Here is a 144,179-nt window from a genome sequence, read left to right on the forward strand (position 1 = left end):
CGGGTACTCAGGAAGAGCTGACGATAAACCAGCAATGTGATGCTGTCAGGTGAACGTTTAAATAGGCCCGGCGCTTGGATTACGTCGTGAGCGCGCCACCGCGTTCGTACGCCTACGACGTGTGACGTAATGCGTTCGTACTACCCGGCGCACGCGTACTCGATCGGAGGCTCCATCAGGCGTTCGTCTGGGAATCATATTGCGTCTTCGTGGGCGCTGACGCGCGTTAACACGATCGCGTCCCACAAGGTAACTCCTATTTCCCTGACAGTAAAATTTAAACTTGGTAGATCACCGGCCTATACTGCTTCTAGATTGAGGCCTATATTGGGTCAAGATTAGGAGAGTTTATCCTGACATTAGGGTTTGTCTTGTGTTGTGTCTTGCAGAGAAAATGGATGGGTTCAACGACCACAGCTTTCTCCCAATATTCACTGATAAGTACAGTGACCTGCCATGTCTATGGAAGGTGAAACATCCACATTATAATAACAAATTAAAGAGGCAGGCAGTGCTGGAGAAACTGCTGGAGTTGGTGAAGCCGGTGGTCCCCAGGACAGACATCCCCTATTTAAAAGCGAAACATTGGTGGCCCAAGGACTACAGGAGGGAGCGCAAGAAGGTCTGGGAGTCCATGTGATTAGGAGCTGCAACAGATGACATTTATGTCCCCAGGCTGTGGTACTATGAGAGACTTAATTTTCTGTCAGACCAGACTGAGGTCAGGCAATCACTCTCCACTCTTCCTTCCACGCTTTGTTCCACCCCTGCTGAGGCCTCCGACGCCCAACCTGGGACTTCCAGCCAGGAAGAAGTGGAGGAGTGCAGCTTGAGCCAGGTATAGTATTGTTCAACATATTTTTGGAGTAAAAATTTATGAGGTTAACTAATGTGCTTATTGATCACTAATTGCTGATTTAATAAAGTGTTTTACATATCAATAGACAGTAGAAACCAAAAATATTTGGGACAAGAATGAAAAATGCTGGGCTCAGAATGATAGTCTTTTCTATTTGTTAACATTCAATTTGCAACAGTAATGAGAGTGTGATTGATGAACCAAAAACTAAAAGCATGTCCCTTTTTCACACACAGGAAGACCTCAGCCAGGAGGAGGCCATGAAACGTGGCAGCCAGGAGGTGGTTGTGGAAAGTGGCAGCCAGGAGGAGGTAGGGGTTAATGGCTGCCAGGAGGAGGCAAGGGTTAGTGGCAGCCAGGAGGGGAGCAGGCCTAGGAGCCTGACAGAATCCCAGGTCCCTCCCCTCCGCCTTCCAACCCAAAGGCCAAGAAAGGGGGGGGAACGTGGAGTAGTCAGCGCTCAGGCTGATTGGGGAGGCTTCTGCAGCCCTCAAAACCACCCCCACTCTTCAAGAGGCCTTTGCCGCCTTGGCTGGCTGCAAAATGGAGAAAATGGAAGAGAGGCAACGCCTCATGTGTGAGGAACTAATTTACCTCACACTAAACAAGGGGTTGAAGGGCAAACTAACCCCAAAAACCCACCTGTGTGATTTGGACCGTGCTCCTCCTCCTCCTTCTGCCATACCTCCAACACCACAGCCATAGCCTGGAAGGAAGCGTGGAAGGAAGACCAGAGTGTGATGTCCTGGGTTCAGTCTGGTCTGACAAAAGATGCATGCTCTTGTATGACCACAGCCTGGGGACATAGATGTCATCTGCTGCTGTTCCCAATCTCTTGTGCAAAGGATTCGCCAATTTCACCAGTTTCTCCAGCGTTGCCTACCTCTTTATTGGATTATGACACCTAATAAAGGTTTTTTTTGGTTAAAGAAATACATGCCTATGTGTTTTACTTCAAAAAGGACAGTTTATTTGTGAGTAAGCAGGTACATTTCAAAAATACAAAGTCAAATTAACAAGGGACACCAACACCAAACAACCTCGAGATTAAAAAATAAAACAATAAAATAAAAAGATAATAATGGTGTTGTGGTAAGTTGACACACAAAAAACACACACAAAAAATTACGAAGATGACCAAAATTTTTTAAAAAGGAGGTCTTGAATAAAAAAGCAACCACAAAATTTTTAAAAAAGATTAAAACATAAAAATCCAAAATCATTCGGGAGATCTGACGCATAAAAATATTCTATTCATGAAATCAGGAGAAAGAATAAAGAAAGAAGTTTGTTAAAAGTCTGTGTGAATTTGAGCAGCAAAACAACTTCATTCTTCTAGCATTATAAAGAAAAAGATAATGCGCTGCATTAAACAATTTTTAACATTGCAGTGTGATGAATGTGCTATATCCATTACGAACACTAGTTTTACCAGACCGAGCACTTCTGACTCGTAATTTATTTTGAGCATGCATGGCACTTTGTGCGTCGGACTAGGCTACACACGATCGGAATTGACGCAGTTGGATTTTGTTATCGGAAAATTTTAGATCCTGCTCTCAAACTTTGTGCATTGGAAAATCTGACGGAAAAAGTCTGATGGAGCCCGCACGCGGTCGGATTTTCCGACAACATGATCCAAACGCACATTTTCCGTTGGAAAATCCGACCGTGTGTATGGAACATTACTGTCTGGTATCACATGAGAAAAAATTTGTGTCTGTCCCATCTGATAATTTTGCATGAATTGTCATGATCGGCTCTCGAAAGCTGCATAATAATGTTAAGATTATCATATGAGCACTTCATACGATTTTCTGATCACTTGTATGGGCCATTACGGTCTGGATATGCATTTGAAGGAGAATAGCATACCGTTTTTTTTTTTTCCTGAAATTTTTTTGTAAATGTCACTTGTAAAGGGTTAAATCACATTGTTCCATGACTTCATGTCAGGGCATCTCCAAGCATGTTGTGTATTTTAATGTTGCCCTTTAAACTAGTGGAATGGTGACAAACTCCTAAACTCGTACCTAAAATCTACATAGGTGATGCTTTAAAAAAATGATGGTTACCTGTTTAGCGCTACAGAGGAGGTCTTGTGCTAGAATTATTGCTCTCTCACTAAGGATTGCAGTGATACCTCTGCTGTGTGGTTTGAACATTTTGCAGGTGTGACTCATCTATGAGCTCCCTTTGGCGCGCCAGCACAGAGGGATGGGGTGCTTTAAAAAAATTATTTTTTTCAAATGTATTTAATTTTTACACTGTCTTAGTCTTTATTTATTTTTTATCACTTTTATTGCTGTTGCAAGGAATGTAAACATCCCTTGTGACAGTAATAGGCAGTGACAGGTACTCTTTATGGAGGGATTTGGGGTCTGTAAGACCCCAAACCTCTCCTCTTCACTTGAAAGTATTCAAAGATCTGCATTTTTTAATACTTTGGATTCTTTTTAACCACTTCCTGCCCGCCGGCCATCAAATGACAGCTGGATGGCGCAGCTCTCGCTCTGTGTGGAAGTCATATGATGGCCCTCCAGTCTCGTGCCCATGGGGGCATGCATTGCGGCGATCGGTGGTGCGGTGTGTCAGTCTGACACACCACTACACCAATCTCATTAAAGAGCCTCTGACGGAGGCCCTTTACCACATGATCAGCCATGTTCAATCACGGCTGATCGCAATATAAACAGGAAGCGCCATTGACAGACGCAAGTAGAGGAGAGCCGATCGGCTGCTCTCCTGACAGGGGGGTCTTTGCTGATTGATTAACAGTACAGCCTCCCCTCGGATGTGTATATAGGGGCTCCTGCGCTGTATATAGAAAAAAAGGAAAAAATTCTATCCGACTGGGTGCAGCAAACACTTTATGAGTTGCCTCTATCTGACTGGGTGCAGCAAACACTTTATGAGTTGCCTCCCCTCGGATGCCCACCCAGGACCACCAGGATGCCGCCAGGACCACCAGAGATGCCACCACACTGGACCACCAGGTATGCTACCCTAGAACACTGCCAATCAGTGCCCAGGCAGCTGCCAATCTTTGCCCATCCCCAATGCCTGCCAGTGCCAGTGATGGCTATTAATGCCATCTATCAGTGCCACATATCAGTGCCCATCTGTGCCGCCTATCAGTGCCACCCATAAGTACCCATCAGTGCAGCCTTTCAGTACCCAGTGTCACCTAACAGTGTCGACTATCAAAGCCCATGAGTGCTGCATTTCAGTGTCGCCTACCAGTGCCCATCAGTGCCACCTCATCAGTGCCGCCTTATCGGTGCCCTTCAGTGCTGCCTTATCAGTGCCCATCAGTGAAGGAGAAAACGTAATTATTTACAGAATTTTATAACAGAAACAAAAGAAAAAAACGCTTTTTTACAAAATTTTAGATCTTTTTTTATTTGTTTAGCAAAAAATAAAAAACGCAGAGGTGATCAAATACCACCAAAAGAAAGCTCTATTTGTGGGAACAAAATGATAAAAATTCTGTTTGAGTAAAGTGTAGCATGACTGCACAACTGTCATTTAAACAGCAACAGTGCTGAAAGCTGAAATTGGCTTGGGCAAGAAGGGGGTGTAAGTTCCCTGTATTGAAGTTGTTAAATGGCGCTGCTGGCTGCTGAGTAAACTGGAAATGATGTGACATCACTTCTGGGTTACTACATCCAAGACCTGAGCAAAGCGGATTCCATGCCGTCATGTCAGCTGGGTCTCCCAATGGGACAGAAGATCCTGTGCGAGTGGTGGGGCCCCCGCTGCTTGTAATAGCGGCTGCTTAGCCGCATCGTTTGCTATTACAGGAAAGCCATCCATCTGCTCTAAAACATGGTACTGGAGAGATGCCTGCAGTTGCAGGCATCACTTTGGTAAAACCACTTGAAGCCAATGAAGTACAGGTATGTGATTTGACGACAAGTGGTTAATAGGGGCAGAGTTTATATGCATTTAAAAATTACTGACATGGTCACTTTAATAATACTACTACTACTACTACTACTACTACTGCTTACTAAAATGATTGTAGCTCTGCCCTCTTGAGGGTAGCAAGATAAATCAATACCCCCCTGGTTGCCTAGACCCTGTGAAGGAAATACACAGAATTGATTAAATCAGCAAAATTTGCTTAATGAGATGAAAGGGCAAAAGAATCAAAGAGTCAAACTCAGCTTTACACTTGTAACAAAGCAACAATTTTGTCTCACACAGAAACGTCACCTATAACTAAATAACAATCACTTATGAGATTCAAACATTCAGCAGTGAACACTAATCCCCGTGCTCAACTGAGCGCATATAATATCTATGTGAACAGGCTACAGTAGAGCAAAGGAATGGCTCTTATGATTGCCAGACCCCTCTCGACTGCTCTTTCACATATAAATGCAGAACCAAAAATAACAAATGCAACTTTTAGCAAAAGAACTGTGTTGCAATTAAACCTGCTCTTTCAGGGAGTTCTTGGTGAATTATAACTCTATGAGCTTTAGCCTAGGTTCACATTGGAGCAATTTGTCATGTGATTTGAGAGATCAAATCGTATGACAAGTCGCAGCCTATTGGAGGCAAAGTTACTGTTCCAATTGTTGTGACACTGATTTTGCGGTTCTGCACCGATTTGAAAAAGTAGTTTCTGCATTACTTTTGCCGATTTCAGGTGCGACTTCAATAGACATGTGTGCATGAAGCCACACATATGTCTATTAAATACCTGAAATCACGCTGACCTTGCTACTTTAAAATTGCGCTACTTCAAGTGAAGTAGTGCGATTTAAAAAGTAGCATCAATGTAAACCAGGGCTAAATGAAATAAATCCCTGAAGTGGGAAGGGAGTCAAAAATAGTCCTGTGTTACTGTGTGGCAATCCTGTTGATCTTCAGCTAGCTATTTAAAGTTTGATGGCATGCAAAGAAACTTTGGATGGTAAAGCAGAGTAACCGACCCATTAAGTTGAGATTAAACAGCCAACAATCTCCTTGGGTAAATTGTACTTGGATTAACAGTGATCACTGACTTAAAGATGCTATATTTTGTGGAACTATAAGCAACAGAGAAACCATAAAAAAACAAAGATGTCTGTATATAGTGTCTATGATGTTTAATCTAGATCCTTAATGCTAAAGCTGATGAGTAATGCAGGAGACAATGATGTCTAGATATAGTGTCTATAAGACTGGGCTGTTGCCCACTCACCACACTGGAGCAGGGGATGATGATGGTTATAAGGATGATGATGATGATGATCTCTCAGGAATGTGGCTCAAGGGATGACTTCCAGCCTCCACCGCACCTCACAATGATTCTCCCGAATCTGATACTACTGCAGGATGGGTGGAATCGGAGCGGCCACCAGGCTGCCACTGAACAGCTAAAGGAAGCTGTCTGCATTTATCCCTCCAGATATCCGCTGGCTAATTCTGTAAAGCAGGCTACAACTCAGCTGAAGCTCACACCACAACATATTCCTTGCATACAGGTCCACACCAGGTCCCAAGGGAGCACACCAGGCCTCAATCCCTCACTCTTATAGTCTCTCCCATCAGTCTTCTCTTCCCCATCAGCCAGCTGGAAGTTGTAGTTCTACATTGCTCAGCCATCCATACAGACTACATGTCCCAAGATGCTTTGCTCTAGCTTGTCTCTAATTAAGAAGGTAACAGGTCAGCATCAACTCAACACTAGAGGTAAACAACTCCCCCCTACAACACATTAGCCAGTTCTAGTGTAAGGATATGCATATTCAAAATTGACTTTAAAAAAAAAAAGATACATTTCCTTCTGAAATTAAAACAATACCTTGGAAACAATGTGTTAATTTTATAATAATAAAGACTGGTCTTTTGGCATACAAAACATCTGATGGTACTAAGAGTCAGTATTTAATTTTTTTCACAGCTCAAAATGAAATAGGACCATAGCCAAGTCTCGAGGAAGTCTCATGCATTTCCTTTGCTAAGTCTGGTATGCATGTAATTCATCCTCTGGTAAAATGAAATAAAACAAAATGAATTATCTGCTGTGATATACACAACTAAATGATTATGTCTGCTCTAAAAAGTAACTTACAAAAAGTAATATATTATGCCTTCAGTTGTTTAGAAAGTGTTCCAGTGACTTTACATGATTTTTTTTTCTTATTTAAAAATAGAGAGGAGAGATTCCAAGTTGTGCGTGTGTGTTTTGCTTTTTTGACACTGAAGTTATATAAGCTGGGCTTCTCCATGCTCCTATTCATCTCTCCAAGCATTCCTTATACTTGTTTTATCTGCAATCCAGTCAATAAAAGGTCTTAATGGACATACTTCCCTTCTCTTTACCCCTAGTCACCTTGATGAATTTAAAACATATTTCAGTCAAAATCAGTTTACAACACTTTTTCTGTCCTATTTGAGAAAATCACGTTTGTTATGTATTCCCATTCATCCTGCATGCCTATTTAAAAAAAAAAATTCTTCTGGTTCGAGAAGCTTTGAGAAGTTTCTAGAAGCTAAAAGTTGGAGACCAGGAGGTCCTGATCTACAAATTTATTGGAATCTGGTCAAGCCCCAGGCAACAGGCCTGGCAGGCCTAAATATTGTGGAGCCTGGACAGAGAGATCACCACTACCCTACAATCTCTTCAATAAGACCCCTGGCTTACATGGAAGAACCTGGACAGCAGGAGACCTGAGCAGTAATCTCTTCTGAAGCAGCAGGGTTTCCAGGGACAGTGCGAGTGCCCCTACAACTTCAGGGTCTAGAAGGGGTAGAGCTCCCTGATTCAATATCCAGCAAGCTTTCTGGGACAGTGCCAACAAGCTTTTTCCTCAATCCTTTGTCCTGGGACATTTCACCAAGCAGCCAGGTTGGCTGATATTTTCCAAAAAAAGGAGACATAGAGCTCCTGCTTTGCTAAATTCCACCCAGGGGAACTCCTAGAATGGGAATTTCCTTTGCCAAGCCCAGAAAGTCTGTTGCTCTTCCAGAGGAAATCTGGTCTATCCCCAGGCAAGAGGGCTGGCAGGGTGGCTGGATCAGCCCATAAATATTGTGGAGCCTGGACAGAGGGATCTCCACTACCCTACAGTCTATTTTAGAAGACCCCTGGCTTGAATAGAAGGACCTGGAAAGCAGGAGACCCGAACAGTAGTCTATCTGAAACAGCAAGATTTGCAGGGACAGTGCGGCTACCTCTACACCCCCAGGGCTTAAAAGGGAGAGAGCTGCCCTATGCAATATCCAGCAAGCTTTCTGGGACAGTGCCAACAAGTTTATTCCCAAACCCTTGTCCTGGGACATTTCACCATGCAGCCAGGTTGGCTGGTATTTTCCAGAGAGGAGACATAGAGCTCTTGTAAGTTGGGACTTTGCCAGGATTTGTTCTTTTTTGTGGTGTGCATAGAGAAGGAAGTTGTCCTCATCGTCGTATTTTAAGTCAAGATGGACATCCAATAAACCCTATCATCTATCTAAGTTATTTTCCCCAGTAAAGTAACAAAGCAAAGCCCATGGACTGATTATTTGACTCCAAATGCAGTTGGAAAATGCATAATGCCTGGCTGTACAGGAATAGGGCGACCCAAAATCCAGTGGCCCTCTAGGGGGCAAGGTAAGCTTCAACATTTCCTTTCTTTCTTAACCACTTTACACCCAGGTCAATTCGGATATTACTCACATACCATGTATTTTGCTAGAAAATTACTTAGAATCCACAAACATTATATAATTTTTGAAAGCAAAGCCCATCAAGAATAAAATGGTGGTCATTGCAATTTTTTATGCCACACAATCATTTTTAAAATGCACATTTTTAGGAACAAATACACTTTAATTTTAGTGCACAGACACACATATACACGCAGGTATACCCAATTTTTGGTCAAATATAAAACATGTCAAGCTTTAAAATTGCGTATATGCCTGTAGATTGGAGACAAACCACTGTACCTAAAAATCTTGAGAAACCAAGATTGGTTTTATCAAATACTTTTTAAGCTGGTAACAGCTTGTAAACATTAAACCAAACAGAATCGACAAAATCGTAATCACTTTCAGTTTCTTATGTCACAGACAAACACACAAAGCGGTGGTGTGTTTGTAAAAGCCTCCTTAATCACATTGGAAAGCTTGGTAAAGGCTGCGGGAGTTGCCTGGAGGGGAGACTCCTTCCACGCCCTGTAGAAGTGATTGAGTGGCTGTAGAGCTGCTCAGATCCAATCTACATGAAAGTCTATAGCGAGCTGAAAATTGTGAAACCAGGTTGATGCCTGCAGGTGCACTGGTGTATGTGTATGTCCCACGGGATTGAAGTGGTTAATGTGCTATGTGAATGGGAACTAGGGATGAGCCGAACACCCCCCGGTTCGGTTCGCAACAGAACTTTCGAACGGACCCCAAATTCGTACGAACGTTAGAATCCCATTGAAATCTATGGGACTCGAACGTTCGAAATTAAAAGTGCTAATTTTAATGGCTAATATGCAAGATACTGCCCTAAAAAGGGTTTGGGGACCTGGCTCCTGCCCCAGGGGACATGGGTCAATGCAAAAAAAAAGTTTTAAAAATGTCCGTTTTGGCGGGAGCACTGATTTTAATGACGATTAAAGTGAAATATCGTGCCTGGGGGGTGTCTGTGGTATGCCTGTGAAGTGCCACGTGTTTCCCGTGTTTAGAACAGTCCCTGCACAAAATGACATTTAACGGAAATAACGTAATTTAAAACTGCTTGCGGTTTTAATGTTATATCTGGTTCCTGCAATATGGTTGAAAATCATTGAAAAAAATGGCATGGGTAGCCCTCCCTGCCTATTACCAGCCCCTTTGGGTCTTGTACGCATATTAAGGGGAACCCCGTACCCATATTAAAAAAAGGAAATGCGTGTGGCCCCCAGGCCCTATATACTTAGGACAGCAGTATACAGGCGGTGCAAACAAGACAGGGACTGTTTAGATTTGTTGTGTTAAGTTGAATCTGTTTGTAATTTTCAACTGGTGCATTTTTAACCACTTGAGATCCGCGCTATAGCCAAATGACGGCTACAGCGTGGATCTCCTTTTCCGGGACTACGTCTATTGACGTAGTCCCGTTCACGAGCGGCCTGCGCGCCCCCTGAGGGGCGCGCGCGGCACGCTCTGTGATCGGCGAGTCCATGAGACTCGCCTAATCACCGATCCGTGCAAGGGGTTGATCCCGACCCCTTATCACGTGATCAGCTGTCAGCCAATGACAGCTGATCATGTGATATAACGGAGCCGGTAATCGGCTATTATTCCTCCTCGCGCTGTCAGCGCGAGGAGAAAAAAAAAGCCGATCACCGGCGGCTGTGATCGGGACATCAGTCCCGATCACGGCCAGCCCTGCTAGTGCTCACCTGCCCCCTGCCAGTGCCCACCTGCCCCATGCAGTGCCAAATGTATTAAAAGTAAGTGCCCCCCGTCAGTGCCACCCAGCAGTGCCCACAGTGCCACTCAGCAGTGCCCATAGTGCCACCCAGCAGTGCCCACAGTGCCACCCAGCAGTGCCACCCACAGTGCCACCCAGCAGTGCCACCCAGTAGTGCCCACAATCTGCCTCAAAGGTGCTGCACCCCAGTGCCACATCCGTGCCCATCAGTGTCATCTACCAGTGCCCAGCAGTGCCGCCCATCAGTGCCCAGCAGTGCCACCTATCAGAGCCACCTATCAGTGCCACCTATCAGTGCCCATCACTCCCATCTATCAGTGGTACCTATCAGTGCCCATCCGTGCCACCCATCTGTGCCACCCATCCGTGCCACCCATCCGTGCCACCCATCTGTGCCCATCTTTGCCCATCAGTGCCGCCTTATCTGTGCCCATCGGTGCCGCCTTATCTGTGCCTATTAGTGCCGCCTTAACTATGCCTATCAGTGCTCACCAGTGCAGCCTATCAGTGCCCACCAATGCAGCCCATCAGTGCCCACCAATGCAGCCCATCAGTGCCCACCAGTGCAGCCTATCAGTGCCGCCTAATCAGCGCACTTCAATGAAGGAGAAAAATGACCCGTTTGCAAAATTTTATAACAAACTATTTTTTTTTTTGCATCTTTTTTTGTTTGTTTAGCAAAAAATAAAACTCCGAGCTGTAACTAAATACCACCAAAAGAAAGCTCTATTTGTGGGAAAAAAATGATAAAAATTTCATTTGGGTACAGTGTTGTATGCCCGCGGAATTGTCATTCAAAATGCATCAGCGCTAAAAGCTGAAAATTGGTCTGGGACTGAGGGGGGTTTAAGTGCCCAGTAAGCACGTGGTTAAAGTGTAGCTCAATCTCCTACAACTGACTGCAAGCTCTATTTAAAACAAGCAAGACAGTTAGCTATATAGGTGGATATAGCGGTGTATACTGCGTTCAGAGCACGCAGGCAGCACGCATAATCTCCTAACACTGACTGAAAGCTCTATTTAAAACGAGCAATATAGTTAGCTATATAGGTGGATATAGCGGTGTATACTGCGTTCAGAGCACGCAGACAGCACGCATAATCTCCTAACACTGACTGAAAGCTCTATTATAAAAGAGAGATATATCGCTAGCTATATAGGTGAATATAGCGGTGTATACTGCGGTCAAGGCACGCAGACAACAACCACTACAGAAGAGCAAGAACGAAAAATCGTCCGATAACGATCGGTGTATACTGTGTTGAAGGTATACAGAACACCCACTAACTGCTACAGACGCCAACACACTACACAAGGCCACCGCGCTGGCGGCCTTATATAGTGTGGGGTTTGTACTACACAGCCTGAGCTATGATTGGCCACAGGCATCCTGCCTGTGGCCAATCATGGCTCTCCTCGCTGCCGGCGCTGTGATTGGCCAAGCATGTGGGGTCACAGTGCATGCTTGGCCAATCATGAGCCAGCAATGCACTGCGCCATCGCAGTGCATTGTGGGCCGTGAGCGCCACACAAATTTGGCGCAAACGGCCCATAACGTTCGGAATTCGCAGAACGGGCGAACAGCCGATGTTCGAGTCGAACGTATGTTCGACTCGAACACGAAGCTCATCCCTAATGGGAACATGTAACAAGTATAAAGTAGGAGATATCCCAATTTGGTTGAAAATCTGCTAATACCCTTTAATTTGGTGCCCCACAATGCTTTGCCTTCCTCTCCTAGTCTGAATCCTGGTGTGCTGAGGATTAAGAAGGCTAATATAAAGGCAGAGTGAGGTATTGCTTATGATTTTTTTAAACACCTAACTGGCATAAATTGGTTAATGTCTTGCAGACAACCCCAAACACTCTGCTCCAGGCCCTCTACCCCTTGCTTTGCTGACCAATGGGTGCTAAATTCAGATGGGTTTTGTGTTAAATTCTATAATAAACATTATTGGATCTTTACAAACATCATTATAAAATTAGTGCTATTTCCAATGGTAATCATTTCCCATAGTAACTAATAACTAAAGTATTGATTTTTTTGTGTGTATCTAAAACAATGAAAGTATGATAATGGTTAGTAAGAGCATATCTTCTCTTTTGGTTCCTTAAGGTGTCCCTTTTTTCCATCACAAAAACCCTCATATGACACCTGCATTAAGAATTTTTGTCCTAAAAGATACTGATAGACTAAAGCCCTCATACACAGGATCGGATTTTCAGATGGAAAAAGTGTGATTAAAAGAAATTAAATTCCTGCAAGCCTCAATCAACCCAATGCTTGATTGACACCACTACTCAGCTGCAGGCGTTAAACACGTCTCATAAACTCACGCAAATAGCAGAAAATAGTAAGTTATACACTGCGCTTAAATGTGCTGCACAATAGAGGTATATACCAACGTGCGTATTTAAAAAATAAATAGACACATATAGTATTATTGTGACATATGTGTCATAAAAATATATGTAATGTGATAATGACAATATATACATGTAAATCAAAACAATGTTAACAATAAAGTGCTCCTGTGCAAACAAGTGGTCTGTAATTCTGATAATGTCCAGTGGGCTATGAAAGACATTGATAATCCCACTTTAAATAAATTCCGGAAAGTGCTTCTGGGCTAAACAGATCTTATTCAAAAAATGTTTGTTTAAAAGCCAATAATGTGACAGTCCTGATGCAAAACATGCTAAAGTGCATATGTGTGATATCCAGTTATAATACTGCTGACATGCTTATACATCCTTGTGTGCTGTGGATCGTGCATTGGTGCTCATATTCCGGTAATCCCCTAGATATTGAATGCTCACCTTGTGTGACTTAGCAATTACGCTCAGTCAGTACATGCTTTTGAACCACCCTTGGGTTCTATACTGGTAACGGGATCCTGGGCTTCCCATGCAGTGTCACGGAAATACAGTGGTGTGAAAAAGTGTTTGCCCCCTTCCTCATTTCCTGTTCCTTTGCATGTTTGTCACACTTAAGTGTTTCGGAACATCAAACCAATTTAAACAATAGTCAAGGACAACACAAGTAAACACAAAATGCAATTTGTAAATGAAGGTGTTTATTATTAAAGGTGAAAAAAAATCCAAACCATCATGGCCCTGTGTGAAAAAGTGATTGCCCCCCTTGTTAAAACATACTATAACTGTGGTTGTCCACACCTGAGTTTAATTTCTCTAGCCACACCTAGGCCTGATTATTGCCACACCTGTTCACAATCAAGGCATCACTTAAATAGGAGCTGCTTGACACAGTAAGGTCCACCAGAAGATCCTTAAAAGCTACACATCATGCCGAGACCCAAAGAAATTCAGGAACAATTGAAAGAAAGTAATTGAGATCTATCAGTCTGGAAAGGGTTATAAAGCCATTTCCAAAGCTTTGGGAATCCAGCGAACCACAGTGAGAGCCATTATCCACAAATGGCGAAGACATGGAACAGTGGTGAACCTTCCCAGGAGTGGCCGGCCGCCCAAAATTACCCCAAGAGCGCAGCGACGACTCATCCAAGAGGTCACAAAAGACCCCACAACAACGTCCAAGGAACTGCAGGCCTCACTTGCCTCAGTTAAGGTCAGCATTCATGCCTCCACCATCAGGAAAAGACTGGGCAAAAATGGCCTGCATGGCAGAGTTCCAAGGAGAAAACCACTGCTGAGCAAAAAGAACATCAAAGCTCGTCTCAATTTTTCCACAACACATCTTGATGATCCCCAAGACTTTTGGGACAACATTCTGTGGACCGATGAGACAAAAGTGGAACTCTTTGGAAGGTGTGTGTCCAAGTATATCTGGCGTAGAAGGAAAACTGCATTTCATAAAAAGAACATTATACCAACAGTAAAATATGGTGGTGGTAGTGTGATGGTCTGGGGCTGTTTTGCTGCTTCAGGACCTGGAAGACTTGCCGTGATAAAAGGAACTATGAATTCTGCTGTCTACCAAGAGATCCTGAAGGAGAATGTCCGACCATCTGTTCGTGTACTCAAGCTGAAACGAACTTGGGTTCTGCAGCAGGACAATGATCCTAAACACACCAGCAAGTCCACCACCGAATGGCTGAAGACTTTGGAGTGGCCTAGCCAAAGTCCTGACCTGAATCCTATTGAGATGTTGTGGTATGACCTTAAAAAGGCCGTTCATGCTCGAAAACCCTGTAATGTAACTGAATTAGGACAATTCTGCAAAGATGAGTGGGCCAAAATTCCTCCAGGACGCTGTAAAAGCCTCATTGCACGTTATCGCAAACGCTTGGTTGCAGTTGTTGCTGCTAAGGGTGGCCCAACCAGTTATTAGGTTTAGGGGGCAATCACTTTTTCAAACAGGGCCATGATGGTTTGGATTTTTTTCACCTTTAATAATAAACACCTTCATTTACAAATTGCATTTTGTGTTTACTTGTGTTGTCCTTGACTATTGTTTAAATTGGTTTGATGTTCCGAAACACTTAAGTGTGACAAACATGCAAAGGAACAGGAAATGAGGAAGGGGGCAAACACTTTTTCACACCACTGTATATGGGGAAGAAAAAACCTTGACGGTGTGATTTCATTTGAAAAGTTTTAATAAACAATTAAATACACTCCCCCAATGGGGTACTCACATATGCCAGGTGCATCAGTGCACCACTGGCTGGTATTGGAATGGTATGCGCTTCCTCCTAGACAGGTAGACTGCTTGTCATACCGTCCTGGCCCCTCTCCAATGCGTGTCCATACCGGGATGACGTATCTTCCTCAGGGGCAACAGTGTGATGACAAGATATTGGCGGAAAATCCGACCGTGTGTATGCTCCATCGTACAATTGTCAGATTTTCTGAACGTGTGTGCACAAGTCCATTGGACAAAATTTCAAAGTACAAACACGCATGCTTGGAAGCAAGGATGAGCCAGAAGTGGTCGGTCTTGTAAACTAGCATTCGTAATGGAGAATTAACATCTGTGACATGGCAAATTATGAAATCTCGAAATGCAGAGCACATTCTCTTCTTCTTTAATGGGATAATAATGAAGCTGTTTTGCTGGTGATACTGATGGAGTTGTTGCAACCAAATTTTCAAAGGTTTTTTTTTTCTAGTGGTATCAAGAATGATATTTTTTTTAATTTTTTTTGGGCAAGTTACTGTACCTAAACACCATTATCCTGTAGTTTTTAAGATCAAAGATACAACTATGTTGGTGCCCCTTGTCAATTTTACATTTTTTTAAATGTAACTATCTACTCCCAAACTGTCATTTGAAGTAAAACACATAGCCAAGTATTATTCTCCACATTGTTTTTATTGTGCATTAAAAAAAGAAAACAAATAAAATTAGACATGCTATCTGCCAATAGAACTTAACCAAAAAGTGCATTTTATGCATCCAAAAATATAGAAAATATACCAAATCAAATCATTATTCAACCAAAAAAATAATGTCAAAGCAATAACGCCAAGGCCAATAATACATAACGTGTTATCTCCTCCAATTCTGCAACATGTCTGGTTGATGAACGGCTGTTCAGAAACAAACTGAAAAGCACAAACTGAAAAGCGCAAAATGAAAAGCGCAAAATGAGGAGCATGAATCAACACTCACCGAACTTCTACTAACACAAAATTAGCATAAGGTGCCCAAAGGGTGGCACTAAAGAGCTGAAAAAAACATGTACTATGTCACTACGTTCATGATTGTTAGCCAACAGTTGTGTGCTGTGTGTATGCAAGACAAGTTTGGGCCAACCCCCTTCAGACAAAAGTCCATGGTTTTGTTGGCCAACAATCCGATCGTGTGTATGAGGCTTTAGTATGTCGCTGGATGAACGGGACTATCTTTTAAATTCAGGATAATTTCCAAGAATGCGTGTAATAATTAGGGATGAGTCGAACACCCCCCAGTTCGGTTCACATCAGAACAGGCAATAAATTTGTTCGAACATTCGAACACCGTTAAAGTCTATGGGACTCGAACATGAAAAAAAAAATCGAATTTTAAAGGCTTATATGCAAGTTATTGTCATACAAAAAGTGTTTGGGGATCTGGGTCCTGCCCCAGGGTACATGTATCAATGCAAAAAAAGTTTTAAAAAACTGAAGTTTTTTCGGGAGCAGTGATTTTAATAATGCTTAAAGTGAAACAATAAAAGTGTAATATTCCTTTAAATTTCATACCTAAGGGATGTGTATAATATTCCTGTAAAGGGGCACATGTTTCCCATGCTTAGAACTGTCCCTGCACAAAGTGTAATTTCTGAAGGAAAAAAAGTCATTTAAAAGCACTCGTGGCTATAATGAATTGTCGGCTCCCGGTAATGCAGAGAACAGTCATTGAAAGTCATCGATAAAAAAAAATAATGCGTGGGGGTCCCCCCAAATTCAATTACCAGAAACTTCAGGTCTGGTATGGATATTAAGGGGAACTCCAGGCCAAATTAAAAAAAAAAATGAGGCAAGGTTCCCCCCAAAAATCTATACCAGACCCTTTATCCGAGCACGCAACCTGGCAAGCCACAGAAAAAGAGGGAGGACGAGAGAGCGCCCCCCTCCTGAACTGTACCAGGCCACATGCCCTCGACACTGGGAGGGTGCTTTGGGGTAGCCCCCCAAAGCACCTTGTCCCCATGTTGATGGGGACAAGGGCCTCATCCCCACAACCCTTTCCCAGTGGTTGTGGGGGTCTGCGGGTGGGGGGATTATCGGAATCTGGAAGCCCCCTTTAACAAGGGGACCCCCAGATCCCACCCCCCCTGTTTGAAATGGTAATGGGTACATTGTACTCCTACCATTTCACAAAGAATGTGTAAAAAATAAAAAATAAAACACACAAACACCATTGGGATAAGTCCTTTATTAAAAATAAAAAAAAATTAAAAAAGATTCCAGCGGTGGTAATCCACTCTCGGTATCCTGCGATGGGTGATCATCTCTCTGGGGTCCAGCGATGGATGATCTCTCCTCTCCAGGTCCAGGGTCCAATGATGATGTCCATCGCAGCGCATCCTGTCTCCACCGGAGACACCGCGGGAATCCTGGCAGGCTGACAGGTCTCTTAGCTGAGGAGTACAGGGCCACACATCACGTGACCCCGCCCCCCTCTGACGCAAGAGGAAATCCGGGCTTCCCCAGTGATGTGCGGGTGACTCCGCCCCCTCTGATGTAACTGAAACCTAGCGGACATTGCTGGAGAGACATGGGGCTCAGGTAAGTAATTAGGGGGTTGCCGGGGAGGCTGCTACACACAGAAGGTTTTTTTTTATCTCAATGCATAGAATGCATTTTGATAAAAAAACTTCTGCCTTTACAACTCCTTTAACCTCTGACTGAGACAGTGTCAAAAAAGCCACCCCCGACCCACTGATTCACACCTCCAGTGCCCCATCTACTTCAGCCATTGAAAAATAGCCACTAATGACAGAACATGTAAACTTCTCCCATGTGACAGTAGTCAGGTCTAACAGCCTATTGCTATGACTGAGTACTGTCATGTGATGGAGGGGATGATGTCATTGCCTCCTCCCAATTCAATAAAAGCCAGCGCTGGTTCTTTTTTACCAGCTGTGTTAGAGGAAGGAGCAGTGGGAAATCACTTCTGATGAGGTGAGTATCAGTGTGTCAGGAGTTCTTGTATAGGCAATGTATTGTATGAAGACTTTCCTTCTCTCCTTGTCCCCTATGGTGTCTTTACAGGGAATGGGGTGGTCTAGACATAACCAGAACAGGAAGGCACAAACAGCAATAAAACAGTGCCAGAAGTAATAACCCTTCCTCGTTCTAGTCATCTTGTGTTTTTATATTTATACCCCCACTGGAGATATAGTATGCCCTGTACACACGATAGGATTTTCCGACAACAAAATCCATGTTTTTTTTTTTCCGACGGATGTTGGCTCAAACTTGTCTTGCATACACACGGTCACACAAAGTTGGTCAAAAAATTGTGAACGTCAAGAACGCGGTGACGTACAACATGTACGACAAGCCAAGAAAAATTAAGTTCAATAGCCAGTGCTGTTCTTCTACTTGATTCCGAGCATGCGTGGGACTTTGTGTGTCAGAATTGTGTACACACGATCGGATTTTCTGACAATGGATTTTGTTGTCGGAAAATTTGAAAACTAGCTCTTAAATGTTGTGTGACGGAAATTCCGATGGAAAATGTCCGAGGGAGCCTGCACACAGTCGGAAATTCTGACAACAAGCTCCTATCAATCATTTTCCATCAGAAAATCCTATTGTATGTATAGGGCATTAGTGTGGCAAAGCTTAATCGAACAAGCTGAAGTTAGAAGCTGATTGGCACCATGTATAGCTGCACCAGGTTCTGAGTGTTCCAGTTTAGTAAATAAATACCATACTGTCACTACAAGTGCACTTAGAAGTACAGTTGCTCTAGATCTGAGGAGAAGATCTAAAATGAGGGGAAGCTCTGCAGATTTCTGTCATCCAATCATGTGCAAGCAAAATGCTGTTTTTTTTATTTTCCTTGCATCGGCTTTCCTTGATCTCCAGCGACTGCACTTCCAAGTGCAATTGCAGTTCACTTGTAGTGCACAATGGATTTTCCTTTAGTAAATCGACCCCATAGAATAACAGAGAGATGCAAACAGCAAAATATAAAGTCACCTCGGACAGAAAAACTTATAAGCAAGATACAGCAAAATAAACTCACACTTCTCTAGACAGCATCAATGCTAAAGATTCAAAAAGCACTCCAATCCTAAAGAGAATGCTGCACGTTATGTATTTATAGACAGAAGTAGGTTGTGAAAGGAAGGGGGCAGATTGGTACAATCAACTGCTAACACTTTAGTTGCAGCCGCTCAACAGTTGCCTGATGTGCTGCTATAGTGCTAATGACTGTAAATCCTCAGGATTTAAAAGACGTAAAGGTTAAAACACTGTCCTGTGCCAATAGACTGGATATAGAAATATGACATTGTGAAAAAAACATATGTTGGAAATCCCCTTTGCACTATATTTTCAGCTGATTCCATTGCTTTTCTATAGGCAGGATAAAATTAGGCTGAGGGGTTGATTTACTAAAGGCAAATCCACTCTGCACTACAAGTGCACTTGGAAGTGCAGTCTCTGTGAATCTGAAGGGAAGATCTGGAAGGAGGGGAAGCTCTGCTGATTTTATCATCCAATCATGTACTAGAAAAAAATTTGTTTTTTACTTTCCTTGCATGTCCCCCTTGGATCTACAGCAACTGCACTTCCAAGTGCACTTGTAGTGCAAAGTGGAGTTGCTTTTAGTAAATAACCCCCTATGTTCCCTTTGTTTCTAGTACAATTGTTCTATTCAGTAAAATTCAATTTCTGAATGAACTACACTAAACATTTCACTACACAGCTTCTTCGTTTTATTTTAAATCCGATCCACTCTCTAGGTCATATTATAAGGTTCATATGAAGCTATGAGACATGACTCATTAGGAGGATCTGTCCTTTCTGCACACACTCCTACTCAGAAATCTTGACTGTACTATGTTTAAAGCATGGCATCAAAATCTGACAATGATTTAGTCCAAAGATTTGATGCTTTGCATTCTCCTTAGCCCCTCTCATTTGATACTGGGAATACAGCCAAGTCATAGAGCTCTTACTTTAATCTATTCAGCTTTGGTAATGTTGTACAAAAGGATCATTGAATCCCCACATTGAACTAAATTGGGCATTCTTCCAAAACACTGAGCAAATTGCTTTTATTTACCTTGTGCACAAGAGCACTATATCAGGTTCAATAATCATGCTTTTTTGTTCCATATCAAAGCAACATTACCCTTATATACCAAAACACAACTTTGAAATTTACAGCTGGGCCACAAGGCTCATGCACAGCAAGAGGTGCTTTTAATATATGTGTATTGCATTTATATGTCTCCATTACATGATAAAACCTAACCCGTATCCATGTGACTCAATTTATACTGTATGTATTTGATCAAGAAACAAAATTTAAATACATAGGTAAGAAAAAAAAGCTTAGTCGCAGCAATATACAGTAAATTCGATTTTCTATTTCCCAATCACAGTCAGTTATTTCACAGTTTTTTGTTTTTTCTTTGCTTTAAAGCTCTTGTATAGTAGATGTCCAGGATATGTTTAACTGCTTTTGCATTGTATTGTATTGTTATAAGGATGTATTTTTTTTATTTCAATAGATTTTTATTGGAATTATCATATATAAACAAAACAAAACAAAATACAAGGGAATAAAGAAAGGTGGATTGGGTTGGGTTATTGGACACAGTCAAGCAAGAAAAGACCCGGGTATGGAAGATCATACAGTACCTGCAACATAAACAGTGCAATAAGATAATACCATTAACAAGGTTTAAACCTAGTGGTCCACAATTTCCAATCACTATCAAAGGTTTTACATGAAAAGGAGTTAAGTGCCAGCAGTCTTTCAAAGGAGTGATTTCTGTTCACGGTAGCAATCACCTCAGAGAAGTTAAGGGCTAGAGCACTCTTCCAGTTACGGAGAATCAGGTTACATGTTGCCAGGAGAATATGTGTTACCATGGCCCTATCGCCACATGAAAACATATCAATACCAATGTGTAAGATGGCTAAATTGGGGTTCGGGGGAGTTAGGATACCTGTAAGGTTGGAGATCGTTTGGAACGTCTTGTTCCATAGGCTTCTTAGGCACCTGCAGTCCCACAGAACGTGTATCAGGTTCCCAATTTGGCCACAGTTCCGCCAGCATAGAGGCGAGGAGGCCGGGAACATGACAGACAACCTGTAAGGAGTATAATGCCATCTGTGTAGGATTTTTAGGGTCATTTCCCAGTGACTCACGCAGTGAGAGGATTTTTGGATGGTTTTGAAGGCAGAAAGCCATTGGTCTTCAGTGAAGGTAGTTGCTAATAGACATGTGCAGAGTAAAATATTTCGTTTCGGAATTTCGTTTTCGTCTGAAAACTTAATTTATTTAGTTACTCCCGAAATTCGTTTTTATTTATTTCGTTTTTCGTTCAAAAATTGCATTCGTCCAAAAATCCACATGAATTACGGTCGAATCTGTCTTGGAAGGCTTATGGTGTCTGTCGAATGTATAAAGAAGATTCGACGGAGCTAACTATATAGCATACTTTAGAACCCTATTAAAGTCTATGGGACTCCAACGTTCAAAATCTAAAGTGCTAATTTTAAAGGCTAATTTGCAAGTTACTGTCCTAAAAAGTGTTTGGGGACCCGGGTCCTGCCCCAGGGGACATGTATCAATGCAAAAAAAAGTTTTAAAAACGGCCGTTTTTTCGGGAGCAGTGATTTTAATAATGATTAAAGTGAAACAATAAAAGTGTAATATTCCTTTAAATTTCGTAGGGGGGGGGTTGTCTATAGTATGCCTGTGAAGGGGCGCATGTTTCCCGTGCTTAGAATTGTCCCTGCACAAAGTGTCATTTATGCAGGAAAAAAAGTCCTTTAAAATCACTCGCAGCTATAATGAATTGTCGGCTCCCGTAATACAGAGAACACTCATTGAAAGTCATTGATAAAAAAATAAATAAATAAATAAATAAAAAAAAAAGCGTGGGGGTCCCCCAAATTCAATTACCAGGCCCTTCAGGTCTGGTATGGATATTAAGGAGAACCCTGCCTCAAATTTAAGAAAAAATTTGACGTGGGGTTCCCCCTAAATATCCATAACCAGACCCTTCAGGTCTGGTATGGATATTAAGGGGAACCCCGCGTCAAATTAAAAAAAAAATTGACGTGGGGTTCCCCCTAAAAATCCATACCAGACCCTTTATCCGAGCACGCAACCTGGCAGGCCGCAGGAAAAGAGGGGGGGACGAGAGAGCGGCCCCCCTCCCTCCTGAACCGTACCAGGCCACATGCCCTCAACATTGGGAGGATGCTTTGGGGGTCCGGGACCCCTCAAAGCACCTTGTCCCCATGTTGATGAGGACAAGGGCCTCATCCCCACAACCCTGGCCGGTGGTTGTGGAGGTCTGCGGGCGGGGGGCTTATCAGAATCTGGAAGCCCCCTTTAACAAGGGGACCCCCAGATCCCGGCCCCCCCCCCTGTTTGAAATGGTAAGGGGGTACAAAAGTACCCCTACCATTTCACAAAGAAAGTGTAAAAAATGGTTAAATAAAACAAACACACTTTTGAAAAATTCCTTTATTAAAAATAAAAAAAAGATTCCAGCGGCGGTAATCCACTCTTGCTATCCAGCTGACGGACGGTCAGCTCTCCATCGATGTCTAATGTCATCCAGCGCAGCGCAGCATCCTTCTTCTGTCTCCTCCACGGAGACACTGGAGGCATTCCGGCGCTGACGTTTCTTATATACGGAGGGCGGGGCCACCCGTCACCTGACCCCGCCCCCCTCTGACGCAAGGGGAAACCCGGGGTTCCCCGTGACGTATGGGTGACCCCGCCCCCCTCTGATGTAACGGAAACCTGCCTGTGTTACATCAGAGGGGTGCGGGTCACCCCTACGTCACAGGGAACCCCGGGTTTCCCCTTGCGTCAGAGGGGGGCGGGGTCAGATGACGGGTGGCCCCGCCCACCCTATATAAGAAACGTCAAGCCGCCGGAATGTCTGTAGTGTCTCCTCCACGGAGACAGAAGAAGGATGCTGCGCTGCGCTGGATGACATTAGACATCGATGGAGAGCTGACCGTCCGTCGCTGGATAGCAAGAGTGGATTACCGCCGCTGGAATCTTTTTTTTATTTTTAATAAAGGAATTTTTCAAAAGTGTGTTTGTTTTATTTAACCATTTTTTACACTTTCTTTGTGAAATGGTAGGGGTACTTTTGTACCCCCTTACCATTTCAAACAGGGGGGGGGGCGGGATCTGGGGGTCCCCTTGTTAAAGGGGGCTTCCAGATTCTGATAAGCCCCCCGCCCGCAGACCTCCACAACCACCGGCCAGGGTTGTGGGGATGAGGCCCTTGTCCTCATCAACATGGGGACAAGGTGCTTTGAGGGGTCACGGACCCCCAAAGCATCCTCCCAATGTTGAGGGCATGTGGCCTGGTACGGTTCAGGAGGGAGGGGGGGCCGCTCTCTCGTCCCCCCCTCTTTTCCTGCGGCCTGCCAGGTTGCGTGCTCGGATAAAGGGTCTGGTATGGATTTTTAGGGGGAACCCCATGTCAAATTTTTTTTAAATTTGATGCGGGGTTCCCCTTAATATCCATACCAGACCTGAAGGGTCTGGTTATGGATATTTAGGGGGAACCCCACGTCAAATTTTTTCTTAAATTTGAGGCAGGGTTCCCCTTAATATCCATACCAGACCTGAAGGGCCTGGAAATTGAATTTGGGGGACCCCCACGCTTTTTTTATTTATTTATTTATTTATTTTTTTATCAATGACTTTCAATGAGTGTTCTCTGTATTACGGGAGCCGACAATTCATAATAGCTGCGAGTGATTTTAAAGGACTTTTTTTCCTGCATAAATTACACTTTGTGCAGGGACAATTCTAAGCACGGGAAACATGCGCCCCTTCACAGGCATACTATAGACAACCCCCCCCCTACGAAATTTAAAGGAATATTACACTTTTATTGTTTCACTTTAATCATTATTAAAATCACTGCTCCCGAAAAAACGGCCGTTTTTAAAACTTTTTTTTGCATTGATACATGTCCCCTGGGGCAGGACCCGGGTCCCCAAACACTTTTTAGGACAGTAACTTGCAGAATCTTTTCTCTCTGTCAAATCTTTTTTCTCTGTCAAATATTTTCTCTATATAATCTTGGACTAATAGAGGTAAGGTTAGGCACATTCGACCACAGGTTCTATAGACACAGATTGTTGTCAGAGTCATGTCGAATCTCCTATTCTATATCGAACTGTTGTAACAATGAAAACGAAAATAAAGCATTTATTTATGTCGGATCTTTCGTTTTTCGGATTTTGTGCTTTCGTTATCGTTTGTCAAAACGAAAACGAAAATAGCTGAAATTCGGACGAAAATGCATTCGGACGAAAACGAATGCACATGTCTAGTTGCTAAGTCCCTTTCCCATTTACTAAGGGCAGATTGTTTGTGAAACCGTTGTTTGTCCTGGAAGATATTATAAAACAGTGAGATACCTTTGGCATTGGGTTTCGATTTTGAGTAGAAATCCCAGGCTTTGGTGGGCAGTGAAATGGAGGGTATTGGGCGTGATTGCAAAAAGTGATGGGCGCGAGTGCAGGAGAACCACATGGAGTGCGATAGGTCAAATTCTGACATAATGTGGTTTACTGATTTAGGCACTGTGCCCTGGAATAGGTCCTGGACGTAGCATATGTTTTCCCCTTTAAGGCGCGACGTCTGTATTGAGGGGAGTTTGGCGTTTAAGATTTCTATAGGTAAGTCATATTGTAACTCAGTCGCTTCCGCGCTCTTATATTTAAGGAGATAACACCACGCTTGCAGTGACACCTTTATAGTCGGGGACATATGACTAGTAACCCAGGGATCCCATGCGTCGCTGAGTAGGAAGTCTGAGGGGTTGTCTGCGGGGAGTATAGAAGTTTCTATAGCTACCCACTGTGGGCTTTCTGCAGAGCAGAACCAGTGTTTGAGTTGATCAAGTCTGGTGGCCCACATATAATCTTTGAGATCTACATATCTAGCTCCCCCAAATGATTTATGGGGTAGGAGAACCCGACGAGGACACCTGGCTTTTTTACCCCCCCACGTGAATTTCCACATACTTTTGGACAACGCATTAATGTATTGAGGGGGTATTGGAATTGGTAAGGAGCGAAAAATGTATAGTATCTGTGGCAGTATGGACATTTTATAGGCTGCAATTCTGCCCAACCAAGATAGCTCTTTCTTTCCAATGTCCGTGAGTTTTTGATCTATGTTTGTCACTAATGGTATAAAAATTTTCTCAGCTAGGGTGGATAGTGTACTCGTCAATGTCAGGCCTAAGTAAGTGATACCTTTGTCAGACCAGGAGTATGGAAGTGTAGTTTGCAGGAGCAGTTTAGCGGTTGGGGGGACTCCCAGGTCCAAGATCAACGATTTGGTGTGGCTGACTTTATAATAGGATATGTCCCCAAAGTCCGATAAGATTTTGTGGGCTTGAGGGAGGGAATGTATAGGGTCTGTCAGTAATAGTATTATGTCGTCAGCAAACAAGTTTATGACATGTTTGGATTTATTAAATGTAAAGCCCTTGATGAGATCATTCGCCCGTATAGATTCTGCTAACGGTTCTATGATTAGGTTGAATATGGTAGGGGAAAGAGGGCACCCCTGGCGAGTGCCGTTGGTAATGGCAAAGGATTTGGATAACAGGCCCGCCGTGTACATAAGGATGTATTTTAATGTACTTTGACAGTGCCCTTATATTATCAGCAGCCAAGGCCTGATTCACACCTATGCAGTTTGCATATTGCAAGTGCATTTTGCATTTTTCAATACACGCTTTTGATCCATTGAAGTCTATGAAAGCAAAAACCACAAAAAATGTGAACTACATCCATAGGAAACCATGTTAGGCTGGATTCACACCTATGCATTTTTAGTGCTTTTTGCATTTTGAAAATGTGCACTACAGTCCATTTACCATGGTTTCCTATGGAACACGTTCTGTGGTGCAATTCTGCAAAATGCAAAAAGCACTAAAAATGCATAGGTGTTAATCCAGCCTTATCTGGACTGTAGTGTGTTTCTGCAAAACTGAAAACACACTAAAAAAGTCATAGGTATGAACCAGGCCTTAAAGATCTACATATGTATCTTTTTTCTAAAGTGGCCTCCAGCTTATGTATTTAACCACTTCAATGGTGGGCACTTAACCACTTCAGCTCCGGACCAATAAACACCTTAAGGACCAGAGGTCTTTTTGCAATTTCGCACTGCGCTGCTTTAACTGGTAATTGCGCGTCATGCAATATTGCACCCAAACGAAATTTGCGTCCTTTTCTTCCCACAAATAGAGCTTTCTTTTGATGGTATTTGATTGCCTCTGCGATTTTTTTTTTTTGCGATATAAATGGAAAAAGAGCGAAAATTTTGAAAAAAAAAGATATTTTCTTCTTTTTGTTATAAGAAAAATCAAATAAACTAAATTTTAGTCATACATTGAGGGCAAAATTTATTCAGCCACATGTCTTTAGTAAAAAAAATGTCAATAAGCGTATATTTTTTGGTTTGCGCAAAAGTTATAGCGTCTACAAACTAGAGTACATTTTCTGGAATTTACACAGCTTTTAATTTATGACTGCCGATCTCATTTCTTGAGGTGCTAAAATGGCAGGGCAGTACAAATCCCCCCCAAATGACCCCATTTTGGAAAGTAGACACCCCAAGGAAATTGCTGATGGGTATGTTGAGCCCATTGAATATTTATTTTTTTTGTCCTAAGGGATTGAATAATGACAAAAAAAAAAAATGATATATTGCTTACACATGCCATGGTTATATGTGGAATTGCACCGCAAAATATATTCCGCTACTTCTCCCGAGTATGGGGATACCACATGTGTGGGACTTTTTGGGAGTCTAGTCGCGCACGGCACCCCGAAAACCAATCAACACCTTCAGGATTTCTAAGGGTGCAAATTTTTGATTTAACTCCTCACTACCTATCACAGTTTCGAAGGCCATAAAATGCCAAAATAGCACAAAACCCCCCAAAATGACCCCATTTTGGAAAGTAGACACCCCAAGCTATTTACTGAGAGGCATGTTGAGTCCATGGAATATTTTATATTTTGCCACAAGTTGCGGGAATATTACAAACTTTTTTTTTTTTGCACCAAGTTGTCACTAAATGATATATTGCTCACACATGCTATGGGCATATGTGAAATGACACCCCAAAATACATTCTGCTGCTTCTCCTGAGTACGGGGATACCACATGTGTGGGACTTTTTGGGAGTCTAGTCACGCACGGCACCCCGAAAACCAATCACCACCTTCAGGATTTCTAAGGGTGCAAATTTTTGATTTAACTCCTCACTACCTATCACAGTTTCGAAGGCCATAAAATGCCAAAATAGCACAAAACCCCCCCAAATGACCCCATTTTGGAAAGTAGACACCCCAAGCTATTTACTGAGAGGCATGTTGAGTCCATGGAATATTTTATATTTTGCCAAAAGTTGCGGGAATATTACAAACTTTTTTTTTTTTTGCACAAAGTTGTCACTAAATGATATATTGCTCACACATGCTATGGGCAGAAGTCAAATTACACCCCAAAATAAATTCTGCTGCTTCTCCCAAGTACGGGGATACCACATGTGGGGGACTTTTTGGGAGCCTAGCCACGTACGGGACCCCGAAAACCAAGCACTGCCTTCCGGATTTGAATATAAAATGCTACCAAAAAACCTGTTAGCGATGGCAGGGATCAGGCCTGACTCTGCGATCGCTGAAGTTATGTGTTTAGTGTTTTGTAAGTGACAGTGATCGATCGATACTGCACTTGGGTGGGCTGGGCAGAGGGGCAAAACGCAGGTGCCAGCAGGTATCTGGGCTGATCCCGCTAACAATGCGTTTTTTTGGAACCCTAAACTGCTGGGGACGCTAGTATAGATCTGATCAGATCAGATATTGATCTTTTCAGATTCTATACCACTACGGGAGGTGTATGCTTTGCCTGTGGGTGTTAGCGGTACTGGCACTAACCTAGCGCTGCCTGGGGCGACGCAGACCCTGACCCTAAAACCTAATTGATATCACCCGCCGGGTGATCAGGGGGTTAAACCTTTATTGGGTAATAAACGGTGGGTGCCCTGATGCTATAAAAAACAAACTAACCAGAGTCACCCGTAACACTTATACGGTGATCAGTGGTGAAAGGGTTAACTAGGGGCAATCAGGGGGTTCAAATTTTTATTAGGTAGTATATGGGGGTCCCTGGCGCTATATAAAAACCTGACGGGGAACCTAAATAACTAACTGGCTAACCAGCGTCACCAGTGACACTTATACTGTGATCGCTGGTGAAAGGGGGTGAAAGGGTTAACTAGCAGCAATCAGGGGGTTAAAACCATTATTGGGTAGTATATCGGGGTACCTAGCGCTATAAAAACCTGGCGGTGAACCTAAAAAAATAACTAGCTACCTAGCGACACTAGCGACACTGATGCAGCGTTCAGAAAAATTACCGCTTAGTGACACTGACAAAAGAGGGTGAAAGGGTTAACTAGCGGAAATCAGGGGGTTAAAACCATTATTGGGTAGTATATCGGGGTACCTAGCGCTATAAAAACCTGGCGGTGAACCTAAAAAAATAACTAGCTACCTAGCGACTGTAGCGACACTAATGCAGCGATCAGAAAAACGATCGCTTAGTGACACTGGCAAAAGGGGGTGAAAGGGTTAACTAGCGGCAATCAGGGGGTTAAAACCATTATTGGGTAGTATATCGGGGTACCTAGCGATATAAAAACCTGGCGGTGAACCTAAAAAAATAACTAGCTACCTAGCAACACATGCAGCGATCAGAAAAATGATCGCTTAGTGACACTGGCAAAAGGGGGTGAAAGGGTTAACTCTAGGGGCAATCAGGGGGTTAAATCTTTATTGGGGGGTGATAGGGGGCTACCCTGGACCTAACACTAACTGTCCTGACAGTTTTTACTGTCACAACTGACACTGAATGCATTGATCAGTAAAGAAATGATCAATGCAATCAGTGACACTGTGACTGGGGGGGGAGGGGGATCGGGGGGGGGGATCGGGGGGGGGTTTGTGTGCCTGTGTGTACCTACATGTCAGTGTAGTGTTGGTGCACACTTACTATTAGTCTTCTCCTCGTAGTCCGGTCAAAAAGACCGCCCCGAGGAGAATGACATCACTTCCTCCATCCTGTGTAAACAATACACAGGGGAGGAAGCTTCTCATTGACCAGGAGCGATCCAGAGGGGGTGGCCGAAATCCAACGGCCATCCCCTCATCACGGAGCGCTCCTGGACCGAATCGGACCGCCGTAAACAGCGGGAGGGGGTCCGATCGGACCCCCCACCCGCTGGAAGGCAATCACGTAAATCTACGTGATTGTGCCTGCCTGTGCCATTGTGTTGACGTACAATGGCAATACGGCGGTCCTGAAGTGGTTAAACACCTTCCTGCCCAGACCAATTTTGAGCTTTCAACGCTGTCGCACTTGTCGCACTGTCGCACAATTGCACGGTCATGCTACAATGTACCCAAATGAAATTTTTATCATTTTTTTCCCCACAAATAAAGCTTTCTTTTGGTGGTATTTCATCACCTCACCTTTTATTTTTTGCTAAACAAATAAAAAAATACCGAAAATTTTGAAAAAAAATATGTTTTTTTTGTTTCAGTTCCAAAACTTTGTAAATAAGTAAGTTTTCTCCTTCACTGACGGGCACTGATGGGGCTACACTGATGGGCACTGATAAGGTGGCAATGATGGGCACCGATGAGGTGGAACCAATGAAGTGGCACTGATGAGGTGGCATTGATGGACACTGATATGTGGCACTGATAGGCGGGACTGATGGGCACTGATAGGCGGCATTGATGGGCATGGATAGGTGGCACTGATGGGCAACACGGATTTTTTTTTTTAGTTTAGTGAAGGTGCAAATCACTATTAGATTGTAAGCTCTTCTGAGCAGGGCCCTCTTAATCCTCCTTTATTTTACTGTATTGTAACTGTATTGTCTCCTTTTATATTGTAAAGTGCTGAGTAAATTGTTGGTGCTATATAAATCCTCAATAATAATAATAATGTGCAAGAAAAATATAATTTTATAATTTAACGAAAAAAATATTTTTGCTTTCACAAAATTGTATGATAGAAGCCAACAGAGTGTCACCTCATTTGCTAAGCTAAGGAAATATCCCCTTGAAAAGTGAACAGCCTATTTACCTATAGTAGATCAATCCCTATGTTACAATTTTCTCACCTCTGCACACTGTAAGCATTGCTGTATGTTACATATTCCTGATTAATGCATGCTCTACACTCCATGTTGTATATTTCTAATTAGAGATAAGCTTCAAGTGTGAGTTATTGGAGAAGTGCAGATTAGCAAAGAATAAGCATACTGTACATACTCACCTATGCAGATGCATCAGTCCAATGTTGCAGCTGTCCCCTGCCAGTAATAGGACAAAACCACTGATCACTCAGTTCTCAGTCTTCATTGAGCATAGAACGATGACTGACAGTCACCAGCTTTGTTCTCTGCCCCTCCAGTGCTCAATGGAGTGCATGATTGTTAAGGGTGCAGGAGTGGCTGCACACCGTCTGTAGAGAATTCCGATGCACAAAGTACCACGCATGCTCAGAAGAAAATTGGGACAAAAGCTATTGGCCACTGGCCTCTACGTAGTCCCATCGTATTTGTTTTACGTGACCTCGTTCCGAACGATCAGATTTTCCGACAACTTTGTGCGACCGTGTGTATGCAAGACAAGTTTTGGCCAAAATCCGTCAGGAAAAAATCAGATGGATTTTGTGGTCGGAATGTCCGACCGTGTGTGTGGGGCCTAAAGCCCACTGTTGGTTGAATCTGGGTCACAGTGCAGAAGTGAGTAAGTAAGTGTATCTCAGTGACCCAAAAGGGAAATGTGGCCAAAAAAAAAAAAAACTTTGGTCATACCTCTCTCCTAAACATAAGTTCAACTCAAACTCTAGATTAGCACAAATCAACAAACTAATGAACGACAGCATTGATTCAGTGCCATGGCAGCTGTTATTAATAAGGCACTCTCACCTCTGATCTGTAGTTAGGTAGCTTGGAATAGTCAATCATGGAGTTTTGCTGATGTGCCATCCCCTTCTTATCAAAGTCAGTGTTACAGAGCTTTTGTTCACTGTGTGTTGCAACAGATAAGGAGTAATTAGTAAAAGCTCACAGAAGGCAGGGAAAGTTAGATGTTCATGCTTTAGCTCAATGCTTTTTGCTCAAAAGCGTTTTCTATATGTTTACCTAGAAAAACACATGATCAGTGTTTTCTTTAGCTGTATAGCACGTCTGGGAGAGATTTAAATGTTTTAAGAGGGGCAGTTAGAAAAAAATATAGCTCTATATCTAAATGCAGTCACAGACACATTCAGAGTTTATTTGGAAGTGTTAGAGAAGATTAGGGATAGATTTTCAGAGTGTTATCACAGAGAGTTAAATGCTAACATCATAGCAGAAAATGGACATATTTATACTGAGACACAAGGTGTGTTTTGCCCTCTTTTATCAGATTTTGGAAAGCACCAAGAGTATTTCTCTTGACAGATAAGCATTTCAAGTTCAGTTGCTGTTTTTTTTTTTTTTCTGGGAAAAAAAAATAAAAAATTCTGTAATGTTGATTTCAGCTTTTTTCAAATGGCTGGTGAATGTCAAATTTAAATTATGGTGATTGTCAATAAAATAATACTCGGAAGATACTCACTACAATATTTCGGGTGTTTTTTCTATGCTATAATGTCGATTTTAAAAGATAACAAATGGTTGCTCTGGGTCTTATTCAAAACATAACATCAGTCAGAGGATGTCCTTACTACAATACAGTATTTGTGGTGTTTCTTTCTGAAGATAAATAATACTGCAATGTTGATTTCTAGAGTGAAAAATTGCCATCAGTGGCCCTTGCCTAACTGGCCTTAAAAAGCTAATACTCGGAACTTACTCAAAAGATATAATAAAATATTTACAAAAATGTGAGGGGTATAAATATATATATATATATATATATATATATATATATATATATATATATATATATATATTACACCCCTCACATTTTTGTAAACATTTTATTATATCTTTTCATGTGACAGCACTGAAGAAATTACACTTTGCTGCAATGTAAAGTAGTGAGTGTACAGCTTGTATAACAGTGTAAACTTGCTGTCCCCTCAAAATAACTCGATACACAGCCATTAATGTGTAAACGGCTGGTAACAAAAGTGAGTACACCCCTAAGTGAAAATGTCCAAATTGGGCCCAATTAGCCATTTTCTCTCTCCTCCCTCATTAGTGTTACAAGATCTCAGGTGTGACTGGGGAGCAGGTGTGTTCAATTTGATGTTATCACTCTCACTCTCTCATACTGGTCACTGGGAATTCAACATGACACCTCATGGCAAAGAACTCTGAGGATATGAAAAAAAATAATTGTTGCTCTAAATAAAGATGGCCTAGGCTATAAGAAGATTGCCAAGACCGAGAACAGGCCTTGCCATGGTTGACCAAAGAAGTTAAGTGCATGTGCTCAGCGTTATAGCCAGAGGTTGCCTTTGGAAAATAGACATATGAGTGCTGCCAGCATTGCTGCAGAAGTTGAAGGGGTAGGTGGGGGCAGCCTGTCAGTGCTCAGACCATACACCGCACACTGCATCAAATTGGTCTGCATGGCTGTCAACCAGGAAGGAAGCCTCTTCTAAAGATGATGCACAAGAAAGTCTGCAGTTTGCTGAAGACATAAAGACTAAGGACATGGATTACTGAAACCATGTCCTGTGCTCTGATGAGACCAAGATAAACTTATTTGGTTCAGATGGTCTCAAGAGTGTGTAGCGGCAACCAGGTGAGGAATACAAAGACAAGTGTGTCTTGCCTACAGTTAAGCATGGTGGTGGGAGTGTCATGGGCTGGGGATCCATGAGTGCTGTCAGCACTGGGGAGCTACAGTTCATTGAGGGAACCATGAATGCCAACATGTACTGTGACATACTGAAGCAGAGCATGATCCCCTTCCTTCAGAGACTGGGCCACAGGGCAGTATTCCAACATAATGACACCAAACACACCTCCAAGACGACCACTGCCTTGCTAAAGAAGCTGAGGGTAAAGGTGATGGACTGGCCAAGCATGTCTTTAGACCTAAACCCTATTGTGCATCTATAGTGCATCCTCAAACGGAAGGTGGAGGAGCGCAAGGTCTCTAACATCCACCAGATCTGTGATGTCATCATGAAGGAGTGGAAGAGGACTCCAGTGGCAACCTGTGAAACTCTGGTGAACTCCATGCCTAAGAGGGTTAAGGCAGTGCAGGAAAATAATGGTGGCCACACAAAATATTGAGACTTTGGGCCTAATTTTGACATTTTCACTTAGAGGTGTATTCACTTTTGTTGTCATTGGTTTAGACATTAATAGCTGTGTGTTGAGTTATTTTGAAAGACAGCAAATTTTCAGTTATACAAGCTTTACATTCACTACTTTACATTGTAGCAAAATGCAATTTCTTCAGTGTTGTCACATGAAAAGATATAAGAAAATATTTACAAAAATGTAAGACTGTGCCATGGGCAGGAGAAAGAGCTTCGGAAGCTGACTGCGTCAGGCTGTGTGGAATCGTGACACGTCTGCATTGGAAAAAGCAGTCTTGATGAAGGGGCACGGTGGACTTGCCATCTCAGCCCGAAACACTCACGAAACTGGTCGCAGCATGCCAGTGACGTCATCATCATCCGCCTGTGTTCCACCATCTGCTCTGTCTCCATGACCAGCGCTCTATCTACAGCAGCTTTCTGGATATGACAGCCTCCAGTGTCCCAGCCGGCAGGATGTGCAGACTGATCTGATGATTCCCACTTCCTGGATTGTTGTATCCCTTTGCGCTTTTTAACCTTCGAAAATGGGAGTTGTTTAACTTTGTGTGATTAAAAATTGTTTTTTAAATCTACACCCAGAGATGCCTCTCCTTTTGTATTATATTAATTAAACCCTCTTTAGTGCTGGCGATCCTCAGTTTAGGCATCACCTCCTTCCCATCCCAGGTTAGGACCATAGTTCTACACATCCTTCTCGCTGCCAGGCTTATTATTATGTGAAAATTGAGACAATCTATAACCCCTAACATAACCGATGTAAACACATTTTAAAGTGGAAGTCCCGCAAACATTTTGTTTTAAAGTCAGCAGCTACAAATACTGCAGCTGCTGACTTTTAAAATAAGGACACTTACCTGTCCAGGGCACCCGCGATGTTGGCACCTGAGGCCATCTTCGGTAAGAGAATCAGGAATTAAGCTTCTTGGCTTCACTTCCCGGTTCCTTGCATGGGTCGCGCTGTGCAATTCGAATGGTCCCTGCTGTCTCTGGGACCCGTGTGTGTCCCAGCAGACAGCACAGTGGGACGGGAAGAGGCATAGACTCCCTCGGGAGTCAATGCCTGGAAGTGGGTGCAAATACCTGTCTTAGAATGGTATCGGAGCATCCATAGTTCAGGTTTAACCACTTGCTGATTGACCATTTCCTTTTTACTGCATCAGGGTGGCCCTGCTGCACTGGATCACGTACATGTACACGATCCAGCATTTCCTGGTAGGAGACATGCACGCCCGCTGTCCCATCTGTGATGTAATTTGCTACAGCATGAGTCGGTTAGCAGGTCCCGGCCAATGAATTATGGCAAGAACCTGCTGATTGGCTTAGCAAATCACAGCACAGAGCCCTGTGTTTACTAACAATACAGGACTCTGTACATGGAGCAGCGATCTGACTGTTTTTTCCCTGCAAAGCAGGGAGAAAACACAGCCACATCTATTAGTAAGGGCAGCACATATTACACGCATTAGGCACACAGGTATCCATTTGACCCTACATGTTAATACCTTCCCTGCGAGTGTCACTAGTACAGTGACAGTGTATAGTATTGACATGGAAATTTATAGATAGGCAACTCCTGTCCTCATACTGATTTGTGGTTCCAAAGTAATAACTACTGCAGTAGGGAACAGACACACAAGATATGCTCAGCATCTTTCCAAATAACTGTTCTGCCTTATTATGATGCAATTGAAAGTTTTTATACACATGATTACGTAGGTATCACATTGATATTACAATTGTACTTTTATGGTAACAAGGAGTGTAACATAGGCAGGCTAATTCTAATCAGGACTCGAAAGAATGCAAACATGTACTGAAAACATTATTAGTGCCATGTGCACAGTGAGGGCAGTGTGCAATACATATAAAATAGAAGACAATTATATACAGAACTTACAGATTTACTTTACAGTATTATCACCAGTCACTGTATTAGTGTCACTAGTGCCACTAACTGTCAGTTACCAAGTTCTCACCCAGTGTCAGTTAACCTCCCTGGCACTATTCCCAAGTCTGGCTCGGGGTGGAATTTCAGTACCACTAGCGGTAACCCCGAGCCAGACTCGGGATCGCAATGCAGGATACAGGGAGAGTTACTTACGTTGTCCCCTGGATCCTGCAATGTCCTCCCCGCTGTGTGTGCAAGCTCCTCTGCTCGATTCACACAGTGCCCGAGTGCCGCTGAGCTCCATTCTCTCTGACATTATGACGCACAGGAGCGGAGATCGGACTCAAATTCAAAAAAGTAAAAACACACAATACACATACAGTACTGTAATCTTACAGATTACAGTACTGTTTAAAAAAATGACACATCCCCTTTGTCCCTAGTGGTCTGTGCAGTGCCCTGTATGCACTTTTATATTATAAATACAGTTTCTTCTGCCTGGAATTTGGAGATTGTCCATAGCAACCAAAAAGTGTCCCTTCATGTCAAAAGTGATTTTAGACCAGCTAGAAAACAGCGATAATAAATTAGAATCACTTGAGCGATAGTGATTTGTGGGGAAATTCGCCATCAAACACTAAATCTAATGACAGCGACAATTCTGCAACTGAGCACATTTCAGTGTTTTTGGATTTGATTACATTATTGAATAATTGTTATTATTATTTGTTATAATTATTTATAGTTATTTATTACGGTATATTATAAACTTTATCATCCCTGGGATGTGTACTAGACTCTGGTTTGAACAGATTTAAGTGAGTTATTCCTAAGAATTGCAGGCCTACAATCTAAAACGCCAAATTTCCATGCAAAATAATTGTACCGCTTTCAGCACCTAAAATCAGAAATAATCATACCCCCAGGGAGGTTAATGTCAGATTTCCAGCTGCAGTCCCACTATAAAAGAAAAAAAATATCAAAATATACATCACAGAATACATGTTGAGCAAAATTTAAGAACTTGATCTTTTATTATTTTAATTTTTAATTTTTTATTGAATAAAAAGTAAAAAAACATTATTTTTTCAAAATGTTTGGTCTTTTTTTCATTTATATAATAAAAAAAACAAAACAACGGGGATTAAATACCACTTAAAAGAAATCTCTATTTGTGTGAAAAAAAATATTACATTTAATTTGTGTACAGTGTTGCATGATCACTCTCAATTGTCAGTTAAAGTAGTGCAGTGGTGAATAGCAAACAATGCCCTGGTAATGAAGAAAAGAAAAAAGTGGTTAAAGTTATATTTTAGGGCTCAGTTTATTAAAGTTTCTGATTTTTTTTTTTTTTTTTAAATGGTATGCCACATAACATTGTTTGATTATCATTTTCACCTCACTCTTTTTTTTTTCTTGGTTTGTGAAATCCATAGGATTTGAAAAACCCTAGACTACCCTAAATAAGTTATGTGCCAGACCCAGTAGGCAGCAATTCCCAGCAGAAGATCAATATCTTTACATAATTATACTACCAACTCTTTTAGGGAATGCTATGGGCAAGCCCATTCAAGGAGTTTTTGGAAATGTCCTACTTCATGCAACAATAGCACGACTTCCACCCCATGCAGCACTTTCAATAGCTACAATTAAAAAAAGGGAAAAGGGGGGCAGAGCCGGCGGCCAGAAGGGATGGTGGTGTGAGAGAGGAGCTCTGCCACAATGGGTGACAAACTGTGGCTCACAGCTTGCTGACACAGGTGAAATCCAAATCTACAGCAAGGGGAGACCAAGGTGTACACACTGACCACCATGAACAAAAAGGAAGGAGAGAGAAAATCCAAGGAAATTGACCGATTTGTTCCCCCATGGAGGGCCGAGAAATCCAAGATGGCGCCGGTGCCAGGAGCCGATCTTCCTCATCCCCAGCCAGCATGCTCAGCCATCCATTGCTATACCCGGGTGAGTCACGCTATACAGACCATCCACTTCCATCCTCTCCTTTCAACAGCCCTGTTAAGCAGAAAAGAAGGATTGAGGAGGAAGGAGAGGCACAGGATGATGAAGGGACAGCAGGGGAAGACATGGAGGTATCCTCCTCATATGGACAGCACCTAGATGCATTCCCCACCACAGGGCAGCCCATAATAGACACCACTTTGAAACAGATGCTGCAAACACTGTGGGTGACCTCCAGCAAGATATGGCAGCTTTTATGCAATCCACAAAAAAGAAATGAAAGAGGTCAGCAACAGAGTAGAATATGTTGAACAGAAGATGGAGGAATTTACTATGGCACATATGGCACACAATGAACTAGTAGATACCCATTTTGATTTTGAGGATGAGCTCAAAGCCATGCGTCTTAACATGGTGGATATTGACAGGGCTCGCAGGAATAATATCAAATTTAGACGGATCCCTGAATAAATGAAACCAGCAGATTTTTCTATATACCTTCAAAAGCTCATGACAATAGCCCCCCTATCCCTGGGGCCTGAAGACATAATAATAGACAGAGCCTACAGACTGCCAAAACCATCATTCCTTCCTGTCCAGATCCCCAGAGATGTCACAGCAAGGATCCACTTTTATCATGTAAAAGACCAGCTGATACGATATGCCAGACAGCATCCTGCTCTCCCTTCACTGGAATCGCACTCTATGCTGATTTATTGCAAGCTACATTGACAGTACGGCACAGTTTGGTTCCTATTACCAAAATTCAGCTAAAACACAAAATCCTCTACAAATGGGGCTTCCTAGCCAAACTGTTGGTTGAAATACACAATGAATCACACTCAATCACTTCATCTCCAAAAGGTATGGCGCTCCTCCAAAAGTGGCGCCTCCTCCCTGTGAATGGCGACTCTACAGACCCTGATCCCCTCCAGGACAGACGCAACAATAATCGCCAAAACAGAAGGGGAAGATAGCCTACTCATGTTTGTGCTTTTGTAATTCACCTACCTGCTTAAACTCCCCTCAAAGTCACTGAACCCTTAGTGCCTTCCAGATTAACCCATGTTCCTGTGTTAGCTCAACCTTCACCGGTTGTTCAGTTGATTCAAGTAACATTATTTCCCCCAACTTAATTTACTTGATGTTTCCCGTAACCTGTTTTTCGCAGCAAGTACTGCTTAACTGTTTTTTTAAGTTACTGAACAACTCAGTTTGGTTTATTATTATTGTTTTTGTTCTTTGATGGTTATAACAAAACAATTACCTCAGGCCATACACATATCAAACAAGAAGTTTGTATCACTTCTCATACCAAGTATTACCACTATATGATGGCAAAGAGCTTTCTACCATTTGAATTAACCTTAAGCTGATGTCATACAATGTGAGAGGCCTGAACAGCCCCTATAAATGCAGAGCACTATTGAAAACAGCCATGGAGTTAAAATGCGATGTTATGTGTGCACAAGAGACGCATTTCTCTAGCATCAAACCCCCAAAATGCACACATATTACATTCCCACAAGTATTTACAGTCAATGACACTTCCAAGAAAAATGGTGTATTGATTGTTATCAGGACACTGTAACCTTTTCTTTATTGCAGGACCATATTGAACTCCAAGAACGTTTCATAATTTTGGCCACAGAAATGGATCATGTCATTTACACACTGGTGAATTTATATGCTCCTAACGTTAAATCGATGAATTTTATCCATAAGGTCATCTAGCTTGCTAAAGCAATGCAAAAGGGTAACTTGATATTGTGTGGAGATTTCCATATGATTTTGAATGAAGAGCATGACTCCTCATTGGTGACCCTCAGGCGGAGGCCATCTTTAGGATCATTGTGCCACGAAGAAAGACTCTTTGATCCATGGCGCTGTCTTAGAGCCATGGAAAGGGACTACACATACTACTCTATGGTGCACAATAGCTATTCAAGAATAGCTTTTTTTCTAACTGATATGTATACTTTGCAGAATGTATGTAATGCGGATATTCCCAACATCATGTGGCCGGACCATACACCTGTGACTACCGATGTTGTGGATATGAGCCCAACTTCCCACAAACCACTGCATAGATGGTACTTCCCACCTCTATGCCTAAATAAAATGAACCCAAATATCTCATCACTTTGCTGGCGAGATTGTCAGTCTACTGGCAACCTACTACACATACTTTGGAGCTGTAATATAATATGTTCTTTCTGGAAAGTCTTGTCCCTTAGCCAAGACACTACAGGAGTCAAATATACATTAACTCCAGCATTCACTCTCCCAAGCCTTGGTATTAAACACTTCCCCCCGCTGACAAGGAAAATAGTTATCCACATCCTATTTGCAGCACGCATTACTATAGCGAAGGAATGGCACTCCACAGCACCTCCAAAAATAGAAGAGGTAATATCTATAATGAATGCTCAATATACCATGGAAAAAATGCTTGCTTATAAAGAAAGAAGAGACTTTCCATAAACACTGGTAAATATGGAGGACATCTCAGAACGCCTCCTGCATTTATGATTCATGATGGATAACTAGTTTCTCCTTTAAATACTGACTCATGATACTTACAAAAGAACTGCCAACCATCTAGTGGTAATATTAGCCGTGGGCATTTCCTGTAACCCATAATTAACATTATAAGAAAATGACCACAGCATAATCAGCATATGCGTACTATTTTGTATCAGAAGAGAAGTTTACTGTTTATTGGTTGATAATATTGCACTTAAAAGCTTACTATACGTCATATTTCCAGAGACCCTCAATAAAGTTCAAGATGGGCTACTTCCTAAAAATCTAATAGAGAGCATTCTTACAGTGTGTACCCATTTGAGGTGAAAGGCTATACCTTCTGTTGAGTTTGTATTCTGCATCATTACAAGAAGCTCAAGCAAATGTAGTAATATTTCTACAGTAAGTTTGCTTTTTGGCACCCACTATGTATGTTTCTTATGATGTAAGTCCTTCTTCTATTTTACATGTACATTGTGAAATTCAATAAAAATCTATGGTTAAAAAAAAGGGGAAAAGACCAGTATTATCAGCATCATCACTGGCAGGTCTATGGAGAAACCCCATAGGGACACTTATAAGGGGGGTAAGCAGCTTCTGTGTCCACAGGCCAAAGTGTTGTCATGGTGTATAATCTACAGGCAGGGCCCCTTTATTTTGGGCACTGGGCATTTATCGTTCTACTTTTTCCTTCTGCCAGCCTCCTACCCAGGCATGTCACTGTAGGGTTGTTGAGGGATATAATGTTCTTAGAGGTACTACATGACTTTATGTATGTGGTTATCCTTTCTGGGAGAAGATGCAAGTCTTCAGTCTTGGCATTATGGGCAGCCCTATATAAGAAAGAATAACATTCTTTAAGGATTTTAGGAGCTATTCTAGGAAGTGTAAGGCTGAGATTGAGGAGCATTCCTTTAAGACACTTTCTAGTAAGGTGTCAGCCTTCAAGGTGAGTAGAAAACTCTGGACAGCTGCACTCCAAATTACATTTTTCGTGCCTTTATTAGAACATCAGGATCACACTGTACATGTCACATGTCACAACAAAGTAATACAGAACCAAAAACAGCTGACACATTTCACACTAAACGTAGTGCTTACTCATAGCTCAGGGAATCAGCCTTGTTTTCTTTTGGCTCTGAGGGAGAAGGTGAGACTGGAGCTGGTTTGTGTAATAGAGAAGCTGGTGAAGGTAATCTGGCAGCAGATGGTGAGTGATCTACAAGTGGATAGAGGAATGGAGAATGTTTATGGCTCCTTGGGTTTGCATTTTGTACTGTAGCGTAGGTAATTTGGCAGGCCTTGCTTGGAGTTGCACTAAAATCTGTATGCAGCTAAGTCCATGAAAGCCATGGGCCTTTTAAGGTTTATCTAAAAACATTGGGGACACTGCACTAGTTTTATTTTTCAGGCTAAGTACATTCTGCAAGTACAGAAAATACCTGTTGGTTCTGCCAGAAGTCCAGTATTCTTGTACCGGACCATGCTGCACTAAACTGAAATCGCAAACAATGTTATCTCTCACAGTTGTCTTCTGTGAACTATACCCTTTCCTATGTTATGGTGATGCAGAGAGGTGGATGTATTCCTAAAACACTTCGTGCCCTAGGGAAACAATGCTGCTACTCCTAGGTATAGAACAGAGAGTGAGCATTGTCACCTAGCACAGGAAAAGTGGTACTGGCAGGATTATAATGTGAAAACAAAAGATTAAAAGCATGAAAAGGAAAGCTAATACAACCACCACATCTAAGGACTGCTAGGTTCAAATGCTCCTTTTTCCTTTGGTTTAGATGCACTTTTACTGTTTGTTATCCTTTAAATCTCTTATACATTTTTTGACAAAACAAGACCCAGCTGTCTTTGTTGAAATGCATCTTTTTTTCCATCCAAAATTTAGATAGTATTTCTAAAAGAAAATTTGGTGACTCTGCAATGCAATTAAGCAAGCTTTTCTCTAGTGTCTCTTTAATTTCATATCTTGTTAGCGAAACAAGTTTTCCTATGACAGGTAAATCCTTCCTGGCGCCACTTGTCTCCTCTCTCACATCTCTGTCCAGTGATGATGAGTACTTTGAAAGTCATCCTAAAATCCTCTCGTCTGGTTCAGCTGTCATTCTGAAATAGAACTGATGGATCATATAAAATGATTCTGATTCTAAACCTATAAGTGCATTGTAAATGTAGACAAGCATTAATTTTGCAAATCTTGCAGCTAATCTCTATCATCTTTGCAAAGCTAATGCACACATGATGTAAGCAATACCACACTCACTTGCATGCAGCACAGTCAGTTTGTTAGCCTTCTCACAGAATCATTATAGTAATGATTTGTTTTACATGTTGCTAATAGGATTAAGTGCTATATTATTTAGTTAGTTCTGTGCAAATCAATCCTTGCAAGAAAATAAATAGTTTAACAATACTTAAATCTTTAATTTCCCTTGCTAATACAACTTTGTTGCTTCTTTCTTAAATTGAAAAGAAATTAATATTTCTAACATTTTTGTCTCACAGTCCAATGTTCTATTTTTTTTATATAAAGAAGTACAGTCAATGACAATGTTTTTTGATTCTGCAGGGTAACAGTCCTGGAGATAATACAGAGGTCTAAAAATGTTGCATTGCACCTGCGCAGTTATGGGAACAGAGATATTAAGTTTTGTTTTTATAAAACTTTACCACCCTTCAGTAAGAACCATCAGGGTTGATTTACTAAAACTGGAGAATGAAAAATCTGGTGCAGCTCTACAGCTTCTAGTTTTTCTTCTAGTTTTTCTTTTTTTATCAAAGCTTAATTGAACAAGCTGAAATTAGAAGCTGATTGACTACCATGTAGAGCTGCACCAGAGTTTGCACTCTCCAGTTTCAGTAAATCAAAACCACTATATCAACAAACAAAAAAGAAATAAAGCACACTGGATAGTTTTGTTTAGACATTGTTTAGACATTTACTGAACAAATTAACACAAAATATTTCACTCCTCACATAAGAGGTGGAGATCAATCTTAACACCCCTGGCGGTATTCCCAAGTCTGGCTGAGGGTGAAAATTCAGTACCATTAGCGGTAACCCCGAGACAGACTCGGGATTGCATTGCTGGATCCAGGATGAGCTTACTTACCTTGTCCCCGGATCCAGCGATGTCTCCTCACACTGCGAGTGGCTCGTCCTCCATTCGATGTATCACATCTCCGGGCTCCGTTCCCTGCGAGCGTTGTGACACACGGGGACGGAGAACGGCACCAAATTCAAAAAGTAAAACACACACTATACATACAGTATAATGCAATCTTACAGATTACATTGCTGTTTGTAGTTATTTCACACCCCCTTTGTCCCTAGTGTTCTGCCCAGTGCCCTGCATGCAGTTTTATATTATAAAAACTGTTCTTTCTGCCTGGAAACTGGAGATTGTCCATAGTAACCAAAACTGTCCCTTTACATCAAAAGAGGTTTTGGACCAGCTAGAAAACAGTGATAATAAATTAGAATCACTCGCAGAATAGAGCGATAGCGATTTGTGGGGAGATCCATCATTAAATACTGAAAAGTAATGACAGTGACAATTCTGCAACTGAGCAAATTTCAGTGTTTTTGATTTGATTACATTATTGAATAATTTTTATTATTATTATATTATTATTTGGTGTAATTATTTATAGTTATTTATTATATTATAATTTATGATTACATTTTTCAAACTTTATCATACTCGGGATGTCTGCTAGACTCTGGTTTGGACAGATTTAAGTGAGTTATTCCTAAGAATTACAGGACTAAAATATAAAACACCAAATTTTCATGCAGAATAACGGTACAGCTTTCAGCACCTAAAATCTGAAATAATCACACCGCCAGGGAGGTTAAAGAACCACCAAAAACCAAGTACATGTCCATAGATGATTCACTCTCTCAGTGGTAGCCAGCACACAGTGGCAAAAGAAAATGACTTGAACCTGGATAACAACATATTCTGGCCACAGAATTCTGAAGATGGAGTGACCTATATAACCCACAGTACAGCTCAATATGAGAGTGTTTTATCAAAAATGCTGTCACTAATATGTTTTGAAGGTCCACCTCTTCTTCACAGTGGTGGTATTGGTCTGATTTAACCCTGTTTATCATCCTATTCTCAAGCAAACCCTGCCCCTGTGTACTCCTACAGTAGCCAGGACACAGCTTGAATTTCTACATGCACTGCAAAACTCCACTCAGATAGAAAAGGAAAAAGACGATGGATAATCAATGATAATTATCAATAACACAAAAGTATTAATGTAGGTTTCAAACAGCCTGCTCAAGCTGGGTTTCTTATACTGTAGGTGTGAGAAACTGGGATGTGGTGCTTGTATTTTTGTGTAACATCAGAAAAAAACTATTTCAAAGTGGAAAGTGTACTTTATTAATGCACCAGTTTATCACATTATCTATCCTATTTGTAGTGTCTTATATGTACATGTGGACTTATGCATGTTGGATGCACACACCATAAGGGCACTACATATTAAGTTCCAGTAGCACAAGCTCAGTATAATGAATGATTTAGTTAAACATAGTGTCAATTTTTTTCCCCAAAAAACATAATTCTGATCCCACACAGTTATCACAGATATTAATATTCGGTATATAGCTTTACCTTTTACCCATTAGAGAGTCATCAAAGAGGCTTTGTGAGAGGGAGATCCTGCTTTATCATGATACTTTTTATCAAAATAGATTTGTTGTTGCAGATATGCCCGTATGGGTCAAATTATGATCCGTTGTGAGGTCTTTTATTTTACATGCTGTATATACTGTATATTTGTCTATACATTTTTTACATACCTTCTAAATGTTTATTATATTTGTATTCATATGTTTCAATTGCATTCAAAAAGGGAAACTCATATATTATATAGATTAATTACACACAGAGTGATATATTTCAAGCATTCCTTTCTTTCAATTTTGATGATTATGGCTTACAGCTAGTGAAAATCAAAAATATTGTAGACTCATGGGGGGTTATTTACGAAAGGCAAATACAATTGAATGACACCTCAAATTTATTTGGGATTTTTAAGGCAATATGGAAAAAATATTATACTAAAATATATATGTAAAAATATAAATTTTATTACAAATATCAAAAAACATTACAATAACAAAGAAATCCATAAAATGACAGTGTTGTGCTAACATATGTATATAGCATAAAGTAATACTACATGCGTGGACTTTATGCAACAAAACAGGCGGCTCTTTTCCTACGCGTTTGAAAAATATGTATTAATAATTTCTTCTTCAGGGAAGCCACTGTCTGTGAACACACAACAAGCAATAAATATTTCAAAAAATACATTTATACACATAACATAATACATTAAATCCCAATACTTGAATACTCACATGCTGATTTTTTATGTCAAAGTAGGCATTTTCTCTTATTTTGGCGACCATCCCAAAGACGGAAAGACAAGCCAAAAGGGAGAAGATTGAACCAAAAAAGTGAAGATGGTAAAGATGGTAGGGATCTGTTACAATGTCACCGCATTAAAAGCCCTGGAGTCAAACAGACTCAACAAAGGATGGGAATAGAAGATTCCTTTGCGTATATGTCCAATGGCCTGTCAGATAGAAAAATGTTATATTGTATGAACCTCAGTCTTGTCTAGGGAACCTAAAACAAAGAGAACCAAGGAATATTTTAGTCTACTCCCTGTCGTTGCATTTATCATAGAGAGGGGGTTCCTAAATCATAGCTTACCGCCGTATCAAGGTTCCAAGTTCCTAGATCAGTGTTTCCCAGTTTTCCTACCGATATCATCAGATCTGGAGAATCCAAAGGACATGAGGAAAATTCCCACCTGCATAGGGCTTCTGGCGTCTGCCTTAAATAGCCCATATTGAGTGGATTGGCGCCAAAAAGTCCCCCAATGGAAATAGTGACTCCTCCCATCTATCCAGCAAATCTTTCTAATAGGAGGTTCTTTAAAGAACTCCTCCTCGTTAATAGCAATATCTTTTTTGATTGGAGGTCTCACTTGGAGATTACTCCAAGTATAAGACCCATTATTGGTCTAACAGCGGCGTTATTGCGTTATTTGTCGCACTTCCGGTGCGTCATCTTCCGCCAGAACCGGAAGGGACGTCATTTTCACCCGGAACCGGAAATGGCGTCATTTTCCCCGGAACCGGAAGTGACGCTTTTTTTTTGAACTTCCGGAAGTAACAGCCTATAGAGATGGTGCCATTACCGTGGAGATGTGGGATTTTATACGTACCAAACATCCAAGAATACCTACAATGTACGCATTACCTAAAGTACATAAAAACATTCAGAATCCCACGGGAAGACCTATCATCTCGGGTAATGGATGCATCTCGGAGGCTGTCAGCCAGGTCATAGACGATCATCTGAGACCACATGTCTTAGAATTAGCATCATACACTAAAAACACCATTCACTTATTGCAAATTCTGGAGGATTTGATAATCCCAGACACAGCAATATTGGTAACTATAGACGTCGAATCACTCTACAATAGCATTCCCCACGACTTAGGAATAAAGGCAATACAATGTGTCTTGCAACAAAGGTCGACTGTTGAACGGAAATTCAACAATTTTATTTTATTAATGCTTGACTTCATACTGAGGCATAATGTTTTTTTGTTTAAAGGATCCCACTACCTCCAGGTACAGGGGGTGGCTATGGGCACATGTTGTGCGCCCTCATACGCCAACCTGTACCTGGGGGAGTGGGAAAAAACCTTTTTGTCTAATGATGCATGGGCCACATATACCGAAAACATCGTACTGTGGCAACGTTATATAGACAATGTATTTTTGGTTTGGAATGGCCCGGAAGAAATGTTGAAAACATGTCTGGAGATGATGAATCAAAATAATTTAAACCTTTTCTTTACAATGTCCTACAATCAGACTCAAATTGATTTCCTGGACATTACCATCATGAAAAATGCAGCAGGGCGACTCACTACAAAATTATTCAGGAAGGAAACTGCCGGCAACACGCTTTTGCATGCCGGCAGTTTCCATCCTGAGTTTTTAAAAAAATCTATTCCATATAGTCAAATGTTGCGAATAAAACGCAACTGTACAACCAATGAGGCTTTTCAAAAAGAGGCGGATGAACTCAGTAGGAGATTATTACTACGAGGGTATACAAAAACCTGCCTGAAAAAGGCTTTCAACCGTGTTAAAAATCAAGATAGACAAATTTTGCTATTTGGAAAAAATAAACCCAATAAGGTTGAGAATACAACTAGATTAATACTACGGTTCTCGAATGAACATGAAAAAATAAAAAGAGTTCTTACAAAATATTGGTCAGTATTGACAGAGGATCCAGTACTATCGACTGTTGTCACCCCAAAACCTCAAATCACTTTTCGTAAAGCCGGCTTCCTTGGAGACTCATTGGTACAAAGTGAGTACAAGGGTAACCAACGCCTAGATCCATGTAAAATCTGGGGAACATACCCATGTGGGTCTTGCTCCTTTTGTGAATACATAAAGCAATGGACAACCTTCAAGATACCTTCAAGTTAATTGCAAAACCAAAGGCGTTGTTTACCTGTTCCAATGTGAGTGCTGGGCTTTCTATATTGGAAAGACCAAACAAGAATTTGTTCAATGTATAAGCAAACATCTGTCCGCTATGAGGATTTGCAACCTCTACCTCCCCTTGGGGAGACATATTGCAGAGGTTCATGCACATAGGATGCCTGTTGTAAATTTTACTGTGGTAGATCGGGTACATATACCAATCAGAGGGGGGGATTGGAACAAAATACTCTTGCAACGTGAAATACGTTGGATTAAACTCTTGGAAGCTGCAATCTATCCAGGGCTTAATGAAACAGAGAGTTTTAGGCCATTTCTAGAGGGCTATGTTTCAGGAAAAACTGAATAATAAGTTGGTTGGTGGACACCTAGGTGTGATTTCCTGGGATTTAGAAAGGGTTTTTTTTTTTCTCGTTAAATCTAAAAATAATAATAAATATATATTTGTATTTTTGTATATAATCTCTTCTATGTGAACAATACTTGATGTCTTCAACACATGTCCATAAGTGTGATTTATGATGGATTTGATAGGATCTGTGGTCACCGCATTCCCGACACAGGTAAGCCCACCTGTGTGGCCTCATTAGGAGGGGGGTTGTTTTGGGGTTATATTTTACCCTTTTTTCCCCTTCCTGTTTTTTGGCCACTTACGTGGGCACTGGCTTTACCCCCGACGGCCACCTGGTGTGGCGGTCGGGTGTTTATCCAATTTATTTCTGTGTCGGTGGTTTTAGTTCTTGCCTTAGTGACATATCACAGGGGACAAATTCAATTGGTGTTCATCTGTGAATTTATGGTCATTTTTGTGGATTAATTTCCACATGCCCATCAATAAGAGCCGATTGGGACAAGCCCCTTGAAGTAGATTGCAATAGATTTAGTGATCCATCATTCATTTGATTCCTCCCCTGTTGGATATAATTTGGAAGAATGGATGGTGTCATCTTTGTCGGGAACGACACCGACACATGTCCATTTGTTCCTTTCAGAATGTATGTTGAAATCATCTGTGGTTGTTGCATACAGTCATTGCCTAATGTGGAGAGGCTGTTACTTCCGGAAGTTCAAAAAAAGTGCCACTTCCGGTTCCGGGGAAAATGACGCCATTTCCGGTTCCGGGTGAAAATTATGTCACTTCCGGCGAAAGATGACGCACCAGAAGTGCGACAAATAGCGGCAATAACGCCGCTGTTAAACCAATAATGGGTCTTATACTTGGAGTTATCTCCAAGTGAGACCTCCAATCAAAAAAGATATTGCTAATAACGAGGAGGAGTTCTTTAAAGAACCTCCTATTAGAAAGATTTACTGGATAGATGGGAGGAGTCACTATTCCCATTGGGGGACTTTTTGGCGCCAATCCACTCAATATGGGCTATTTAAGGCAGACGCCAGAAGCCCTATGCAGGTGGAAATTTTCCTCATGTCCTTTGGATTCTCCAGATCTGATGATATCGGTAGGAAAACTGGGAAACACTGATCTAGGAACTTGGAACCTTGATACGGCGGTAAGCTATGATTTAGGAACCCCCTCTCTATGATAAATGCAATGACAGGGAGTAGACTAAAATATTCCTTGGTTCTCTTTGTTTTAGGTTTCCTAGACAAGACTGAGGTTCATACAATATAACATTTTTCTATCTGACGGGCCATTGGACATATACGCAAAGGAATCTTCTATTCCCATCCTTTGTTGAGTCTGTTTGACTCCAGGGCTTTGAATGCGGTGACATTGTAACAGATCCCTACCATCTTTACCATCTTCACTTTTTTGGTTCAATCTTCTCCCTTTTGGCTTGTCTTTCCGTCTTTGGGACGGTCGCCAAAATAAGAGAAAATGCCTACTTTGGCATAAAAAATCAGCATGTGAGTATTCAAGTATTGGGATTTAATGTATTATGTTATGTGTATAAATGTATTTTTTGAAATATTTATTGCTTGTTGTGTGTTCACAGACAGTGGCTTCCCTGAAGAAGAAATGATTAATACATATTTTTCGAAACGCGTAGGAAAAGAGCCGCCTGTTTTGTTGCATAAAGTCCACGCATGTAGTATTACTTTATGCTATATACATATGTTAGCACAACACTGTCATTTTATGGATTTCTTTGTTATTGTAATGTTTTTTGATATTTGTAATAAAATTTATATTTTTTCTATATATTTTAGTATAATATTTTTCCATATTGCCTTAAAAATCCCAAATAAATTTGAGGTGTCATTCAATTGTATTTACCATTTCCGGGATGATGGCAATAACATGCCACAGCTCATGAGTCCAACAATTATTTACGAAAGGCAAATCCAGTTTGCACTACAAGTGCAAACTACAAATTCAAAGTGCTCTTGAAATTGCACTGAAACTGCACTTGGAAGTGCAATCTTTGTAGCTCCGAGGGGAAGCTCTGAAATGAGTGGAAGCTCTGCTGATTTTATCATCCAATCATGTGCAATCTAAAATGCAGTTTTTTATTTTCCTTGCATGCCCCCCTTGGATATACAGTGACTGCACTTTCAAGTACACTTTCAGTGCAATTTTGCACTTGTAGTTTGCACTTGTAGTGCAAAGGGGATTTGCCTTGCTAAATAACCCCCAAGGTGTGACACTGTAATCAGCTAATTAACTCAAACACCTGTAAAAGGTTTCCTGAGCATTTAAATGGTATCTAAGTCCGACTTGACAGTTGTCCAGAAGACAGTCACTGACACCCTCCACAAGGAGGGTAAGCCACAAAAGGTCATTGCTAAAGAAGATGGCTGTTCACAGAGTGCTGTATTCAAGCATATAAATGGAAAGTTGCGTGGAAGGAAAAAGTATGGTAGAAAAAGTTGCACAAGCAACAGGGATAACTGCAGCCTTGATAGGATTGTGAAGCAAAAGTCCATTCAAGAATTTGAGGAGATTCACAAGGAGTGGACTACGGTTGGTGTTAGTGCTTCAAGAACCACCACACACATACATATTCAGTTCTACAACTGTCACATTCCTTGTGTGAAACCACTCCTGAACCAGAAACAATGTCAGAGGAGTCTTATCTGGGCTAAGGCGAAAAAGAACTGGACTGTTGCTCAGAGGTCCAAAGTCCTCTTTTCAGATGAAAGTAAATTTTGCATTTCATTTGGAATGCAAGGTCCCAGAGTCTGGAGGAAGAGTGGAAAGGCACAGGATCCAAGTTGCAAGAGGTCCAGCGTGAGGTTTCCACAATCACTGATGATTTGGGGAGCCATGTCATCTGCTGGTGTTGGTCCACTGTGTTTTATCAAGTCCAAGGTCAATGCCGCCCTCTACTGGGAAATTCTAGAGCACATTATGCTTCTCTCTGCTGACCAGCTTTATTGAGATGCTGCTTTCATTTTCCAGCAGGACTTGGTGCCTGCCCACACTGCCAAAAGTACCAATACCTGGTTAAATGATCAAGGCATCACTGTGCTTGATTAATATGTATTATACACAGGCTTTATATATTCACATATTTTATCTATAATATTTCTGTTTGTCGAAACATATTTATTATTTCATTTGTTATCAGCTTGCAGCATCTTCTCTAGCAGGTCTGCTTACTTTGCCCATCCCCGTGCCAGTGTATGGGGCCTGTGTAGGCTATTATTGTTCTGAAACCCTGTATCACACTGTCTTTCCTCCTGTTCCTGAGAGTGTGGGCAATGTGAGTGGTGGATGGGCATTAAAGTGACTCTAATCTCTGTTAAAAAAATACATGTATCAATATTCAAGTATGTATTAATAATTCAAAAATTTACCTTCTATTACTCTTAGCATCATCCAAATTCCATTTTCTGCAGCTTCAGGACCAAGAAGTAAGTGGATATTACTGAAGTACTGGCTACTGTCTACTAGAGTGCTTTCCAGTTTCCAGGGCACTGGCTTGGTATTGTATAATGCATATACATAGGAACATGTGCCATAAGGACATTGAGATAAAGATACAATGTTTCTGCAGCCGAATCTTAGCTGTCAAATGTTTCCAATGCTTGTAACAGAGAAAATCTTGCCTTCTGTCTGTTGCAGCCTATTTGAGTACTCCGGCTTTATAAAAAGAGCCATACAATATTTCCACAGCTGGATCTCTGCTGCCAAATTTGTAATGTTTGCTGCAAGGAAAATCCTGTGTTGAGCTCAAAGTTTTGGCTTATTCCTGTGTTCTGGCACTCAAATACTGTACTGCACAGGCTTTATATATTCACATATTTTATCTATAATATTTCTGTTTACATTGTTCTACATATGAGTTTGTCGAGACATGTTTATTATTTCATTTGTTATCAACTTACAGCATCTTCTCTAGCAGGTCTGCTTACTTTGCCCATCCCTGTGTCAGTGCATGCTGGGGCCTGTGTAGGCTGTTATTGTTCTGAAACCCTGTATCACACTCTCACTCCTCCTGTTCCTGAGAGTGTGGGCAATGTGAGTGGTGGTTGGGAGTTAAATTGACCCTAATCTCTGTTAAAAATAAATAAATATATATCAATATTCAAGTATGTATTCCTAATTCAAAAATATACCTTCTATTACTCTTAGCATCATCCAAATTCTATTTTCTGCAGCTTCAGGACCAAAAAGTAAGTGGATATTACTGAAGTACTGACTACTGTCTACTAGAGTGCTTTCCAGTTTCCAGGGCATGGGCTTGGTATTGTATAATGCATATACATAGTTTCATTAGTCCACACTGCTCCCATGTAGCTATGTAAAAATACACCATGCCTGGAATTCATTTTAAATTATTTTTTACATTGTTTGTTTAATTTTTCTTGACATCAACCTCTTGTACTTCTGTACAAACAATTTAGACTTGAAGAGGGAGCAGCAGCACAATGAGCCAATCATGCTTCATGCATGTGTTATGACTAGGAACATGTGCCATAAAGACAGTGAGATAAAGATACAATGTTTCTGCAGCTGAATCTTATGCCGCATACACACAATCGGGATTTCGGCCAGCAAAAGACCGATGAGAGCTTTCATTGGAAAATGCGACCGTGTGTATGCTTCATCGGAATTTAGCTGGCCGAATTCCCACCAGCAAAAATTTGAGAGCATGTTCTCAATTTTCCAGATGGAAAAACTTTCTATCGGAAATTCCCATCGTGTGTATGCAATTCCGATGCGCAAAAACACACGCATGCTTAGATTCAACTACGAGATGAAAGCTATTGGCTACTGGGTATTGGACTTCCTTTTTCTAGTCCCGTTGTATGTGTTGTATGTCACCGTGTTCTTTACGGCTGGAATTTGTTGTGACCATGTGTATGCAAGACAGCTTGAGCAAAATCCCATTGGAATTCCGTCGGGAAAACCATCAGAGCTTTTTCCGACCATAATTCCGATCATGTGTATGTGGCATTAGCTGTCAAATGTTTCCAATGCTTGTAACAGAGAAAATCTTGCCTTATGTTCCCAAAATTGCAGCCTATTTTAGTACTCCGGCTTTATAAAGGAGCCATACAATATTTCCACAGCTGGATCTCTGCTGCCAAATTTGTAGTGTGTTGGCTTATTCCTTTGTTCTGGCACTCAAATACTATACATTTTTGACTATTGTCATTCAGATAATACACTCAGATTTGTATTTCAGTTTGCATCCTGCCTCATTTCTCTCTTAAATGGCCAAACTAGCCAGCCACTGTACAATATGGGTGGATATAGTTTAAAAAAAAAAATGAACTCCAATGTTTATTTTAAAATAAATTCTTCCTCTTATCTACCTACTATATTGCAGTCTAACCAACCTGCTTGCACAGTGTCCATTCAATAAACAATAATTGTGGCCTCTCAGATACTAATTGTGTCCTTTAAGATAAAACCTGTCTCCCGTTACCCTATTACATTGCTGCCTTACCAAGCTGCTTACATACTATACTGCCACTGTACAATATTTTATTTACTATTGTCTCTCAAATTATATCACTAAGATAAATGTGAAAGTTAAAAAAAATCAATTGCACATCCACTTGTTGTTCTGTAATATCACATGCAGCTTAAAAAGCATCTCCCAAGCATGTCATTTCAAGAACTAGTGCTTTCCCCTGTCACCCTCAAAGTCACATTAAAAGGAGCACCCTCTATCCACAGTACGGCTCATTTAGAAAAAAAAAATTCTTCCTTTGTAAAATGTCCCCTAGGTCATCACCAAGCTACCTGTGCACAATTTCTTATAATCTCTTGGCTTTTTAAAATGTGGTACCACGTTTTTCCCTCCTAGGAATTAAATAGGGGTTTTGTAGACTTTGTAGCCTTTGCAGAGTTTGATGAACCCCCTGTGAATTGAACCCAGTCAGATTTTCTGTTCCTTAGTAGAATTCATATGTTAGATGGTAGAGCAAAATCGGGATAACAGCAATTTTTAATAATTTATGTGGACTTTAAAAAGCTTTAAAAGAAGGGTAGTAAAATCAGTGATTTGATTTTGACGTATGTTTCTAATTTTATCTATTATTAGTATTTTCTTTAATAAGTGTAACATCACTAAGGTTAACCTTTTGTCTTTTATTACCGTATATACTCGAGTATAGGCCGACCCGAATATAAGCCGAGGCCCCCAATTTACCCCCAAAAAAACTGGCAAACTTATTGACTCGTGTATAAGCCGAGGGTGAGACATGCCTGTCCATCCCTGTGTGTGTGTCCGTCCATCCCTGTGTGTCCGTCCATCCCTGTGTGTCCGTCCATCCCTGTGTGTCCGTCCATCCATCCCTGTGTGTGTGTGTGTCCATCCATCCATCCATCCCTGTGTGTGTGTGTCTCCATCCATCCATCCATCCATCCCTGTGTGTGTGTGTCTCCATCCATCCATCCATCCATCCCTGTGTGTGTGTGTCTCCATCCATCCATCCATCCATCCCTGTGTGTGTCTCCATCCATGTGTGTGTGTGTGTGTGTGTGTGTGTGTGTGTGTGTGTGTGTGTGTGTGTGTGTGTGTGTGTGTGTGTCCAGCCTACCTTTGTCCCGAGCCTCCGTCCCGTGCCTTGCCTCCTTGCCTCCGTCCCGTCCCGTGCCTTGCCTCCTTGCATCCGTCCCGTGTCGTGCCTTGCCTTGCCCCCGTCCCGTCCCGTGCCGTGCCGTGCCGTCCCGTGCCCTCTTCGTCGGCGGCCATTGTAAAGTTCAAAAGCTGCGCCGCCGCCTTCGCCTGTGATAGGCGGAACACTGAATTTCCCAGCAGCCTGTGTTCCGCCTATCACAGACGTCGTATCATCCTCGTCCGTAGTACGAGGATGATACGACGTCCGTGATAGGCGGAACACAGGCTGCTGGGAAATTCAGTGTTCCGCCTATCACAGGCGAAGGCGGAGCCGGAGGCGCGGCTTTTGAATCAGAATGGCCGCTGTCTGTCTACTCGACACGCTGATCGAGCGGGCAGACAGCGATGACTCGAGTATAAGCCGAGGGGGGCACTTTCAGCCTCAAAAAAGAGGCTGAAAATCTCGGCTTATACTCGAGTATATACGGTACATGATTTTCATAAAATATAACAAATCAGTGCAATTTAAGCACAAATATATATATATATATATATATATATATATATATATATATATATATATATATATATATATATATATATATATATATATATATATATATATATATATATATATATATATGTGTGTGTGTGTGTGTGTATGTTTTTTTTTTAACCAATAGCAACGCCAGAATAAAAATGTAAAAACATATGTTCTTGATTTCTTTTCTGGCTTTTAATTCAATAAACTTATTTAACATTTTTTAAATTCTGTGCTTTTTCTGGGTACATTATATTTCAGTGCCTTGTCTCCTAGTGTGGTAATAATGTCACTTGCTATGTCCTTAGCCTTGCTACCTACACAAATGTCAATTACCACACCTGCACTCACAATAAAGACACATGCCAGGTGCTCAGCAAGTAGTGAGCAAAATTCTAACTTGTTCCAGAATCCAGCATAGCAAACCCTACTGCAAGCTGTATTTAATGCAGAACAAAATGTATTTATTTAGCCATCAAAATGTCAACATTCCGCGTGATAAAAAAACATGGTTGGTTTTACATGACTGCTAACTAAAGAATGTTGTAGATTTTTTTTTTCTTATTCACCATAATTATATAAAATAACACAGTGTCTACAATATCACATACAGCAAGTATTCACACAGCAATGTCCTATCAATGGCACATCAAATAAAGTATGCTGCTATAAAAAAATACCCTTCGCCAAATAAATAACTATAACCCCTGCAGACCATGAGACTGCTGTAAGGCTCAGCAGCACATAGGGCCAATAACATCCATCAAGATGTGTAATGACTTACCCAGGCATCAACAACATTTGGGAAATAGTTTTTGATAAAAATGAACATACTTCAAGCAGCTTTTTCAAATTGCTAGATTGCTATGAAAGCAATTAGTATTCTGTAGGTTTAGTTATTTCTAAGAATTGTACAGGTTTTAGTGGTGGGATTTATTTTGTTCAGATATACTGTTCTTATCCTGAATTACATGAACTTGTTATTAACATTTAATAACACTACAATTGCCAAAACCTGTAAAACAAGTAAAAGAAAACCAATAAATAAAGGTTATTGCCGTGATATTGAAGCACTCTCACTCCCTACAGTCTACAAGTGGTTCTCAAAAAATAAATTAATAGGACTATCATATGGACCAAATACCATTAAACAAGAATTCAAGTGGTGGCAAAGTTGTAGTAAAAAAATGGTATGGTTGCTGAGTTATAGTTTACACAGAACAGCCAAAGACATTCAATTACTTACACACTGTATCTTAATTTTGGGCAAGTTTAAGAACACTTTGGGGCTTAGTGATCCAGGCAAGAATCTCTAGCAAGAATCTCCTGCACTTCATGATGAAAGTTTTGTGTATGTCTATTAAGCTGGGCATAGAAAGACTGAAATTTAGCTGGTTCAGCAGGGATCGGCCAAATTGTGATCTGTGTTTGGCCCTCCCTATTTGACAGACGTCGATCATCGGGAGCGGAAGCTGCTGTCAAATTGCAAGGTCCTAGCAGGGGGGATTCTTCCATCCACTTTACTTTAATGAATGAAGGAATCTGTTCATTTTTTTTTTTTTTGCTGACTGAAAAAAATAAAATCTGAACCATCTATGCTCAGCTATAGACTAATCTAGTGTGCAAGATATCCTATAATGAAATTAAATCAAATTATATGCCTGAAATTCTTTTTCCCAAATACGATCTAAAAATATATAAATAAGCATTTTTTTTTAGGGAATTATTTTACAGTATTCTCTTTATTTTACAAAGTGTGCCCCCTCAGACCACCGTTCTGGATGTTTTTTCCATGGCAAGTTAGGGATGGGTAAATCTGTCTGGGTTCATATCACAAGGGGTCTGTCAAATCCTTTTTTTAAATTTGCAAGCCCAAACTTAGCAGTAAATATTATTGAAGTTTAGGGGGTGAATAAAAAAATAAATAAAAAATCAACAGGCAACTGGGCATTGCTATGAAAAGCCTGTGCCAATGCCAAAAATGAAAACCACCCTTTTATGCGGCTGTATTTTGCATTAAAGATCCAGCATGGTTTAAGAGACATTTTCGGTCACAGTGTACTTTGGCATGCATTTTTGGCTGAGGAATTAAAGACAGAAGTAGCTCCCCAATCAACTATCACTTGGTTGATATAGGTTTAAAATATATATATTTTCAAGTAGCTTGACGAGCACAAGTAGTAGCCACAAAATTAAATTTTTTTGTAAGAAAAATGCTGCCATTGTTGATGCATACTATATTTCTCCTTCAGTGTACCTGTCAAAACTCAGAAAACTGGCTATAACTGGATCCAGTGAAATTGAATGAGCGCTAAACTGGGTTTGCTGTAGGAGCAGTCACAAGTAGACGTTTAAGGGAGTTTTATAGCCACAGGTTTCCATTAATTATCTATCTGTCCTTGTTATCTATCTATCCTTAATTATCTGTTTATCTTAATTATCCATCTATTCTTTCTTTCATTTTTGGTTTCCATGTGGTGACTGGGCTGTATGTAGCAGAGGCCAGGCACGACTGCAATTTTGCTGTTTTATCACCATTATCATTCTTCTCCCAGGCATTCAGAAGCCAGTTGTATCTTTTCTTTTCAATAATTGCTATTGTTTTCCAGCAAGTATAGGAGAATAAGGAGGGTCTATCTTTGGACGGTAACCAATCAGATGGGTTTTGCAAAAGAAGATAAGGATTCCAGTGACATCCAAGGTAGGAAAGATTTTTGGGTATGGAAATAAACTAGCTGTGCCAGTTGTGCAGCTTGAAAATATTTGAGAAAGTTGGGACTCCCAGTCTCCCCCTCTGGTTGAGATTGAACAGTGTGCATTTGATCACCCTGTGAACTTCAAAACTTCCTTTTGAAATAGCATAAGATCTGAGGAATTCTGGAAGCATTCTGAATAAATACAATATTACAATATCCTAGGCAAGATATTCATTTTTACCAAACCTACCAAACCATGAGGGGGATCATGAAATTACGTCAGTTATTCTCCACATCCGATGCCTATCTGTGTAAGGAACGAACCCCACCTGACAGGGTAGATGTAGTGTAGGAGGAGTCTGTTTAATTAACTAAATTTCCATGGTCTTTAGGCTGCTTTCACACTTTTAATGCTTTTGTGTTAAAAAACAAACAAATTGAGAAGCTCAAGAGAAATGCTTGCATTTAAAATCAATGATTGTGTTGACACCAGAGAAGTGCACTTCCATTGTGAAAAAAAATCCTGCTTGTAGCATTTTTGGAGAGCTAACAAAACTGCACCAAAAACGCACATTCCCATTGAAAGCAATGGAAAGCATGTCGAAAATGTGGCTAAAATTTTGTAAAAATGCACCCACAATGCATTTTTGTTGCGGTTTTTCAGTCACGTGTCCTTTAAAATTTTGCAAATGCAGTAAAATTGCATATGCATTTTTGCAGCGGATCAGTGTAAATGCAGCCTTACTGGGTTTGGGAATCCTTATTTTCTCTCCAAAGCTGGAGGAAGGAAATGCACTGGAAATGTTTGTTTTCACCATATTAGGCAAAAAGCCAACCAATATTTAATCTTCTTGTTTGTAAGCTGTGTAAGAAGTGACTTTAAGGTTTGTCTCTTTTGTATTGTGGATGGGGACAGATCAGCAAATAACAAAAAATGGCCCATTAACCACTTGAGACCCGCTCTATAGCCGAATGACGGCTACAGCGCAGATCTCCTTTGCCGGGACTACGTCTATTGACGTCATCCCGTGCATGAGCGGCCTGCGCGCCCCCTGAGGGGCGCGCGCGGCGCGCTCTGTGATCGGCGAGTCTATGAGATCCCGACCCCTTATCACGTGATCAGCTGTCAGCCAATGACAGATCAACATGTGATACAACGGAGCCGGTAATCGGCTATTATTCCTCCTCGCGCTGACAGCGCGAGGAGAAAAAAAAGAGCCGTTCACCGGCGGCCGTGATCGGGACATCAGTCCCGATCATGGCCAGCCCTGCCAGTGCCCACCTGCCCCCTGCCAGTGCCACATCAATAAAAAATGTGCCCCCCCTGTCAGTGCCACCCAGCAGTGCCCATAGTGCCACCCAGCAGTGCCCACAGTGCCACCCAGCAGTGCCCACAGTGCCACCCAGCAGTGCCCACAATCTGCCTCAACAAAGGTGCTGCACCCCAGTGCCACATATCTGTGCCCATCAGTGTCATCTACCAGTGCCCATCAGTGCCCAGCAGTGCCACCCATCAGTGCCCAGCAGTGCCACCTATCAGAGCCACCTATCAGTGCCACCTATCAGTGCCCATCAGTCCCATCTATCAGTGGTACCTATCAGTGCCCCTTAGTGCCACCCATCCGTGCCACCCATCTGTGCCACCCATCCGTGCCATCTTATCTGTGCCCATCTTTGCCCATCAGTGCCGCCTTATCTGTGCCCATCGGTGCAGCCTTACCTGTGCCTATTAGTGACGCCTTAACTATGCCTATCGGTGCCCACCAGTGCAGCCTATCAGTGCCCACCAATGCAGCCTATCAGTGCCCACCAATGCAGCCTATTAGTGCCCACCAGTGCAGCCTATCAGTGCCGCCTCATCAGCGCACTTCAATGAAGGAGAAAAATGACCTGTTTGCAAAATTTTATAACAAACTATTAAACATGATTTTTTTTTTTTGCATTTTTTTTGTTTGTTTAGCAAAAAATAAAACTCCCAGCTGTAATTAAATACCACCAAAAGAAAGCTCTATTTGTGGGAAAAAAATTATAAAAATTTCATTTGGGTACAGTGTTGTATGCCCGCGCAATTGTCATTCAAAGTGCATCAGCGCTGAAAGCTGAAAATTGGTCTGGGCATGAGGGGGGTTTAAGTGCCCAGTAAGCAAGTGGTTAAGGTTTTTTTGAATTTTGTAGTAGTTTGGCTTCACTATTATGTCTTGTGTTAGGCACTCCACCATGGGAGCAGTGAGGGCCCAATGAGCTCTATTCACCTCCAAATCATGAGCAAAGGCATCTGGAATAAGACCTTTCATTAACGTTTGCACTGCTTCCTCGAGATATGTGAAGGATTTTTGTAATCCTCTGATGCAGACATTGGGGGGTTGAATTACTAAAGGCAAATAAACTGTGCACTTTGCAAAGTGCATTTGTACTCTGCAAGAGCAGTTGCTCCACAGCTTAGTAAATGAGAGGGACTTCTGCTGACTTCCATAATCCAATCATGTGCAAGCAAAAATGCTGTTTTTTTTTTCTTGAATGTGATTGGGTATTCTTTGTAAAGTGTAACTTTACTTTATTTACTATGTTCTGGAGCAAGTGCACTTGCAGAGTGCAACTGCACTTTGCAAAGTGCACAGTCTATTTGCCTTTAGTAAATTAACCCCTATATCTCCTCAATATGTTTTTTAGATGTTAAATTTTTGTGTTAATCCTCGTACATGATGGGATTGTTGGCCAACAAAACCGTGGACTATTTTCCAAAGAGCGTTGGCCCAAACTTGTCTTGCATACACACGGCCACACAATTGTTGACCAACAAATACAAATGTAGTGAGGTACTACATTGTTTTTCAGCTCTTTAGCACCACCCTTTGTGCTCTTTCTGCTAATTTCCTGTTAGTAGAAGTTTGGTGAATGTTGATTTGGACTTTTCCTTTTGAATTTTTCATTGATATCACTAGAAAAATAAAAAACCTTTGAAAATTTGTTTGCAATAACTTCATCAATATAACCAGCAAAGCAGCTTCATTATTATCTCATTAAAGAAGAAGAGAATGTGCTATGAATTTTGAGATTTCATAATTTGCCATGCCACAAATGTTAATTCTCCATTACGAACGCTAGTTTACAAGACTAACCGCTTCCGGTCCGTCCTTGCTTCTGAGCATGCGTGTTTGTACTTTGGACTTTTGTCTGATGGACTTGTGTACACCCACTCAGAAAATAGCCTGGTCAAGTTAAGATTGTAAATATGTAATCATGACTGAGTTCTGAATAACTCTTGAGAAGGTGCAGTCTAGTTTGTTCTCAATAGTGTCCAGTCTCTCCCCTATATTGGTTAGATCATATTTCAGTTTAGTTCCTGTTGCAAGAGGGCTGAAAAATGTGCAATCAAGACTGCATCACCCGAGTAAGACATTTGATTCCATTACATCTTCTTGTGCAGAGCATGACTGACTAAAAGCAATTTCAGCCATTTCAGCCATGGTTCTATCCATAGAGGAGGCTGGAGAGGAATCAAACTCAAGGATTCCCTTGGGGGAAGCTGATAATGGGGATTTCTGAGATAACTCACATGGTGTTATGGCTAACTGATCGCTATGTGTAAGTGAGGTAGGGCAATTGGGGTCTTGCAGACCTCTCCCTAACATACCAGTGTTGCTGTGCTTTGATGATGAAGCTCGCAGGGTGATGTGTCTGTCCTCCTGCTGCTGCCGCTCCATCTTGGGAGTTTGTGTCGATTGTGGTTGAGAAAGGTGGGAAAAGCGGGTTTGTGGTGCAGTGATGGCAGCCTTTTTCTTTGATGACAGCCTTTTTTTCATCCACTGCATAATGTAGTTCAATATGTCCTCCCACACTCTGCTCACCATTCTGGTCCCCCAACCTGCTGAATTTAGCTGAGAAGGGCCAGGATCATGTGGACCCTGCCAGAACATTTTCGCCACCGGATCAGCGCACATGCGCATACTGTTGCATTTTCTTATATTTATTTATATTTTTACTGAAATTTTTTTGGGGTTATAGCACAAGTACAAAGGACAGATACAATAAGGAAACATCACATACAAGTGAAAAAAACACACAAAAAAACGAACTATACTGTTGAGATATGTCATAGTGCATTGGTCATAATAGATTGAGGTATAATGCTGCAACTATAAGCAAGACATTTAATAATCAGGAAAATGCCTCATGACGGTGATAGAAATTCATCTTGGAAGTGTGATTGTGTGATTGCACACCCACAAAGTTGGTCAGTGAGTATCCAATACTATAAGAACAAAAGTGATTTTGATATTGGTCAGAGGTTTTGAAGTGTATCTAGTAGGACCACAGCAAGGCAAACTTGGTAAAGCAAGTTCCTCCATTACCTCAATTTTGTTCAGCCTCGTAAACCATTCCCTTAGCATTGGAACTTGAGTGGAGGGCCAGTGCATTGGAATACACAGTCTAGCCACATTCAGCTTGTAAATAGGTAATGACTTGTAGTATGATTTTTTTCTGCAGGGAAGGGCCGTGTCGAGGATACTTAGCAGGTGAGAAATCAAGGAATAAGTAGAAAACCTGTGAGATAAGCTTATGGACCATATGGAGAGATATACAGTATTTATTTATATATACTCAGGGCACTGCAGGATAGCTGCAAGGGGGTAACCTTTGGCATAACCACAGTGCAGGGGGAAAGACAGTCAGCAGCAAATAAGGGGGAGCATGTTTATGGTAAAGGGAAAGAGTAGGCAACAGCAAAAATGAAAAGTAGAATCCTATGGTCATAGACAAAACATAAATGGAGGTGGTAAGTGGCGAGCATTACCAATGTGACCTCCTGACCTCTACTCCTGCCTCTCTTCCACCTTCAATTTTCCTCAACTTTTTTCTCTGTCTTCTACTCCAACTCCTCCACCTGCTTCTATGTGTTTATGGCACAATTACAGGTTCTGGTTCTGCACCATTTTTGCCCTTTTAAAGAGGTAACTAAAATAGTAAGATGCAATAAAACAGTGAAAAAAAAATCTCTTATGAGGTCCTCTTAGAGCACACGGTGTTGTCTAACAGGTGTCCACATTTGTTTTTTTACTATTTTGTCATTTACAATTTTACAAAACTGATAGTTGTAATCTGTTTACAGCAGATTGTAGACACATGTAGATCCTCTAGTCAGTTCTATGGTATAACCTGCCAAGTAAACAAAAATCTATGCACCTCTAAATCGTACTTGGCAAATAGTATAAATTAAAAAAAACTACCCCTGTGCTACCTCACCAGCTGTTATACCAAAATCAATAATAAAGAAATCAAAATCGAAATTTGCAATGTGCTATAAACCAAAGTGCAAATTCAACATCTGTGCCAGAACACACAATTAAACAAATACATGTTTCCACATATAGTCAATAAAGAATGTGTTGTGTTTCACACTTCTTAAATGTGCTCTCATGCAAAATCTTTCCCTAATAAGGGATCGATCAAAGGAGGTACAGTAAGCTTCCATGAAAAAGGGGCACAGTGGACATGGGTTTATTCACTGGTAAGAGAACATGAACAACTTTAAGCCCTTGTACACACGGTCGGACATTCTGACAACCAAATCCATTGGATTTTGTCCGACGGATTTTGACCGACGGATTTTGTCCGAAACTGTTGCATACACACGGTCTGACAAAGTTGTCGGAAAATCTGATTGTACATAACGTGATGATGTTATTTTGTTAGGACGGGACTACGTTCAGGTAAGTAGCCAATAGCTTTGGTCAAGGAATTTGATCTGAGTATGCGTGGCAATTTGTCCGTCGGAGTAGGCTACACATGATCGGAGTATGTCCGATCGGAGCATGTTGTCGGAAAATTTTATCGGCAAGTTGGAACAAGGGCTTAGAAGTGTGAAGGAAAAATATTTTTTTATGGACCATATATGGACACATGTATCTGCTTAATTGTGTGTTCTAGCACAGCTGTTGAATTTGCACCACTAGCACTTTGTTCTTTCAAGCATAATATATTGGAGAGCTGCATGAAGTGTTCTAAAAGGGACACTGTATTCATTTTATGGTTTATAGCATATTGCACTTTTAGAGTTGATTGCGCTTTTTATGTATTTGAAATGTGAAGGTAGATGAGATCTTTTAGAAGCCCTACACTATTTTTATACTAATATACTTGTCTAATAACTGGTTCAGAGAAGAAGATTAAAGTACTCAAGAAAACATTTGCAGCAATTACCCTCATATTTAGTGGAATTTTTTTTTTATACAAAACGGGCACCACAGTCGCATATGGTATTTCCTGCCACCATAATTATTTATATGCGTTTTTTTTACATATTTACAACTTGATAATACTTTTTTATTTCCAAACAAAATTTATCAAGAAAAAAATATATGTTTTTTTTTTGTTTACGTACAACAGACTACGGAGCGAAGAACCGCTAATGCAGAGGAAGTATTAAGACATGAAAACAGTGAATATTGATCAGTTGGGTCGAATCAGTCAAAAACAAAACAAGAAAACAAAAAGGGGGTTGAGAGAAAGGAAATTGAGGGGAAAAAAAGAGGATATGAAAAAAGGGCCATCACAAGGTCTTTCCAGGATGGATCTGCCTATATCCCCTCTTGATAATACTTATTTATTTTATTTTTTTCAGTTCAAGTCAAGAAAACATGGGCATGGATGCTGCAAGGGACACCTAATTGTAATTTGTTATGCTGCCACATTTGTTGGGAGACATATTTCAATTAACCTTTGGTTCTCATTGGCCTTTTCCTGGGAGAAGAGGGGAAAGGCCGGTAGCAGCAAAAGTTAAAGCGGTTGTAAACCACAGATGTTTAAAAAAAAAAAATCTGCAAGGCAATGGCATAATGTGCTAGTATGAACTCACCTTTTAAAGTAACAGCTGAGGGGGTTGACATGTTCCTCCTGTCTTTCTTCCAGATTTGCGAGCTACAGCTATGTGATTGGCCAGAGTCCTAATGACGTCACTCCCACAAGAGCCCTCGGTTCTGGCATGAAACGCTAATGTTCCAGAAAGGTATGCAGGGTGAATATCTCATAAAATCCTAAACGGTGTACGTTTAGGAGATATTAATTTTACCTACAGGTAAACCTTATTATTGGCTTACCTCTAGGTAAAAATGACAAAGCAGGGTTTACAACAGCTTTAAGCTTGCAATCCTATGGTCATAGGCTGCTGTCTCGAGTTCATGGACTAGGTGGTATACACTAACATATTTCCATTTGCCAACACTTTTTTTTTTATTGTTTTTTATATTTGTTAAAATTAATGATCAATTTTAAATTTTTCTTAAGGTTCTTCTTCTCTGGTCCCTGGGCAGGGATGGCAAGGCTGCAAATAAGAAAGGGACTAATATGTGCTCAATGTAATGCCCTGCCTTGCTGAAGATGCCATGTCAGATTGTCTTCAGTGCAGTGGTACATTTTTTGACTGACTTTTATTAAAATAAATCAGGCCTCAGTCACAGGTGACTACCAAACGCCCTCTGTGGATGTTACTGATAAAGTAAATACATTTAGCGTCATGAGATTAACTAAGAAAATACAATTCTACTACTCATTCTTACTGTTTCTGCTGAAGATGAGATCAGTTACGCCTTCTGGAACCTCTTTTCCTTCTTCTCATTCCTGCCAAGGACTAAGGCGCAGAATTTTATAAACTGCCTAGTATTTAAAAGCACATCACGTAAGGAGTGATGGACTTCGCTGTTGAATTCTTCCAAGTTGCAAGCTATCAGGTACACTGTCTGTTGGGTACACTGTCTGCCGGGTACACTGTCTGTCGGGTACACTGTCTGTCGGGCCTGTTTATAAATTAGTGAATGAGTAATATGAACAAGAGCATACTTATATCATTTGGCACCCGGGGAGGATCCTATCTCTGGCACCCCCCATTTGGCACCCCCCTCACTGATCATGCCTGTATGCACTCAGCCCCTTCACACCTGTACGCACTCAGCCTCTTCACACCTGTATGCACTCAGCCCACCTCACACCTGTACGCACTCAGCCCACCTCACACCTGTACGCACTCAGCCCACCTCACACCTGTACGCACTCAGCCCACCTCACACCTGTATGCACTCAGTCCCCTCACACCTGTATGCACTCAGTCCCCTCACACCTGTACTCACTCAGCCCATCTCACACCTGTACGCACTCAGCCCCCTCACACCTGTATGCACTAAGTCCCCTCACACCTGTATGCACTCAGCCCCTTCACACCTGTATGCACTCAGCCCACATCACACCTGTACGCACTCAGCCCACCTCACACCTGTACGCACTCAGCCCACCTCACACCTGTATGCACTAAGTCCCCTCACACCTGTATGCACTCAGTCCCCTCACACCTGTATGCAATCAGTCCCCTCACACCTGTACTCACTCAGCCCATCTCACACCTGTACGCACTCAGCCCCCTCACACCTGTATGCACTCAGTCCCCTCACACCTGTATGCACTCAGCCTACCTCACACCTGTATGCACTCAGCCCCCTCATACCTGTACACACAGCCTACCTCACACCTGTACGCACTCAGCCCACCTCACACCTGTACGCACTCAGCCCACCTCACACCTGTATGCACTCAGCCCATCTCACACCTGTACGCACTCAGCCCCCTCACACCTGTATGCACTAAGTCCCCTCACACCTGTATGCACTCAGTCCCCTCACACCTGTATGCAATCAGTCCCCTCACACCTGTACTCACTCAGCCCATCTCACACCTGTACGCACTCAGCCCCCTCACACCTGTATGCACTCAGTCCCCTCACACCTGTATGCACTCAGCCTACCTCACACCTGTATGCACTCAGCCCCCTCATACCTGTACACACAGCCTACCTCACACCTGTACGCACTCAGCCCACCTCACACCTGTATGCACTCAGTCCCCTCACACCTGTACTCACTCAGCCCACCTCACACCTGTACTCACTCAGCCCACCTCACACCTGTATGCACTCAGCCCCCTCACACCTGTACTCACTCAGCCCATCTCACACCTGTACTCACTCAGCCCACCTCACACCTGTATGCACTCAGTCCCCTCACACCTGTATGCACTCAGTCCCCTCACACCTGTACTCACTCAGCCCACCTCACACCTGTATGCACTCAGCCCCCTCACACCTGTATGCACTCAGCCCCCTCACACCTGTATGCACTCAGCCTACCTCACACCTGTATGCACTCAGCCCCCTCATACCTGTACACACAGCCTACCTCACACCTGTACGCACTCAGCCCACCTCACACCTGTACGCACTCAGCCCACCTCACACCTGTACTCACTCAGCCCACCTCACACCTGTACTCACTCAGCCCACCTCACACCTGTATGCACTCAGCCCCCTCACACCTGTACTCACTCAGCCCATCTCACACCTGTACTCACTCAGCCCACCTCACACCTGTACGCACTCAGCCCACCTCACACCTGTACTCACTCAGCCCACCTCACACCTGTACGCACTCAGCCCACCTCACACCTGTATGCACTCAGCCCACCTCACACCTGTATGTACTCAGCCCACCTCACACCTGTACTCACTCAGCTCCCTCACACCTTTACGCACTCAGCCCCCTCATACCTGTACATACTCAGCCCCATCATACCAGTACACACAGCCCCCTCATACCTTTACACACTCAGCCCACCCACCTGTACGCACTCAGCCCCTCTCATACCTGTATGCCTTCCACCCCCTCATACCTGTATGTACTCAACCCCCCTCATACCTGTATGCACTCAGCCCCTCTCATAGCTGTGTGCACTCAGCCCCTCTCATAGCTGTGTGCACTCAGCTCCCCTCACACCTGTACACACTCAGCCCCCTCATACATGTATGCACTCAGCCCTCCCACTTGTATGCACTCAGCCCCCTCACACCTGTACACACTCAGCCCCCTCACACCTGTACGCACTCAGCCCCCTCATACATGTATGCGCTCAGCCCTCCCACTTGTATGCACTCAGCCCCCTCACACCTGTACACACTCAGCCCCCCTCATACCTGTACACACACAGCCCCCTCATCTCTGTACACACACAGCTGCCCCCACACACCTGTAGACACTCAGCTGCCCCCCTCACACCTGTAAACACTCAGCTCCTCCCCCACACACCTGTAGACACTCAGCTGTCTCCCTCACACCTGTACATACTCAGCTGCCCTCCCCCCCCCCACACACACACATCTCTGCCCCATTGTACACAAACAGCCTCCTCCCTTGTACTGACAGCCCCCACTTGTAAGGTGGTCTTACTTGTCCCAGGTCTTGATTCCACAGTCCCTGTGAATATAAATTGCTGGAAGCACACACGAGTGGCACACATACATGAAGCAGCCAGAGGTGGCAGTATAGAGCCAGATGTGAACTCGATGATACTGAACAACAGACGCTGCCCACTCGCACAAACACAGAGAGCCAACACAGCTAAAGAACACCTCTTGCACCCGCCACTGCCTTGTCCTGGCTCTAATAGTCGGCCTGACACCCCCCAATGTGTGGCTAACCACCTCCTCTGCCCCCCCCCCCCCCCCGTAGGTACGCAACTGATTGTGAATAATTCAAGGTAATATAAAACACATGCAGCAAGATTTACCTGCAGTGTATTTTGGTAGAATGTCAGAATAATTGTTTTATAAAATCTTTTTTGGGGAACTTAAAAAAAGGAATGGTAACCAAGATAACAAGCTTTTATTATAGAAAACAAACCTAGTTTGCTTGTACCTGACTACCTGGATGTGTTAAAATATTATCTTGCTGTTGAGCAATTTTTTTAAAGTGTCCACTTTTATTTTCAGTGAAACAGACAAAACAGTCCCCCTAATCCACTCAAAAAATTGGACTGCTACTGTTCAAATCTTGGAAGTATCTCAGAAAGGATACGTTTCATTTCCTTGTTTTTGATTCTACATTTTAGCCTATTCTAAGTGGTCAGTTTTCGGTACTGTCTTTTTGCAGGAATTTTTTTTACCAAGCCAAGCCTAAGGGCTATAGCTCTAAAATTTTGAACAAATAGGTATATAGGGATACAGCAGGAGGTTTTATTTTTTATTTTTTTAAAGGATGCAGTGAGGTGCTGTGAACAAGAGGCAACTCTTGAATGGACTGTGAGCAACAACTGCCTAATGCACTCTATTCACCCAAGGCCAAAATATATGATAAACAAGGAAAGGGGAAACTCCAATTCATATTAAAAATAGCTGAGGTATTCACAACTGAAGATCTAGCAACAAATAAATTGTTACCGACAGACATTGATTCTTAAAAATCAAGATCAATGAATATATGCAGTCCACCTAAGCGAATGTACCCGAGCACTGAAACTCAAAAAAAAAACAGCATAGTTTGTTAAAGTAGATGTAACCCCAATCACTAGAATTTTATATAGACTTGGAAAGTTAATTTTCAGCACTGGCTTCGATGGAAATAACAGCTGGTGATACTGATATAAAAAGTGTCAGGGACGCCTGCCAGGCTCGTGTTTTATCTTGGCTTGGAGCCAATGACCCTTTAAAAAGACATCAATGGCCCTAGTGCAGTGCTGTCTGATCTACAGCTATAACTGAGTCCTGATCCTGTTCCTGCCTTTATTACCTATATTGACCCAGCTTTGTTTGACCACCTCCATCTCCTATCCGACCCCAGCTTGCCTTGACCCTTCTGAACCAGTACCTGCCTGACTTCCCGCTGACAACCTATGCCTGTCTACTGACTATTCTCTGCCTGCTGTATTACGTACCTGATTACCCCTGTTGACCTGGATTGCCTCACCCAGCTCCATCCCACTCCTGATCCTGTACTTGCCAATGCCTGGGGTCACTGACCCACATCTGCACACACTGCCTCTAGCTGCTACTTACAGTTCAGCCATTCCAGTGAACCATTACTACTCATCTGTGCCAGCTGCAGCTGATCTCATAGGCACTCCTACCTCGCTGCACTCTTGCAGCCACTGTTGCAACTCCAGTGGTCCCCGAGCCAGGGCTGTAAGAGAGGTCTCTTTCTACTGTCAGGCTCTGATACAAGGTATGTGACAAAAAGCCTTATTTAGGCACTAACAACTCTCTCCTCCTATCTCCCACAATCTCTTTAGGCTGCAGGACATAAACCACATTGAGATGTAATAAAAGCATAAAAAAAAAACAAGTGCACTCACCACCCTCACTCTCCATTTCTCTAAGATACACAGCAATCTGCTTTCTACATGAGACTAAATAAGTATTTACATCTACTTTAACAGACATGCAAGTGCCCACAAGCTCTACAATAATGTATGCAGTTTGTTAGCAGTACTCTCCAATGCTTTTCCTATCACAGATAAAGCACATTATGGTTTCAGTAACTTCACCATTTTAGTGAACTCCCTTATTGAGTCTTATATGCCTGGTGACCTAAGTTTAAAGTCCAGGCAATGTTTTGTGGTCACAAAGAATTTGGTCTGTCAACTTCCACGTTACTTCATTAGGACCGTGTAACTATAAACCTGCTGGATGCACTGAAAATCCATGGTAACAGTGAACCTGAATCTCATTCTTAATGTAGATGTAGATAACAAGAGGTTTGGGGGGTTTATTTGCCTCCTTCTTGTACCCTAACTGTACCACTTACTTGAAACCCCTCGGTAAACTGGTTTTAGAGGTCCTTTATTATAAAAAAATATATATATTTTAAAATAAATGTAATATCCGTATAACTAACATTTTAAAGGATACAGAACTGTGCTTGGATCTCCTCAGCTGCCCAGATTTCAAAACAGGAAGTGAAACAATGTAACGGTTACACCTTTGCCCTTACTAGTACTAGCACTAATTGTCAACTGACTGACTGTAAGTAACCACAATTTCCCATTGTAGAAATAATGTTTGAAAATTGTTTTTGAGTGAATTTTTCAGACTGTAAACATGCCAGTACATGTACTTTACAAATAAAGTTAATAACCCAAGGAATGTGTTGGTAAATGTGTGGTGAATGTCTTAGAAAATCCTTAGTACATTTGCCCCATAGTCTCTTTCTGATGCTTGTAAATCTTGATAAAACTGGATATTTTTACATATAATGTTTATGTTATTTACTGTATCAATACATTTTCATAGTAGAACTCTTAATATTTTGTAAAACTATTCCTTGTTTAATATTTCATATTATTAGGATCTTTAGGGAGACAAACAGATTTTTTTTTTTTTACATGTCCAGGGTTTTACTTCTATGGATTCTAACAAATGATAGTTTTGAATTCCACAATATCGCTTTGAGTGATCTGTTTCTGAACCTCAATTTTTGCTCAAAGCTAATTATATTTGTGGGTATTTTAGCAAATCACAAGAATTTTATTTTATTAATTTTTACAAATATTTTACCATAAAATGTTTTTTTGCACATAAATATTTGTTTTAAAGTGTAATTGAATTTGTGCATGAAAAGCAATAGTGTGTCATTTATATTCAAGAGGGACTTTTAGTGATCTAAATCTAAATATTAAAAGGTCATTCATTTCTGCATGTTGATCTCATTTTTCCCTGTCTTTTTTAGCCTTTTATTAATGAAACAGCACAGACATGACAAAATTGTTCCTATTTTTAGAGAAAGGACAAGATTTTCAAATCAAAATCTCTTCTACAGCATTTTCCAGTAGTACAAAACATGCATTGTAAGCAATAGCATCCGAGAAAAAAGGAAGCAATGTTAACTCAGAAGATGCCTTTAACACATTGTATCTCAAGATAAGAGTTTTGTCTGATATTGAAATCTTATAGTATGCTCTATCATATGTTACTTGAAGTATCATCTGTAACTTCAACACCTATATGTTTTATGGGAAATTGTATATACTTGTACTTTCTGCCTTACTTTAAAAAAATGAATACAATAGGTCTGAGACATCACACGATTGCTGTTACAGTTTTCAATGAAAAAACAATGTAGTAATATTTTGCCATATGTCTTGTGAGACATACCTTTAATTCTATGAATAGTACAGTATGAAAACGCTGGATCTTCTCAGGAGTATAATTCAGAGGCTTGTTCTAATACTACACATTTTATATATCACACAATTCATGTCTGAACTCAACTATTTCATGAAACATATAAAGAAGAAAGGAGGGCGCACCAACCTTGTGCATTACCAAAGGTAAAATGTATTAAAAAACTGTAACAGCAATGGTCATACTCACAAACAAATGTGATAAGAAGGCTTTTCAGTACACCAGCAAATGGAACCATGCCTCTAGACACCTGCAAACTGGACCAGATGTTGAGGAGGACCAGATGAAATCGCAAACGGCTTATGCATTATGAGGGAGGACCCTCTTTCTCAGAGCCAAAGCGGGTGAACTAGTATTGTACAAGCACATCGGTTCCTGCCCTCAAGTAGCTTACAATCGAAGGTCCCTAACACAAATTCACCTACTATCAGCATGTCTTTAAGAGTATGGGAGGAAACCCAAGCAAGCACAGGGAGAACATGCAAACTTCATCCAGGTAGTATCATGGTCAGGATTCGACAGAGATGACCCCAGTGCTGCAAGCAGAATCACTAACTACTGTGCTGCTTGATATTATTTCTCATCTGAAAATTTTACCAATTTACATTGTATTTGGATCATTTATATTTTATAATCCCTTTAAGAGTTAAAACCTTTATTCGAGAAGTACTGAAAATTAGCCCTCAAATTAAGTACCCAACTTGTGTTAGTTGCAGTTACTGTCAGCTAGTGATAACACAACTCATTTTGCTATTGCTATTTTGCGATTGCTTGTTTGTCATTGCCTTTTCTTTAGGATTCATTTTGTATTTTATTCATTCTTTCTAGTCCTCTAACAACATCTTAAATATTTTAATGCTTTTAAGAATTGGGTACATCCCCCGGCATCCTGAAGACAACTGCAATTTGCAAGCATGAGACTGAATAATGGAATGTCTACACTGCCAGAGGGTGATGTATCTGGTTTTACTTAAGACCATCTCTTTTATAGAAGGGAAACTCAGGGGATGAAAGAAGAATGATATTCAGCTGCATTTCTTTAGTTAAGTATTTTGCATCCACTCTTTTATTCCAGATATTTGCTGCTCAATAGTTTATACGTATTTATAGAAATAATTCATTGTGACTTTTGAGTTGCCTTTTTAAGTAAAAATAATCCCAGATCTTTACAGGTTTTCTATTAGGGAAATCAATGGCACACAGGTATAAAAACATTCATATTTGTATACAGGATTTTTAAAATAAGAGAACTGGCATGCCAACATAATATTATGCTACAATAATGTAAATAATTCAACATAAATATAATAGATAGATATTACATTACCTATACTGCCTTTTTGTGCAGACTATCAGAAGGTTAGGTCTCACAATCCACATTTGCACTGCAGATAGCCAAATTTTACCAGCATTCCTCAAACGGGTTTTAAGGGTTCTATGAGATGTCTCTCGAGGTTCTGCTGTGATTCACCATTGCTTCACCATTGCTGCCAAGGTATATCCACCCACTTTTCAATGTGCTCTAACAGTGAGTACCACCAGGGAAGATTGATACCCGATGCTGTCCCTATAGTTCTGGCTCCAGATGGCATTAAAGAGATTGGCTCTGCATGAGAGAGTGGTATACACAGCCAGCAGTGTGACAAGGAGCAACAGGTACTTTAAGTACTGTAATGTGTCTGTACTAAAGTAGTCCATTGTGAAAATAGGCAGAGGGTCACAATGGTCTCAGTGGGCATAAACAGTACTAAAGGCCTTAACACCAAGTAAATAGTCCCAAATGGAAAATGTAGTATCCACAGCCAGACACATAACTAGAACCTTCAGGGTCTTGGTGCAAGAAACCTTTAAGGGCTCCTTGACCCCCAGCCGAGGCCCTTCCCTCTCATCCCAGAGCTCTTTACTCCCATTGCAAGGGGACAAAGTCCACTTACCATTCATTCACAATATAAATATGTTATGAATGAAAACAGGTGTGATCAGCACCAATCACTCACTATGTCCATTCAAAAAAGGAAAGTATCCCCTGCAACAGCCGGTGGGAGAGGGGAGGGGGAAGCTGGCAATCCTGTGGAGGGAGGGGGTACAGGGGAGCACACAGGGGCCCAGGGGAAGTAGAAACAATAACGTGGATAGAAGGGTTGGCAGGGGCAGAATATAGAGCAACTGATGCCCTCTATTTTCCTCCTGCAGCCACTGAAAGCCAGATTCTCCTCCTCTCCCTACCGCCAGCACTCTGTAGCTGCAGGAGGAAAAGTGGACGGCAACAGTTCCTCTATATGCTGCCCACACCACCCCTACTATCCAGGTGCAGAACCAAATATGTCAGAGAAGCTACAAGGACCCCTGAAGCATTAGGCCAGCTTGCAATTGCGACCCCTACAACACTTATAGTTACCTTTTGCCAACAGCAGAGCTCATCTTGCATTGGTCTGTTTTAGTAAAAGTGAAGTCTGATCAGTTGCTTTGGGCACTGCAATTTTGCATGTATATCCTTGCACACTGCATTCACTGAAAACTGTGTTACTACATGGCCCCCTTTCTACTATGCAAAGATCCCAGTAATCACCATTTACATCTCAGATATACCCATTATTATTATATTATTATTCAGGTTTTATATAGCACCAACAGTTTGCTCAACGCTTTACAACATGAGGGCAGACATTACAGTTACATTACAATTTGGTACAAGAGGAATCAGAAGGCCCTGCTCGTTAGAGCATACAATCTAAAAAGGAAGGGCCAATTGATACCAGACCTGCAGGGCCTGGTATGGATTTTAGGGGTGACCCCACGCCATTTTTGTTTACATTTTGACGCAGGATTCCCCTTAATATACATACCAGACCAAAGACCTGGTAATGGACTGGGGGGGAACTCACACTGTTTTTTTTTTGCAATTTATATGTATATTGCCGGGATTCGGCAATACATTACAGCCACGAGCAGTTTTAAATGACATTTTTTCCTTTAGAAATGTAATTTTGCTGAATTCATTCATTCATTACACTATGTACAGCTGCTATATAAGCAGCCTTACATAGTGTGGGGCGTGGAATTAGCCCCCTGAGCCATGATTGGCCAAAGGCACCCTGCCTTTGGCCAATCATGGCTCTCATAGCAGAGCGTGCTGTGATTGGCCAAAGCATGCATGTCAAGTCCGCAGCTGTCAATGCACTGCGTTTTCAGACAATGTAACACTAATGCCCTGTATACGTGGTCGAAAATTCAGACAGAAAAGGTCTGATCGGATTATGTTGTCGGAAAATCCAATCGTGTGTGGGCTCTATCTGACTTTTTCCATCGGAATTTCTGATGGAAAAAGTTTAAAAAGTTTAAAATTTTCCAACAACAAAATACAATCAGACTTTTTCCGATCATTTGTCGAGAATTCCAACGGACAAAGTGCCACACATGCTCAGATTAAATTACGAGACCAAAGCTATTGGCTACTAGACATGTGCATTTGTTTTCATCCGAATGCATTTTCATCCAAATTTCAGGTTTTTTCGATATTGTTTTAATAAACAATAACGAAAGTGCAGAATCCGAAAAATGAAAGATCCAACATAAATAAATGCTTTATTTTCGTTTTTGTTGTGACAGCAGTTCGATATAGATAGGAGATTCGACATGACACTGACAAAAACAATCTGTGTCTATCTAGCCTGTGGTCGAATGTGCCTAACCTTAATTCTATTAGTCCAGGATTATTCTACATAGAGAGAAAAGATTTGACAGAGAGAGAAAAGATTACTGCTGGAATTGGGTGGGGGAAGTAAAATAAAAATGATGATGATGATGAATGTTATTGGATGATTGTAACCAAAGAGGAGGAGCAGTAAAATAGCTAGAACTAAGTACATGCTTACAGCCAACTTACTTATGATTGCTAGCAGAGAGAGACACACACACTGGATCATTTCAGAAGACAGTCAATCTTAGCTGGTCCGTTTGTCAGAGATCCTAAATTATTTAGCAATTAAGCATAAACATAGCAGCAGAACAATGGTGAAGCAAGCTACAGTTCAACTTAACTTTTTCTGCTGCTATTGTGTTAGTGTTGTGAACTTGATAGTGATACTAGTGTTGCTAGTGTTGTGATAGCCTCAGAGGCTGCCTGTGTTGTGGTGGGGGATTTATTATTATAGATTCTATATTATAGATTGAGATTCTATATAGATTCCATATACTCTATTGTGTTACCTGTCTGATTAGTGATCACTATCACCAGTCCATTTTCTGTTTGAACTATATACATTCAACATGAATCACAAAGATTCGACAAAGCCACAAAAAAGATATAAACGTCAAATCTTTGGCTGATGGTGTCTATTGAAAGTTCTAAGAAGTTTTGACGGAACAGCTAAACTATATGGAGCCATACAGTTTAGCTGCTCCGTCAAATCTTCTTTGAACATTCGACAGACACCATAAGCCTTCAATTACAGATTCAACCTTAATTAATTTGGATTTTCGGACAGATTTTTAATGAAAAACTAAATAAATAAAAACAAATTTCGGGAGTAACTAAATAAATGTATTTTTCGGACTAAAACGAAATTCCGAAACAAAATATTTCAGTTTTCACATGTCTATTGGCTACTAGCTTCTATGTAGTCCTGTTGTACGTGTATAATGTCACCTCGTTCCGAACTATTGTATTTTCCGACAACTTTGTCTGACCATGTGTATGCAACACAAGTTTCGGCCAAAATCCATCGGAAAAAATCAGAAGGATTTTGTGGTCGGAATATCTGACCGTGTGTACAGGGCATAACAAGTCACATGATACTGGGGAGGGAAAATCACTAATTGGTCCCATTTTAGACATTTTCACTAAGGGGTGTACTCACTTTTATTGCCAGTGGTTTAGACATTAATGGCTGTGTGTTGAGTTATTTTGAGGGGACAACAAAAGTCTCCACAGAAGCAAATGGAAGCATTAGATGGGAAGGGTTTGAATGGAAACTGGTTAAAATAACCGTTACAACCAAGTTATGCAGAATACCATCTCTGAATGCACAACACATTGAACCTTGAAGCAGAACAGCTACAGCGGCAGTGGCAGGAGGGAGGGGCCAAGAGTGCCAGCAAGAGAGCCGAGAAGAGGAAGATCCAGGCTGCTCTGTGCAAAACCACTTTACAGAGCAGGTAAGTATAACATGTTTGTTGTGTGGAAAAAAAGTATATAAAGTTAATTGGCGTACAATGTTGTATGACCAAGCAATTGCCAGTTAAAGTAGCATAGAATAGCAAAAAATGTCTAGGTCATGAAGTGGTTAAGAAAGAAAAGAAAAAATCGCGCTACAGAATATAAATCGGAAAAATCAAATCCCGTCAGTGCTGCAGTTCTATTATATACCAAAAAATATATACATATAAAAATTAACCCAAAAAGAACCGCGCTCTCTTCAAAAATTACTTAGTGCATACACCTCCCATATGAGACCAATGTCCCAACCGGGAAGCTGTGTATATAAATAAATAAAATAAATAAATACAGTGCAATGTCATTAGACAATCATAATGAATGTGACTTTCAATATCCCAAAATGCAAAATTTCAATCGTGAATTACATGTAAAAAATATATGCAAAAACTGTAATAACACGTATACATGAACAATCGAATCTGTCCTTAATAGCAATTAAATGTGTCCTTATGTGATAGTCCTCAAAATGGATCCATCTATGAAATCAAATATTCTCAAATGCAAAACACCACGTGTTAATTATAGTGTTTGGAACGGGTAATTCTTTGCTTCATATTCCAAGCCGTGAAGCATGCCACAGTGCACCACCACCAAAAATCAAGATTGGCTCCTTACCAGATGTCACAAAATAATTTGCTTATTAAAGGATCAGGCCAGGCTATGTATACTCTTCAATCCTCCAAAACTCTGCCCTCCTCCAGGATCACGGTTCAAAAGGACTCCAGTTTATATATATTATATGATCCACTGAAAAAAGGGGAAAAAGGCGCTCCAATAGTGTAAAATCGCTTTTTTAATAAATTTAAAAAACTTAAAAACACACTTACAAGTGAGGTATGTGTATATAAACACCCTACGCATTTTTGAGACGACGTGAAGTATCACGAAACGCGTAGGGAGGTGTGACACGCTGTATATTGCCTTGAACTGTACGAGCTGGAGAAGGATATACTTGTGGAGAATTGCGTACGGCTGACGCTTCCCACCTGTTATGCCATACCTCACTGTATGCTTGTATGCTTTATATACACAGCTTACCGGTTGGGACATTGGTCTCATATGGGAGGTGTATGCACTAAGTAATTTTTGAAGAGAGCGCAGTTCTTTTTGGGTTAATTTTCATGAAGTGGTTAAACCTTCTGCAGGTCAAATGGTTAAGCTGAGCATGTCCCAGGAAATTTAATAAGATCTGGAACTCATGGCTGTAATGTATGAATAACATCTGACATCTCTCCAGTTTCGGTTGAGAGACACAATATGAGCCATGGGTTTAGCTTTGAATGTAGCATTAACAATTCTGTACTTCTGGATATTCCAGAGTATTGACAGGGGTGAACAGCGGTGCTAGATATGGTGATACATAAAATGATATAGCAACTGGAATATAGGTATACATAAAACGTGTGTGTGAGTAAGCACACATAATATTAAAACATTTGTTAAAACATAATGTCCATGAATGACCTGAGATCTTGTATGATTAGCACCTGGAGGCAGCTCCCTTAGAGTGAAGCAATGACCTCTGTGTAAACATGGGAACAGAGGGGCGCCAGACTAAGTGCAATATAAATCATTTAATAAATTCAAAATTAATCACTACGCTAACACTGGTAAAGCAGCTGGGATAAATTGTATGGTAAAAGTAAAGGCATGAAAGATGAATGTATGCAACGCTAAAAACATAAAATTAAGAGTCCATAGTGTTTAAGGCAAAGTCCTTGTTCAAGTAAAAAACTGGAACCACCCACGGTGTAGACAGAGAAATAATTAGGTGAGCATGAAATTATCCTCTACTGAACATCAACACACTGGGCCTTTTACCAAAGAAAATGGACCACTGAATTACAGGTGGTCAAACAAGCATGATATGTCCACAGTGCCACAAAACCATTTCAATTGGATCATAGATGACTGAGTTTTATAGTCTCACCAAATGGGAATTCATAGGTACATGCATAGAATACAAGAAAGCAAATGCTCATGGTGTAGTATTTAAAACCAGGATACATTTATTTCTTATTGCTTTTCGTTTTATGCTGCCTATTCAAATCCACATTTTTTGATTAAAAAAGATTTTTAGAAAACACTGGGGCATGCTAAAAAAATTACAGAATACTAGGTCTTTTGCTCCTGTAACTACCGATGGTCATCTATAGAGGTGCAACCCCTCTGAGACTCCAGATAGCCCCAAATGTAAGATTTGTAAGACCAGTAAGACCAAGTTTTTTTTTTTAGATTTTAAGGGCTATTATCGATGTAGAAAGTGCAAGTGTCAAAATAAATGTATCTCAGGGAGAGAAAATACCCTTCCTTCAGTTCTTCAGTTCTAATGTTATTGGTCAAACATACAATGTGGGATTTTTCATCACTTGTTTGACCAAGAATGTGGTTTATATAATCACATGCCCTTGCGGCCTACACTATGTGGGTCGCACTATTTTTAAGCTAGAAACTAGACTAAAGGAACACTTGGCGAATATTCGTAAACATTTTTTAAAACCATATCAAAACATTATACTTTGTGCCATGATAAGAGTTTAAAGGATACATATTTTATGGCTATAGATAGGTTTGACCCTCATTGCAGAGGAGCCACATCACAAAGAAGATCTCAAAGATGGAGACCTTGTGGATTTTCTGTTTAAAATCTTATAGACCATTTGGCTTAAACATAGAGTGGGATGTCAATGCCTTTTCAACAATAGATGAATCCCTAGATTATTATTCCGTTTCTAGTATTTTTTGTTTTTTTCCATGTTGTTTTTATTTACATTTTATGTACTACCTGTTTTCAACCACTAGATGGCAGCATTGCCTCTATTTCATAGTCCGTTTTTGATTAAGCTGTATATTTTATTAATATTTTACTTTTATTTAAATTTTTGGATATTTTTGAGTACTTCCATTTTATATCTATTATCTTTGATTTCAATTTAGCCTGGTTCTTTCTCCTTCCCTTTATCAGAAACTAGATTGGTATATTGTATAATGTTTCCTATCTGGTCTCCCTAAACATGGCCGCCATGGGTGTGTTTGGTCATGTATGTCTAAGCCGTGGTGTAAACATTCGGTTATGGCGAGGTTCCGCTCTGGGCCTATGAGAGAGAGGCTTGGATTGCAGGAGGAATAGGCATTTCTTGAAACAAATTTTATTAACAAGCAGCATAGCAGTTACACAGTGTAGATCACTTGTTGGCGTGCAGGATTATAAGACATTTTGCGATAACGTATCAAATACTTTGTATATACAACGGGTGTCAAGACCCGAACAGTAAAGTAAAGTAGGCATGAAATGATACATTAAAAATGCACAACAAATATGTGAACAGGAAGATTATATGATAGTAGATACTTCAGGACGAGGAATTGGACCTTCCTAAATTTGTGGGTCAATCCCGGGTAGGGATCGTCGTCCTGTGTGGTAGACAATTTTCAGTAAGAGGGACATAACAGGAGAAGGGGAAGAAAAGAAAGAGGTGAGAAAGTAAGACTGGGAGGAACAGGGATGGGGAAGGGGAGTGAGGCAGGAGGGATAAGGGCTGGCCGGCCCGCTCAGGCAAGGGGGTCAATAAAGAACAAGGGTTCGGGTAGTACCAGACATGCTACATCAGCAGTCCAGTGCATCTAAATGAACATTAACGGGCAAAAAGTGATCAGCCCATGGTTGCCAGATTTTATTGTGTTTGGGGAGACGGTCAAGGAATTTGGCTTCAGTCCTACTGTGAATCATGGCCTGCGTTACCCTATTCTTAACGGCAGGCAGGGGTAAAGTCGGAGTCTTCCAAGCATGTGCTATGGTTTGTTTCGCTGCGGTAGTAAGCTGGAGAAAAAGTTTCAGTTGATTGCGAGTGCAACATTCAGGAGATTTATTAAGTAAAGCGAAGACAGGGTCTGGCTGTAGAGTGAGTTTGAATAAGGTAGATGCCATTTGGAACACTGCTGCCCAGAATTGCTGGGCTACCGGACATGTCCACCAAATGTGCAGGTGGGTGCCAACAGTGTTACAGCCCCTAAAACAGAGCGCCGAGTATCCTGGAACGTATTTGGCGATTCTAGCTGGAACTAGGTACCAACGCATTAATACCTTAAAATTGGCCTCAGAGGCAACAACATTTTGAGATGCGTTCTTGGTATTAGTCCAAATCTCGCCCCAGGTGTCATCGTCCAGGTCTCTGGACAAATCGGTCGACCATCTCGTTGTATATGGTGGGAGGGACGGGGGGGGGGGAAATTAAGGTGAGCATATAATTGCGATATGACACCTGGGGCATGTGGGTCTGAGTCGCATATTTTTTCAAAGAATGACATGTGGTGTTGAGTCGAACTGGGCTTAGGAAGGGATTGTAAGAAATGTAGAATCTGTAGGTAACGGAAGTGTTCCACATGGGGAAGGCGATGTTGTTCATGGAGTTCATGAAATGTTTTTGGCGATCCGCCCCTCAAGAGATCTGAGACTCTGGTTATGCCTGCTCCGAACCAGTTTGCAAAAAGGCCTGGTTCAGTGAGAGCCGGGGGGAAAAGCGGATTACCAAAAATAGATAACAATGGTGTGTGCGTGGATATGAGGGTGGAGGATTTACGGAAAGCGTCCCAAATTTTCAGGGAATGCACGGTAACTGGGTTTGTGGGGGAGCCTCTCTTGGAATGGGGTAACCAGAGTAGGTTGGAAATGGCAATGGGGTGGACATCTACAGCTTCGAGACTAACCCATAGGGGAATTTCTGATTTAGCGTGGTAAAGAGCTAGTTGAGCCACCTGAGCTGCCCTATAATACTGTAAAAAATTTGGGACCCCTAGCCCGCCATGCGTCCCGTGGCGGAAGAGAACAGATCTCGCAATTCTCGGTCTAGTCGGTTCCCAAATATATTTAAGAGTTTTGTTTTGTATGATACGGTGGAAATACGGGGGAACCGAGATGGGGAGAACTCTGTAAAGGTAGAGTAATTTAGGTAAAAGAGACATCTTGACCGCCGTAATTCTACCCAGCCACGAGACACAAAGCGGCTGCCAGGAAGCCAAGATACTCGTAAATCTTTTGAGTAAGGCCGCGTACACACGGGCGGACTGTTCGCCCAACCTTGTCCGCTGAACAGTGTTTGGGCGGACAGTCCGCTCGTGTGTGGGCTTTCAGCGGACAGTTTCAGCGGACAGTTGGACGGACAAAGTCTTTCGGAAATTCCGAAAAACTGTCCGCTGAAACTGTGTTTGAGCGAACAGTCCGCCCGTGTGTGGGCTTGTCCGCTGTACTTTCGAAATGAGCGGACTGTTCCCGCTCGGAAAGTCCGCCCATTTCGAGCGCGTGTACAGGTAGGCGGGGCCCGCAAAGGAGACGTCGCGGACTCCGCCGCCTGGAATGGGCTTAAAGGGGAACCCCAACGCCGAAAAAAATCGGCGTGGGGGTTCCCCCCAAGTCCACACCAGACCCTTGTCCGAGCACGCTACCCGGCCGGCCAGGAAAGGGGGGCGAGCGAGCGCGCCCCCCCTCCTGAGCCGTACCAGGCCGCGTGCCCTCAACATGGGGGGTGCCTTGGGGAAGGGGGGGCCGCGCGGCCCCCCCACCCCAAAGCACCTTGTCCCCATGTTGATGAGGACAAGGGCCTCTTCCCGACAACCCTGGCCGTTGGTTGTCGGGGTCTGCGGGCGGGGGGCTTATCGGAATCCGGGAGCCCCCTTTAAGAAGGGGGCCCCCGGATACCGGCCCCCCACCCTATGTGAATGAGTATGGGGTACAATGTACCCCTACCCATTCACCTGTGAACTAAAGTACAATAAAAAACACAACACAGAGAAAAAATATTTTATTGCACAGCTCCGGGGGTCTTCGGGGGTCTTCTCGCCGGACTCCTCCGCTATGTGTGTGTAGCTCTTTTGCTAGCGGAGGAGTCCGGCTTTCTTCCTCCCCGCCGCCGGCCTCTTCTCCCGACTTCGGGGGTCTTGTCCCCCTCTTCGGTTCTTCTGCCGGGCCACCGCGCCTGGTCCGGTGGCCCGGTCTTCTGTCGCCGTCTTCCGTTCTTCTGTCGCCGCCTTTGGTTCTTCTGCCGGGCCACCGCGCCTTCTTGTAGCTCTTTTACAGGCGGTGGCCCGGTCTTCTGTCGCCGCTGTCGTCGCCGCCGCCGCCGCCTTCCGTTCTTGTTCTTCTTCTTGTTCTTCTTCTTCTTCTCTTGGAGATGTTGACTCGACGATCTCTCCGGCCGGAATGCCAGAGCCGCGCTGTGCGGTCACTTATATAGTGACAATGGGGCGGTGTCACATGGTATATGTCACATGGGTTGGTCACATGGTGACCCCGCCCCCTTACGATGTCATAGTCCCCATGTGACATCAACCCATGTGACCAACCCATGTGACATATACCATGTGACACCGCCCCATTGTCACTATATAAGTGGCAGCGGAGCGTGTCCCTGGCATTCCGGCCGGAGAGATCGTCGAGTCAACATCTCCAGGAGAAGAAGAAGAAGAACAAGAAGAAGAACAAGAACGGAAGGCGGCGGCGGCGGCGACGACAGCGGCGACAGAAGACCGGGCCACCGCCTGTAAAAGAGCTACAAGAAGGCGCGGTGGCCCGGCAGAAGAACCAAAGGCGGCGACAGAAGAACGGAAGACGGCGACAGAAGACCGGGCCACCGGACCAGGCGCGGTGGCCCGGCAGAAGAACCGAAGAGGGGGACAAGACCCCCGAAGTCGGGAGAAGAGGCCGGCGGCGGGGAGGAAGAAAGCCGGACTCCTCCGCTAGCAAAAGAGCTACACACACATAGCGGAGGAGTCCGGCGAGAAGACCCCCGAAGACCCCCGGAGCTGTGCAATAAAATATTTTTTCTCTGTGTTGTGTTTTTTATTGTACTTTAGTTCACAGGTGAATGGGTAGGGGTACATTGTACCCCATACTCATTCACATAGGGTGGGGGGCCGGTATCCGGGGGCCCCCTTCTTAAAGGGGGCTCCCGGATTCCGATAAGCCCCCCGCCCGCAGACCCCGACAACCAACGGCCAGGGTTGTCGGGAAGAGGCCCTTGTCCTCATCAACATGGGGACAAGGTGCTTTGGGGTGGGGGGGCCGCGCGGCCCCCCCTTCCCCAAGGCACCCCCCATGTTGAGGGCACGCGGCCTGGTACGGCTCAGGAGGGGGGGCGCGCTCGCTCGCCCCCCTTTCCTGGCCGGCCGGGTAGCGTGCTCGGACAAGGGTCTGGTGTGGACTTGGGGGGAACCCCCACGCCGATTTTTTTCGGCGTTGGGGTTCCCCTTTAAGCCCATTCCAGGCGGCGGAGTCCGCGACGTCTCCTTCGCGGGCCCCGCCTACCTGTACACGCGCTCGAAATGGGCGGATTTGCCTCCGCCTTACGTGGGCGAGTCCGTTCATTTCAAAAGTTGAGCAAACTGTTTGCCCAACCTTGTTCGTCAAACAGTCCGCTCGTGTGTGGGCAAGTCCGCTCATGCAAATTTTGAGCGGACTGTTTGATGAAACTGTTTGCCGAACAAGGTTGGGCGAACAGTCCGCCCGTGTGTACGCGGCCTAAGGGGAGGTAATTTATACGGTAGAGAGAGGACGGGTCGTTCGCCAATTGAATGCCTAGATAAGGGATGGAGGATGTGGACCATAAGAAAGGAAAATTACTTTGTAGCCGTTTAAGTTCATCTGTTGGCAGGGACACATTGAGGGCCTTGGATTTAGTTTGATTGACTTCTAGGCCGGATATAGTGGCGAAGTTATCCAACAGCTTACAGAGGTTAGGTAAAGTAATATGGGGGGTTGTGATGAAGAGTAGGGTGTCGTCGGCAAACAAGCATAGCTTATGTGACGTTGAGGCAAGCTCGAGACCGCGTATATCGGGGTGTGCCCTAATCAGAGCCGCCAGAGGTTCTATTGCTAACGCAAATAGGATGGGGGAGAGGGGGCATCCCTGTCTCGTCCCCCTTTGAATGGGAAAGGGCGATGAGCGTGAACCAGCATATCTAACATAAGCTTGGGGATGAGCATACAGGGCGTTTATCCAACTTAGAAAATGGGGGCCGAAACCCCAGCGTTGTAAAATATAGTGAAGATATGGCCAAGATATCGTGTCGAACGCTTTGCGTATATCAAGCGAAAGCAAATGCATAGGGATGTTTCTCGATTTCGCTATATGCTGGAGGAGAATTACACGGCGGATGTTGTCACTAGCTTGCCTCTGGGGGATGAATCCTACTTGGTCTTTATGGATCAATCCACCTATAAGCGGGTTCAGGCGTAGGGCCAAGACCTTGGCAAGGATCTTGATGTCCACGTTGAGCAAAGAGATGGGCCTAAAATTGGACCAAATTGAGTGGTCAGAATTGGGTTTGGGGATCATGGTAATGATGGCTGTCAATGTGTCCCTGCCAAGAGACTGACCCTGGAGGATAGAATTAAAGGAGTTTGTGAGAATTGGGGCTAGTGTATCAGAGAATTTTTTGTAGTAGGCTGCAGGTAGGCCGTCAGGTCCGGGACGCTTATGAGGTTTGAGAGATTTGATGGCCGTCAGTACCTCAGACAAAGTAATGGGGGCTTCAATTGTGTCGAAATTTGTAGGGGATAGCTGGGGTAGTTGTAGAGGATGGAGCAGGGTATCAGCTTGAGAAGTAGGGAAGGATGTTTTGGCTGCGTATAGCTTAGACAATTGAGTGGAGAACTCAGTGAGGATTTTAGCGGGGTTACTAGTGGGACCTCTTTGTGATATTCGGAGTCTAATGGGCTTATATGATTTCTCTGGGTTCCTTAAACGCATCGCCAAAAAAGTATCAGGCTTGTTGGCTTTGGTGTAAGCAGTGTGGGAGGATCTACGGAGTTGTTTGTCGGCCTCTTCAGTTAAAAGTAAGTCTAGCTCTAGTTTAGTTTTCTCAAACGCCAACCTATTAGAAACCGTAGGGTCAGATTGGAAAGAGAGATAGTGTTGATGGAGGGTGGCCTCTAGTTGGCTGGATCACTCTCGCCTGATCTTCTGGAGGTGTGAGGCTACAGAGATACACGTGCCCCTAATAACCGGCTTGTGAGCCTCCCAGAGGAGAGTGGGGGAAATACCCGGGGTGGTGTTATGGGCGAGGTATTCCGTGAGGGCTACTTGGATATCTAGACAATATGATTGATTGGAAAGGAGAGTTTCATTCAAGCTCCATTCTCTGTTGACGGGAGGAGGGATATTGGAGGAAACAGTCGTGATTGTAGCGCAGTGGTCTGACCAAGTGATGGGATAAATGCGTGAGTGGAGGAGAGTGGAAGCAGATGCTACGGGTATAAAGATATGATCTATTCTAGAGAAAGACTTATGGGGATTAGAATAGAAGGTATAATTTTTCTTAAGGGGATTACATTCTCTCCAGGTGTCTACCAGTGCCGCCTTTTGGAATTGTTTGCGGAGTTTCATGGAGGGGGCAAGTTGTTCCAGGGAGTAGGGTGACCTATCCAGGTGTGGGTAAAGAACTTGATTGGAATCACCGCACATGTATAGGGCACCGACTTGGTGTGTTCGGATGACCTGGAGGAGGTGGGAGAAGAACGGGTTGGGGTTAGTGTTAGGAGCGTAGTAGGAGACTATTGTGACTGCCGTGTCTTGGAGTAGACCTGTGAGTATAAGATATCGACCTTCAGGGTCTTTAATTTCGGTTCTGGGGGTGAATAGAAGGGTATGGTGGAAGGCAAGAAGGACCCCTCTGTGTTTTGTGTCTGCGGAGGCCGTAAAGACTTGAGGATATTTGGAGTGAAAGAATTTGGGGGTAGCGTGCCTAGAAAAATGGGTTTCTTGAAGGGCCACTATACCGGCCTTCAAGGTAAGAAATGTACGAAATGCCTTAACCCGTTTTTGTGGCGAATTGAGTCCCTTAACATTTAGGGACAAAATGCTCAGGGGGGCCATTGCGTGGGGGAAAGAGTACGCTTGGGGAACCCGTCAGGGCCCGAGCGGGTCGACCAGCCAAGGAGAAAAAAAAGGAGGGGAGGGGTAAAGCAGAGGAAAGGAAAAAGTAAGAGCAGGAAAAGTTTGTATAGGAAGGGGGGGCAAGGTGTGAGGCGGTGTGAGCAATGGCACACCGCCCAACAAGTTGGTGTTGCAGTCCGCCCGACCGGTGGCCAGGAAGGCGGAGTGTGCATCAACAAATGGGGGGAGCAGTGACGGCTCACCGCCGCGTACCCGTGAAAGTAATGTTGAACAGTATAGTCAAGAAAATAAAACTTAACAACAACAAACTCTACCTGATAAGTGTGGCATTTCAAATATACATAAGAGGGGTATAAAAAAAAAAAAATTCTTTTTCCACCGGTCATATTAAAAAGTGAATCATGAGGAAACAGTATAGGGGATAAAAATAGAACAAAAAGTATATATATATATATATATATATATGTATACACATATATAATAAAAAGGGGGGGGGAGGGAAGTATATGATTTGCTTTACAATATAGCTTTGGAAAATCTGTCACTAGAGTCGTACAGTTGGTAGAGATGTCCATGCCAAAATAACAAAAAAAGAATAAAAAAACAGAAAGAGATAAACAGAATACCGTGTTAGAGTCAGGGTTTGCAAGTCCCAAGAACTGACGGCTCAAAAAAAAAAAAATGAGGACGCCAGAGCAAAAAGTAGGGCAAAAAAGCTGGTAAGGGTAGTTCTCAGCGGGGAATAAAGACCTTCGGGCTAGGGAAGCCTACGCTGGAGGAACGTTTCGGGGTATCCCGTTTAGCAGAGGAGGAACTTGGAGTAGCTTGACGATTCCGTCTCGGTGTAGTTGCGTAGGAGTAGGGAGCTGGACGAGCTGGAGTGCGGGGGAGAGATGTGTCTCGAGGTTCAGGTGCCACAAGATGGAGAGATTCCAATAGATTCTGTAAGGCCTCGGATGAAGAACAGGTATGTTGTTGACCTTGGAAAGAGAAGTGGAGCGCAAAAGGGAAGCACCAGGCATATTTTATCTGATGTTGCATCAATATTTGGAGTTGCGGTTTCATGGCACGTCTCTTCGCAATCGTCGAGGGTGCAAGATCGGTGAAGAGCTGATATGCGTGGCCTTGAAATAGCAGGTCTTGTTTATTTAGTGCGGCCGAAATCAGTTGCTCTTTCGTTCGGAAGTAGTGAAGTTTCACTATGATATCTCGGGGAGGGCCTTCGGGTTGACGACGCGCTAATGCTCTGTGAATCCGATCGAATTCAAGGCGTTCGATCGGGATCGACGGGGACAGTTCCTGGAAAAGAGCAGTCGTAAAAGATTGCAAGTCGTCTACCGTCTCGGGAATGCCACGAAGGCGAAGATTTGATCTTCGTGAGCGGTTTTCTGCGTCCTCCAAACGAGATAGGAGGACCGCATTGTCATCGCGGAGGCTTGCCTGGTCACGGACCAATTCCTGTATTGTGAGTTCCGTGTCGTCTGCCCTCATTTCCAGGTCTGCTGTGCGCTGGCCTAGGTCACGGATCTCACGGGTAAGTCTGTCTGTTATTTGGTCAGATGTGGCTTTGAGGGCCTTGTGGAGCATGGTCTCCATGTGTTTCAAAAAGTCTGCTTGAGACATACCTGACTGTGGGATAGGTTGCGGTATGTTCATGCACTCTGCTGGGATGTCCTCCTCATCGCTGCTTTCATGATGTTGCGGGTTGGTAGTGAGCTGGGCCGCCGCTGAGGCCTTCGCCGCCATTTTGGAGGAAGCACGCGCCAGTGCTTCTTTGATTGGTTTCGGCTTATTTTTGCCCCGGTGGCCGGTCAGAACCATTCCGGGAGAAGCACAGGGCGGTCCGCTACGTGAGCCCTCAAGAATCGAGGTGATTGTCGGCTGGGAATGCAGTGCTATGGTTCGGGATAGCGGCGGTGAGAGCGGAGCTCTAACGGGAAGCGTCCGTCATGGTGAGCTTCGCGCATGCGCCCCCCCGGGAATAGGCATTTCTATCTCTCCCTCCCTCCTATATAAAGAGGATATGATGAGCTCTGACCACGCCCCTGACAACGTTCCATTGAACAAAATGCCATATAGGGTGGAGCTCTGAAGTCACAACGCTGTAACGTTGTCGTGGCCATCTTTGTGGTTGGAAACAAGTGCTATCCATGACAGACTGCTGCTTCTGACATGTCTGTTTTTATTTAACAAAATGCCAGTATAAATCATATATTTAATAAAAACAAGTAGTTCATCAAAAAGTTGAAGCGGAGGTCGGCTCCCGGACCAGATGGGTTCTCCAACCCTATTATAAAAAGTTTTCACCCATTCTGTCCCCATATCCAGCACGATTCTTTAATGCCCTGAGGAAGGGAACGACCCTGGAATGCTCACTTAACTCAGCGTTTATCACAGTGCTTCCATAACCAGGGAAAGACCCAGGGGAGGTTAACAACTACAGGCCCATATCATTAATTAACAATGACCTAAAGATCCTAACCAAATTGTTAGCGGACCGGGTGTCCTCCTTCATAAGCTTATACATACATAAAGATCTGGTGGGGTTCATCCCGGGTAGGCAAGGCCCTGATCAAATTAGACGAACAATTGACATTATCTCACTGTTGAGATCGGGATGGGATGGGGGGAAATCTCAAGAAGGACTTTTACTATCTATAGATTTACACAAGGCCTTCAATACTGTCTCATGGCCTTATCTTTTCAAAATATTACAGTATTGGGGGTTTGGCTGACACTTCACTAACATTCTAAGGGCACTATATTCAATTCCCGAAGCGCGAGTATGTCTTCAGGGATACTACTCATTTACAATCTCTAAAGGCACATAACAGGGTTGCCCCTCTATCCCCCCTGATCTTCGCAATAGCGATTTCAACTTTAGCCATAGCGATCAGGACTCATCCAGGTATTCGTGGCATTCAATGTGGCCCACAATCACACAAATGCGCTCTTTTTGCAGACGATCTGTTCCTCTTCCTCACCTCACCATTAATCTCTCTACCAAATGTCTGCCGCCTACTGGATGATTTTGGAAAAATTTCAGGACTATATGTCAATATGTCAACGTTGCAGGCCAGATATACCAGATTCCTTAGTCTCCCAGCTAAAAAGCCACTTCGCCTTTACATGGCATGATTCTCACATTTTCTACCTAGGGGTGCATTTACCATCTAGGATAGAGCAGCTATGTTGAACCAATTATCCGCCAATGTTTCGCAAATTGGAATCAGATTTGCGTGAATGGTCTCGACTACCTATATCATGGCTAGGGAGGGTTCACGCTATAAAGATGACACTACTTCCAAGTATTCTCTATTTCTTTCGGTGCCTACCCATACTTATTAAAATGGACCATTTGAAACGCTTTCAGGAAAAAATGATAGCCTTTGTTTGGGGATCAAAGGGGCACAGGCTAGCTAAGGGGGTTCTCTTTAGATCCCAAAACAAGGGAGGGATGGGATTACCTAACCTACACAGGTATTACCAAGCAGCACAATTGGACCAAATATCAGTGATCTACTCCCGGATTGCAAAACTGATTGGGTGCATATGGAAAGGGAAGCAGTACCACAATTCACACTAGATTTCTTACTGTGGAGTCAAATTAGTAAACGACCAGCAATTCTCACCCCAACATTATCTCATTCGATGTCCGTATGGGACAAACTCAAAATGAATCTGGCGTTAATATCCCCGTTTAAGCCGCTGGCCCATTTATTCCACAATCCCCAATTCCCCCCAGGCATGAACATTAGAGCCTTTCAATGGTGGCTGAACAAGGGGCTATACAGAATAGGCCATTATTTTAACTCATTGGGTCCACTCACCTTCAATCACTGTATTGATATCCTTGAAATGCCCCCAACTGAAACTTACTGACACCAACAAATCTCTCACTTCCTACGCTTCATTTGGGAATCCAAACCCTTACCACCTAGCATAACGCCATATGAACATTGGTGTGGCCAGCTTACAGAGCAGAGGGGGGGGGGATCTCGGTGATAAACGAGTCACTATCTGTAGAGCACTCTAAAGCAACCTGTATGTTGGCCTGGGAAAGTGAGCTGAAACAGGAATGGGAGCTGGACAAATGGCACAGAGTGATCACATGGTCGAATCGAGGTATACTCAACGTATCTCTGATGGAGGCAGACCTAAAAGTTCTAACTAGATGGCACTTGGTTCCCGCTAGACTGGCAAAATGATATCCTTCAACTTCCCCCCTTTGTTTTAGAGGATGCAAACACACAGGCACCATGATTCATGTATGGTGGGAATGTCCAAAACTAAAAGGGTTCTGGAATAGGATCTTTGCAATCATCAGAAAGACGATGGATTTGTCTGTCCCTATGTCCCCCCACATAGCACTGCTGAACTTCCCAATAGAAAAAGCCTCTAAAATTAAAAGGAGCCCCGTTCACTTTATCCTTCTAGGAGCTAAAATTACAATAGCAAAAGCATAGAAGCAGTCCACGGTTTATAATAATGCTGAGCACATGCACTTAACTTCTTTGATCGGCCATGGTGAGGCCTGTTCTGAGTGAAATCTGTCCTGTTAAACCGCCGTATGGCTTTTGCCATTGTGCTGCAGCTCAGTTTCAGGGTCTTGCCAATCTTCTCATAGCCTAGGCCATCTTTATGTAGAGCAAAAATTATTTTTTTCAGATCCTTAGAGTTTTTTGTCATGGGGTGCCATGTTGAACTTCCAGTGACCAGTATGACAGAGTGAGAGTGATGGCACCAAATTTAACTACCTGCTCCCAATTCACACCTGAGACGTTGTAACACTAATGAGTCACATGACACCAGGGAGGAAAAATGGCTAACTGGGCCCAATTTGGACATGTTCACTTGGGGTGTACTCACTTTTGTTGTCATCAGTTTAGACATTAATGGCTGTGTATTGAGTTATTTTAAGGGGGAAGCAAATTTAGATGGTTATAAAAGCTATACACTCACTACTTTATATTTTAGCAAAGTGTCATTTCTTCAGTGTTGTCACATGAAAATGTATAATAAAATATTTACAAAAATGTGAGAAGTGTACTTACTTTTGTGAGATACTGTATGTGCAGGTATGTGGATATGTATATGCATGGGCAGTTATCGACGTATTGTGAACATGTATAATTATATGAGTGCACACATTTATACCCAGTGGGTATCACCATCATTATCCATTAACCATTTATTATTATTTGAAGATTTGTTTTGATTTATCCCTTTGAGAAGTATTTTTGGTCACGATATAATTTATACAGATATACCCTTAATATTATATCTAGTATAGAGTAATTTCCTTCCTCCATTTTCATCATTTTATTAATTTTATTAACTCATTATAATTTATAATAATTGACTGATTACCAAGTGTTAATAATTTAATAATAATTGCCTTAATTCATTTTTTAGTTAATCAATTTATTCATAAAAATTTATTCATTTTATATCCGAGGTATATTTATACATTTATATTTATATAGTTATGTATTTAATCAATTCATTATTTGATCGATTTCTTCAAACAAAATTCATAAAATTATCATCATCCACAATTAAACAGCAAACTTTTTACTCATATTTACATTTACTTCGATCTACAGCCGTCTACCTCTGTCTATTTGATTGACTGGCCAGCCAGCCCATCAGATCTCTCTGGTTCTTTTTCCTCTGTATATAAGACTGCCAGGTTTACCAGCCAATCATGGTCTGATCAAGAAGCTGTAGCTTTGAAATGCATTACCATCCCTTGCCACTGTGAATATTCACATTTCCTGTTCCTGTGAAGTCACAACCGCCTGCTTCTCGTTTTCTGCTTCCTGGTTTCCAGGCTCCTCTGGATCCCTGTAAGATCACACCAGTGCCACAGGCTGCAAATAGAAAACAGGACATCAAATAGGACATTTATGAGACTCCAGGACTGGCTATTTTCACCACATACTGAAGTCATCAAATTTAACCTGTGAGATGCTACGTTTTTATTAAATATGTGATTTATGCTGCACTCAGTCTGGCATCCCTCTGTTCCCATATCCTGGAGTATTAATTGTATGTTTGTACATATTTTATTGTGCTATTATTTATTCTTTCCGAGTATAACTCTGTAGTCAGGTGATTGTGTGAATGAGTATTTTTCCCTGTGTATACACTGTTCGTTTGTAATCTAGGCGCATCCCTACTTACAGGATTGTTGTCTCTTTTTTTGTTGTAATTGAAATAAATAAACACCTTAAACATTATATATGCATTAATGACCCTGATTGTATTATCGATATATCTTTATTTTGTTCCTGTATAGCGGTGTAATGACATGCATTAGTATTAATTAATAATAAAGAGCTGTGTATTTTGATGGCCATGAGGTTTAATATTAGGGAGTCATATAGTAGTATAGCAGATATTACGGTTTTAGTTAGTAACATAGTAACATACTATGTAAGGTTAAATAAAGACAAAAGTCCATCCAGTTCAACCTGTGTAGGTGTGTGTGTGTGTGTAGGAAAATCATTTCCCATATCCCTGTATATTGTTTTTGCTAAGATGCATGTCCAAGAGTCTTTTAAAACTATCCATACTTCCTGCCGACATAACGGATTGTGGAAGGGGGTTCCACATCCTTACCGCCCTGACAGTGAAAAATTCCTTACGCAGCTTAAAGTCAAACTGCATCTCTTCCAGTCTCATCTTGTGGCCCCATATTCTCTTAAACTCCATGGGACTGAAAAGTTTCTAATTTAGGCTGGGATCACCGTTACAATATTTGTATATCGCAATCACATCTCCTCCCAAGCGTCTCTTCTCCAGGTCGAATACATTTAGCGCTTGTGGTCGTTCTTCATAAATTAGGTCCTCTAGTCCCCTTATTCTTTCGGAGGATTGGTGACCAGAACTAGACAGAATACTCCAAATGTGGCCGAACCAGAGTTTTATAACTCAGAATAATCATCTAATCTCTGGAGTAAATTCCCTTTTTAATGCATGCTAATATTCTTCTAGTTTTGGTAGCTGCAGCTTGACACTGCAGAAAAGATGTAGCAGGATAGCCGCACTCCAAATTATTCAACTTTATTTAAAAAATGTAATTAAAATCATGGCATTTAGGCTTGTATACAGACTAACTGCACAGTCGCTGACATGTTTCACACCAAACACGGTGCTTAGTCATAGCTTGACACTGCATGCTATTGCTCAGTCTGTCTTCTATTAGGACCCTTAGATCCTTCTCCACCCTGGAAGCCCCTAGGGATTCTCCCCCTAAAGAGTAACTTGTGTTTGTCTTATTATTATGAGGGTTAGGCAGGAGTGCAGATGAGGGTATTTTATGTTAAGGTGCTTGGTCTAGCTTTCTTTGACAAAATCCTTGATGATGAGATGCCTCAGGAGTAGGAGCTTGAGCACACACTGTGAGTCCCCGGTGGCTTAGGAGAAGTACAAGGAGCCTCACGAGAGTTATAGGTGGAGATACCAGGTGGTTATTTGTTAGTGGCAGAAGATTCCTTGCTTCTAAGCAATTTTAATTGTGTGTGGTGTAGCACTAGTAAATGTGTGTTGATTACTTTATGGTGTATGATTTTAATAAAGGAATTGAAACCATATTATACTATTTGATCTTTACTTACATATATTGCATTGTCTGGTGAACAAGATTGTGAATAACAGGACGTTTGTGGTGAAGCATATTGTTTAACAAATAGCTTCAGACCTTTATTAAAAATAAGGTCAGAACCATCTGGTGAGTTGTTTGTGAATGCATTGGGGGTAGGATTGCACTTTTGAAGTCATTTGATCACTGTGGTGTTCAAGAGGATAACACTTAAGAAGACACACTGATTCTGTTTTGGCACACAGACGTTTTGTTTATGAGAGCAATAATTAGTTGAATTGCCAAATTGTCATAGTGGAAGACCTCAGCAAAGGTTTATTTAGTAGATGAATAGTGATAAAAACACACTAAGATCCACATGTATATAGTCACATCAGATCAAACGATTTGTCTATAAGACGGACTGTCCCCCATGTAGCACAAAAATCTATATGCAAAAAAAAGGGAGAAAGGGTAGAGACACAGATGGTCTCAGGAGTGCTCAAAGAGGGAGACACAACCATGCAATGTGATAAATGAATATGATAAACTTTGATAAATAATATACACATCGCAAACACAGTCCCCAATTTGTCGCCCACAGCTATACAGGTGGGACTTATTCCTACATAATATCAAAAAGTACATATAAAACACACAGACTGTAAATATTATGAAAAAACAACATTGTATGTTAACAATAGATGCTGACAGAGAGCACCCCTACCGTCCTAAGTCAGACCCGTCATATAATGAATGAAGCTGTGAGCATGAGAAAAAAGAGTGAAAGTATCTCTGGCTATAAAAGTCCACTCTCAATCCACATCAGTCACCCATACATGGATCATCCAAAAATTATGGCTGAAAGAAAACAGTCCTGAAAAGGGACTCTCAAATAGCCCAATATCTCTGTATTCCTAAAGTGAAGATGTTATGTGGAAAGTCATGAAAAGAATCTATTTATGAGATCCAGAGAATCCTGCCGGTTGCATATAAGAAGCAGAGCCCTTCCAAGCACACACTGCTGAAAACAAATGGTGCAGGACAATATTACACAGACTGTATTGTATCAAAGGTTATCTGTATCAGCCACAAGTCTGTTGCAACGACAAAGGAGTGATAATGAAGATACCATGCCAGTCCACATGAGGCTATCTCCTTGGCTCTGCTGTCACTGCTGGCCACATTCAGGCATGTATTGTGATGAAATCCATGGTGAAGAAACAGGCTGTACACAGGATAAACTCTGTGTGTCCATCAGCATATAAGCTTGTCCACACAGAGGACAAGGGATCTAAATGTTTCCCGTCCACCAGAGGTCACTCATGTTACAAGTCCATATCCACAGCGCTGAATGGCAAGATAACTGTGTACAAATTTCTACAGCAATCACTTGTGAAGTTGCTCAGGGGTATCAGGAGGGGGGTTTGCCAACGTCTATGGCATCGTAAGGTCGACGCGTTTCATGCTTTAAGCCAAGCACTTCATCTGGACAACGTGCCTATCTTTCCAATCTACTTAACCACTTAAGCCCCGGACCAATTGTCAGCCTAAGGACCAGAGGTCATTTTACAATTTGGCACTGCACTGCTTTAACTGGTAATTGTGCGGTCATGCAATGTTGTACCCAATCAAAATTTGTGCCCTTTTCTTCCACAAAAGGGCAAATAGAGCTTTATTTTGATGGTATTTGATTGCCTCTGCGATTTTTATTTTTTACAATATAAATTGAAAGACTGAAAATTTTGACAAAAAATATATTTTCTAATTTTTGTTATAAGAAAAATCAAATAAACTCAATTTTAGTCATACATTTAGACCAAAATGTATTCAGCCACAAGTCTTTAGTAAAAAAAATGTCAATAAGCGTATATTTATTGGTTTGCGCAAAAGTTATAGCGTCTACAAACTAGAGTACATTTTCTGGAATTTACACAGCTTTTAATTTATGACTGCCTATCTCATTTCTTGAGGTGCTAAAATGGCAGGGCAGTACAAACCCCCCCCCCCCCAAATGACCCCATTTTGGAAAGTAGACAGCCCAAGAAAATTGCTGAGAGGCATGTTGAGCCCATTGAATATATTTTTATAAGTGATTGAATAATGACAAAAAAAAAGTTTACAAAAAGTTGTCACTAAATGATATATTGCTCACACATGCCATAGTTATATGTGGAATTGCACCCCAAAATATACTCTGCCGCTTCTCCTGAGTACGGGGATACCACATGTGTGGGACTTTTTGGGAGTCTAGCCGCGTACAGCCCCCCCGAAAACCAATCACCACCTTCAGGGTTTCTAAGGGTGCAAATTTTTGATTTCACTCCTCACTACCTATCACAGTTTAGAAGGCCATAAAATGCCAAAATAACACAAAACTCCCCCAAATGACCCCATTTTGAAAAGTAGACACCCCAAGCTATTTACTGAGAGGCATGTTGAGTCCATGGAATATTTTATATTTTGCCACAAGTTGCGAGAATATTACAAACTTTTTTTTTTTTTGCAGAAAGTTGTCACTTAATGATATATTGCTCACACATGCTATGGGCATATGTGAAATTATACTCCAAAATACATTCTGCTGCTTCTCCTGAGTACGGGGATACCACATGTGGGGGACTTTTTGGGAGCCTAGCAGCGTAGGGGACCCCGAAAACCAAGCACCGCCTTCAGGGTTTAAATATAAAACGCTACCAAAAAAACAAAAAAAACCTGTTAGCGATCGCAGGGATCAGGCCTGACTCTGCGAACGCTGCAGTTATGTGTTCAGTGTTTTGTAATTGACAGTGATTGATCGATACTGCACTTGGGTGGGCTGGGCGGAGGGGCAAAACGCAGGTGCTAGCAGGTATCTGGGCTGATCCCGCTAACAATGCCTTTTTTTGGAACCCTAAACTGCTGGGGACGCTAGTATAGATCTGATCAGATCAGATATTGATCTGTTCAGATACTATACCACTACGGGGGGTGATCAGGGGGTTAAACCTTTATTGGGTAATAAATGGTGGGTGCCCTGATGCTATAAAAAGCAAACTAACTATCCAGCGTCACCTGTAACACTTATACGGTGATCACTGGTGAAAGGGTTAACTAGGGGCAATCAGGGGGTTAAAACCTTTATTAGGTAGTATATGGGGGTCCCTGACGCTATATAAAAACCTGACGGGGAACCTAAATAACTAACTGGCTAACCAGCGTCACCAGTGACACTTATACGGTGATCGCTGGTGAAAGGGTTAACTCTAGGGGCAATCAGGGGGTTAAAACCTTTATTAGGTAGTATATGGGGGTACCTAACGCTATAAAAACATGGTGGTGAACCTAAAAAATAACTAGCTACCTAGCGGCACCAGAAACACTAATGCAGCGATCAGAAAAAGTGATCGCTTAGTGACACTGGCAAAAGGGGGTGATAAGGTTACCTGGGGGCAATCAGGGGGTTAAAACCTTTATTAAGTAGTATATGGGGGTCCCTGACGCTATATAAAAACCTGACGGGGAACCTAAATAACTAACTGGCTAACTAGCGTCACCAGTGACATTTATACGGTGATCGCTGGTGAAAGGGTTAACTCTAGGGGCAATTAGGGGGTTAAAACCTTTATTAGGTAGTATATGGGGGTACCTAACGCTATAAAAACCTGGCGGTGAACCTAAAAAATAACTAGCTACCTAGTGGCACCAGTGACACTAATGCAGAGATCAGAAAAATTATCGCTTAGTGACACTGGCAAAAGGGGGTGAAAGTGTTACCTGGGGGCAATCAGGGGTTAAACCTTTATTAGGTAGTATATGGGGGTCTCTGACGCTATATAAAAACCTGACGGTGAACCTAAATAACTAACTGGCTAACCAGCATCACCAGTGACACTTATACGGTGATCGCTGGTGAAAGGGTTAACTCTAGGGGCAATTAGGGGGTTAAAACCTTTATTAGGTAGTATATGGGGGTACCTAACGCTATAAAAACCTGGCGGTGAACCTAAAAAATAACTAGCTACCTAGCGGCACCAGTGACACTAATGCAGCGATCAGAAAAATTATCGCTTAGTGACACTGGCAAAAGGGGGTGAAAGTGTTACCTGAGGGCAATCAGGGGGTTAAACCTTTATTAGGTAGTATATGGGGGTCCCTGACGCTATATAAAAAACCTGACGGGGAACCTAAATAACTAACTGGCTAACCAGCATCACCAGTGACACTTATACGGTGATCGCTGGTGAAAGGGTTAACTCTAGGGGCAATTAGGGGGTTAAAACCTTTATTAGGTAGTATATGGGGGTACCTAACGCTATAAAAACCTGGCGGTGAACCTAAAAAATAACTAGCTACCTAGCGACACCAGTGACACTAATGCAGCGATCAGAAAAATTATCGCTTAGTGACACTGGCAAAAGGGGGTGAAAGTGTTACCTGGGGCAATCAGGGGGTTAAACCTTTATTAGGTAGTATATGGGGGTCCCTGACGCTATATAAAAACCTGACGGGGAACCTAAATAACTAACTGGCTAACCAGCATCACCAGTGACACTTATACGGTGATCACTGGTAAAAGGGTTAACTCTAGGGGCAATTAGGGGGTTAAAACCTTTATTAGGTAGTATATGGGGGTACCTAACGCTATAAAAACCTGGCGGTGAACCTAAAAAATAACTAGCTACCTAGCGGCACCAGTGACACTAATGCAGCGATCAGAAAAACGATCGCTTAATGACACTGGCAAAAGGGGGTGAAAGGGTTACCTGGGGGGGAGGCAATCAAGGAGTTAAACCTTTATTGGGGGGTAGGGGGCTACCCTGGACCTAACACTAACTGCCCTATCACTTTTTATAGTCACAACTGACACTAAATGCAGTGATCAGTAAATAAATGATCACTGCAATCAGTGACACTGTGACTGGGAGGGGGGGGCGGGGGTGATCGGGGGGTGATTAGGGGGTGACTGGGGGTTAAAGTGTGCCTATGTGTACCTACATGTCAGTGTAGTGTTGGTGCACTTACTATGATGTCTTCTCTCCTCGCCGTCCGGTCAAAAAGACCGCCTCGAGGAGAGTGACATCACTTCCAATCGGACCCCCTCTCGCTGGCTACGGCGGTCCGTTTCGCTTCAGGAGAGTTCCGGGATGAGGGGATGGCCATTGGTTTCTGGCCATCCCCTCTCTATCGCTCCTGGCGAATGAGAAGCTTCCCCTGCCTGTGTAGAGTAAACGCTCCTGAAGCGAAACGGACCGCCGCAGTCAGGGAGAGGGACCCCCACCCGCTGGAAGGCAGGCACGTACGGGTACATGCTTGTGCCTGTCCGTGCCATTGTGCCGATGTATAATTACATGCGGCGGTCCTAAAGTGGTTAAATAGGGCAAACTAGCCAATCACATTTTGACTTTCACACATAATTGTACATCACCATCTTGTGGTAAACAACTAAAACTACAGCTGGATCATGCAATCCAACAGGTAAGGTTAACTAATTAGTCAAAATAACAAGGTAGCACAGATACACCAAAGTGTATCTGGCAAAAACAAACAAAAAATAGAAAATAGTAATCATCATAGCATAACTCGACCAGGAATAAAGAGCCACACTCATAGCTATAACATAGAATAGAATAGAATCGGATCCGGAGGAACTGTCCCACTGGAATCCCCCGTATCAGAGAACGGGATGATGGCTATCAGCATGTGGCATTGTGTTTGCAGCTGTTGCCTTCCGGAAAGTCTTAGTGACCAATTTGTCCTCTTCGATACTAATAGAGAGGTCCAGAAAGGAGATTTCACGGGGGTCCGCAACATAAGTCAATCTTATGTTGCGGGTGTTTTGACCCAATTCTTTCATGAAATCTACCAATTCCTGGTGTGTACCGGTCCATACCATGGTATATTATGTAGGAATAGGTCCCACCTGTGTAGCTGTGCGCAACATATGGGGGACTGTGTTTGCAATGTTTATATTATTTGTCAATAAGTTTATCATATTAATTTATCACATTGAGTGGTTGTGTTCCCCTCTGTGAGCACTCCTGAGACCATCTGTGTCTCTACCCTTTCTCCTTTTTTTCGCATTAAGTTTTGTTTCGTAACCTGCACATAATGAAATTGTATCACTTGTAGTTTGATTTTCACAAAGTTTATGTGGATTACGCTTGACAATTTATTTAAATTGTTCTGTTATAATATAATTTATAATTTTATATTTATTTTTACAGATGGGGCAAAATACTGTCACTTTAGATATTTTGGATTGCAGGTTGAAATTGAAATGTTACCCGTAAAGCCCCATACACACTATCAGATTATCTGCTGAGTTTTTCCTTCAGATTTACCAAAACCATGTAGTAGAAGGGCCTGCCTGATTGCATACACATTGAAACTCCTAAGGTTTGTCCTCATATTATATGGTTTTGGTAAATCTGAAGGAAAAACTCAGCAGATAATCTGATAGTGTGTATGAGGCTTAAGTTATATTTCAGATGTAATATCTCTCAGATATGATTTTGGTTAATGAGAGTTATTTGACCATGAGTGAAAGCTTTCACACAATAACAAAATGTATTGGTAAGTAGTAAGAAGGTCTAAACTAATACACAGCAATCTATCTTTTGTACAGGGAAAGGGTAAAAATAACAGATTACATGAGAAGGAATAAAGTACAATACTCAAAACGTTAATCTACAAACAACAGGACAGAAAAGACATAAGACACACATTTACATACATATGGAGATATTCCATATTTACAGTGCCACTGCCCACAAAGGTTCCATTTTGGTGATTCCTCTACCAGAGAGTGTTGACTCACCTCCTATCTATTCTGTGTATATCATTCCAGGCCGGTGCCTCATTGGTTGTCATGGCGTGGCTCTGATTGGTGGGCCACCCTATTCCTGGTTAAGGATTGACTAAATCTCCAATCCCTATACTTTGCATAAGTCAGCCCCTTTTAATGCAAATCCTTGGCACAGATTATTATGAGTGGGAGATTTAACTTGTATCGTCTGTCTAACAGGGACTTCTGGGAAGCTATAGTACACACCCACATTGATACAACTCTGAAGGAAATATATTCATAATTACAATATTTTACAGCTGTTAATGGAGATTACACATGAACATGAAGGCAACAGAAAGAACATTTTCAAATAATAGTAAATTATAAATGCCTTTTTTAGTAGTTATAAATGTGATAACATTTCATGAAAGTGATATTTTTCTTTAAATCCACAATTTTTTGTTAAAGTCCCCTGCAAAAACATGTTTATTACATACATATCTAGTTTTTCATGAGTCCTTTTTTGTTTTATTAAAGTGGTGTTTCCACACACAAAAAAAAAAAATTGCTTAAAATTCATAAAAAATAAACATAAAAAAAATTATTGGAAATTTTTTTTTACTCACCTCTAAATGCCTGTTGCTGGGGGGTCCCTCGTAGTCTGCCTCCTTCAGTGCCCGGGCACTGACATCACTTCCCCTCGGTGCCGCATAGTCATCTGGGAGCTGTCATGTGTCCCAGACAACTGTGCGGCGCATCACAGCACGTGGCGCCACTCGCACATGCGCAGTGGGTGCCTGGCTGTGAAGCCACAGCCGGGTGGCCACAGTAAGAATGCCGGCAAAGTGAGCAGAGCGGGGAACGAGGGGGCCTTTGTTCCCCTGCATCGCTGGACCCTGGGACAGGTAAGTGTCCGATTATTAAAAGTCAGCAGCTGCAGTATTTGTAGCTGCTGACTTTAAATTTTTTTATTTTTTAGGGGGCACCCTACTTTAAAGAGTTAAGGCTGCTAACAAAACTCTTCTGTATCCAACATATTTGGTCCTGTAGTGATTTTGGGACTGGAGGATAAACCACAGAGGGCAGGGAAAGTGTGTCAATTGTAGATTCAAATATTGGACTGACTTTCCGCTGGACAGGCAAGTATCAATGATCTATTTTTGTAACAAATATGAGGACAGAGTATGTTTTAGGGCAACATGTAATACTATAATTTTCAGGTGAATTATTTCCTTCATCATTTTTCTTGTAGCAATAGTTTTGGTCCTCAAAATCCTGTTAGATTTACATAGTGGAGTAACTCAACACCATCAGTTTAGAGCTGGTAATTAAAACGTAAATAAAAGGTTTAAGTCTATTTAAAAAAAAAAAAAAAAACATTTATTTGGGCGAATGTCACACACATCCATGCAGGCTAGATTAATTGCTCCCACATTTTCTGTAATAGATTAAATTCTATGATCATAGGCTTCTTCTAGTGACCAAATTGTGGTGTAATTTTCCGAAAAACCTTAGTGAGAGAACATACCACACGTTGGCAATAGGATGGAGCCAATGATCACTAAAATGAATCTGCTACAGAAAATACAGGGAGAATGCATCCACCCTGCACAAATATGTGTCACATTCATACAATAAATGTTTTAAAAATACGGTAGATACAAATATAAGTGTTGCAAGATTGGTTAACAAGCAGTGCAAAATTGTTCTATGAGCCACTTATAGATTTTTTTTCACTAAACAGCACAAAAAGAAGGTACTGCGACATGCAATAATCCATAGGAAGCAATCAAATCTCATTTCACTGAAGCCAGCCTAAACAAAGATGGGCTTTGAATAGTTTCTATGAGTACTGTGGTTTGCAATGTGTCCATTGGTCACTGTGAATTTTTAATCCAAAAACATATTGAATAAAACATTTGAGGAACACGTGTTGTTGAATAACAGCCTGACTTTGTTAGACAGCATCTGAATAATAGCATCAAACCATAACTGCTGAGATTAACAAGTTCTAGACGTTCAGTAAAATATTTACAATAAAATAATATACAATCTCTATCCTACTAGCTACAAAGACCACAGAGACTTTACAGTTGTCTGGAACATTGGCCTCAAAATAATTTAGTTTAAACTAATCTGCACACAGTGAAAGTTCAACTAAATCTAAAGAAATTTATTTCTATGTTTTCAGTTTTTTTTTTTTTTAAATATCTTATTTTTTTATCCAACTTTGGAAAATTGTCAACTGTTTATGGAAATATAAAGTTTGCAAAGCAGACTGTGTTCATTTAACAAAATGTATGACTGAATAGTTGCTACTAATATAATTTTTAAACTCTAGCTATGACCCTTTTAAGACAGAAATAACTTTGTAAGTACTTACTTGGAAGCATTATATACAGTATAATGCCCTGTACACATAGTCGGACTTTCTGACGGAAGATGTGCGATTGGCTCGTGTTGTCGGAAAATCTGATCGTTTGTGGGCTCCATCTGACTTTTTCTGTCAGAATTTCCATCATACAAAGTTTGAGAGCTGGATCTAAAATTTTCCGACAACAAACTCCGATCATTTAAATTCCGATCGTGTGTAGACAATTCTGATGGATAAAGTGCCACGCATGCTCAGAATAAATTACGAGACGAAAGCTATTGGCTACTGGTCCGTTTATAGTCCTGTCATACGTGTTCCACGTCACTGCATTCAGAACGATCGGATTTTCCATCAACTGTGTGTGACTGTGTCTAGGCTAGGCAAGTTTGGGCCAAAATCCATCGGAACGAATCGGATGGATTTTGTCTTTGGAAAGTCCAACCGTGTGTACAGGGCATACGTTTTTTGGTTTCTTTTGATACTGTTGTTTTCAAAAGGGTTTATATTTTTTTTATATAAAGGCAAAAAAATTTCATTTTTTTCCAGTTTGGCCATTTATAATGTTTAAGCAGCTGTTGTTACTATGTATGTAAATAACTAATTGTCAATACAACTTTACTTAGCCAGAAGAAGAGAATCCAGTTCACTCACAGCATATCACTCTTTTTTATTGTATCAAAAATTGACAAAGGCTAAAAACAACTTAAACCATCCCACTAGTGAACACTTCTCATGCAAAGCACACTCACCTTTACTCAGGGTATGCCTGCTTACGTATATATATATGTATATATGTGTATATATATATATATATATATATATAAAATGACGTTATGATATTTTTGATGTTGGGCTGGTATAATAATGCTATGGGGCTGGTATGACATTTTTTCCAGGGCTGGTTTTTATTCCCAGTCTGGCCCTGGAGGTAGGATAATTAGGAGAAGATACGATGACAAGAGGAAGCTAAATTAGCAAGCCAATCAGAATATTATGCATTTAATTCATTTTTTGTCATTTAATCCCAAGAGTTAATGACAGAAATTAATTGAATGCATAGTATTCTGATTCACTTGCGTCATACTCTGTCTTTAACAGTTATTATGATATATATATATATATATATATATATATATAAAAGAAAATTCCAGTTAAAAGTGGTAAAATTGGTCCATCGCCAAGGGGCACCCCAGGAACATGGGGGGGGGGGGGGGATTCTGGTTTCCAGAAACCACCTTCCACAGAAAGAATAGGAGGGTTACTGATATAAGGGGGAAACCTTTATATCATTGTCCCCTTATATTAATGTATTCACTCCCCCCCTCAGACTTGCCTGGCAGTGCTATCACCGACCACCTCTCAGGTACACCGTGCAGGTCTCAGTTAGATGGCTCCAGGTTGGTGACTCTGGTTTTATCCTATAGTCTCCTCTCCACAGTCCACACATTTTACTTCTCCCATGACCCCCATCCTGGTGGCAATCCCACTCTTGACTCCTCTCAGGTCTCCTCCTCAGAGACTGGTGAAAATGGCCTATAATGTTCCAAATTTACCGAACGGACGAACAGCCGATGATCGAGTCGAACATGGGTTTGTCTCGAACACGAAGCTCATCTCTAGTCCACACACAGAGCTCTTGATATTATAATTTATCTGGTTTCCATAGACCATATTCCACAGAAAGAATGGGAGGGTTACTGAATTTAAAGGGGAAACCTTTAAATCAGTGCCCCCTTATATTATTGTATTCACTCCCCCCCCCAGACTTGCCTGGTGGCTCTGTCATTGACCTTCTCTCAGGTACAGGGCTCAGTTAGACGGCCCCGGGTTGGTGACTCTGGTTTTAGCCTATAGTCTCCTCTCCACAGTCCACACATTTTACTTCTCCCATGACCCCCATCCTGGCGGCAATCCCACTCTTGACTCCTCTCAAGACTCCCTTTCAGAGACTGCAGACACGATATAAGACACAAGATGGTCAGAGGTTGAGAACATGGTACAAGAGATGGTTACAGATTGAGGACATGATACAAGAGATGGCTAGAGACTGAGGACATGACATACGAGATGGCTAGAGACTGTGGACAAGATACAAGAGATGGCTAGAGACTGAGGACAAGATACAAGAGATGGCTAGAGACTGAGGACATGATACAAGAAATGACTACCGTATATACTCGAGTATAGGCCGACCCGAATATAAGCCGAGGCCCCCAATTTACCCCAAAAAAACTGGGAAACTTATTGACTCGTGTATAAGCCGAGGGTGAGACATGCCTGTCCATCCATGTGTGTCCATCCATCCCTGTGTGTGTGTCCATCCATCCCTGTGTGTGTGTCCATCCATCCCTGTGTGTGTGTCCATCCATGCCTGTGTGTGTGTCCATCCATGCCTGTGTGTGTGTCCATCCATGCCTGTGTGTGTGTCCATCCATGCCTGTGTGTGTCCATCCATGCCTGTGTGTGTGTCCATCCATGCCTGTGTGTGTGTCCATCCATCCCTGTGTGTGTGTGTCCGTGCAGCCTTGTGTGTCCATCCTACCTGTGTCCCGAGCCTCCGTCCTTCTGCCATGCCAGGATCGCCGCTCTTCGTCGGCGCCTCGGCGGCCATTCCACTGTTCAAAAGCCGCGCCTCCGTCTGTGATAGGCGGAACACTCAATTTCCCCGCAGTCTGTGTTCCGCCCATCACGGACATCCTCTCATCCTCGTCCGTAGTATGAGGATGAGCGGATGTCCGTGATAGGCGGACCACTGACTGCTGGGAAATTGAGTGTTCCGCCTATCACAGACGGAGGAGCGGCTTTTGAATAGTAGAATGGCCGCCATCTGTCTGCTCGACACGCTGAACGGGCAGGCAGACGGCAGTGACTCGAGTATAAGCCGAGGGGGGCACTTTCAGCCTCAAAAAAGAGGCTGAAAATCTCGGCTTATACTCGAGTATATACGGTAGAAACTGAGGACATGGTACAAGGGATGGCTAGAGGCTGGGGACATGATACAAGAGGTGTCTAGAGACAGAGAGCAGGATACAAGAGATGGCTAGAGACTGAGGACATGATACAAGAGATGGCTACAGACTGAGGACAGGATACAAGAGATGGTCAGAGGTTGCAGACATGATACAAGAGATGGTCAGATGTTGTGGACATGATATAAGAGATGGTCAGAGGCTGCAAGCATAATACAGTAGATGTCAGAGGCTGCAGATATGATACAGTAGGTGTCAGAGGCTGCAGGCATGGTGCAGTAGATATTTAGAGATTGAGGCCATCCTTCTAAAGATGGTCAGAGACTGTAGACATAGCACAAGTGTTAGAAACCATGAATCAGACTGAGACAGAAGTACAATTAAATCACACTTGTTTATTAATAAAATAAAAAGGCAAATAGAAAAAGCGTAGTCAAGCATAGCCAGAGTCCAGTAACCAGATCGGGTAGTCAGCCAGTCCAAAGTTCAATAACCAGATTGGGTAATCAGCCAGGCCTGAAGTCAGGGATCCAAGTAGAGAAACTGCAAGCAGGATAAGGAGCCAGGAGGGATGTCAGCAAGCCAGTCTTGAAACAAACCGCAGGAGATGGTTCCTTGTGATGTGACCAATGTGAAGGCAGAGGTGAAGTGAGCTGGAAGGGTTTAAGTAGGCAGGTCAGATGAGCATCATCGGGAAAAGCTGGTAACTGTGGAGAGAGAAGAGAGCTGGCAATTAGCCGACAGCTGGGCGGCCAGCCCAGAGAAGAAAGGGCTAAGCCAGCCCTGACAACAAGAGATGTTCAGAGACTGCAGACATGGTACAAGAGATGGCCAGAGACTGCAGACATGGTACAACTGTGCCCATCAAATACAGCTTTATGTTGCCAATCAAATGCAGATTTATGGTGTCCATCAATGCAGCCTCACTGTGCCCATGATTGCAGCCTCACTGTGCCCATGATTACAGCCTCACTGTGCCCATAATTGCAGCCTTGCTGTGCCCATCAATGCAGCCTCACTGTGCCCACAAATGGAGCCTCACCATGCTCACCAATGCAACCTCTGTGTGCCCACCATTGCAGCCTCTGTGTGCCAGCCATTGCAGCCTCTGTGTGCCTGCAATTTCAGCCTCCGTGTGACAATCATTGCAGCCTCTGTGTGCCCACAATTGCAGCCTCTGTGTGCCGGCCATTGCGGCCTCTGGGTGCCCCCCATTGTAGCATCTGGGTGCCCACCATTTCAGCCTCTGTATGCCCACCATTGCAGCCTCTGTATGCCTGCCATTGCAGCCTCTTTGTGCCAGCCATTGCTTCCTCTGTGCCCACTGCCTACCAATTGCAGCCTCACCATTTCCTGTATCACACACAGCGGCCGATGTATGGCACGGATGGAGCTGGGCCTATGTGTGTAAGGCGGCGCTGTAACAAGGTCCCACCCGCCTAGACTAGCTCGTGGTATAGGCGGAACACTGATCAGTTTTCCATCTATAAGACTATCACATGAGCCGGTCTAGGGGGGTGGCCCCACCTTACACACACAGACTGAGCTCCGTGTCATACAAGAGGAGGAACCCGGAAGACAGAGGGAGGGAGGGGAGCACTGCAGCCACCGCTCAAAACGGCCTCAGGGCAGTTGTCCTACCGAGAAATTTCCAGCCCTGCTTACCTCCCCTCTGTTATCCCAACTTTCCATTCCTTTTACTTTAGCTGTTTTTTAAATTTCCTTCATGTTCATTGTGAATAGGACAAATAAAATGTGCTAATGCTACTTCTGCTACAATTTATCTCAAATGAATCCGGTATCAGGTGTGGAGTTTTTTTCTAATAATTATTTACCAAACCTAAATACAAAAAGCAATTAAAAAAAAAACAACCTGTGTCTACTTCTTTAGTATTCAGCACACGTGAACACCGTGACTTTATAATGCATTCACTTCACTTATCCACCTCTGTGAGTACCACCCCCAGTTGTGCTCTCACGTTGATACAATGACCCTCGAATAATGAAAAGGTCATATGTCCCTTTAAATGTCCCTTTAAATGGGATCCTCCTTCCTGCAGGAGTTCTTATTTTCTGTCATCATAAAAAGAACAAGCATTCCATAGTGCTTTATCTTAAATTATATTTTTTTTATTTCCAACACACCAGATAAAATAAATCTCACAATATAATGTGTGCCTAAATGCACCCACAGATTCAGCATACAAAACAGTATAGCTGACATTCCAGCTAATAACACAGATATTGTACATCCTGCATGGACATATTGATGTCATCCAAAGATCTGCCCCAACAAAATTACAAAATAAATATGAAACAATATATAGAGTCACTCATGTAAGAGGGGATTATCTCCCCCTAAATAAACCATATTAGCCAGACAAGAATTGGTGCAAAAAAACAGACTTACATGTATACAGGACAGTGAAGTTAAAAAATCAAAAATCAAAAAGGCATGTATATTAAACAACAGAACCAGATTACCCAGTAAACGGAATAGATTTTCCTTAGAGTCCTTGCGGGAAAGGTTAAGTGCTACAGGTTGATCATGAGTAAGGGGGAAGGGGTCACAAGTGCAGACCTAGATGAGATCATACAGTAGGAGAGCTCCCAATCCTGTCTCTAATCCATAGGTCCCATTTGGTCAGGATGTTAGAATAGGGGAGATATGCTTTGGCATATGAATATTCCAAAAGTTATTGATCATTAAAATCATAATGATGTATTGAATAAGAGGAAGATGGGTAGGTTTCCATCTTTTTGCTATGTGGGTGGCTGGTTGGCACCCTGCTGGGTGAGTGGCTGGCTAACATGGGGCACCCTGCTGTGGGTACCTGACTCCCTGCTGTGAGAGGGTGGCTGGCTGGCACCCTACTGTGGGTGGCAGGCTCCCTGATGAGAATGGCTGGATGGCTGGCACGAAAGGTGCACCCTGCTGTGGGTGGCTGGCCTGGCTCCCTGCTGTGGGTGAGTGGCTGGCTGGCAATGGCACCCTTCTGTGGCTGGGTGACCTGGCTCCCTGCTGTGGGTGGCTGGCATAGCTCCCTGCTGTGGGTGGGTGGCTGGCACTGGATCAGTATCATTCAAATGCAAACCATATATGGGGATAGTATTAATCATATTTTTTTTTCTTTAGACAAATGTCCAGTTATTCATATATTCTTATATGTATGTGTACAATTTTTTCTTGCTTCAGTACTTACCAGCACTTACCTTGCACCTGGCTCCCACACTCGCCTGGGAAACTGCCATATATTGCATCATGGCTTCTATGTGCTATGGGTGTGAGTCTTCTGGCGAGTACAGTCCTGCCTAGTCAACCTGATAGTTTGAAAATGATTGGGGAACCCCAAAATTAAATTGTGTATTTTTTTACAGATTCATATTCCTCCTGTATTAAACTCCTGAAGAAGCGGGTAGCCCTCAAAACATGTAGAGTATGAGACTGGATGTATGTAATTTGAGGTCCCCCTTGATTGGGAGGATACTATGTCCAAAATATCCAACCTGCATTTGAGGAATATATGATATATTAACTGGATAAAACTCCCTCCCTTTTAGAGTGAATTCTTAATATGAATTGATGTATTAAATATGTTTACTTTCAAAGAATATTAAGTTTTGAGTTCATACTGTACCATGAAAGTCCTCAGTATCTCAATCCAATTTCCAATGTATTACTTCAATTTATGTGATATAGGTACAGTTATTTGTCTTTTATCTGTGTAGTACATACCATAAACCCACAGCAGGGAGTCTGGCCAGCCAGCCACAGCAGGGTGTCAGCCAGCCACCCAGCCACCCAAAGCAGGGAGCTAGGCCAGCCACCCACAGCATGCCAGGCAGCCACAGCGGCGTGCAGCGTCAGTGCCAGCTAGCCACCCACCCATAGCAGGGAGCCAGACACCCACAGCAGGGTGCCAGCCAGCCAGCCACCCACCCACAGCAGGGAACCAGCCACCCACAGCAGGGTTACTACCAGCCAGCCACTCATTCACAGCAGGGAGCCAGCCAGCCACCCACAGGAGCCAGCCACAGAGGACTCCGGGGCCAGCCAGCCGCAGAGGATGCATGAGCCAGCCATAGCTTCAGTATTCATAGTTAAGGTAAGAGGAGCACTGCACAGTGGCAATTTTATTTCTATTTTGTGAGAGGCAGGGGTGCGAGTCATGGCACAAGGAGGGGGTCCCATGAGGACCAGCATGAATTAAGGTGTGACTGTACACTCTGTTGGAAAGAGGCAACCTCCAGCTCCCATTATACTCCTTTGTAGTCTCTAATCGGACCTGGAGGGGGATCTTGCTAACAGATTTTATAATGGACACTGAAAGGGCCTCTGTTAGAGAGACTCTCCTCCAGGTCCCATTAGACTCCTTTGTTGTCTCTAATTGGTCCTGGATGGGGGTCTCTCTCTAACAGAGACTCTCTAATGGACACTATTAGAGAGAGACTCCCCTCAAGGTCCAATTAGACAATGTTATAGTTTCTAATGGGGCCTGGAGGGGATGCTTTCTAACATACTCTCTAATTGACACAGAGAGGGCCTCTGTTAGCGAGAGGACCCATTGTACTCCAAACTTGTACTTTGCGCAAAATGTAGGAGTGGGACCAGGGGTGGATCATAGGCAGGGTCATAGGCTTGTTTTATTTGGTCCAGGGGCCCTGAGTTTTGTCAATCCACCCCTGCGCCTGGATGTTGGGCAGTAGGAAGATTTTGGACAGGCTATGACCAAGAGGCTCTGTTAGTGCAAAGATCCTGAGGTATTTTTTATATTTTCTCCATTATTATATCATAGTTTATATGAAAAAAATTAGCAGAGGGTGAGACTAATTGTAACCCAAATGTTACCCGGTCAATAGCACATTAAACGTTATCCAAATGACTCAATATAAAATCCCTATACCCATGCAAACTAAAATACCAAGTGACAAATGAAAAATATAAAAAAATCGATAATTTTAAATCCATATATATTGAAAGCTGCTCGTCATAAGACTAGAATTAAGTCTAGAGATCCAACAATCCGAGGAATACTTGACCATGCTCTTACAACCCCACACAAATATTATCAACAACATGTACATAAACATTTAGAAAGGGAGAGAGCCTGCTCAGGTGCCCCCAGAGCAAGCAGCTTGCTCTGGGGGCACTAGGCAAGAGGGGGAAGCCAGGAGCGAGGGAACGGAGAAGAGGAGGATTGGGGCTGCCCTGTACAATACTGCACAGAGCAGGTAAGTATGTTTGCTATTTAAAAAAAACAAAACTTTAATGTCACTTTGAGATGCTCATAATGTAGTATATTAAATGTAATGGATAAAAGAGTAAAATCACACTTACATCAAGTAAAAATGCTTAGGCATAGATAAAAAAAGAAGCTAAAAATGCCAGTTTGCATTTAACCTGTGCTCCAAACAATAGAAATGATGTGTGTTTGAAGCACAGGAATGAAAACTTGCGTTTTTAGTTTCTTTTTCTATGCCTGAGCATGTAGTAGATGTACGCCCTCAAATAATAGTTGCAAAAGGGTATTTCATTTGTATTTTTGATTGATTCATGGATAATACAAAATGTTATATTATTTCTCCTCAAACGGTTCTCTAAATTAGTCATTTTTGATTTGAAGTGTTGGATTTCCTCTGTGTGGCCACAGTTTGAATTGACCAGTTCATTGTAGGATGAAGTGTATTCCTCCATGTGTCTCTCTGAAAATGTGAGTTAGAAGAGTGCAATTCCCTCTGCAAATCTGTTTGTAAGGAAAAGAGCATGGATTTAAGTTTATGCTCAGAAACAAGTATATCTGCAGCTGGCATGGTGGCTAGTGTTTCTGCTCCCACCAAGTGGTGTAGCATGGGTGGCAGCCGATTTGGTCACCCAGGGTGCAACATTTAGAGACATTTAGAGAGATTTAGAAACATAGACAGGGCTGGCGCCGCTATAAGGCAGCCCAGGCCCAGGGGGAGCAGTAAAATTCCAGCCACTTGGAGGTGTGATCAGAGTGGAGGGATGGGGGGGCTGTGGATATGATCAGAGTGGAGGGATCTGGTGGGGGATCTGTGGGTTTGTTCAGAGTGGAAGGATCTGGTGGGGTATCTGGGGTGTGATCAGAATGGAGGGATGGGGGGATCTGGAGGTGTGATCAGTGTAGAGGGATCTGGGGGGATCTGAAGGTGTGATCAAAGTGGAGGAATATGGGGATATTGGGGTGTGATCAGAGTTGAGGGATGAGGAGGATCTGGGGGTGTGATCAGTGTGGAGGCATCTGGAAGGATCTGTAGGTGTGATCAGAGTGGATGAATATGGAGATATTGGGGTGTAATCAGAGTTGAGGGATCTGGTGGGGGATCTGGGGGTGTGATCAGAGTGGGGCAATTTGGAGTGGGTTAAAAGTCCACGGGTTAGGGGGACAAATTACTTGTACTCACAACCCAAACTACGACACTGCTCCCACCCCCTCCATAATCTAAGCTTGTGTGTCTGCCAAGTAATGTTTTTTACTTACAGATGCTTTACCACTTGCTTACTGGGCACTTAAACCCCCCTCCTGCCCAGACCAATTTTCAGCTTTCAGTGCTCTCACACTTTGAATGACAATTACTCAGTCATGCAACACTGTACCCAAATGATTTTTTGTCCTTTTTTCATACCAATAAGGCTTTCTTTTGGTAGTATTTGATCACCTCTGGGTTTTTTATTTTCTGTGCTATAAATCAAAAAAGACAGAAAATTTTCTGTGATAAAATTTAGCAAATTAGCAATTTGTCTTCATTTATTTTGGCCACAATGTATACTGCTACACATCTTTGGTAAAAATATTTCAAATTAGTGCATATTATGTGATCTGTGTCAAAGTTATAGAGTCTACAAACTATGGTGCAAATCATAAAAACATGATCACATCTAATGTACTGAGGCCTATCTCATTTCTTGAGACCCTAACATGCCACGAAAGTACAAATGCCCCCCAAATGCCCACTTTTTGGAAAGTAGACATTCAAAGGTATTTAGTAAGAGGCATGGTGAGTTATTTGAAGTTGTCATTTTTTCCCACAATTCTTTGCAAAATTAAGATTTTATTTTATTTTTTTTTTTTTCACAAAATTGTCATTGTGATAGCTTATTTCTCTCACATGGAATGTGCATACCACAAATAACACCCCAAAATACATTCTCCTACTCCTCCTGAGTATAACGCTACCACATGTGTGAGACTTTTACACAGCCAGACCACATACAGAGGCCTAACACTGAAGTAGCACCTTCAGGCATTCTAGGAGCATAAATTACACATTTAATTTCTCAACCACCTATTTCAGTTTTAAAGGCCCTGGAACACCAGGACAATGGAAACGCCCAGAAAATGACACCATTTTGGAAAGCTAACACCCCAACATATAATTTATGAGGCATAATGAGTCTTTTGAATGCTTCATTTTTTTTCAGAAGTTTTTGGAAAATGTGGAAAAAAAATGAAAATGCATTTTTTTTTTACACAAAGTTGTCGGCTTATAAGATATTTCCAACACATAGCATTTACATAGCAAAAATAACAACCCAAAATACATTCTCCTACTCCTTCTGAGTATAACGATACTACATGTGTGAGACGTTTACACAGGCAGGGATAATGTCCATATACAGTCCAGGGTCAGTGCAGAGATATTATCAACAGTGCCAAAAATATTGGTCCTGGTTAAGGATGAGCAGAACCTACGAACAGACCTAAACTTCGTGTGAACTTTAGAACCCTATTAAAGTCTATGGGACTCGAACGTTCAAAATCTAAAGTGCTAATTTTAAAGGCTAATATGCAAGTTACAGTCCTAAAAAGTGTTTTGGGACCTGGGTCCTGCCCCAGGGGACATGGATCAATGCAAAAAAAAGTTTTAAAAACGGCCGTTTTTTCAGGAGCAGTGATTTTAATAATGATTAAAGTGAAACAATAAAAGTGTAATATTCCTTTAAATTTCGTACCTGGTGGGTGTCTATAGTATGCCTGTGAAGGGGTGCATGTTTCCCGTGCTTAGGACTGTCCCTGCACAAAGTGTCATTTCTGCAGGAAAAAAAGTATTTTAAAATTACTTGCGGCTATATGAATTGTCGGCTCCCGTAATACAGAGAACACTCAATGACAAACTACGGTACCTAAAAATCTCAATAGGCGACGCTTTAAAAAAAAATTCCGGTTACCAGGTTAGAGTTACAGACGAGGTCTAGTGCTAGAATTATTGCTCTCACTCTGACGATCGCGGCGATACCTCACATGTGTGATTTGAACACCGTTTACATATGCGGGCGCGACTTCCGTATGCGTTTTCTTTGCTGCGCAAGCTCGCGGCGATGGGGGGGCGCTTTAAATTTTTTATTTTATTTATTTTATTAATTTTAAAATTAATAAATTGTTTTAAAAAAAATATATAATTTGATCACTTTTATTGCTGTCACAAGGAATGTAAACATCCCTTGTGACAGTAATAGGTGGTGACAGGTACTCTTTATGGAGGGATTGGGGGTCTAAAAGACCCCCGATCCCTCCTTTACACTTCAGTGTATTCAGATCACCGAAAACGGCGATTCTGAATACTGTATATTTTTTTAAAACCAGCGTCATTGGCAGCCAAGTAAACGGGAAGTGACGTCATGATGTCGCTTCCGTGTTTACAATTAGGAGACTGGAATTAAGCCACTTACGGCTTCATTCCAGTCCCTCCCTAGCCGCTGGAAGCGGCGGATCATGAATCGGTGCTCCCGATTGAACGGGAGCACCGGTAAGAGCGGTGAGAGGAAGCGGGAGGGGCATCCCCTCCTGCTCCTCCGGCATAACAGCCGAGTGGCTTTTAGCCACATCGGTTGTTAGGGCTGGAAAGCCAATCGCCCGCTCAGAAAAATGGTACCGGATGATGCCTGTAGGTGTGGGCATCATCCCGGTATAACCCCCGGAAGCCGAGTATGCACATCTGCGTATGCTCGGCGGCAAGGGGTTTAAACATGGTTGGTTGCTGGTGGTGATGAGACTGCACAGGTGTGTGCTAAGCCTGCACTGATGGGCACTGATGAGGTGGCACTGATGTGCACTGATTGATGGCACAGATGTGCACTGATGAGGCTGCACAGATGTGCACTGATGAAGCAGCACAGATGTGCACTGATGAACAGGGGCGGACTGACAACTCATGGGGCCCCCGAGCAATAGGAGTTTATGGAGCCCCCGGGCAATAGGAGATTATGGAGCCCCCAGGCAATAGGAGATTATGGGGACCCCAGACAATAGATTATGGGGCCACACAGTATACACACACACAGACACACAATATTCACACACAGTACACACACACTGAAAAGGTACTGGAGAGGTGCAGTAGCTATAATCTTGGTATTTAAAAAAAAAACACCGATTTTTACATACTGTCCCTGGTTTTATTGAGGCTGGCAACCCTGGTGTACCCGAATGGTCAGTCCGCCCCTGCTGATGAAGCAGCACAGATGTGCACTGATTGATTGCACTAATGAGGCTGCACAGGTGGGCACAGATATGCCCTGAGGTGGCACAGATGAGGTGGCACAGATGGGCACTGATATGCACTGATGAGGTGGAACAGATGGGCACTGAGGAGTCGGCACAGATGTGCACTGATTTATTGCACAGATGTGTACTGATTGTACAGATGTGCACTGTTGAGGTGGCACAGATGGGCACTGTTGAGGTGGCACAGATGGGCACTGTTGAGGTGGCACAATTGGGTGCTGTTGAGGTGGCACAAATGTGCACTGTTGAGGTGGCACAAATGGGCACTATTGAGGCGGCACAAATGGGCACTGATGGGTCGGCACAGATGTGCACTGATTGATTGCACAGATGTGCACTGTTGAGGCGGCACAGATGTGCACTGATTGATTGCACAGATGTTCACAGATGTGCACAGATGGGCACTGATTGGACACAGACGGGCACAGATGGTGCACTTATGGCACAAATGGGCACTGATGCGCACAGGTTTTCAGACAGGCACTGATTGCACAGAGGCACGGATTGCACAGATGGGCACTGATGGGCACAGATGGGCACAGATGGACACAGACGGGCACAGATGGTGCACTTATGGCACAAATGGGCACTGATGCGCACAGGTGGGCACAGATGGCACTAGATGGGTCACTGTGGGCACTGATTGGGCACTGTTTTGGCACACTTGTGTTTTGCAGCAGCAGCAGCTTCAACTCACAAATTCTCTCTCCTCACACACTGTCTCTGTGTGAGGAGAGAGAGCCGGCAATGAGAGATGATCTCATATGTTTACATTTGAGATCATCTCTCATTGGAGGCAGCGATCGCGCTGTAAACAGCCACTGTGATTGGCCGTTTACAGCGATTTGTGATCAGCTGTGTCCAGGGGACACGGGCAACACAGATTTTCCCCGATGCACGCTCGTGGGAGCGCGCGGGGAGCCAGGAAAGGGGACGATATCAATAGACGTGTCCCGGCAATGTAGATCCGTGCTGTAGCCGTCATTCAGCTATAGCGCAGATCTCAGGAGGTTAAAGAAGAAGTAAACTTCCATCATTTGCTTTTATCTATAGGTAAGCCTATAATAAGGCTTACCTATAGGTAGTGTAAATATCTCCTAAACATGCATGGTTTAGGAGATGTTTACATTACATGCATCCAGTGACATCACTGACGCATGCTCTCTGAAGGAACGGCCACCTGTGGCATTCCTTCAGAGCCCTGTGCCATGAACACAGCATGAGCCATGAGCATGTATGCTCCTGCATACATGCATGGGAGTGAGGTAATCGCGGCTCTGGCCAGTCACAGAGCCCCTGCAGTGCTGATTTTTCTGTGTGGGAGGGCTTAATTTTAAGGTAAGTTAGACATCATTTTCTAGCATAGGGTGACCAGATGTCTCTGGTTTCAGGGGACAGTCCCCGGATTGAGGACACTGTCCCTGGACCAAGTCTGTCCCCGTTTTTGTTCCCGGATTTGACTTCAACAGGAGCTGGAGCAATTTTCAAAGACAGTCAGTGCAGAATAAAAAAAAAATCTGAATTACACACCTCCGCTCCTACTAGCTTAGGGGGGTGTATTTTTTCCATTGTCTTTGTCCCTTTCTGATGATGATGTGTTAGTCAGTGCAGATGGACTATTTCTTCAGTTTCCGGCACATGCCCATTCAGCTCCGCTTACATGTTCTTCTGCCTTGGCTCAAATCCCGGCCAGCCGCCTGCATGCTTATCTCCTTGCCTTCCCTGGCAGAGTCATTTTCCTCCGCTCTCCACCCGGTAGTAGACAGGGCCCGGAGAGTGAGACCTGAGAGGCTGTGAGGCTGGCGGAGGCGGCGACGGGTAGAAAGAGGCAGCTGAGCTCAGCTGATGATATCCAGCAGCAGGAATATAGGGGAAGCAGATCCAATCGTGGGGCTGCCAGTGCCTTCAAGGCTTTAACACAGGTGTGCTTTGGGGGTGTCTGTGAATAGACTACATTGCACTGTGTCTGTCTCTCTGGTATAATGAATGGTATCAGAACTCACAGGCAGCGGGGGGCACTTATTGGTCATAATTTAACAAAATCAGAACCCAGCAGCCATGTTATGTGACACATTGTGACAGAGCCAGCCAGAGCTATGATAAGAGTGCCTGCTGCCTGTGAGTTATCATGATGCTGATGATCTTAACCAGTTTCCGATTGCCTGGTAGCAGATTTACTGCTACAGGGGGGGTCACGCTGCACAGGATCACTTATATACGTGATCCTGCATTTCTGCCAATCAGTGGATCCGGCGGACTCACCTAGTGGTCTGCCTATGTAAACAAGGCAGTTCGCCATTCTGTCAGCATGGAAGACATTGATCGTGTGTTCCTGCAAAGCAGGTACAGGGATCCATGTCTTCCCTTAGTAAAAGCACCTCCCCCACAGTGAGAAACTTGTTAGGCACACATTTATCTCATTGATTGCCCTATATGTTATCCCCTTCCCAGCCAGTGTCATTAGTACACTGACGGTGCATATTTTTAGCACTGATCACTGATCACTGTATTAATGTCACTGGTTTCCACAAAGTGTCAAAAGTGTCACTTAGTGTCTGATTTGTCCACTGCAATATCACAGTCCCGCTATGAGTCTCTGATTTCTGCCATTACTAGTAAAAAAAAAAAAAAAATCCCTGGATTTCATTTTAAAAATCTGGTCACCTTATTCTAGCATGCAATGCATACTAACATATAATGCCTTTACCTTGCAAGCCCCCCCCCCCCCCCCAAAAAAAAGGGCCAGTTTACAACCACTTTAAGAGGAGAATATAATGAAAAAGGAGCCACTCTCTTTGTCCTATCCTTACACTAAGCCATGGCACTGGGAGAGTGTGTAGATCCTGCTTCTTTCATGCCAGAATGACACCCATTGTTATGTTGCGTGAAGTTTTGTCAAGACTCTGCTTGTTTCCCTACATCCATACCACCTTGTGTCTGTATTGCCAGATTGTTAAAGAACTCAGTGAGCTGGCAGGGTCCTGAGGACAACATGATTGCTGTTAGTTGCTGGGAATCTCCTAATGTGGAGCAGCACAGTGGCTATGATGTCATATTTTTCAGCAGTCAATCCACACCCCAATAAATCACATATCTTGTGTACCTAATGATCAGCTCCTTAATGCAATGTACATATCCACCCAACTTCACCTTTACAGTACACCCTACATCATATGGGGACATACTGTAAATGACCCACCACAAATTTTCTTTTGAGGAGCTTATTACAACCAGGTATATTTCTTTTCAGATTTAAAGTGCTTGTAAACCCTTACATATACCCAGTGAGGTGACTGGCCTCAGGTGGTACACATAGATGAAACACATCCTCCTACATAAGTTGTACCTGTTTATCTGCGGTCTTCTCTTCTCTACATCTGTTCAAAGTGCTGAATTGTAAAGCTTGTCTGAGAGTTCAAATAAATAGGAGAGTTGAAGTTACACTCTGCAGACCTCAGTGAGGAGAGCTCTGAGAGATGATTAGAGGAAAGGGGCACACCTCCCTTCACACAGCATATAGGAACAGAGCTGAGGCTGTCACTCTGTTGAAGGTTCCTCCTCTGTCATAATGTTTATCTTGGTGTCAGTTAAACTTGTCAGAAGTGACTCATTCTGATAGTAATGGAATGAAGCAACAGACAGAGATGATACTTGGTGCTCCTAATTGAGAAAAGTACACACTATAGAAGAATATGCTTTGTTCATATTTCATGTCTGAGATTTACAACCACTTTAAATATGCCTTTCACTATATACTCCTTAATGATTTTACATTTTCTAAACACAACCATTGAGCATTTCCCTGAATTCTCTTTTTTTCTCATTCTGTTGAATTATATACCAATTTTTTTTATACACTTAAACCGTTCCCGCCGAGCGTACGCAGATGTGCAGCCTCAGCTTTCATGGGTTATACCAGGATGAGGCCCACAGCTGCAGGCGTCATCCCAGTACTGTTTTTTAGAGCTGGTGATCGGCTTTCCATGGATAACAAAACATGTGGCTAAAAGCCGCTCTGCTGTTCCCCCTCCCGCCGCCTCCCACGGTTCTGGACGGGCCCCCCATCCCACCAGGAGACCTGATCGATGAGCCGCCACTCCCTGCGGCTAGGGCATGACTGGCTCTGTTCCTGTATCCTGATTGTAAACACGAAAGCAACATTACAACGTCTCTTCCTGTTTACTCGGCTGCCAATAGTGCCGATTTAAAAAAATATATACAGTATTCAGAATCTCAGAAAATGGCGATCTAAATACTTTGAGGTGCAAAGGAGGGATCAGGGGCCTTTTAGACCCCCGATCCCTCCATAAAGAGTACCTGTCACCTGTGATCATTTTTTTTTTTTTTAAACACATTTTAATAATATAAAAATAAATAAAATAAATAAGAAACATTTTTTAAAGTGCCCCCGTCCCTGCGAGCTCACGCAGCAAAGAAAACGCATACATAAATCGTGCCCACATATGTAAACGGTGTTCAAATCATACATGTGAGGTATTGCCACGATCGTCAGAGTGAAAGCAATAATTTCAGCACCAGATCTCCTCTATAACTCTAACCTGGTAACCGTAAAAAAAAATTTTAAACCGTCGTCTGTGGAGATTTTTATGTACCGTAGTTTGTTGCCATTCCACAAGTGTGTGCAATTATAAAACATGACATGTTTGGTATCTATTTACTTGGCGTACCATCATCTTTTACATTATACAAACAAATTGGTCTAACTTTACTGTTTAATTTTTTTTAAATTCACGAAAGTGTCCCTTTTCCTAAACACCAAATGTCAGAAATAGGCTTAGTCATGAAAGTGTTAAAGTTGTTTAAAGACTCAAGACTTTTTGCCTTCTAGGTAAAAAAAAAAAAACCTTCTGTGTGTAGCAGCCGCAACCCCTCAATACTCAGCTGAGCTCCCTCTTGATCCAACAATGTGGATAAGAGCCAAGCTTCTCCTTGATCTCTCATTCCTCATTGGCTAAGACAGCAGCAGGAGCCATTGGCTCCTGCTATGGTTAATCACAGCCAGTAAGCCAATAAGGAGATAGCGGGGGTGGGTGCGAGCCACGGCTCTATGCATATTATTTGCAAATGAAATTAGGACCTGCAAACCCAAATTAAGACTTTTAAACATATCGTAAAACAAATGAACAAATAAAATAATAAATAAATAAAAAATGACAATGTTTCCCCAAATGTCATCACAATGTGTACATAATGAAAGTTATTCAATGCATCTCCTCATATGCGAAAGTGAAACCAACATCAGAGGCCACATGACTTTATGTGTGTACAAAATGACAGTTGAACCACCATTTTTATTATCAAAGTTCCATTTGCACTTACCAACTGTCACTCGGGCACATCTCAGTAGCACAGTGATTGGGCCACCATTGATCTCCTATGAAGACATCAGACTCAGCTTCAATGTACTTGGGGAAGGCACCCAGTTTGTATTTAGTCCAAAGCAATCTGGTATCCCCATCAACCAAGAAAAACGTTTGGAGGATTGCTACACTTAAAATTGTATTTGTGCAATAATTTCAAAAATAGTTACATAGTAAAGTGTTCAAAAAGATTTCTGTTTCAGGCTCACATGCTTATGCCCTTCCTCAGATCAGAACACATATAAAATTTCAATCACACTGTTTCAAATAATCACATATGGAATCAAATTTGTGGTTAATTACTCATAAGTATAACTGTATTACTTCATGGGTTGATTTTTTTTCAAAGCCACTGATACAGAAATGGTTAATCAAGCAGACATTCATCTCACTATTCTGAAACCATCATATTGTTAACCTGTCACAAAAGTATATGAATATCATAATCTAGATATCCAAAAATAATATTGTGTATAACAAAAAATGGGTATAAGTAAATCAAACAAAGAAAATAAGAAAATGGGGAAAAAAAAGGGAAAAAGAAAATACATTCTTCATAAATTATACAAAAAGATACAGATCTAGATCTGTATTTAGTCCTTTTGGAGCAAAAGTATTAAGGATTAAGGAAATGTATCCAATAAATCTCATATTTTCTTAAAACCATCTCCCGATCACCCCCTCTCCTATTTTTACTAATGCCTTCCAACACCATATACCATATTTGAAATATATATAATGAAATGTCCCTTCTCTAAAAAGTGTCTAGCCAGAGGTAACTGTACTAATTTATCTCTATTTTTTATGCCTAGCTATGCCATCTTTGACCTTTTGAGTGGTTTCTCCAATATAAAGTAACCCACATGGGCATTTTATGGCATAGATCACATATGATGATTGACAGGTGTAGTGGTCTTTAATTGAAATATCAAAACCTTTATAAAGGTGTGATATACTTTTTCCTTTAATCATCAAATTACACTGAATACAGGATAAACAGGGAAAGGATCCCATATTTCAGGGGTCCCAAAAAGGTTGTTTTAGGAATAGAAGGAAAGCGTTGATCTGATCTCACTAAACGGTCTCTCAATGTTCTAACTTCTCTATAGGAGGGTAATGGTGGAATAGAAAATTAATCTATAGTGTAATCACTTTCTCTCAATAACCCCCAATGTTTTTTAATAATATTAAAAACATTATAAGAAAATGGATGAAATTGTGTTACAAAAGGAATTATTTTAGTATGTCTATTGCTGAGTCTACTGTTATTTAAATGTAGACATTCTCTTTTCACTGATGCTTCTGGATAATTTCTACTAATTAGTTTAATTTCCATTTCATTTAATCTCTCTTCTCGACATTGTGGATCACTGACTATTCTTTGCACTCTCATTAATTGACTCCTAGGGATAAAGTTGAAGACTCCTTGAGGATGAAAACTGTCATAGTGTAACAATTGATTGGGATCTGTGCTCTTAACATACAGTATGGAGAAGGAAAGGAACTGCTCATGATTCAAAGCATACCAACTCATCAGTGAAGCATGGTGGTGGTAGTGTCATGGCGTGGGCTGTTGAAAAAAGCAGCAGGATGAATTCTGAAGTGTTTCGTGCAATATTTGCTCATATTCAGCAAAATGCTTCAGAACTCATTGGACGGCGCTTCACAGTGCAGATGGACAATGATCCGAAGCATACTGCAAAAGCAACCAAAGAGTTTTTTAAGGGAAAGAAGTGGAATGTTATGCAATGGCCAAGTCAATCACCTGACCTGAATCCGATTGAGCATGCATTTCACATGCTGAAGAAAAAACTGAAGGGAAAATGCCTCAAGAACAAGCAGGAACTGAAGACAGTTGCAGTAGAGGCCTGGCAGAGCATCCCCAGGGAGGAAACCCAGCCTCTGGTGATGTCTATGCGTTCCAGACTTCAGGCTGTAATTGACTGCAAAGGATTTACAACCAAGTATTAAAAAGTGAAAGTTTGATGGATGATTGTTAATCTGTCTCATTATTTTTGGTCCCTTAAAAAGTGGGAGGCACATATACAAACTGTTGTAATTCCTACAGCGTTCATCTTATTTGGATGTAAATAACCTCAAATTAAATCTGAGAGTCTGCAGTTAAAGCACATTGTTTGTTTCATTTCAAATCCATTGTGGTGGTGCATAGAGCCAAAAAGATTAGAATTGTGTCGATGTCCCGATATTTATGGACCTGACTGTAGCTGCACTTAAATGTGCCTGACCAAGAGTAGGAAACATCAATGAAGAGTTGCAAACCTGTATGCTTAGGGAGACCTAGGTCAAGAATCAATGATTGGGAGAAATTCACGTTATAATACGAGGTGTAACTAAATGAGGGCATGGAGTAAGGAAATGGAAGGATTAGTTAGCATCAAGATGACATTGTGCACTAATAGAATAATAGCACACTAATCGCCAGGTGCCCGTGCTCCTTGCCTATTTAAGAATGGTCAAACAGGCAGTTGACAGTTAGCCTTCATCAACGGGGGAGCTTTTTTTTCCCTACATCTACATCAGGGGATATGTTTTTTTTTTTTTAAATAAAGGAATTGTCAAAAACTATGTGTGTGTTTTTATTTCTTTTTGATACTTTTTCTTGGTGAAGGAGTAGGGATACATTGTACCCCATATATATTTACATGGGGAGGCAGGATGGGGGCCCCCTTGTTAAAAGGAGCTTCCAGATTTTGATAAGCCTCCTGCCTGCAGGCCCCCACAACCACAGCCCAGGGTTGTGGGGAAGAGGCCCTTGTTCCCATTAACATGGGGACAGGTTGCTTTGGGATGAAGGGGGGAGAGCATTAATAGTATCAATGCAAAATTTTTTTTGGTCATTTTTTTGGGCCCTCCAAAATCCATACCAGACCCTTATCTGAGCATGCAGCCTGACAGGCCCAGAAAGGGGGGGGGGCGAGCCAGCACCCCCCCCGAACCATACTATGCCACATGCCCACAAAATGGGAGGGAGCTTTGGGGCAGGGGGAGCCCATTGTGATGGGGACAAGGGCCTCTTCGCCACCAGGTTGCTCTGCCCTTACCTATTTAAGAAATGTCAAATGGTGGAGCAGGCAGTTGTGCTCATCAACATTGGGACAAGGTGCTCTGTCCCAAAGCACCCCCCATGCTGAGGGCATATGGCCTGGTATGGTTCAGGAGGGGGGGCACTTGCTTGCCCCTCCTTTTCTGGCCTGCCTGCCTGGCTGAATGCTAACATAAGGGTCTGGTATGGAATTTTTGGGGGGGACCACACACCATTTTTTTTAAATGTTGGTGTGTGGTGCTCCTTAAAATCCATACCAGACTCAAAGTGCCTGTTATGGATTGGGGGACCCCCATGCTGTTTTTATTTTATTTTCTATTGCTGGCTAATTTGGCAATTTTTTTTCATTCAGCTGTCAGCTGGGAAGCCCACTGACAGCTGATGACTCATCCATTGCTAAGGGCACAGCAACTGGCTACCTGGCCCCACTTAACAACCTATTGACTGTGCACTCGCAGGAAAACATCCCACCGAGTGCACAAAACATTTGCGAACACCAGAACAGGCGATGTTTGGGCTGCACTTATGCTCGGCCAAACCGCTTACCCATCTCTAATGGCAACATGACCTGACAAAGGGATGTCAGAGATTGAGGAGGAGGAGGATGTCTGCTGCAGTAGCCATTTATTAACAAGAAAAAAGTCTATTCGGGAGTAGGATACATGTCTGGAAGAAAAGAACATATAGGCTCTTCCGTTACTATGTTGGCATCTCCAGACATCATAGAGTTCCCACATACAGTATGTAATGGGGTACCCAGTTCTGGGTGAAAATTAACAGTCCAGGATTGGGTCGCTCACCACGTTGAAATCTCCGCTGATTATAAGGTTGCCAAAGCGTGAAGATTGCAGCTTCTTAAATAGCTTCTTTATAAACTGGATTTAATGAGAATTACAGTAGGAACATAGGTGTTTACCAGGGTGTAGGAGTTAATCGTGCACAATAATATGATGAATCAACCTTCTGTGTCTAAAATAAAATAAAAAAGAGAACCTTTAATTCTTACTGAGGCTATAAACATGTGAGGGTATGACATGTGGGAGCAAAAAAGTGTTGCTTGAGCATCAAAGTGAGTTTCTTGGATATAAAGTATGTTGACATTCTGTTTGCAAGCTGCTTCTTTCCACATGGAGCTCCTTTTAGCCAGATTGTTGAGACCATTGACATTAAACAACAGTATTTTAAAACTCATTGGTACCAATACAGTGACAAGATGTGAAGACTTTGCAGCCCAATTCAGTATGTGGATTAGGTGAGTACACTAGAATGGGATGTAGCTCAGTACAGTAGTGTTGGGTGCATGCAAAAAACATGTAGAGAAAGGTTGCTATCATTATCAGATTCAGAAGAAATTCAGGCTTAAGGTGCTGCTGAATCCAACAACTGTATAAAAGATCTGTGTCCAAAAACATAGAGAGTCCCAACTGTGAGCATAACAGAAGGATGAAAGAGTTAAAAAGCATAGAAAACAATAAAAAAAAGCATACCCTCTCTTAGCTGGTGAACTGAAACATTTGCAGTGGTATGCGCTCTTCTTTCCGCTGAGAGCTAGTGAGGCATTTTATGTGCAGGTAGTGATGTTAGTCCTCACATCAGAGCATCAAGTGTGGCGATTTTGAAAAGCTGGTTTTGTGAGGTGGTTGAGCCCATGGGTGAACATGAGGATGTGCGGGATTATATCCCATCTACATGGCAGGTTGAGGCCCTTTTCCAGTAAGGTGACACGCAATGTGGCGCCTTGGTGTATGACCTCCAGTATCTCTGGGTACTTCCACTAGTATGGAATGTTGTTGTTCCGTAAGTGCTTTAGTAATTGTTATCAAATTTTTACATTGTTACAGGGTGTATTGAGATAGGTTAAACAATAAGCAAAAGGCTGAAGCCTTTTAAATTGTTTCTGCGTGACCTATTTTTTAGGTCTGCTATTTTTGGTTTGACCCAGGATATATCTTTTGCTTGGGCTGTGTGGGCATCAACAAGGGTGTTGTAGTTTTCAGTGAACTCGTTTAGTGAGGTTTCCACCTGGTCAACCCATTCCCCCAGTTCCTGAATCTCCAATTAATGTTGGTTTATACAGGTCACTGGGTCAGCCTTTAGAGAGGCTCTAGGACAGTGATGGCGAACCTTGGCACCCCAGATTTTTTGGAACTACATTTCCCATGATGCTCATGCACACTGTAGTGTAGTTGAGCATCATGGGTAATGTAGTTCCAAAACATCTGGGGTGCCAAGGTTCGCCATCACTGCTCTAGGAGATAAAAGCATTTCTTTGAGCTTGGTGCCTGACACCAGCTGGCCAGAAGTGCCAAATACTGCTATCCTTCTGAGGCCTAGATGGCTGTGCATATGCATCTATACCTAACTCTTTCTGCATATCACCTTTGCATAATGGTGAGGGATCCCTGCTGGTTTAAGACTTTGCCAAGCTGGAGAATGCGGGGGTAGAATCTTCAGACCTGGCCGCATCCCCAGTGGCTGAGGAAGATGGCATAGAGGTGGCATGGTGCTGGGTGTCATACACCCATACGTGATGATTAGGGGCTGCTGATCAGCACTGTGGGCTCTGATGGAGGGTGAATCTGCTGGTGGTCATGAGGAGCTTCTAGGTCAAGCAGCCATTTGCTGGCCAGTTGTCTATACTCTTGTATAGGTATTATATGAAGCATATGTGAAGAGATCCCGCATTGTGCAATAACAACTTATAAGGCCCCATTCACACGGGTGCCTCCGCTAAGTGGAATCTGCTTGCTCAGCGGGGGGATCTCTCCGCTGATACCCGCTGAGTTGGAAGACAGGTCAGAGTCTGCTCTGCTATGCTATAGGGACACAGTCTTGCTCTCCTCTATGGGGCAATCAGATGTTTTTGGCGGACAGGATCGGATCAAATGGCAGTGAGTTTCAGAGCCGACATCCACCGCTCCATAAAAGAGACTGGCGGGTCCGTTCTGGTCCACCTAAAATACTGACAGGTGGACCTGATTGGATGATCTGTGTGAAAGAGGCCTAATTATGTAATCATTGTGATGATGTTTGGAGAAACTTGTGGATTCTGTGGATTGCTAGTCATGTTGCATGATTCTTATTATACTCATTGGTTAAAATTTGCCCAGGAAGGAATTGTTTTATGCTAGTTTGCTATCTAGCCAGGGACGGCCCGACCACGGGACCCAATGAGACCATTGTCCCAGGTGCCACTTTTTAAGAGGGGCTGCAGCCATGGGCTGGCTGGTGAGTAAGTGGGCGGGTGGCTCAGAGGATGAGTGACTGAGTGGTCGGCTCAGTGGGTGAGTGAGTGAGCGGCTCGGCAGGAATGCGGGCGTGCCAGTCAATGGATGAGCCGGTGAACAGGACAGTCAGCAGGTGAGTGGGCAGGCAGGCCAATCAGCGGGCCTGTGGTCGGGGGAGCAGAGAGATTACATCATCTCTCACTGCCAGCCCTGCATCACTGCAGTTTCACCCTCACTGTGCAGCCGCGGGCAGCAGAGAGATCACATCATCTCTTTGCTGCCTGATTTCACTCTGGGATAATCCGCAACATCTGGCAGGTGATGTGGCAAGTGACAATTCGCAATTTGTGGCAAGTGAAAATTTGCAACGTGTGGCAGGTGATGTGGCAAGTGACAATCCGCAACGTGTGGCAGGTGATGTGGCAAGTGACGATCCGCAACAAGCGGCAAGTGACAATACGCAACGTGTGGCAAATAACGTGGCAATTGACAATCTGCAACTTGTGGCAAGTAACAATCTGCAACATGTGGCAGGTGACGTAGCAAGTGACAATCCTCAATGTGTAGCAAGTGACAATCCGCAATCTGTGGCAAGGGGTAATCCACAACATGTGGCAAGTGACAATCCACAATGCATGGCAAGTGACAATCCGCAATCTGTGGCAGGTGCCGTGACAATCCGTAATGTGTGGAAGGTGACCTGGCAAATTACAATCCGCAATGTGTGGCAAGTGACAATCTGCAACATGTGGCAGGTGATGTAGCAAGTGACAATCCACAACGTGTGGCAGGTGACGTGGCAAGTGACAATCCACAACATGTGGCAGGTAATGCGGCAAGTGACAATCCGCAACATGTGGCAAGTGACGTGGCAAGGGACAATCTGCAACTTCTGACAGGTAACGTGGAAATGATAATCCTCAACATGTGGCAAGTGACAATCTGGAACATGTGACAGGTGACGTGGCAAGTGACAATCCACATCTGAAGGCAGGTGACGTGACAAGTGTCAATCCGCAACTGAAGGCAGGTAAAGGTTTACTAGTAATGGCGTAGATCTACAAATTTTAGAGAGACTGCGACATTGTAGCAGACAGTTCGGACACTTTTGACACATTGAACTGTGCTAAAAAAATTGCACTGATTACTGTGTAAATGTCACTGACAAGGAAGAGGTGATCAAGGGGTGATCAAGGGGTTAAATGTGTTCCCTGGGAGGTGTTTCTAACTGTAGGGGGATGGGTCTGACTGGAGGAGGAGAGAGATCACTGTTCCTAATCACTAGGTTCAGCAGATCTTTCTCTCCTCCCCTGTCAGAATGGGGATCTGTCTGTTTACACTGACAGATTCTCGTTCTGGTTCTCTGTGGAGCGATCGACATTTATAGAGCCATAAAAGGTCCTCTTTATACTCCAACATACATGTATAGATCCATGACAGGTCCTCTTTATACTCCTATATACATGTATAGAGCCTTAACACGCCCTCTTTATACGCCTATATACTGTACATCTATAGAGCCATGACAGGTCCTCTTTATACTCGTATGTATATGTATTGAACGATGGCAGGTCCTCTTTATAATGATATACATGTATGGAGCCATGGCAGGTCCTCTTTATACTCCTACAAACATGTATAAGTGATGGCAGGTCCTCTTTATACTCCTATACATGTATAGAGCCATGACATGTCCTCTTTATACTCCTATACATGTAAACAACCATGACTGTCCTCTTTATACTCCTTTATACATGTATAGAGCCATGACAGGTCCTCTTTATACTCCTGTACATGTAAGCAACCATGACAGATCCTCTTTAAACTCCTTTAGACCACCATAACCGGTCTTCTTTAGTTATCATGATATAAAATAATGGATGTGGGAGCCTTTTGGTGGGCGTGACTTTTTTTTTTTTGGGGGGGGGGCAGCATTTCATTATTGGTTCCAGGCAAAACACAATGTCTTGGGCCGGCCCTGTATCTAGCTATGTAGTCTATCTAGTTTTTATAGATTGAGAAGGGATCTTTTTGTATATACTGTACATCTGCTAATGCCTATGCTGAGAGTATGGTCCAGTGATAATTGCTAATGAGGAGGAAGGCTATTTAAAGGCAGTGTGCTGGTCAAAAAGTGTGCTGGTCAGTTAACTCTCTAAGGCAGAGAGTTAGCCGCCACGTAAAGACTACATTCTGCTTAATGGAATCTATGGTTGATGATCTCCTGTTCATAGAGTGGGACTAACCTTAGATGGATTTTTTTCAATAACATGATTTGAAAAATACTGAATTATGCTGTGATTATAAGATATTATCATTGAATAATATGTTAATTATTTAATTATAATAATGTTTTATTGAAGCTATTACACAATGCCGATGGTGTTCTGCAAAGAGCTGCAAAGCTATGGATATCTGTGATTACTACAAAGAGAAGTTTGGAATTAACTTTTTAATAGAAGTTACTCTACAGGAGGATTATGTCCTTCCATCACTCAAGTGCTGACAGTTTGCATTTCTTTTTATATACTGTAGTAGAAATTAGTTACTTTGCCTGTGATTGATTCATGAACTGTTGCACAAGTTTTGTTTGAAGTTCTACGATCTCAAAATTACGTTTGAACCTTATAGGGGGTTATTCTTGTTATTAAATTCTGCCCATATACAGGAATTATAAGCAAGCTATTGTGAAACAAAATACATGAGAAGTTGGACATTAGAACATTTGCTATCGTTAGAGGGCCCTTTCAAGAAACTTGGAAGGCTTCATTAGAAATACAAAACCCCTTAAATGAAATGCTCATGGGATGTCCAAAAACTGTATGTGGTGTTATATAAGAGTAGGCTTAGAGACAGCCTACTCTGGCAGCACAAATTTGGCTGTGAAGCAGTAGCAACCCAATCAAATTAATTTCAACCTAAAAATTATTTTTCCAGGTATTAGCAATGGTACATGTTTCCTCATTAGGCAATGCTAAGCTTGCTTAGACTGATGGAAGCAGCAGGTGCAACACATCTACACACCATAGGTAGGTATTGAAAAAAAAAAAAAAAAAAAAGCTAATGGCGTTATAGCTTGGGAAAATTGACCAGTGAATAGTTAGGTGATTGTTTGCTCCTTTTTGTCACATCAATGCTTTGCATTGTCCTAAAAAGGTTAAACATTTTCCTCAAGGTGGTATCATTGATTATTTTGTTTTTGTTACTTATTGGCAATGTTTTCTCCAGTCTTTCTACTTTCAACAATATTACACTTGATTTACAGTAACATTGCAACTTCCCATGTTAAATTGGAGTAAGACCAAGACAATATGTGTTGCAGTATGGTGAAGCTCAACTTCCCATTAAGAGTGTGAATTCAAACATTCTGGCAGCCAGAAGAATGTAGCAAAGAAAACATTTTTTTATTCATTAGATTTAAATATGAATTGCATATAATCTTTGACTTATAATTATGAAATAACCATAGTTTACCATGTTTGGTAATGTGGTATGTAAACACTAAAGGTAAAAATGGGCAGCCTTTCAAAAATTAAATTGCCCTTTGGTATTCTCAGAATAATTTTGTCTGAATACCGAAAGTTTTTTCTTGCTTTTTAAAGTGGTTGTAAACCCTTTACAACCACTTTAAACTACAGGCAAGCCTATAATTGGGCTTGCCTGTAGCTGAACTGGATATTTCCTAAACCTGCATGGTTTAGGAGATATCCCTGTATTTGCATGTGCCAACGTCATGCATGTGCCGATAGTATGCTATGCATATTAGCTCATTATGCCTTTATCTTGTAGGGTGTGTTTTTCGTTTTATTTTTATTTTTTTTGCAGGAGGGTTTTCTTCCTCTTTAATATGACAGTTCTTCTGCAGTCAGTTGTTTTTAAGTGTTAGGTGGTGACTGTCCCTAGAAACCAGTGAGATCACCTAGCCCTATTCACCTGCTTGCATGGAATTCCTGGCCACATGAACATGATGACTTTGAACAAGTATGATCATGTCCATATTTGGTCCCCAACATCACTTGGGAGACTCTTTATACTCCCTTTGCTTATACTCCGCCGTTGTTCACTGGAGCTGTCTTTCTCTGGCAAGCAGTCATTGGGAGAAGAAAGTGGGCATGTTTTTTTTTTTTTTTTTGTTTCGGTGGGACAGCGGACATTGTATACCATGATTGATGTGAATCTGTATAAGTGGATGGGGTGATTGACAATGGATTTATGCTTGTGTTTTATTTACTTTTTTTGTGAATTAGAAGAAGTACTATGTATTCGCTCACATGGGGGGGGGGGGGGGTATATGGGTTCCTTTAACTTTTAAAGAAGGCTTCTAGATTCTGATCTAGAAGCCCCCCCCCACTCTCAGACCCCCAGAGCCCATAACCACTGGGCCAGGGTTGTGGGGAAGAGGCCATTTTGCTCATCAACATAGGGACTAAGTGCTTGCCAGGGTAGACCCCCATGTTAGGGGGTTGTGGACTGGTTTGGCCCAAGAAGGGGGGTGTGCATGCTCTCTCCCCTTTCCTGGACAATCAGGCTCAGCTAATTATTTTTTTTAGGGGGGACCACACTTTTTTTCTTGATTTTTGCATGGGGTTGTGAAGGCCCAATACTTTTTATTCATAGGTGGAATTCCCCTTGACATCAATACAAGACCCTCATCAAGGATAATGATCTTTAAAAATAATGATCTTTTAGGAGGGGGCATTTCATTTTTGTTGGGGGGTTCTCCATTACCATATATTCCAGACCCTCATCTAGGATGGGAGTCGGTATAGGAAAAGAAAATCCCTGGCTGTTTGTTTACAGACAGCAGCAAAGCTGTTGAATCTGTCATTTGGCAAAGGAATTTTTAAAAATAGAGACTTTTAGGCTTGACACATCTGATATCTATTTAAACATTACTAGCTCATCTTTTATTTTGTACAACTTGGGGATTATATTATACTGTATATTATATTGAAAGAAAGAAAGAAAGAAAGAAAGAAAGAAAGAAAGAAAGAAAGAAAGAAAGAAAGAAAGAAAGAAAGATATTGTAGCTTCTAAAAGTTCCTTTGAACTACACAAAAGCATTATTTCTACAGTTTCTTTTTGTTTGAATTTCATAGTTCTGTGTAGCGAGCTATTGGTTCGCTTATAGAATTCACTGAGTCAGTACAATGTAAAAAGCTTTTGCTGAACTCAGTGTTAAAATCTAATGTTAACAGTTATTACAGCAATCAAAAAAAAAAGCAATGCATATATTTTAATGCATAAGTGACTATACAATAAAAGAAATTATTACCACGTTACTATGCACTGCCATCAGGCTCATTAACAATCAGACTTGGGTGGAAACAACTGACCTCAGGATGACCACTGGGTATTTCTGCAGCTCTATAGCAATGACTTTACAAATATAAATAATTCAAAGTGATCTTTACCACCAAGAAGGTTACAGTGCTGTTTCATAAAGAAGAAAATGATTGACAGAGCGATCTTTTGAGACAGTAAATGTGATGCTGACATTCTAAAGATAACAGCTGTATACGCAAGCAAACTAACACACACATATACAATGTGTGAATATATATATATATATATATATATATATATATATATATATATATATATATATATATAGCAATTATTATTTAAGGAGTAACTGTTCTTTGGGTTTTTGCTGTGGAAATTTGCATTCACTGCTTCCCTTTTTCTTGATATGAACTGCGAGAAATCTCCCCAAAGGAGATACATTAAACAATAAAATGTTTAGAGAGAATTTACCCTTCACTGATATACTGCCAAAAAACGTATTTACTGGTGCCTGCATGTATTTGAAGAGAGTTAACTTGACTTTCTGTCTGGTCCTGTTGACCCTGCCATTCTGTTTCTTTTTGTGAGAAAATAACGGGTGTTTGAAAGCAAAATCTCAAGTCAACTACTGATGCACCAAATACACCTGGGTACATTCCCAGCAGGGTTCAGAGAACATGATTAAAGTTTGGGTGCAGCATCCAAACTCCACTGAAGTCAATAGGAATATTAAAAATCAGTTCAGGAAGTAGATTTAGTAATGCTTTAAATTAAACTATAACAATGCAATACTCCATTAAATGACATGTCTGGGGGATGCTCTGATGCCTGTAAAGTGGCACATCTGTGCAATCATACAACCTACTACAGCAACACTTACAAAAAAAGTTTGTTTAAATTGCTGGCAATGACAGCTCCTGGTTCATTTGCTCTGTTTGTGTATAAAGTGGTAGGGGGATAACAGTGACATCATTGACCAAATATAGTCATGACCAAAGAGGCCAGGGGACAACAGTGACATCATTGACCAAATATGATCAATGGCATCACCCAGGTGGCCATGCCCATTTATTTATATCAGTCATCATCTGCTGGAGTTGTCAAAATTGGGTGAGCAGTCATCGGGGTAAGATTGCATCAGCGGATGATGGATTTTTTTTATTGCAGTGGGTTAGTGGGTGTCAAGCATCATGGCTGACATTCATTTATATTGCTAAACAACTTAGTTGATGATGAATGTGTATCATGGGACATTATTATAATTGATTTTTTTGTTAAAAACGGTGTGTGCTTGTTTACCGTTTGCATTTTTTTTTACTATGTGCCTGGTATTCATTCACATGGGGAGAGCAGTATCTGAAAGCCTCCTTATTGTTAAAGGATGCTTACAGATTTTGATAAGCCCTCTGCCCACAGAGCCCTACAACCATGGGGCCAGGAGTGTGGGAAGGAGCCATTGTGCTTATCAACATGGTGACAAGGGCCATCTTGAGATCTGATAGATCATGTGGAAGTGTTTGGATAATGTCTAGTCAGACAAATAGGTCAGACAAGTAGGAGGCCAGCTGCTTTGTGAAAATAGGGCAAGTTAGGAAACACACGGGTTCTCCATAACCCCAGTTGAGACTGCTCAAATGACTGTGGGTACAAGCTTAAAAATGTAGTGTTCTGTATGTAGGTAGGCGAAGTATCCAGTAGATGCCAATGTGCTTCTGTACTGATGGAAAAAAAATCTCTTAATGCATTTGTAAAGTTGCAGCTGTCTGATTGGATGCTACAACTTCAGATGACCACTGGATTATTATTATTATTATTATTATTATTCAGGATTTATATAGCGCCAGCAATTTACGCAAAAAAGGGAGACAATACAGGTACAATACAATTAAATACAAGAGGATTAAGAGGGCCTTGCTCAGAAGAGCTTACAATCTAAAAGGGTGGGGCAGGTGGTACAGAAGGTTATAACTGTCGGGAATGAGTTGATGGAAGTGGTAGGAGATTAGTTTGAGACGTGATAGGCTTCCCTGAATAGATGAGTTTTCAGGGATTGCCTGAAGGTAGCAAGAGTAGGGGATAGCCGGACTGGAGGAGTTCCAGAGGATTGGAGAGGCTCTGGAGAAATCCTGGAGACGAGTGTGGGAGAAGGAGACGAGAGAGCTTGAGAGTAGGAGATCTTGAGAAGAACGGAGGGGACGGTTTGGGTGATATTTGGAGACAAGATTGGTGATGTAGCTCGGGCTTTGTATGTGGTGGTTAGTATTTTGAATTTAATTCGCTGGGTGATTGGGAGCCAGTGTAGGGATTGGAGGAGAGGGTTGGCAGACACTGAGCGGTTGGTAAGGTGGATAAGTCTGGCAGCAGCATTCATGATAGACTGAAGAGGAGATAGCCTATGGAGAGGCAGGCCAATGAGAAGGGAATTGCAATAGTCAAGGCGAGAGATAACAAGGGAGTGAATGAGGAGCTTGGTAGTTTGATTTGTTAAAAAGGGGCGAATTTTAGAGATGTTACGGAGGTGAAGTCTACAAACTTTTGACAACGATTGGACTTGGGGCTGAAATGACAAGTCAGAGTCTTGGGTTACACCTAGTACCCTGGCGTGAGGGGAGGGCCTGATGGTTGCATTGTTGATTTTGATGGAAAAGTCACGGAGGGGGGCATGTGCAGGGGGGATTATTAATAGCTCAGTTTTAGAGAGGTTTAGTTTAAGGAAATGGTGTGACATCCATGCTGATGTGTCAGTTAGTAGGTTAGTAATGCAAGAGGAGACTGAAGGAGTGAGGTGAGGAGTAGACAGATAGATTTGGGTGTCATCGGCGTATAAGTGGTATTGGAAACCATGGGCGGTTATCAAGTGACCAAGGGAGGAGGTATAAATAGAGAAGAGAAGGGGTCCAAGAACAGAGCCTTGGGGGACCCCCACAGAAAGAGGCAATGGAGAGGAGGATACAGAGTTGTAGGTGACACTGAAGGAGCGGAGATAAAGTGGAACTCTTTAAATTTGGATGCTGGCACTATTTAGGTTGTGCCTGAAATGAGCGGTTAGGTGACGGACAGAGACCCAATTTGTTAGGGGGAATAAAAGTGCAGGGAGAGGTTACTGATTAAGTGGGGACAGTGCAGGGATACCTCTGGTCTCCCTGCAGGCATTTTGATGTCTGGTCAGCATTTAGAAATCTCGTTAGCAGAATAGAGTGCCGCCACCTTATCTCACAGTTCACCACCCCTACAGCAAATCCCGTCCTCTGTAATATTTCAATATTACTGTATTGCAATATTGTGGAATTGAAATAATGCCACTGAACTGAGCCACTGTTGAGTAATCTGCTGCTTCTATACTGTGTCACTGTGAGTAATCTGCTGCTGCAATACTATGCCATACTGAGTATACTATCACTGCGGCTTTGTGTCAATAATGTCTGTTCTCTTCCAACCGTATGAACACCCACAGTGTGTTACTTGGACACTAGTGCCTGAAGCAACTTATTGCATTTACTTCTGTTAATTATATTACAAAAACAAATATCACACCAGGTATCTATACAATTTCCTGGACTGTGTGTGTGACTTCTCCCAGTTTGGGTACCTGAGCCCCAAGCCTCACCTGCATGGAGCAATAAATTCTGGAGCTTGGATAGTGATGGAGAAGTGCTTTTTAAAGTTTAAGTAGGTGAGACAGGCATATACCCTTATCTTAGACTTGTTTTTTTTTTTTTTTTCCAATTTCTCCATCCATTTGTCTGTGGAAGTTTATTGTTTTCACCTGTGTACTTTACACAGTCAACTTTACATTCCCTAAATCATTTGAGAATGCAACATGTAAAGAGAATGTTCTAAAGTAAATGTGAATTCAGTTAAGGTAGAGCAGATATTTGATTTCAATTACTATAACCTCTCTGACAAATCCTCTTAATCAGTAAAGTGACAAAAGTCCGGAAATGAGAGATTAGAAAGTATCAAGATAATCTGATGCTGTAACAGCAAGTACTCTCCTGTATCAACACTGCTCATATACAGTCTGACCTAATCTTTTTTTAGTTCAAGCAAACTAAAAAATCTGTTTAGTCTGAACAACGTTTTATGCAAACAATGAAAACCATACCTACCAAGCTCTAGATATGCAAATATGAGAGCTGTTACATAGGTAAAAAGATTAGCTTATCCTCTCATAAGAGTCATTTAAATCCCAATCTTTTGATATAATAAATATTGTGATAACTAAAAACGATTCTAATCATAAAAAAAGAATTATGAATCATTTACTGGCAATCTGTGCCCAGTGCATTCATTTTAATTAATTCAAAAGAAAAGCATACATCTGTGATAACTATTTTCTGCCTGATTACAACCAGTACCAGTGACTATTTACAGATAGTTCCAGTGCCCGATTTCAGCCAGTACCAGTATATGGTTACATTTGGCACAAGTGACTGATTAGAACCAGAGCCAGTGCCTGATTACTATTAGTTCCCATTACCTGATTACACCTGGTGGCAATGGTTGGTGATGTCACAAGGAGGCGGTGCCACCTGGTGATGTTGCCAAGTGGCCTCCACCCTTACCTAGATAATAACTGTCAAACAGCAAGCCAGCTATTCGACGGATTGCCTTCACAGCAGGAGGAACATTTTTTTTTCTTTTTCAGGTCGGAGGTGCAGCGGGCATCATGATTGATGGATCTACATCAGGGGCAGCATTTTTTTATTTTTAATAAAGAAATTGTCAAAAACCTGTCTAGTGTTTTTATAAATGTTGACACTTTTTTGGTGAATGGGACTCATTCACATGGGAGGTGAGATCTGGGGGTCCCCTTGTTAAACAACCACAGCCCAGGGTTGTAGGGAGAAAACCCTTGGTTTAGGGTGAGGGGTAGACTACCCTTTGGACGTGATCTTAATTACATTCTGGTGGCATCAATGGAATAATCTCTAAGTACTACGGAAGGGCTGGACACCCCCCGGTTCGGTTCGCGCCAGAAAATCGGAGCCGAATAACAAACCCCACTGAAGTCCACTGAAGTCTATCGGACCTGAACTGAAAAATAAAAACTGCCCATTTTGCGGGCTTAGATGCAAGTTATTGGGCACACAAAGGGTATGGGGGCCTGGGTACTGCTCAGTATTCCTTTAAATATAGTGCCTGGAGAGTCCCCTTAATCTGCCTGTAAAGTGGCACATATGTATAGAACCTGCTGCAGCAAAAATGACATTTATAAAAGGCAAAAAAATTAAATTGTCCCTGCAAGATTTCTTTATTTTATAAACTATAGCTTGGGGAGACAGTCTGTATGATGAGGCCACCATTTTGTGCACTTGGAACAAGATCAGAGATTTTTTTGGATAAATTCTGATGTCTGTTTTGCAGACTTTGGATAGAAATGTGGAAAAACCAGACTTTGAGTATTGGCGGAACCTTCACACTGTAACGCTATAGAGGTACTTTTGATGAAAGCAAGAATTGGCCTTTCTGTCAAAAATTTAAATGCTATTCCCCAGTCAAACTGTGGTGGAAAAATTGGGCTTTGGGTGTTGCGGTACTCTTGATTAAAGCAAGAATTAACCTTGCTGTAAAATTTTAATGATATGCACCTGTCAAGCAGGTATGGAGAAGTTGGTCATTGGGTGTTAATTGTGCCCATGAAACCTATACCAAAAAAAATCTTCCTTTCTTAAAGTCAACACCCACAAAGCTAGGAAGTGTAGAGATTCCAAATCCAGAAAATACTTAATCATTGAAATCAGTATTGGGGACTTAATAACTGTTACTAATCCATGACTGATTAATTTTGATGTGTCAGCCAGTCAATAGCTAGTTCAGAAAGTACACTGGATGTAGTGCAGCATCAGCTCAATTGCATACTGGGCAAGTTCTGGCCAGTGGTCTAATCTCATGAACCAGTAACCCAGTGGATCATCAACTGAAAAGCTCTCAATGTCTGTTTTTTCCCCTAGATAATCTCCCACCATATGATGTAGACACTGCCGATGGAATGTGGAAGCTGACAGCCCTGGGTGCCAAGGACTAAAAAAAAATTGAAATGCATTCTCTTCTCTTGACCAACAGGAGCCCCAAAACTAACCTTTCCATGAGACTGTAACCTAGCAGAGTCTGGAAAGGCATTACTTAAACTCTTCCTTAAGGTGTCCTGAAGATATTTCATCCTCTGCTCCCTCTGTGAGGACAGTTTGAATTCCGAGACTTTCCTCTTGTAACGGTGGTCAAGGAGGGATGCTAACCAATAGTGATCCTTCTGCTTGATGGCAAAAATTCTTGGGTCCTTTTGCAGGCTTAGTCTGAGGGAGCCCAAAGGGTGGACAGGAGGTTAGTGGCATTATTGCACACCATCATTCCTGCCTCCTGTTGGCATTAGTGTGATCCACCTCTGGGCCTGCCCATGCAGAGCTGAAATAATCTCTGCCCTGGTGTGGATCCTGTCCCCTAGACAGACCAGCTGAAGCGCTGCATGGCATCTTTTAGCCTGACTCTTTAAATAGCTTCTTGAATGCTTTAGGGGTTATGGGGATTCATAGGACAATTCAGCAGAGGAGGTCATGAAGAAAGAGGAGGGGGTGGAGCTGATAAATCTAGCATCATCACCACCAGCTGTATGGATACTTGGTGGCAAAATAAGCTGCAGCACTGAGCCATGTCCTGCATCCTTCTGATTTGCAAGCAGAGTTACCCAGTGTGCTGTGAATGCAATTTAGCATCCCTAACCATGCTTGCTGGACCATGTGTCAGCAGTAATGTGGACCCTGCAGCTGACTGCCTTGCCCAATGATGCCGCAACATTGCCTTCCATGTGTAAGCAGAGAGCTGGAATATCCTTATCAGGGATGAGCTTTATGTTTGGATCGAACTCATGTTCGACTCGAACTTTGGCTGTTCGCCGAACAGCGAATAATTTTGGGTGTTCGCGGCAAATTCGAAAGCCGCGGAACACCCTTTAAAAGTCTATGATAGAAATCAAGAGTGTTCATTTTAAAGGCTTATATGCATGGAATTGTCATAAAAAGTGTTTGGGGACCTGGGTCCTGCCCCGGGGGACATGTATCAATGCAAAAATAAGTTTTAAAAACAGCAGTTTTTTCGGGAGAAGTTTTTTAATAATGCTTAAAGTGAAACAATAAAAGTGTAATATTCCTTTAAATTTACCTGGGGGGTGTCTGTAGTATGTCTGTAAAGGGGCGCATGTTTCCCGTGTTTAGAACAGTCTGACAGCAAAATGACATTTCTAAAGGAAAAAAAAGTCATTTAAATTTACTCGATTCGCAATACACATAAAAGTTCATTGATAAAAAAACAGCATGGAGATTTCCCCACAGGGGAATCCGAACCAAAATGTAAAAAAAAAATGCGTGGGATCCCCCCAAAAATTCATACCAGACTCTTCAGGTCTGGTATGGATATTAAGGGGAATCCTGCTCTAAATATTTTTTCTAAAATGGCATGGGGGTCCCCCTTAAAATCCATTCCAGACCTGAAGGGGAGCACACAACCTGGCAGGCTGCAGGAAAAGAAGAGGAGGACGACAGTGTGCCCCCCCCTCCAGAACCATAGCAGGCCACATGCCCTCAGCATTGGGAAGGTGCTTTGCGGTAGCAGCTCAAAGCACCTTGTCCCCATGTTGATGGGGAGAAGGGTCTCATCCCCACAACCATTGCCCGGTGGTTGCGGGGGTCTGTGGGTGGGGGCTTATCGGAATCTGGAAGCCCCCTTTAACAAGGGGATCCCCAGATCCCACCCCCTGTGTGAATTGGTAATGGGGTACAAATGTACCCCTACCATTTCAAACAAAAAGTGACAAAAAAGTTAAAAAAGACAAAAGACAGTTTTTGACAAGTCCTTTATTAAATTATTCTTCTTTGCGCTTCTTCTTTCATCTTCTTTCTTCTGATCTTCCTTCGGTGTTGATCTTCTTCTCCATCTTCTTCTTCATCTTCCTCCGGTCTTTTCGTTCTGCATCTTGCTCAGGCTTCTTCTCCACGCCATCTGCACAATCCGCCTCTGTGGGAGACTTAAGCAGTGTGATGCTCCGTTTCTTCTGACACTTCTTAAATATTGCTGCACGTGATGTCAGAGGGTGCAGAGTCATGGTTTGTTAGTTAGTGATTTGCAGACTGTACCTCAGTCACTACATTGATAAAGGACTGCTGCAGAATAGGGCAGCAGTCAGCAGCAGTGCACCACAACCCTATATATTGTACACCTATACCAGTCCTTACAATGACCTTTGTGGATCTAGTAGCTAGTGATTTGCAGACTGTACCTCAGTCCCTACACTGATAAAGGACTTCTGCAGAATAGGGCAGTAATCTGCAGCACAGCCCTGCACCAGCACCCTATATATTGTACACCTATACCAGTCCTTACAGGGACCTTTGTGGACCTAGTTGCTAGTGATTTGCAGACTGTACCTCAGTCCCTACACTGATAAAGGACTTCTGCAGAATAGGGCAGCAGTCAAGTATAATATTCTTTCTGTATTTCAAAGAAAGTATATTATACGTGTACAACCCTATATACTGTACATCTATACCAGTCCTTAAAAAGGACCTTTGTGGACCTAATAGTAATAGCTAGTGATTAAACTGACTGTCCCTGCTGCACACAGTGTCCTGTCCCTCCCTTCACTGACAAAAGACAGGCTGCTGCAATCACCAGCACGGCAGTGCACTGAACCCTATATAGTGTACACCTATACCAGTCCTTAAAAGGACCTTTGTAGACCTAATAGTAATAGCTATTGATTAAACTGACTTTCCCTGCTGCACACAGCGTCCTGTCCCTCCCTGCACTGACAAAAGACAGGATGCTGCAATCACCAGCACAGCAGTGCACTGAACCCTATATACTGTACACCTATACCAGTCCTTAAAAGGACCTTTGTGGACCTAATAGTAATAGCTAGTGATTAAACTGACTGTCCTTGCTGCACACAGCGTCCTATCCCTCCCTTCACTGACAAAAGACAGGCTGCTGCAATCACCAGCATGGCAGTGCACTGAACCCTATATAGTGTACACCTATACCAGTCCTTAAAAGGACCATTGTGGATCTAATAGTAATAGCTAGTGATTAAACTGACTGTCCCTGCTGCACACAACGTCCTGTCCCTCCCTGAACTGACAAAAGACAGGCTGCTGCAATCACCAGCACAGCAGTGCACTGAACCCTATATACTGTACTACACCTATACCATACCAGTCCTTAAAAGGACTTTTGTGGACCTAATAGCTAGTGATTTGTGTCACTACAGTCTCTTCCTGCTCCACATAGCAACCTCTCCCTATAACAGTGTTTCTCAAATCCAGTCCTCAGGCCCCCCCAACAGGTCATGTTTTCAGGTTTTCCATTATTTTTCACAGGTGATTTGATCAGTTTCACTGCCTTAGCAATTACCACAGCCGTTTCATCTGAGGGAAATCCTGAAAACATGACCTGTTGGGGGGGCCTGAGGACTGGATTTGAGAAACACTGCCCTATAATGACATAAGACAGAATGTAAAATGGCCGCCAGATCAGGTCTATTTATAAGGTAGGAGGAATGTCCAATTGTCCATGTGCTGAAATGTCTCAATTGGCTGTCCTGTACCCCATGATGGATGTGTCATCATGGATCAAAGTTCTTTCACACTGTAAACACATATGTCCGCCGGGCGAACAGCGGCAATAGTCCGATCAGGCGAATCGTGAACACGCAAAATTTTCTGCAAAATTTGCCGCGAAACGGCTGCCGGGCGAACAGTTCGGCCATCCCTAACCCCAAGTATCCAACGGAGTGCCTGTGTTTGACACCCTAAAAAGTTTGTTCTTGTGTCCCACACTAGTGCACCTGAGTCGAGATGTGTAAACAGCTGCTGAGTGTCCTCTACATACATTACACTGAATCTAGTTTGCTATTCCTCCTAGGTTCAAACACATCTAGTCAACAATGTCCTAAACCTCTTTTATTAAATTCAAAATTAGCATGAACAAATATATTTAATTGGGTATCTGGGAAAACATTGTATTTATTTGAGAAATAAAAAATGTTTACTATGACCGATTACTGTGCGTATGAACATGAAAGAAGCCATTTTTAAATGTACAACACCATAAAGAAAAACATATGGCACACAATGCAATATTAATAATAATAGGAACACACGAAAAAATACTTACTTTTTGGAAGAACATTATTGATCTTTCTATACTGATCCTGCTCCCTTAATTTGAGATCCGACCAGCGTTTCCTCAATTGATCCTTGGATCGACGTACCCCAAAATTCCTGTACAGGCTCTTCACAACTTTAGTCATGATCTTGGCATTTCTCAGATTTGGGTTTTGGTACGGACCATAATTCCCGTTATAGTCGTTCCTCCTCAAGATGTCGACCATCTCCAACATCTCAGCAAAGGACATATTTGTGGCCTTAAATCTCCTCCAGGATTGGGACGTTCCTCCTCCTCGTTACTGGAATTATGTCTCCGCCATGTTCCCCTCCCACCGCGATGAAAGAGATGGGGCAGGAAATATTATAGAAATAACTTTAGGGGCGGGTAACGCGGGTGGAGTTTCACGCATGCACAGTGTATATAAAGCTTAACATGTGTGTGTCGTAACTACGTTCTGTGTGCAGAGGAAGGGAGAATGGAAGCGACGAACGTCATAACGAAGGTAATATTTTAACGTTGGTGACATGAGCGAACTATACTGAATCTACATTGATGCCTATATTGGCTTAAAAGATTATACTGAGATCAGCGTTTTTGTCTTTTGTTTGGTGTTGCAGAGAAAATGTATCCATTTAAAGACCAAGAATTCCTGGGCGAATTCCTGGACGAATTCCTGGACGAATTCCTGGACGAATTCCTGGACGAATTCCTGGATGAATATTGTGATATGCGCAATTTATGGGAGGTAAAAAACCCGCTATATCACATCAAAGCAGCTAGGAAGGCAACGCTGGAGAAGCTGCTTGAATTTGTAAAGACCCGGGCCCCCAATGCAGACATGTCTCTGGAAACGAAAATTGGTAGCTTGAGAAGCACCTATAGGAAGGAGTATCAGAAGGTCCAGCAGTCCCTGAGGTCAGGAGCAGCAGCAGATCAGGTGCATGTACCCAGTCTGTGGTACTACAACAGGATGCATTTTCTTGATGACCAGATTGAGGGCAGGGAATCGCTTTCAACTCTTCCAGCACCCTTTCCCTCCAGCCTTCCATCCAGCCTTCCCTCAACCCCAGCTGAGGCTTCTGTGGACCAACCTGGGCCTTCCATCCAGGAAGAGATTAAGGAGCCCAGTTGGAGCCAGGTATAGGATTTGTATACATATTTTTTATGTGAAAATTATTGTTGGTAACTAGATGTTATTATGTATAATAAATTAATGATTTAACAAAAAGTGTTTCACATATCAATAGATAATAATGGCCAAAAATGATTGCGCGAAGAATGAAAAATGCTGGGCTCAGAATGGTAGTCTTTTCTATTTAG

The sequence above is a fragment of the Lithobates pipiens genome, unplaced genomic scaffold (genome assembly GCF_037356315.1).
Source record: "Lithobates pipiens isolate NorthernLeopardFrog02 unplaced genomic scaffold, aLitPip1_a1.2 Scaffold_13, whole genome shotgun sequence".
Lineage (NCBI taxonomy): Eukaryota > Metazoa > Chordata > Amphibia > Anura > Ranidae > Lithobates > Lithobates pipiens.